The sequence below is a fragment of the Vulpes vulpes genome, chromosome 14 (assembly GCF_048418805.1).
Source record: "Vulpes vulpes isolate BD-2025 chromosome 14, VulVul3, whole genome shotgun sequence".
Lineage (NCBI taxonomy): Eukaryota > Metazoa > Chordata > Mammalia > Carnivora > Canidae > Vulpes > Vulpes vulpes.
The window spans coordinates 14,636,124-14,780,302 of record NC_132793.1 but is presented as its reverse complement, the minus strand read 5'-3'; the positions used below and the strand labels follow the sequence as shown (position 1 = coordinate 14,780,302).

General features: G+C 40.6%; 5 protein-coding genes and 1 pseudogene across 5 annotated transcripts; 3 read left to right on the top strand and 3 right to left on the bottom strand.

Moving 5' to 3' along the window:
* Nucleotides 1-6,882: 6,882 nt before the first annotated feature.
* LOC112931944 (NHP2-like protein 1 pseudogene) lies at nt 6,883-7,322 on the bottom strand (annotated as a pseudogene).
* A 1,655-nt stretch (nt 7,323-8,977) lies between these two features.
* On the top strand, nt 8,978-10,735 carry WFDC9 (WAP four-disulfide core domain 9). Its single transcript, XM_026014715.2, has 3 exons — nt 8,978-9,068; nt 10,038-10,185; nt 10,705-10,735. The coding sequence occupies exons 1-3, from the start codon at nt 8,978-8,980 to the stop codon at nt 10,733-10,735; spliced, it is 270 nt and encodes an 89-aa protein (XP_025870500.1).
* Nucleotides 10,736-52,384: 41,649 nt separating this feature from the next.
* On the bottom strand, nt 52,385-60,914 carry WFDC11 (WAP four-disulfide core domain 11). The gene is made up of 5 exons (XM_026014716.1): nt 60,907-60,914; nt 59,980-60,138; nt 59,549-59,557; nt 58,877-59,009; nt 52,385-52,468 (listed from the first exon to the last, which is right to left on the bottom strand). The coding sequence occupies exons 1-5, from the start codon at nt 60,912-60,914 to the stop codon at nt 52,385-52,387; spliced, it is 393 nt and encodes a 130-aa protein (XP_025870501.1).
* Nucleotides 60,915-75,368: 14,454 nt separating this feature from the next.
* Nucleotides 75,369-76,756, bottom strand: WFDC10B (WAP four-disulfide core domain 10B). The gene is made up of 2 exons (XM_026014596.2): nt 76,600-76,756; nt 75,369-75,658 (listed from the first exon to the last, which is right to left on the bottom strand). Exons 1-2 carry the CDS (start codon nt 76,688-76,690, stop codon nt 75,528-75,530), a joined length of 222 nt encoding a protein of 73 aa, XP_025870381.1. The 5' UTR covers nt 76,691-76,756; the 3' UTR covers nt 75,369-75,527.
* A 6,234-nt stretch (nt 76,757-82,990) lies between these two features.
* WFDC13 (WAP four-disulfide core domain 13) lies at nt 82,991-86,758 on the top strand. The gene is made up of 3 exons (XM_026014717.2): nt 82,991-83,075; nt 86,184-86,334; nt 86,728-86,758. Exons 1-3 carry the CDS (start codon nt 82,991-82,993, stop codon nt 86,756-86,758), a joined length of 267 nt encoding a protein of 88 aa, XP_025870502.2.
* Nucleotides 86,759-108,197: 21,439 nt separating this feature from the next.
* SPINT4 (serine peptidase inhibitor, Kunitz type 4) lies at nt 108,198-109,185 on the top strand. Its single transcript, XM_026014719.1, has 2 exons — nt 108,198-108,312; nt 109,004-109,185. Exons 1-2 carry the CDS (start codon nt 108,198-108,200, stop codon nt 109,183-109,185), a joined length of 297 nt encoding a protein of 98 aa, XP_025870504.1.
* Nucleotides 109,186-144,179: the final 34,994 nt, after the last annotated feature.

Here is a 144,179-nt window from a genome sequence, read left to right as displayed (position 1 = left end):
ATTTCTCTAGAGCTCAGGAATGGGGACTATGAGAGCAGACACCAACAACACAACCTTATAGTTTTAGAAGAACACAAGGCACATTACAGATAAAAATTACATGAGCATGTATTATATATGTGTGTACTATATGTGTATATGTATACATATAATCATATAAGTAATAATTTGTGTGAATGTATACATAAATTCATATCCATATATGTATATATGAATATATATGCCTGTCTGTTTATATGTATGTGTGTATATATGTGAGTATATATATTATGTGACTATATATGTAAGTGTATATATATGTGTGTATATGTATGAGTGTTCATGCATGTATATGTGTATGTATGTATATATGTACATGTGTATAAAATATGCAGAGAGAAAATAGATTTTGAAGAGGTGTGGGAAGAAGGAGTACATTTTGTAAAATGTTACAATGAAGCTCACGAGTGACATTTGAGTAATAGGAGTGTTAGTATGTTAAAAATCTATAATGGAGTTAAGGGAGTTACCAGACAGAGAGAAAAGTGAGCTTGCCAAGCAAAGATTGCAGTGTAGATTTTGTCTTTATCAAATGAACTTAAAGGAACAATTTATACTTAAAGTTTGAATGAGAGAACCTGCCATTGTTCCACATTGGGTTGTTGCTGTTTACATTCCTTTGTTGAGCCTAGTTTAGCAAGTATATGTTGAACACCTATGTCTTTGTAAGCTTTTTTAGCAGGTGTATGTTGAACACTTCTGTTCATGGTCAAGACAGGATCAGAGGCCATGGATACTGACAAGTGATTTGTCTGTTTTCCTCTTTTTCCATAACTATATCTACTGCCTCGTCTTGAGTTATAAACAAAACCTGGAAAACCTACAAAAATAAGTGTTTTGTGGTTATCTAGGAATAATACAGAAAATATTGCTATTATTTTTGGTGAAGAAAATCAATTTTGTATAGTTTATTTCAACCTAAATAAAATGTGAATTTTGTTTAAAAAAATAAAATAAAATATGCAGAGAGCAAAAGCAAGAGTAAAGCCCTGCTGTTTTCCTAAAATCTACACAGCTTTTTTGAAGATCTATTTGCATAGTCCAAAACCAAGTGTGGCAAGAATCCCCAGACGAACCTCCTTGGCACTCTCAGTGACTGTGCTCCTCAAACAGACCACTAGGGACCCCCAACATCTGGACCAGACACAGGGCAGAGCTGTGATTGCCCCTCACAGAACATTATTACCTGGCCATAGAAAAAGAGGTCTTGGGATTCCATAACGCAATCATTTTAGGTGTGGCAGCCTTTGTAGTCCCCACCCATCAAAGTTCCCTTCTGTTTGCTCCCACGCCTTTGCTCCCACGCCTTCTGTTTGCTCCCACGCCTTTGTACCCAGGTCCCCAAATTCTGCCTTTTGTCTCTATACAGTCTACCCTCCATAGCCAAGTCCTCAGAATCCTGAAATACATTTCCTACTGTTCAGTGCATTTGATGAATCCTAGAAAAAATTGCTTATACATGGATATCTCCAGGCAGTGTATGAAATATTCCTGGACATAGAGTTTGGAAGAATGACGTCTGCTCCCTGGCAGCCCTGGCCCTTGGCCTCTGGACTCTTTTTTTTTTTTTCTAATAAGCTCCAAATCATGTGTATGAGTGCCCAGTGCAAAACTCCTCTCTGATATTTGGTGAGCAAAGGCCCCCAGCCCTCAACCCACAAACTTGTGTCAAGACCTTGGTGCTAGATTCGATCACTTTACTTCCCTCATTTGCTGGGTGGCCATCTGCCTTTCCTAAGTTCTTCCTGTTCAGTCTTTTTTTATCCACATAAAACCCCCAAGGCATTTGGTGGGAGATACTGCTATGTTTTATTTTTAATTTTTTTAAAGATTTATTTATTTATTCATGAGAGACACAGACTGAGAAAGAGAGGCAGAGACATAGGCAGGGTCCTCCCAGGGAACCTGATGTGGGACTCAATCCCAGATCCTGGGATCACGACCTGAGCCCAAGGCAGGCACCCAACCGCTGAGACACCCAGCCATGCCAGTGCTATGCTTCAATTAGCAAAAGAGAATCAATACAGAGAAAGGTGGGATCTTATTAGCACAAAGCAAGTCCAAAGCAAATAGATACGCAAACTGCACTTCAGTCTACCTATGGGGAGACTCAGATGCATCAGATAGACTCAAGACTTGGGTCTGTTTGGGTGGCCAGAACTGTTAGTAAGGTACACAGTGTTCTTCTAGTGTAGCAGGATAGGATGTACTGTCATATTAAAGAAAATCCGATCCTTTGGAATGGGAGAGTATCAAAGGAAAAACTCTGTGATATGGCCAAAATGTAGCTCCAGGGCAGAACTTACAGATCTGCCATAATGCAAACCACCATTAAGTTCTAGGCCTTTGAACCTTGTTTTTATGCTCTTCTGTCCTGGTTCCAGGTCACAACCTCCTCTCCCCCTCCCCAAGTAAGAAGAGGCCACATAAAAGAGCTATCAGCCAGTTCCTCACACACTCAACTCAAACACCTTCAGAGGTAAGTAAAGATAAGGGTCAGGAGGCACCAGCTTTTATTGATGCCTTGCTTGGATGAATTCTCTGCATAGGTGGCATCAGCACTATTCCTGTGAGATGGAGATTACTGTCTCTGGTGTTTGAATAAGAAACTTGAGACAGAGGGGACATACCTGTCTGAGGTCCCACAGGTAAAAGGGCATACATGAAACAAGATATCTGTATTCTTGACTCTAAATCCAGTACTTTCTCCTCTTTAACATTATCTGGTAAGCTCAGGATCCTGAATTCTGAGGGGAACAGTTGGCCTGTGTCTTTGCAAAACCTAGGGGTTTTGTCATTATCCTACCCTCGATCTCAAAATGACCAAAGAATTCACCCAGAATTCTGTATGTGAGTAGGACCCACCCTGGACATGATTATATATATATCTTCTGGCTTGTTAGTGCACCTGAGGTGTGTAAAGAAGAGGATTGAGCATCCCCAGGATCCTGAGCACCCTTTAAGGGCAAGTACAGAACTCAGAGAACTGGACTAAGAGTAAGGCCTTTTCAATGAACAGATCTCAAAGTTCTGGAAAACTTAGATCTAGAATGAATGTTTTATATTTTTTAAATATTTTTTCCTTTGCTTTTATTTAAGTTTGACTTGCCAACCTATAGTATGACACCCAGTGCTCATTCCATCAAGTGCCCTCCTCGGTGTTAGATACAAATACATAGCTTCATGGAACCCATGGCTTTGGGTTTACTGTGTTTCTGTCAGTGTGCACTAGTTTTCCTCCTTCTTTGAGCAAAGGCAGTGTCCAGGAATGCAGCCCACCCCAGGGCCTACTAACCTTCACCCAGCTACCTCCTACCTCATATCCCCACCTGAAAGTGGCTGACAGAGCATCTGCATTGCTCATCTGCCTTGCTATGCACTGCTGCCTACACTCTGAGCCAGGCTGAGGAAATGGATATCCTACCACTCTGAACTGACTTTTTTTTTGCTAACTATGTGAGTGATTTATAGGATTTCTGACAATCTACCATGCTCCAAGATAGTTGGCCTTTGGCCTGGAACTTTTCCAATTAGGTTGTATCCCTTGGTAAGTATTGCCCAGTGGTAAATGAAGTCTTAATACCTTCAGCTGGCAGTTCTCCTTCATGGCAGGGACACAGGTTCTGAATATAGAAGGTTGGAGAACAGATGTAAGCAGCTAAGAGTGGAAGCCCTCCAGACTCAGATCTTTTACATTTTAAAGGCTATCCTCCTCCTTTGCTTTCTCTCAATAATCTCCTTCTCTTGTTCTTCTCCTCAAGTCTTCTTTTTTTTTTTAGATTTGGGGGGCCTGCTTTATTTCTCAGCCTCAGGAGCTGTGTGCTCTGTATCTGGGGCACAGATGAGTGGTGGTCAGATTCCACTACAATAATCCTGTGTCTTCCTTCTCCCACCAGGACTGCTTCTGGGCAGAACCCGGAACAGCCAGACTTTCTCCTTCAGGTTTCAGGAAGATGTAGTTTTCAGAGTCCATGATGCAGAGCTGTAGCTCCAAGCAGCTGCCAGTCCCCCCTTCTGTGCCCCCAATCCACCAACAGAGTACATGGGAATTGGGTGGGTAGGGGAGTGGCAGCCAGCAGACTGGGCCTCAGCCAGGATGTTGCCACCACTCGCTGGCCACTAGACGTGGATTGGGTTTGCAGTACAACCCACACTCAATGCTCCCCGCTCCAGGAGGGCCAGAGGTCAGGATAGGAAGGGAGCTGGAAAGGGGGGTGAGGTGGGATGTCAAAGGGAGGCCCCAGTGGAGCTCTGAGCCACAGGCTAAGCCCAGAACCAAGAAATCTATGTGACACGTATCACATTTGATCACTGTTCCAAAGATAATGCCCACTAAATGTAATGTTAATCAAATAAATACACTCAATAAATATTCAAGATTGGCGTCCTCCCCCAAGGAGGTAATGTAGCAGAGCAGGGGTGGGCGAGTGCCTGAGGTCTCAGCCTCAACTCTCCTGGGAGGAGCAAGGGCATAGGAGGGGGTTCTGGCTTCCCTGTAGTCTGATGCCTGCACATTCTGTCTTCCAGGTGTCGTCACTCTGGGCAGACAAGTCTGGTGCTGGCCCTCAGGGGCCAGGATGGGCCCACTGGGCCCTGGTGGTGCCCAAACCACTCCCACTCCCAGGAGGGTCTCTCTCCTCCTCCCTAACTCCAGGTGACCTAGCTGCTGCTATTGGGAGGTGGGGGGTCTGAAATCCACCCCACTGCAGTCAAAGGAAATCCAGGTCTGGGGTAGTGCTCAGACTGAGCCTCCACCTGAGCTGTGGGAGCTTATCCACAGAGGAGGGGCCAAGACGGGGGAGGAAGGTGAATAGGTTATGCTAAGGAGGTACAGCTTTCTGAGGAAGCCCAGTTAAGTGACTTTATGACTACAAAGAATCCTAAACATATCGGTTTCAATCCTGATACAAGTTAGTGTGTTGCTTTTTATGTGTGAATGTTTTTCCATTACTTCAACTTTTTCCTAAGTTTCATATCTATGTGTGTCTGAAAATTAAAGAATCCCAGGAAAGGCCTTTGTGACGCCCTGATCGGGCCTCTCCACCTCACAGGGGAGGAGGCCCACGGAGGCAGAGATGCTTCCCGGAGTGCACAGCAGGACAGTGGTAGAGCTGACTCCCCACCCAGGGCCCCCTCCCTGGTCCAGCCCGCCCCAGGCTTGGAGCATCCCGGGTTGAACACCCCTTCTCCAGAGGACATGCGGCCTTTCTGGGGCTGCCTCAATTGTAAAAGCCCAGCCCCACTCTTGTCAGCTCCTGGCTGGGATCTACTTGGGAGGGGCAGGGGGCAGTCTGAGGGCTGGATATCTTCTGCTGCAGCCTGCTTAGCTTGGGGCTTCCCAAGGCCCAGACGGGATGGAGAAGGCAGTAGCTCCTCCTCAGGTCTTCTAAATCTAATCTGCTCACAGTCAATGTGTCAAATGTTCATATGCCTAAAACTTGCATTTTTCCAGCTTCTAAATTTCACTTTTTCTGAAAGAAGAATACATTTTCAAAACTGCCTTTGAAAAATTTTATGCTTTTTAAATGATCTCTAGTCAACACTTGCTTTTGAGCAGAGGAATTTTCCTTGATTCATCTCGAGCACTGTTTTCACTAGAAGTCTCAGGGATGTTGGAAATGTTATATGTGTGAGCTGTTCAACATAATAGCCATTAGCTACATGTGGCTATTGAATGTGTGAAATGAATGGAAGTCAGATTTTAAATTTAATTAAAATTGTCACTTGTGGGCAGCGGCTATCGTTACTGGACAGTGCAGGGGAGGCTTTTCCGCTTAGTGGAAAACTTCTGAACAAATACAAAGACTTCTAGGGAGAAGGACAGTCACTGCCTTGTGGCCATGTAATTCATAACATTGGAATTTTATTCTTCTCTTGGGCTCTTTTATTTTATTTCGGAATATGAATATATTTCTTTATTAGGATGTTCACAAGAATGACACACTAGCACTGTCCTTCTGATGTGATAAAGAATACATACATCTGACCCTGACCCACATTCTGGCAGGAAACAGGCATAAGGGCTCTCAGAGCTGGTACCAAGTATCCATTGAAGGCAACTCCATTCACCAGAAAGGATGTTTCCTTGATTCCAATGTATCTGCTATAGCTTCCAGTCAGGTCTCCATGATTTGCTCAGACTTCATTCCAGTGTCAGTGGACCCTCTTTTTTTTTTTTTTTCTAGCCACTTCTCAACTCCTTACATCAGCTGCCCCATGTCTAACTCACCCAGGTAGCCTCTGGAATTCTGTGGCACATCTCTTTGGTATGCTGCTGCCCTGCCGCCCTCAGGGGCATGGTTGGGATTTGGGGGAAAGGGGAACAACATCACATTACCAAGCAAACAGCAGGAGCATTTTGGCAAATGACACTTGAACACACACCTAACACCTTCAAAGAATACATGCTTTCTCCCCTAATGATTCATAATCCCCTAGAGACCAAACACATATGGCATGATTTTGTACTCCAGGCACAAAGGATACAAAGTGAATGGTGTTTACATCCATCATGTCCTACATGCAACAGGCAGTGAGCTCAAACCAGATCTCTGACGAGGCTCTTCCTGCCTCTGAATGGTGTCACCACTCTGTTTCTGCCTGTTCTTGGCATTAGTTCATTTTTCAAAAGGGAGGATAGGATGGTAGAGAGAGAGTAGAATGGGAGATGGAGGTGGGGTGGGGGATTAATATACAGATAACAACCTGTAAAACAAAAATAATACAAAAATGCAAAACCCGGATTTAGTACTAGAATATAACAAGAGAAGGTAGCTGGAGAAACTACATGCGAACACAGATGATATGATACACAACCCCAGGGGGAGAACTCACTGAGGAGTAGGACAGAGGCCAGTGGTTTACACTAAGAGCCTTTCAATGGACTGCTGAATGGACTGGATCTGCTGCTTCAGCTGGGAGCCTTCTTTGATGGTGACAGAACAGGTGATGAGAGACCTGGACACCCGGCAGGCCCGCCCGAGGGCCTGCTTGGAGCACACAAACATGTAGGGCATGTCCTTATCTTCACACAACAGTGGAAGGTGCAGGATGATCTCCAGGGGCTCAGCGTCTGTAGCCATCACGATGAACTCAGAGATGCCTCTGTTGAGGGTTTTGGTGGCTTCGTTGGCTCCTTTCTGAAGCTTCTTGTAGTTACATGACTGCTCCATTCACCAAAGAGGATGAATCCTGAGAGGATGGAGAGGAAGGCCCAGTAGTTTCTTGGTGAGGTGGGCATCTGCAAAGGGGTAGGCCTTCGGATTTACATCAGCCTCAGTCATATCTGCGATTCTGCAGTCCTGCCACCCCTCCTTTTTCTTCCTCTTTGATTTCAGGATGGTGAAGCAGCAGATAAAGGCTAAAGGGGGCAGATGGGAGAGCTCTGGGAATTTTAGCAGTAATTAATGCTCCTGCTTCCAAGGCCTATGTCCGTGCCCGCCCCCCCACCTCAGCTGCCAGTTGTCAGCAGGCTATTTCCTCTTCTGCTTCATTGTTTTCTCTTTAACAATTACCACCATATATGGAGGAATGATAGTGATATTGATAGTTGGATTGTTGGCATGATTTGTGTGATATGATCATATTATTTTGTCTCTCTTGCCTGTATACTTTATTCAGATTGGCCAGTTGTTTCCTTGCCTCTTTAGGAAAACTAGGTGGGACCCCCTAAATTGTGTGACTCTCCAATCACAAAACAGCTCAACTTAATAATTAAATGTGCAGGCCCATGTAATTAGCCACAATTCCAAAACTGTTGAGAACTGTAGACTCTCTCCTCCCTCAGAAGCTCTAGTTATAAGAAAGGATGTGGTATCTCCACCTTGGGCTCTTCATGATTCTGTTCCTTCACATCTATCTGGCTAAAAAAAGTTTCTGTCTCCTAGGTAGTAGAGGCAGGAAGAACCAATAAGTAGGAGTAGGACAGTTCTCACACAGTACACTACTATCAAAAGCTAGATTTGTGCTTCTGGCACTCTTCCAAGGGAGATTTCAAGGGTTCACTGAAGAATGAACTAGATGCCAAAATGGCATCTAGCCATTTACAATTCAGATGGACCCCAACTGCATTCTCTTCTTTGGTACTGAAGGCCACTTTAGCCAGATTTCTTGCCCTTCCAAGTCTTCAGTTATGTTTCAGGCCTACAGGATCACTACAAACTTCTGGAGATGCACAGTAAGCTCTATGAGTAGTATCCACAAAGTCTTTTCTGTCCACTTGGAATCAGAAGACAGCTTCCTCACTTATTGAACAGATCTCCTTACCAATAAAATCTTCAAAACCTCTGCAACTTCTTCAACTTTGGGTCATCTATTTAGATGAAAGTTTTAAGAGTCCACTAACTAATATCTGGCCATCAACTTTCTCAAGTCTTACTGAGTAACCCATCTCCCATAACTCACTCTGGAATCACTCTGGCACTCTGGCTTAGGGTCAGGACCAACACTTTCATTGTATTATAATATTACATATGTTCTTACGTAAAAACATCAGGATCCTTGATGTGTTCAGCTATTCCAAGTTTATAGAAATTTTAAGGCCTAACATACACAGGGTATCCCTAGGTAGTGGAATCTAATGCTTATCTGTTTCCTTTTTGTATTTTGTTGTTGTCATTTGACAAATTATACAAGCTGAAGATTTATTGCTTTTTAATCAGAAAAGAAAGAAATGGATTTTTAAAAGAAGTAATTTTGCAAAGGAAATGGCTTGTAACGTAAGTTGAGGAAGTAGTCTACAGAAGTCAATGGCTAGCTTGATACATTGTTAGGTGCCAGAGGGTGAAAAGGAAAAATAGGAGAATAATAACCCAATATTCACAAGAAATTTCTATCTCCTTCTGATCCTAGTCCCCTGAATTCCTGTTCTACCTCAGGTGGCATTAGGAGAAGACCTGTCTTCTGCCAGAACTTAACCCAAACACACAGAGTGACAACCATGAAGCCCCAGGTTCTCCTACACATCATGCTCACATATGGGTTTGTGATGCTTCTGCCTGTGCTGGGAGGCGTCGAGGACAAGACTTTTTGTAGGTGGTATGACATGGGGGGAGGGGTCTCTGCCCAGCCCTGGGATGACGGGTGTAACTGATTGTGGGACTACCTTTTCTGGACCACAACCCTCCTTAAAGCAGGGATATCCAAAAGATTTAGGATGTATGTTTCCAGTTTGGTGCCCCTCTAAATCCCCCTCTGAGATCTGAAAGAATAATGGGCATAAGGAAAGGGAACCTAGCTTTGCCTATAAGTACATCCCATAAGCTATAATAAATGATTATTCCCAGTATTAGACTACCTTAGACAGTGGAAACACCAACACAGAGCTGCCCTCTGAGTCCATATTTTCAAGTTTCTTGCCTTTGATGAATACCAAAGGGCAATATTATTTACTTGGGAGGGAATAATCTTTAAGAATATGAAAAAATGGAAAAGACAAGAAAGGGATTCTTAGGAGTCAAAGTTTGGGGCCAGATGATAAAGAGGGGAAAATGAAGGAAGGGTTGTGGGCTAGTAAAAGATATGGAACATAGAGAGAGGTTGAGTGCCTAGTTGGTATGAGCACAGAAGCAAAGAGACAAGGGGAAAGATAGTATCTATTCTCCCTCAGCTCAGTTTTCCATTCTGTAAACTAGGTATGGAAAGTGGAGCTAGAGAATATTGCAGGCCCTGAAATCCCAAGTACTAAAGAAATAGACTGGTGAGGTAGTACCATTGTTGTGAAGTTGTCCTGGGTCGTATCTTTAGGGAGCTAGGGGAGGGTCCAAAGGCCTACAGTGCTATGGGGACATGTGGAAAGAGGGAAGACATGTGATGCAACAAGGGTCTCCTGTGAAAAGACTCAGCTAGAATTCAAGGAAAGGATTTTCTTAAAATGAAGAGAAATATTTTGTTTGTGACTTTGAGCTCAGGATTCAGAGCTTGAGGATTATTAAGCTTGGGAAAGGTGTGTGTTTTCTCTAAGTTGTGGGTGATGGATCTGCCAACATCTACCATCTCAGTTCCAGTTGGAAGAAGAGCCACTGAGCAGTGCTGGGTACAGCCTCTGTTAAAGTATTGTAAGAAGAGGTGCACTAAATTACAGGAGTGTTTATCTCCCAATCATACATGTTGCTGGACCTTCTGTGGAAATATCTGCTTGGACAATGAGTGAGTTGGTTGGAGTGGGAAGGTTGGGCTTGGACATGCTTCCTCAGTACTGGTCACCCTCATTCAGAAGCTGTAACATGGAACAGAGTCACCAAAATCCTGGTCAAAGAAATAGGCAGCATAAGGCAATGCACTCTAATCTCTATACTGAGACTGCCATTCAGGGCAAAAAACCCAAGGCACCAATGTAGGGGGGCGCTCACTTTTCTTCCTTTGCTCTCATTCAGTTCCCCCAAAGGGTCATCCGTCGGTTTGTTCATCCCTCCTTTGTCCAAGGTCCAGACTATTGCCTCCTTGGTCTGGTCTTTCCATTGGCCCCTTGAGGCAGGCAGGCCCAAAGAGTCCTGGGCTCCACCTATCTCCCCAGTTGGCAAATCTCTTTGGAGAAATTGCTTAAAATGGGTAACTCCTCATCTTACAGAAAGAATTTCTGTTCCCATTAACAGGGACCAGGGTGCTATTAAGTTTGGCTGTCCCCAGGGCTCCCTGCATTTTAACCACTTGACTTTTCTCTTCCAGAGAACCCTTTAAAAGCATGCTAAATCCCTAGGTTCTAGCAGGCCCACCACAAGTGTGGACTAGAGGATGACAGTTTAACCTAAGAAGAGTGCTACCTGGCTCCCTACTGGGTTATTCACTTGCCCTGGCTGAGGATCCTTCCATTCTCCCCTTGATCTCTCTGTCCTGAGAAGGTCCAAGTGTCTGCCAAATAAACTGATAACCAACCTGAGGGCCCTGCTTTGTCTTATGCTGCATTCCTGTGGTTACCTTCTGTTTTATGATGACCAACTGTTGTTCCCATCTAATCACCATGGGTATAGGCACCCAACTCTGCCTTCCCAGTTAGACCTATATATTAATCAATAACCTCATAGCTGTAACAAAAATGCAGAGATTTATAAATATCCCAGTAAATGAAGTAAAAGCTTATTCTCAATTCACTGAGTGTGTGCAGTGAATGACCCCATGCCATGTATGATTCAAAATCCTGCATCCTTCTATCTATAACTCAATCATCATTCAGGGTGGCATCTGCAACCAGACAGCAGATTGGAGAACATGGTAGTATGGAGGCTCTTATAGAAGCTTTTTAAGGGACAAGCATAGAAAGGGAACTCTATTTTTATCTACATTCTATTTGCCATAAGGTCATCACACAGTCCTCTTATTTGCAAAGGAGACTGGCAGACATAATCTATCTGTATTCCCAAGACAATACAAAGCAGGGTTTGGTGAACTCACAGCAGTCTCCGATTTATCTAATAATAGAGAGCCAAACTCCTCAAGGAAGACCCAATACCCTGCCCTCCACATCACTGTCCAATGGAGCAAGCATCCCTGGGCTGTCATTAGAGTATGCATTACTGCCCCCAAGGTGGGCACTCTGAGCTTCTAGAATGATCCTTCCTTCTGCTGTGTCTGCATCCTCTTACTCCATACTCTAGCCTATTTTGTCTGCCTGGCAGTTTATACTTGGCTATAGTACTCATATATTGAGTTGTCTGGTAATGCAAGGCAGGCTTTCCAGCCCATGCTGTCCCCCTAGTATGTATTTGAATTTCTACCATAAGTATCTTGAAGGTCATTTTAATGACGTAACTTCCCGTGGATGAGGGGATTATAAAGTCCCTACAATGTGTTCATCTCTGTGCCTCTTTCTGGTCTAGAGAATGAGATATTCTCATTTAGATGGGAGGAGTCAGCACCTTACACTTATCAACTACAGAGCGCATGGTAAGGTTCCAGGATGGGATACAGAATAGACTGAGGCCAGGCAAGGGACTAAGGCCTACCAGAACCCTAGTTAGTGTCTTAGAGCTCAGACTCGGGGTCTCAGGGAACCATCCTGCAGGAGTGGGGCTTTGTCTTGATCTTCAGGGATAAGGAGCACTTGGAGTGCTATCGAGTGAAAGTAGCTATTCCTTCTCAACAAAAGTAGTAGAGAGGAATAAAGGGTTAGAGACCCCTAGGGGAAGGACAGGGAAGGAATGTGTTGTTCCCTTGGGTATCCTAGATATTATGGGGAAGGGAAAGCAGTTTCTCGCTATCCTTCTGGGTTCATGGCTAAGATCCCCTGCTACAAGAGACAGATAAGCAGGAGAAAAGGAAACACAAGTCTACTCACAGGGATACAGACAAGGAAAACTGAGTCACTTTCCCAGATCATCCAAGCCATCTCCTTAAATATCATCTGCAGCTAAAGACAAAAGATGTGGAAAGGAAGGGGCAGGTCAGTTATGAGAGGTCACGAGGAAGGCACAGTGAACAATGGTATGGTTGTCATACAGATTTCTCCTACAGGCTCCACTGATAAAAAGAGTTTATAGAGGATGAAAGTCATCCTCCTCTTTCACTTACAGAGAGAGAGAGAGAAACCCTTACAAATGGAGATATCCTCATCCATGTAAATGTCTCTTATGAAGGGGAGAAAATTTTGCTAAGCCAAGTTATGCCTCTTTGGCACATTGATTATTTGAAGCTGGTGATTTTTAAGAAACAGCAGACACAGGTGAAGCTCTGAAAAGTGAATAGAGGTTACTTTTTTTATAAGAACAAAGATTTTTGTCTAATGCAATCATGGGTCATTTAGAGGTGGAAGGGAGAGAAGATGTGTTGCCCCAGGTGAGCAGTTGCTTAACTTTGGAGTTTTGACACTCTTCTTTAAAAGGCATCTTCTCCTTATTTCCGTCCCTTTGAACATCTGAAGGCATTTTATTTGGTTCATCTGGGGCATTCCAAAAAGGATGTCACTTTAAGGAGGACAGTTCCTTGACAATCAGAATGGTACACATTTTGTCACCTCTTCTATTTCTCTTTCTACCTGGGACAGAAATGGGAACACACTGGCATTAAGAGGGTAGAGTCAAAGAATGCACCCCTAGCTGAAGCCGCTCATGCTAAGCATTCTGTAAGTAGTTGTTTTTCCTTTGTGGGGGCTCAGAAGGGCCTCAGCCTCTGTACGAGTGTTTCTAGGCTCCAGGGCCATATCCAGCAGCACTGGAGACTTCCCTTCACCATCCTCATGGTGGAACTTCAACTCTCCTGGATTACAGAGCCTGTTCCTGGGTCCTACCCCTCCCTCTTCTTAAAGACCTTATTCTGGTAGCATACACCCCAGAGGGGCTTCCTGAGACAGTACACGAGAAATAAGTAAAATAGAGACATCTTATGCCTCCATTCTACATTAATACACATTTTGGCTGGTATTTCAGGTTGAATAAGTTCTGACTACATGATGACCTCAACAACAACAACAACAACAACGAGAATAGTGGCTTAAAGAAGACAGGTCAATTTTTGTTCACCTGGAAATTTCAGGTGTTAGGTATCCAAAATGAGTTTAGGGACTTCACAAGACCATGGACCATCCAGGCTCTTTCACCTTTTTCTCCATTCTCCTGACATGAAGTTTCCATTTCCAAGATCATCACCTCATGACTCACGAGGCCTAAGCGAGATATTAAATATCCCCATCAGCCAAGAATAAAATTCAGACAGAATTGGTGGGAATGTGAACTGGTGCAGCCACTCTGGAAAACTGTGTGGAGGTTCCTCAAAGAGTTAAAAATAGACCTGCCCTACAACCCAGAAATTGCACTGCTGGGGACTTATCCCAAAGATACAGATGCAATGAAATGCCGGGACACCTGCACCCCAATGTTTCTAGCAGCAATGTCCACAATAGCCAAACTGTGGAAGGAGCCTCGGTGTCCATCGAAAGATGAATGGACAAAGAAGATGTGGTTTATGTATACAATGGAATATTACTCAGCCCTTAGAAATGACAAATACCCACCATTTGCTTCGACGTGGATGGAACTGGAGGGTATTATGCTGAGTGAAATAAGTCAATCGAAGAAGGACAAACATTATATGTTCTCATTCATTTGGGGAATATAAAAAATAGTGAAAGGGAATAAAGGAGAAAGGAGAAAAAATGAGTGGGAAATATCAGAAAGGGAGACAGAACATGAAAGACTCCTAACTGTGGGAAACGAACTAGGGGTGGTGGAAGGGGAGGTGGGCGAGGGGTGGGGGTGACTAGGTGAGGGGCACTGAGGGGGGCACTTGACGGGATGAGCACTGTTTTTCTGTATGTTGGCAAATTGAACACCAATAAAAAATAAATTTATTATTAATAAAAAATATTTTTAAAATTTAAATTCCATTTAATTAACATATAGTGTATTATTAGTTTCAAAAGTAAATTTTGGTGAGTCATTGATTTCATATAACACCTGGTGCTCATTAAATCAAGTGCCCTCCTTAATGCCCATCACCAGTTACTCTATCCTCCCAACACACCTCCCTCCAGTAACATTCAGTTTGTTTCCCAGAGTTAGGAGTCTCTCATGGTTTGTCTCCCCCTCTAATTTTTCCCACACAGTTCCCCTCCTTTCTTTTATTTTCCTTTCACTATTTCTTATATTCCACTTATGAGTGAAACTGTATGATGGTTGTCCATCTCCGATTGACTTATTTCACTCAGCAGGATACCCTCCAGTTCCATCATTCTTTTTTTCTAGTTAACTATAGTGTAATATTGATTTCAGGAATAGAATTTAGTGATTCATCACTTACATATAATACCCAGTGCTCATTACAATGAGTGCCCCCTTCAATACCCATCACCCTTTTTAGCTCATCCGCCACCCTCCTAACTCCATCAACCCTCAGTTTGTCCTCTATCCTTAAGAGTCTCAACACCACCTCACATCAGTAAGAATGGCTAAAATTAACAACTCAGGAAACAACAGATGTTGGCGAGGTTGTGGAGAAAGGGAACCCTCTTATACTCTTGATAGGAGTGCAAGCTGGTGCAGCCACTGTGGAAAACAGTATGGAAGCTCCTCAAAAAGTTAAAATAGAGCTATTCTACCACTCAGAAATTGCACTACTAGGTATTTATCCAAAAGTTACAGCAGTAATTCTGTGGGATACATGCACCCCAATACTTATAGCAGTAATGTCCACAATAGTCAAACTATGGAAAGAGCTCAGATGTCCATTGACAAAAGAGTGGAATGGATAAAGATATATATAAACAAAACAGATGAACATCGAAGGAAGGGAAGGAAAAATTTAAAAAGACAAAAAGAGAGGGAGACAAACCAAAAGAGCCTCTTAATTTTAGGAAACAAACCGAGGGTTACTGGAGGGTTGTTGGAGAGCGGGTGGCTGAGGAGATGGGGTAACTGGATGATGGGCACTGAGGAGGGCACTTGATGGAATGAGTACTGGGTGTTATACTATATGTTTGCAAATTGAATTCAAATTAAAAAATGTAATAAAAAAAGAACATGTATAAACCACCCTCTGTCCACAAAAGCAACCACAGCTAAGTGAATTAAAGGCAGTTTGAGTTCATCACCTACACTCCTTCCACTTCACTGGGGTTTCAAACAGACCTAAATTTAATTTCTAATTCTTACACAAATTATCTCTATGGAATTGAGCAAATTATTAATTTTTTTAGATTTTATTTATTTATTCATAGAGACACAGAGGGAGAGAGAGAGGCAGAGACACAGGCAGAGGGAAAAACAGGCTCCATGCAGGGAGCCCAATCCCGTGTCTCCAGGACCAGGCCCTGGGCCAAAGTCGGCCCTAAACCTCTGAGCCACCCAGGCTGCCCTTGAGCAAATTATTTGATCTGAACTTGACTGTTCTCACCTCTGATAAAACAATAATACAAATTTCATGGAGATGTCGGATGATTACCTGAGATAATGAAGATCAAGATGTACCACAGCATCTGGCATTTATGTGTTTCATAGGTGACAACAGTTGCTGATTACAATTACTAAATCTCCCATACGTAACAGGGATTGAGTATGCAGTCAAGGCCTGAGTATCAGCATCAATAAAACACAAATTAGCCAAAATAAGAAAGAGGAATACGAGGAGGGGGAGAGGGAGGGGGAGGAAGAGGAAGAAGACGGAAAAAGAAAGAAAGAAAAGAAAAAAGAAAAGAGAAGAAAAGAAGGGGGTGGGGCAAGATGGTGGAGGAGTAGGGTCCCCAAGTCACTTGTCCCCACCAACTTACCTAGATAACTTTCAAATCATCCTGAAAACCTATGAATTCGACCTGAGATTTAAAGAGAGAACAGCTGGAACACTAAAGAGAGAAGAGTTTGTGCTTCTAACAAGGTAGGAAGACAGAAAAAAAAAATAAAAACAAAAAAGAATCAAGTGGGGGAGGGCCCCGTGAAGAGCCGGGCTAGGGCCAGGCAGCGAAAGCCTCCAGACAGGAAAGCCCAGTCCCAGAGAAGCAAGAACTTTAAAAATCCGCACCAGATTCTTCCCAGAAGGAAAGGCATTTAGCAGGGAACTTGGGCAGAATCACAGGAGGGGCAGTGGAGCCTCCACGTTCCCGCGGTCACTAACATAGGCAGTGTGCCCAGGGGAGAGCGCACTACACACCTCATACTGAGCTTGGTAAAGGCCTGGAGTGCGCCCAGTAGGGCCTCGGGAGAAGCTCAGGCAGCAGCTCTGGATGGAGGGGGCTGTGCCCTGCTGCCTTCGCGGGCCACAGCCCTGGGAACGGAATTCCCGCAGCACAGGCCTGGAATCCCAGGGCCCTGGGGGACATAGCCCAGGATCCTGTGTTCCCCCTGGAAAGACAGAGGCAGGGAGGGCACAGGACAGCGAGGATACTCCTGTCACCCGGTGCCCCCAAGCTGTGCAGATCAGCACCCCCTGCCCCCAGGAGCATCCAGGGCACTGCGGACTGGGGGACTGCGGTAGTTACTGTGGGCGCTGACTCCAGGGCTGGAGAGCTGGCCCCGGCCAGTGTTCTCCCTCCTGGTGTCATCCTGTGCATGGAACGGAGCAGGGCCGCCAGGGAACAAGGGCCTCACAGGATAAGCAGCTCCCACTGAGCCCTGCACCTGGCAGGGGATGGGGCAGCGTCCCCAGGTGCACACACCTGAGAATCAGAACAGCAGGCCCCTCCCCCAAAAGACCAGCTGGAAGGACAGGGGAAGAGCAAGTTCTTGACCAGAAGCACTGGAAAGCTCCAGGGGAAGTTAAGGGATTTACAATATATAGAACTAGAGGATACACCTCCTTGTTTTTTTTTTCTTTTTTTCTTCTTTTTTCCAGTACAACTTGTTTTTAGCCAGTCTGCAGTAAGCAAAATGACTAGAAAGAAGAACTCACCACAAAAGAAAGAATCAGAAACAGTATTCTCTCCCACAGAGTTACAGAATTTAGATTACAATTCGGTATCAGAAAACCAATTCAGAAGCACAATTATAAAGCTACTGGTTGCTCTAGAAAAAAGCATAGGATTCAAGAGACTTCATGACAGCAGAATTTAGATCTAATCAGGCTGAAATTAAAAAATCAATTAAATGAGATGCAATCCAAACTGGAGGTCCTAAAGACAAGAGGGTTAATGAGGTAGAAGAAAGAGTGAGTGACATAGAAGACAAGTTGATGGCAAGGAAGGAAGCTGAGGAAAAAAGAGAAAAACATGAGGAAAGGCTAAGGGAAATCAATGACAGCCTCAGAAGGAAAATTCTACATTTAATTGGGGTTCCAGAGGGCGCCAAGAGGGACAGAGGACCAGAAAGCATATATGAACAAATCATAGCTCAGAACTTCCCTAATTTGGGGAGTGGAACAGGCATTGATATCCAGGATATAGAGAGATTCACCCCCTAAAATCAATAAAACCGCTCAACACCTCGACATTTAATAGTGAAACTTGCAAATTCCAAAGAGAAAGAGAAAATTCTTAATTTTTTTTAATTCTTATTTATTTATGATAGTCATCCAGAGAGAGAGAGAGAGAAGCAGAGACATAGGCAGAGGGAGAAGCAGGCTCCATGCACCGGGAGCCCGATGTGGGATTCGATCCCGGGTCTCCAGGATCGCACCCTGGGCCAAAGGCAGGCGCCAAACCGCTGCGCCACCCAGGGATCCCGAGAAAGAGAAAATTCTTAAAGCAGCAAGAGACAAGAGATCCCTAACTTATATGGGGAGAAATGTTAGATTAACAGCAGACCTCTCCACAGAGAACTGGCAGGCCAGAAAGGGCTGGTAGGATATATTCATGGTCCTAAATGAGAAGAACATGCAACCAAGAATACTTTATCCAGCAAGGTTCTCATCCAGAATAGAAGGAGAGATAAAAAGCTTCCAAGATAGGCAGAAACTGAAAGAATATGTGACCACCAAACTGGCTTTGCAAGAAATATTAAGGAGGACTCTGTAAAAGAAAGAGGACACCCAAAGAAATAATCCACAAAAACAGGGACTGAATAGGTATCATGATGACACTAAATTCATATCTTTCAAGAGTAACTCTGAACATGAATGGGCTTAATGATCCCATCAAAAGACACAGGATTTCAGACTGGATAAAAAAGCAGGACCCATCTATTTGCTGTCTACAAGAGACTCATTTTAGACAGAAGGACACCTACAGCCTGAAAATGAAAGGTTGGAGAACCATTTACCATTCAAATGGTTCTCAAAAGAAAGCAGGGGTAGCAATCCTCATATCAGATAAATTAAAGTTTATCCCAAAGACTGTAGTGAGAGATGAAGAGGGACACTATATCATACTTGAAGGATCTATCCAACAAGAGGACCTAACAATCATGAATATTTATGCCCCGAATGTGGGAGCTGCCAAGTGTATCAATCAATTAATAACCAAAGTTAAGACCTGCTTAGATAATACACTTATACTGGGAGACTTCAACATGACGCTTTCTACAAATGACAGATATTCTAAGCACATCTCCAGAGATCAAGAGCTTTCACTGATACACTGGGCCTGATGGATTCCACAGATATTTACAGAACTTTATGTCCAAATGCAACTGAATACATATTCTTCTCAAGTGCACATGGAACTTTCTCCAGAATAGACCACATACTGGAACACAAATCAGGTCTTAACTTATACCTAAAGATTGGTATCGTCCCCTGAGTATTTTCAGACCATGATGCTTTGAAACTAGAACTCAGTCACAAGAAGAAATTTGGAAGAAACTCAAACACATGGAGGTTAAGGACCATCCTGCTAAAAGATGAAAGGGTCAACCAGGAAATTAGAGAAGAATTAAAAGATTCATGGAAACTAATGAGAATGAAGATACAACTGTTCAAAATTTTGGGACACAGCAAAAGCAGTCCTGAGAGGGAAATGCATTGCAATACAAGCATCCCTCCAAAAACTGGAAAAAACTCAAATACACAAGTTAATATTGCACCTAGACGAACTGAAGAAAGAACAGCAAATAAAATCTACACCCAGCAGAAGAAGAGAGTTAATAGAGATTTGAGCAGAACTCCATGAAATAGAGAACAGAAAAACTGAGGAACAAATCAACAAAACGAAGAGTTGGTTCTCTGAAAGAATTAATAAGATAGATAAACCATTAGCCAGCCTTATTAAAAACAAAAGAGAAAAGACTCTAATTAATAAAATCAAGAATGAAAAAGGAGAGATCACAACAAATACCACGGAAATACAAACAATTTTATTTATTTTTATTTTTCGTTTTTTGTTTTTTTTAACAATTTTATTTATTTATTTATTTTTATAAATTTATTTTTTATTTTTTATTTTTTATTTTTTAATAATAAATTAATTTTTTATTGGTGTTCAATTTGCCAACATACAGAATAACACCAAGTGCTCATCCCGTCAAGTGCCCCCCTAAGTGTCCGCCACCCAGTCACCCCCACCCTCCGCCCTCCTCCCCTAACTCTGGGAAATGAACCACCCCTAGTTCATTTCCCAGAGTTAGGAGTCTTCAATGTTTTGTCTCCCTTTCTGATATTTCTACCCATTTCTTCTCCCTTCCCCTCTCTATTCCCTTTCACTATTATTTATATTCCCCAAATGAATGAGACCATATAATGTTTGTCCTTCTCCAATTGACTTATTTCACTCAGCATAATACCCTCCAGTTCCATCCACGTCGAAGCAAATGGTGGGTATTTGTTGTTTCTAATTGCTGAGTAATATTCCATTGTATACATAAACCACATCTTCTTTCTCCATTCATCTTTCAATGGACACCGAGGCTCCTTCCACAGTTTGGCTATTGTGGACATTGCTGCTAGAAACATTGGGGTGCAGGTGTCCCGGCGTTTCATTGCATCTGTATCTTTGGGGTAAATCCCCAACAGTGCAATTGCTGGGTCGTAGGGCAGGTCTATTTTTAACTCTTTGAGGAACCTCCACACAGTTTTCCAGAGTGGCTGCACCATTTCACATTCCCACCAACAGTGTAAGAGGGTTCCCTTTTCTCCGCATCCTCTCCAACATTTGTGGTTTCCTGCCTTGTTAATTTTCCCCATTCTCACTGGTGTGAGGTGGTATCTCATTGTGGTTTTGATTTGTATTTCCCTGATAGCAATTTTAAAAATAAAACAAAAAAGTCTTTTATGGTTTTCCTTCCAGTACATTCTTCTCTTTATTTCCCTTCCACACATCCACCTGTTTTGTTTAGTAAATTCCACATGAGTGAAATCATGTGGTATTTGTCTGTCTCTGATTTATTTCACTTAGTATAATACATTCTAGCTCCATCCATGTTGCTGCAAATGGCAAGATTTCTTTCTTTTTGATGGCTGAGTAATGTTACACATCTATATAGCATATCTTAATCCATTCATCAGTCAATGGACATTTGGGCTCTATCCATAGTTTGGATGTTGTTCATAATACTGCTATACACATTTGGGGGTCCATGTACCCCTTTGAATATGTATTTTTCTATCCTTTGGGTAAATATCTTAGTGCAATTGCAGAATTGTAGGTAGTTCTTAATTTTTACTTTCCAAGGAACCTCCATACTATAGAGAATGACTATACCAGTTTGCGTTCCCACGAACAATGTAAGAGGTTTTCTCTTTCTCCACATCCTTGTCAACGTCCTTTGTTTCCCATGTTGTTAATTTTAGCCATTCTGACAAGTGTGAGGTGGTATCTCACTATCATTTTGATTTATATTTCCCTGATGCCAAGTGATGTTGAGTATCTTTTCACGTGTCCATTAGCCATCTGTATGTCTTCTTTGGAAAATTGCTTGTCCATGTCTTCTGCCCATTTCTTAACTGGATTACTTGGTTTTTGGTTGTTGAGTTTGATAAGTTCTTTATAAATTTTGGATACTAACCCTTTATCAGAGATGTCATTTGGAAATATCTTCTCCCATTACTTAGACTGCCTTTTAATTTTCTTGACTCTTTCCTTCTCTGTGCAGAATCTTTTTATCTTGATGAAGTCCCAATAGTTCATTTTTGTTTTTGTTTTCCTTGCTTCTGGATACATGTCAGGTAAGAAGTTGCTGTGGCCAAGGTCAAAGAGGCTGCTGCCTGTGCTCTCCTCTAAGATTTTGATGATTTCCTGTCTCACATTTAGGTCTTTCATTCATTTTGAATTTATTTTTGTATATGCTGTAAAAAAGTGGTCCAGTTTCATTCTTCTGCATGTGGCTGTCCAATTTTCCCAACATCATTTATTGAAGAGGCTATCTTTTTTCCATTAGATATCCTTTCCTTCTTTGTCAAAAATTAGTTGACCATATAATTGTAGGTCCATTTCTACATTTTCTATTATGTTCTCTTGATCTATGTGTCTGGTTTTGTGCCAGTACCATACTGCCTTAATGACTATAGTTTTGTAATAGAGCTTAAAGTCTAGAATCGTGATGCCTCCAGCTTTGCTTGTCTTTTTCAGGATTGCTTCAGCTATTCAGGGTCTTTTCTGGTTCCATACAAATTTTAGGATTGTTCATTCTAGCTCTGTGAAAAATGCTGGTGGTATTTTGATAGGGATTTTATTATTTTTTTAATAATAAACTTATTTTTTATTGGTGTTCAATTTGCCAACATACAGAATAACACCCAGTGCTCATCCTGCCAAGTGTCCCCCTAAGTGCCCACCACCCAGTCACCCCCACCCCGCACCCTCCTCCCCTTCCACCACCCCTAGTTCATTTCCCAGAGTTAGGAGTCTCTCATGTTCTGTCTCCCTTTCTGATTGTATTAAATGTGTAGCTTGCTTTGGGTAGTATAGACATTTTGACAATATTTTTTCTTCCAATCCATAAGCATGGAACTTTTCCCATTTTTTTGTGTCCTCTTCAATTTCTTTCCTAACTGTTCTATATATATCTTCAGGGTACAGATCTTTAACCTCTTTGGTTAGGTTTATTCTCAGGTATCTTATGGGTTTGGTACATTTATAAATGGGTCAATTCCTTGATCTCTTTTTTTTCTGCTTCATTATTGTTGTATAGAAATGCAACAGATTTGTTTTTTGTTTTTTTTTTAATTTATCAAACTTTTTTTTATTGGAGTTCAATTTGCCAACATATAGCATAACACCCACAGATTTGTATATGTTGATTTTCTATCCTGCAATTTTGCTGAATTATTGTATCAATCCTAACAATTTTTTTGGTGGAGTCTTTTGGGTTTTCTACATAAAGTATCATGTCACCTGTTAAGAGGTGACACTTCTTTCACTTCTTTCTTGCTAATTTGAATGCCTTTTATTTCTTTTTTGTTTTCTGATTGCTGAGGCTAAGACTTCCAGTACTATGTTAAATAGTAATGGTGAGGGATGCCTGGGTGGCTCAGTGATTGAGTGTCTGCCTTCAGCTTAGGGCGTGATCCCGGAGTCCCAGCATCAAGGCCCACATAAGGCTCCCCACTGGGAGCCTGCTCTCCCTCTGTCTGTGTCTCTGGTCTCTCATAAGTAAAATAAAATAAAATAAAATAAATAAAAAGTAATGGTGAAAGTGGACATCCCTGTCTTGTTCCTGACCAAAGAAGAAAACTCTCAATTTTTTCCCACTGAGGATAATATTAGCTGTGGGTCTTTCATAAATAGCCTTTATGATGTTGAGGCATGTTCCATCTGTAACTCCTTGTTGAGAATTTTTATCAAGAATGGATGCTGTGTTTTGTCAAAAGCTTATTCTGCATCTGTTGAGAGGATCATATGGTTCTTATCCTTTCTTTATTATTGTGGTGTATTATGTAGATTGATTTATGAATATTGAACCACCCTTTTAGCCCATGAATAAATCCCACTTGATCATGGTGAATAATTCTTTTAATATACTGTTGGATTTGATTTGCTAGTATCTTCTTGAGAATTTTTGCATACATGTTCATCAGAGATATTAGCCTGCAACTTTCCTTTTTTGTGGGGTTTTGTCTGATTTTGGAATCAAGGTGATGCTGGCCTCATATAATTAGTTTGGAAGTTTTCCTTCCATTTCTATTTTTTTTAACAGTTTGAGAAGAATCGGTATCAATTCTTCTTTAAATGTTTGGTAGAATTCCCCTGGGAAGCCATCTGGCTCTGGACTTTTGCTTGTTGGGAGATTTTTGACTATGTATTCAATTTTCCTTGCTGGTTATTGGTCTGTCCAGATTTTCTATTTCTTCCTGTTTCACTTTTGATAGTTCATATGTTTCTAGGAATTTGTCCATTTCTTCTAGATTGTCCAGTTTGTTGGTATATAATTTTTCATAATACTCTCTTATTGTTTAATCTCTTATTGATTAATCTCATAATAATCTCTTATTTATTAATTGTTTTTAATCCTGTGGTGTTGGTTGTGATCTCTCTTCTTTCATTTGTGATTTTATTTATTTGGATCCTTTCTCTTTTCTTTTTGATAAGTCTGACTAGGAGCTTGTCGATTTTATTAATTCTTTCAAAGAACCACCTCTTAGTTTTGCTGATATGTTCTACTGTTTTTTTGTTTCTAGATCTTTATTTCTGCTCCAAAATTTATTATTTCCATTCTTCTGCTGCCTTTAGGCTTTATTTGCTGTTCCTTTTCTCACTCTTTTAGGTGTAAGGTTAGGTTGTATATTTGAGACTTTTCTTCTTTCTTCAAGTGGGCCTGTATTGATATATACTTCCCTCTTAGGACCACCATTGCTGCATCCCAGAGGTTTTGGACCGTCGTGTTTTCATTTTAATTTGCTTCCATGTATTTAATTTTCTGGTTAACCCATTCATTCTTTAGTAGGGTGTTCTTTAACCTCCATGTATTTCTGGTCTTTCCAATTTTTTTCTTGTGGTCGACTTCAAGTTTCATAGCATAGTGGTCTGAAAATATGCATGGCATGAGCTCAGTCTGTATTTTTGAGAGCTAATTTTTGACCATATGGAATCTATTCTGGAAAATGTCCCATGTGCACTTGAAAAGAATGTGTATTCTGCTACTTTAGGATGAAATGTTATGAATATGTCTGTTAAATCCATTTTGTCCAGTGTGTCATTCAAGCCATTGTTTCCTTGTTGCTTTTCTGCTTACATAATCTGTCCATTGCTTTAAGTGAGGTGTTAAAGTACCCCACTATTATTGTATTATTATCAATGAGTTTCTTTATGTTTGTTATTAATTGATTTGTATACTTGGGTGCTCCCAAGTTGGTGGAATAAATGTTTATGATTGTTAGATCTTCTTTTGGATAGATCCCTTAATTATTACATAGTGTCTTCATTCATCTTTTATTATGGTCTTTGGCTTACAATCTAGTTTGTCTGATGTAAATATGGCTACTCCACCTTTCTTTTTCTACATCTGTTAGCATGATAGATGGTTTTTCTTACCCTCACTTTCAACCTGGAGGTATCTTTAGGTCTAAAATGAATCTCTTATAAGTAGTATATAAAAGGTCTGGGTTTTTTTTTTTAATCTATTCGGATGCGCTGTGTCTTTTGACTGGAGCATTTAGTCCATTTACATTCAGAGTAATTGTTGAAAGATAAGAGTTTAGTGTTAATGTATTACCTAAAAAGTCAGCATTTATGAAGATTTTCTTTGTTCCTTTCTAGTCTTTGTTATACTTTTTGTCTTTTTTCTCCACTTCAGGGGTCCCCTTTAATATTTCTTGCAGGGTAGTTTAGTGATCACAAACTCCTTTATTTTATGTTTGGAAAGCTTTTTATTTCCTCTTCTATTCTGAATGATAGCCTTGCTGGATAAGGTATTCTTGGCTGCTTATTTTTCCCCTTCAGCCCATGGATTATATCATGCCACTGTCTCCTGGCCTGCTGTGTTTCTGTGGACATATCTGTTGTGAACCTCATCTCTCTTTCCTTGTAGGTTAGGGATTCCTTTCCCCTGTTATCTTCAGGATTCTTCTTCTGTATAGTCGTTTGTATTCTTTCCTATCTTGTATATTATGCAAATTTTACTACAGTATGTCTTGGTATTGGCTGGCTTTTGTTTAATTTGATGGGTGTTTTCTGTCCTTTATGGATTTAGATGTCTGTTTCTTTTTCCATATTAGGAAAGTTTTCAGCTATAATTTTCTAAAATAAATTTTCTACCCCTTTCCCCCTCTCTTCTTCTTCTGTGACTCCTATGATAAAAATGTTATTATGCTTTATGGAGTTCCTGAGTTCCTTAAGTCTACATTTGTGATCTAATTCTTTTCTTTCTCTCTTCTCTTCAGCTTCATTATTTCCCATAATTTAATCTTCTGTCTCACTTATTTATCCCTCTGCTTTGTCCATTCTTGATGTCATTGCATCCAGTCAGTTTTTCATCTCAATTACAGCAATTTTATTTTGGCCGGACTCATTTTTAGTTCTTTTATATCTGCAGAAAGGGATTCTCCAGTGTCCTTTATGCTTTTCTCAAACCCAGCAGCATCCTTGACACTTGTTTTAAATTCTGGTTCAGGCATATTGCTTATATCTGTTTTTATTAGATCCCTGGACATAATGTCTTCCTGTTCTTTCTTTTGGGATGAATTCCTCCATGTCATTTTATCTAGGTCACTCTGTTTTATGTGTTAAGAGAGCTTGTTTATTTCCTATGCCTGAGAGTAATGGCTATATTAAGAAGATATCCTACACTGCCCTGGCATGGCATCTCAAGAAGTGTTTCAGAGTGTGCACTCTGCTGTTACGTTTTGGGTGTTCCTTCCCTCAGGTTTCTCTGCAGAGTTTCTCTTTGCTTGCAGTGGAGGTGTTTGGATCTTGTCCACACTCTGGCAAATTTTAACTAGGTATGTTTTGGTCTGCATGTTAAGAGGCTAGATCCTATTTTCCCTAGAACTGAAGCTTTGAAGCACTCTTGACCAGTAGACATGGTGTGTCTAAGGGGTTTGTGCTGGTCTTCTGGGGAGGGAGCTGCTATGCTGGTTCTCAGGCTAATTTGCCCTAGTAAAAATGCACCTGCAGGGTGCAGGGTGCTGTGTCTTGACATAAGTGACTCCAGTCTCTCTTGAAGGAGCTGTGTTATTCACTGAAATCTGTCAATGTTGACGGGCAGGGAAAATGTGTCACTGAGCTTGCTTATCCATAGAGTGGGGACTTCTTACACACCGCTTTTCTGTGAGCAGTGCTCACAGAAGAGCTGCACTCGTCATGGAGCCTAATTAGGACACTCTCTGCCTCTCCCTCAGCCACTCTCCCAAAGTTTCTACTCTATCTCTCAAAAAAAAATAAACTTGGAAAAGGCACATGTCATTATAAGTTAGGGAAATAATTTGGAGGCATTAGGTGATGGAAGGATTCAAAGGAACAAGGAAAGTGAGCAGGGAAAGTTATCTGAAGCCACAAAGGAAGTGGCCTCAAACAACGTAAGTCCTTACCTCCCAACTGACCCTCACTTCCAGGAAGACCTCCTATAGAGGAGAGACTGCAGCTCCTGTGAACCCATATTTCACTCTTTTGTTAGATGAGGAAGTGGTCTCCTCAAAGGAGAGAAAAAGAGGCAGCAGGAGCACTACACTCCTCCAGAAGAAGGTGGCACTGTGGAGAGAAGGCTCCTGTGTGAGATGAGAAGAGGCATGGGGATTCAACACAAGCCAGACAGACACACAGACCATGAGCTAAAATTGTGGAGATAGTCCACCAATTCTCTCAGTTCACAGATGAGAAAACCAAGATGCACAGTGGGGAAGGGGTTTGTCTGAGGTCACGTGGAGAGTAGGGCAGGACCTTCAGGCCCAGTACCCTCCCAGTGGCCCCACACTCTGCCATGGTCCTGAACCATGTCCCACCAGGACACTTGCCCATTGTCTTGCTCCTCCATGAAGGATCACCGGGATTTGTCTGGAACAGTTGCAGGGCTGGTTTTTGCCCACGTTATTCCCAGGGCAACCCCAGACATGAGTGAATACCTTTTCCTTGCTCCACTGATGACAAGAGACTGGTGGTATGAGATCAAGAGGCCCTGAGCATGTCCCCCCAGGGTCTTAGTGCCCCAGGAGCAAAAAATCCCAGGTGACCTTGGGTGAAGAAAAGGATACCACATCCTCTTTCTGGTGTTACCAAGTCTAGTTTCTGATACTCCCAGAGCACTCCATACACAGATGACCCTCCCCACTCACTCAACCCCATTTCCACATGTCTCTTCTTTGTCCTTATGTACCTTTTAGATTTGTGATGTGAAGAGCTGATAATGCTTTACCATGTTCCTCTCACAGACTAAATGCATCTTGAAAACAGCAAGAGAGAGAGACAGAGGCAGAAAGGAAGGGAGACAGAAAGAGAGAGCAGCAGAGAACGTTGTTATGCCCAGGAAGGCACCTATGTTATTGGTGGAACTTCAGACATGGTAAAGGCATAAAGTCTTTTCCAGATCTCCTGAAACCATATTACGTGGCTGCCTAAGACTAAAGACTTATAGCAATGTCTTCATTTTTGTCCCCAGAATTCTAATCCTGCATCCTCCCCACATTTTACAACAGTGCATGGGCTGTTCAGTAATGACAATTATGGCCCCAAACTCAGTGATGCTAATTTTTGGTCCTGGCTGGTAACTTACCACTGTAGCTGTCTCTTGAGCCTTAGTTTCTTCATCTGGAAAATGGAAATGATATGACCTATCTGGCAACTTTGGCATCACTGTGAGGATTAGATTAGATTGGGTGAAGAGTATTCATGAAATGGCATGGCATGGTCAAAAATAGTGCTTGGAGTTGAATCTGAGTTCACGTGGTGGATCCCCCACTTGACAGCTCTGCCTATTGGCTCAGCACTGAACCTCACTGAGCCTTAGTCTGTCTGTCTTTCCTTCTTTTGTTATTTTTTTAGTTTTTTCGTGCTTTCTGTTATGATTTTAGTTTTAAGTAATCTCAGCAATTCAGCAGCATGGCAGGATACAAAACCAATGCCCAGAAATTGGTGGCATTTCTATACACTAACAATGAGACTAAAGAAAGAGCAATTAACGAATCAATCCCATTTACAATTGCACCCAAAAGCATAAGATATCTAGGAATAAACCTAACCAAAGAGGTAAAGTATCTATACCCTAAAAACTACAGAACACTTCTGAAAGAAATGGAGGAAGATACAAAGAGATGGAAAAGTATTCCATGCTCATGGATTGGAAGAATTAATATTGTGACAATATCAAATCTCCCCAGGGCGATTTACACATTTAATGCAATCCCTATCAAAATACCATGGACTTTCTTCAGAGAGTTGGAACAAAATATCTTAAGATTTGTGTGGAATCAGAAAAGACCCTGAATAGTCAGGGGAATATTGAAAAAGAAAAACCAGAGCCAGGGGCATTACAATGCTGGATTTCAGGTGGTACTACAAAACTGTGGTCATCAAGACAGTGTGGTACTGGCACAAAAACAGACACATAGATCAATGGAACATAATAGAGAACCCAGAAATGAGCCCTCAACTCTATGCTCAACTAATATTCGACAAAGGAGGAAAGACTATCCACTGGAAAAAGGACAGTCTCCTCAATAAATGGTGCTGGGAAAATTGGACAGCTATGTGCAGAAGAATGAAACTAGACCATTCTCTTGCACCATACTCAAAGATAACTAAAATGGATGAAAGATCTAAATGTGAGACAAGATTCCATCAAAATCCTAGAGGAGAACACAAGCAACACCCTTTTTGGACTTGGCCACAGCAACTTCTTGCAAGATACATCTATGAAGGCAAGAGAAACAAAAGCAAAAATGAACTATTGGGACTTCATGAAGATAATAAGCTTCTGCACAGCAAAAGAAACACTCAACAAAACTAAAAGACAACCTACAGAATGGGAGAAGATATTTGCAAATGACGTATCAGATAAAGGGCTAGTATCCAAGATCTATAAAGAACTTATTAAGCTCAACAGCAAAGAAGCAAACAATCCAATCATGAAATGGGCAAAAAACATGAACAGAAATCTCACAGAGGAAGACATAGACGTGGTCAACAAGCACATGAGAAAATGCTCTACATCCCTGGCCATCAGGGAAATACAAATCAAAACCACAATGAGGGGATCCCTGGGTGGCTCAGTGGTTTAGCGCCTGCCTTTGGCCCAGGGTGTGATCCTGGAGTCCCAGGATCAAGTCCCATGTCGGGCTCCCGGCATGGAGCCTGCTTCTCCCTCCTCCTGTGTCTCTGCCTCTCTCTCTCTCTCTCTCTCTCTCTCTCTCTCTCTCTCTGTGTGTGTGTGTATCATAAATAAATAAATCTTTAAAAAAAAACCACAATTAGATACCACCTCACACCAGTGAGAATGGGGAAAATTAACAAGGCAGGAAACCACAAATGTTGGAGAGGATGCGGAGAAAAGGGAACCCTCTTACACTGTTGGTGGGAATGTGAAATGGTGCAGCCACTCTGGAAAACTGTGTGGAGGTTCCTCAAAGAGTTAAAAATAGACCTGCCCTACGACCCAGAAATTGCACTGTTGGAGATTTACCCCAAAGATACAGATGCAATGAAATGCCGGGACACCTGCACCCCAATGTTTCTAGCAGCAATGTCCACAATAGCCAAACTGTGGAAGGAGCCTCGGTGTCCATTGAAAGATGAATGGAGAAAGAAGATGTGGTTTATGTATACAATGGAATATTACTCAGCAATTAGAAACAACAAATACCCACCATTTGCTTCGACGTGGATGGAACTGGAGGGTATTATGCTGAGTGAAATAAGTCAATTGGAGAAGGACATACATTATATGGTCTCATTCATTTGGGGAATATAAATAATAGTGAAAGGGAATAGAGAGGGGAAGGGAGAAGAAATGGGTAGAAATATCAGAAAGGGAGACAGAACATTGAAGACTCCTAACTCTGGGAAATGAACTAGGGGTGGTTCATTTCCCAGAGTTAGGGGAGGAGGGCAGAGGGTGGGGGTGACTGGGTGGCGGACACTTAGGGGGGCACTTGACGGGATGAGCACTTGGTGTTATTCTGTATGTTGGCAAATTGAACACCAATAAAAAATTAATTTATTATTAAAAAAATTTTTAATAAAAAAAAGAAACGACAAATACCCACCATTTGCTTCGACGTGGGTGGAACTGGAGGGTATTATGCTGAGTGAAATAAGTCAATCGGAGAAGGATAAACATTATATGGTCTCATTCATTTGGGGAATATAAGAATTAGTGAAAGGAAATAAAGGGGAAAGGAGAGAAAATGAGTGGGAAATATCAGTGAGGGTGACAAAACATGAGAAACTCCTAAGTCTGGGAAATGAACAAGGGGTAGTGGAAGGGGAGGTGGGCGGGGAATTGGGTTGACTGGGTGATGGGCACTGAGGAGGGCACTTGACGGGATGAGTAATGGGTGTTATACTATATGTTGGCAAATCAAACTCCAATGAAAAAATATACCAAAAGAAAATAATCTCTATACCCATCTTGGTGATTATACTCACAAGCCTGAGATCAAGAGTTACATATTCTTCCAACTGAGCCAGCCAGTTGCCCTGCACCTCAGTTTTCCTTTTACCCCTATTTACTCTTGTAAAGAACGTGTATTCCCCAGTAATTCTGAACCTTTTTGATACACAGCAGTTACTTGTTATTTGTGTTGTTCAAATATTCTAGATCCTTCCTGGGTTTGTTGTATTTTGTTTTGTTTTGTCCTGCCTGTCTATTGGTAACTGAGAAGTGTCTCCAAAGTGTCTGCTTGTCAATTATGCTTCTGGCAATGGCAGGCAAGTTGACTTGGGACAAATCCTTCCAAGAATGCAAAATGAGATCTCCTGGGGGCTCCAGCCCCAGATTTGCTACTGGTCACCTCCTAATTCTGCTTCCAGAGTAGGTTAACTCTGAGCTTTGAAGTGAGACACCCAAAAGCAAACTCTCCGTGTATTCCTTAATGTACCCACCAGATAATGTGTCCTATCTGCCGGTGGCTCCAGAGTCTTTCTCAACTGCTTCTTTTTGTTAATTGCTTAGCAGGAAATAGTTCATTGGTTTTGTCCTAAGGCAATCACCCCCTGCTAGTTCAGGAGAACACTATGGACCTGTCCTCCTTCGCCCATCTCAGCTATCACTCTTCCCTCACAGTGCCCATCCCCAACCTTATTTGCCACCAGATCCCCTATTTTAAGCACATCTCTTGCCCCTGACATACATGCATTTCAGGAAACTCAAGTATAGGAACATGTAGACAATGAGGTCTACATATGTATTTGTCATCAATCTGCTGAGTGGACTTGAGTAGGTTCAGTCACCTGTCTGTGCCTATTGGTTTTCCTTTGTTACTTTTAGCAAGTGTGTGCTGCAGTATTCATGGGTATAACAACAGAGATCAAAAATGAGACTTGGCAAGTTACTAGGGTAGGGTGATAGAGCCCATAGTCCACTATTGCCCACAACTTCATCTGTGGTGTCAGGGACAGGAGAAAGGTTTGATATCAACCTGTTATATCCTTCAAGTTCCCTTTCTTCTCCCCCCAGCCTATATTTAATCCTATCATGGAGGAAAACTTCCATTTCAGTTACCCCAATTCCTCCCTACCTCTCAAGGTATGACCAAACATCTCTTCATCCAGTAAATCTGATACCACGACACACATAATGATCTCTCTGTACTTATATCTTAAGGCACTAACTATATATCCCATTTATCCCTTTTTGCCAAGACCCATCCTGGTTTCTGCTTGTTTGGGTCACAAGACTTGGCCTATATGCCAACAGAGAGTTAGTCACACCTCCATGCATGGGAAGCGGCCCTTGCCACGAGCCTGAGAACAATGTAGGTTCTCTATAACCTTCTAAAGTTTGCCTCTTCTTTCTAGAAGTATTTACACTTGAAGATATTTCTATAGATTTCAAGTGTTTGAGTAAATAATGCTGACATAAAGGCATTGAGCACTGGGTGTTATATGCAATTGATGTATCATAAAACTGTACCTCTGAAACTAATAATGCACTGTATATCAATTAATTGATTTTAAAGGAAAGAAAGAGGAAGATGAAAAGAAAAGAAAAGAAAAGAAAAAGAGAAAAGAAAGACCTTTTCAAGACCTCATTAGAAGTTATGGTAATAAAAAACTTCTTTCTTGAAAAAAACAAATATCAAAAACAAAACAAAAAAAAGTGACTTGTCTGAGAGGAGGGCTTGGAGAGGCCAATGGCATTTCCTTTCAATTCTAGACCATGGGCACTGTCACCTGTAAGAAAAATTGTACTTCCCTGGATTAAAAGGTGGCCACTTGTGGGAACCTACTAGAATCACAGTCCTGAAAAGGAAAGAAAGGCTGCACCAAGAAATACTGGGGAACCAGAGGGATGGTGTTTCCTATAGCCAAAAGAACATCCCACACATAGCAGTTTGCCTCAGAGATGATAGTCAATGAACAATAGAGTCCAGGAGTCTTGGCTAAGGAGTTCAATCTTCTGAATGGTGAAAAGGCAGAGAAATCCACTGGGAGGCAGGAGTTGGGGGCTTAAGTAAAAGGTGGAGGGAGCTAATGGTAGTAGGACTATAGAAGAAGAGACAGATGTTCTGGGTTACTGCCACTGTTTATTTGTCAATGAACTGAAGCTGACAATATAATTGTTCAGAGAAGAGGGTTGACAAGTAGGGGAGACATGTCCTCCTCCTTCCCCCAACCCGCCGAGACAAGACAATGGTCCCACTGATTATCAGGTAGTGTTATGATGATGATGATGATGATGCTTCTGGAACATCTCAGTGAAATTCAAGGGAACAACAGTAGACACCACCGTGGTGGTGGTGGGGTGGTTGCTATCACTGAGGGTCTCTGAAAGAGAGAAGGGGTAGGTATTCAGTGACCACAAAGTAAGCTGAAACACATTTCTTTGAGAGAAACAGATCCTCCCAAACCCCAGGAGCAGGGATATTTTCTGTGGTTTAGGAGATGCCACACAAGGCTTCCCTCAGACTATATGTATTAAATCCAGTGATCAAAGAGACATAAATATCTGACTCCTGAGTTTCATATAAATCAGCAGGCTTGAAAATGAACAATAAAAATGGGGGCTTGGACTGGGAAGAAGGGGTGGGGATCCCCATGCTGGAATGGGTACTGAGACTAGGGAGGCATAGTATCCTTCTGACTGTTCCCTCACATTTAGGGGTTCCATGGTCTTTCAGAATCAAATTGCAAGAGAGGGGTGATTCTTAGATCTTACCAGGTTCTGGCATTTTCATGCAGATTTTTCCACAGACAGACAAGCAGCATTCACTGCCAATACCACAATCTGAATAAAAGTTGCACTGTTTCTTGCAATCATAGTAGTTAGGCATATTCGGGCAATGTAATAGTTGTGGTGTACGTATAACTGAGAAGAAACACATGAGCAGTGACTCCAATAAGAGTTTTTTCTCACTATTATCAGCCCCTCTGAGGCCCCAGCACCCATTGCTTTCTCTTCTTCTCCCTGCCTGGGGTCTTGGTGGCTTGTCCATTCCCAGAGTCAAAATCCAGCTTCTACCTCCCAACAAACCAGCAACCATGAGGCCACCTCTATGAAATTCAATATCATATGACCAGAGTCCTGAAACCCAGTTTACAGAACAAAGAGGACCAAGAGATTCTCTGGTCTCCTGCTCTCATTTTACCAAGGGAGAGAAACAGAGTCCCAAAGGAAAGGAAGAACTGTCTCATTCTTTTCCCTGTCTGGCTGAGACAACCCTCCAAACCTAGCTGTTCCTCAGAAACCTTTGCCAGACAGTAGGACCTACTACTCTCCTCTCAAATCTGTTGATTTCAATTGTTTTACCACAGGCATTCCAAACTTCTCTTGGTCAATCACCCATTTTAGTTCTCTTCCCCACACCCAATGTTCTAAAATACTCAATTTGGTAAACAAAGGACATATTTCAAGAAATAATTACTCCCCCTTGCCCAATTTGGTGCTCATCCTTGGAAATCCCAAGTGGAGGACGCGAACTCCTGATGGTTCAAGCTAGGCACCCTCTCTGCAGGCTTTGAATCCTGTGCAGCTTTCCACGGCTACAAGTCCTCTTCAACAGAAACACCATGTAGGCACCACAGTCCCCACAACATACAGAAAAACATCATTACTTGTCACATCAGGAGTCCCTCAAACTTGAGAACTGCACATTCAGCTTTCCTCAGGTATCCTGGCTTAAAAATGGAACCAACATTTTCATTATGCCAGTGCCTGGCTCCTTGTTTTCTAGCCCCTCTTCAGATTGAAGCACCACCAAAATACCTACTGTAAATTAGAGATGAAGTTACAATCTCAACTCTTTCTTTCATTTTTCCTGTCACTGGCATGATGACCAGGCAGTAGAGTGTCACCACCTGGAGAAACAACCACTTCATGATGTTAACTCTGGATGTCTGAGTGTGAGCCTGGCAGCAGACCCAGTATTTTACCAGGTCTTGCAGGGGTTAGCGAAAGGCTTTGGGGTGTGGAGTTTGAAGAACATGTGACTGGTCTCTCACTGCCCCACCTGGTTTTGCTTCATCTCCTCCAGGCACCATTCCTTGGCTGGGCACTGCCATCTCCTAAGGTACTTTTCTTGTCTTATGCTTTCTACTCCTCTCATTACAGAAATGAATTCTTCATAATTTTATCATTATTTAATTTAGAGATTTGAAAAACACAGAAAAGCACAAAGAAAACTAATCAGATATAATCAGTTATCCACTACCTAGATACATAATGATGTCATTTGTCTTTCATGAAGGATAGCTTTAGAGTTGAACCCCCAAATCATACATATTTATTATAGAAGTGTTTTGGTATATTTGGAAAGCCATTTAAGAATATCATTTTTTATATTCTTAAATTTTTTATTTTAATTCCAGTATAGTTAACATATGGTATTATATTAGCTTCTGGTGTACATTTTAGTATTTCAACACTTCTACACGTTATTCCATGATTATGATAATTGTACTTTTTAATCCTATCACCTATTTCACTCATCTCCCTCATCCACCTCCCCTTTAATAACCATCTGTTTGTTCTCTGTAGTTAAGAATCAGTTTCCTTGGATGGAACTGGAAGGTATTCTGCAAAGTGAAATGAGTCAATCGGAGAAGGACAAAGATTATATGGTCCCATTCATTTGGGGAATATAAAAAATAGTGAAAGGGAATAAAGGGGAAATGAGAAAAAATAAGTGGGAAATATCAGAAAGGGAGACAGAACATGAAAGACTCCTAACTCTGGGAAACGAACTAGGGGAGGTGGAAGGGGAGGTGGGCGGGGGGGGTGGAGGTGACTGGGTGATGGGCACTGAGGTGGGCACTTGACGGGATGAGCACTGGGTGTTATTCTATATGTTGACAAATTGAACACCAATAAAAAATAGATTTATTTTAAAAAAAAGAATATCAGTAAATGGGGGTACCTGAGTGGCTCAGTTGGTTAAGCATCTGCCTTTGGCTCAGGATCTTATCTAAGGTCCTGATATCAGAGTCCTGTTATGGATCCATTTGTTGGGCTCTCTGCTCAGCAATGAGTCTGCCTCTCCCTCTCTCTCTGCTCCCCGCCCCCTTCTCAGGCTTTCTCTTTCTCAAATAAATATAGGCTTTTTCTAAAAAGAATGTCAATAAATATAAGTTAACTAAAATTTAAAAATCATCAGAGACTTTTAAAAATTGATTATAAAATTTGAAGTGGACAACTTTTTCTGTGCCTGCATTTCCCCAACATTTTCTGGGTTCCACAAGAATTAGCTCTTTTTTTTTTTTTTAAGAATTAGCTCTTAAATGATACCAGCACATTACATTTTGAAAGAATACTGAATTTAGTTTTTATAGATACACTAATTCTATTTCATTCAATTTCATTAAGGTATTTTTGGGATAACATCAGCAAGATGACTGAATAAGACTCCTGTGCTTGAGCCCACACACACACATGCAACATTTGGAATCTACTCACAGACAAAGGTACCTTTGTGGAAGCTGTGAATCCAGCACCATATGCCAAGGGACCAAGGAGGAGTCTCAGCTATGGATTGGGTCATAGGCATGGAGATCTCAGGCTTGGCACAGGACCCTGAAGTGGCCTGAGAACTGGCTCTATCTCCCCTCCACCACAGACTAGGAGCCACTGGAGAACACACATTTAGATAATAACCCACAGGTGACAGAGCTTTGTGGCTGTCCAGGCTTGTAACAGAGTTCCACCACACTGATGGAGAAAAATAAAATCCAAGTGTGGATGCAATGGAGAGGTTAAATATAACAGTTTGACTCCACCCACTTCACACCTACCCAGACTTTTAAAAAATATTTTCTAAAGGACTATGAATGCAAAAATGTTTATCTATGCACTCAGGGAAAATGATATATAGTCACTGCATCAAACTTAAGCTCATTTCATGCTCACATCATTTACACATATTGTGCATTATCAGTTTCTTCCCCAGATTACTAACTGAAATATTTTCTATAATAGTAGAATCTTATGAATGAGGTTGACATGAGGCAACAATAACTCTGCCTTTCCTCGTGACCTCCCATAACTGGCCTGCCCCTTCCTTTCCACATCTTTTGTCTTTAGCTAAGGACAATATTTAAAGAGATGCCTAGTGCCATTTCGGGGAGTTACTCAGTTTTCTTTGTCTGTCTCATATTACCGTAGAGACATATTAGTTAACTTCTATTTCTTTAACTCCTCCTAATCTATCTTTTATTGCAGGGGTCTCAGCTAGGAATCCAGAAGGAGAGGGGGAAACTGCTTTCCCTTCCTCATAATATCCTGGATTCCCAAGGGGACAACCCTTTCCTTCCCTGTCCTTCCTTTAGAGGGTCTCTAACCTTTTATTCTTCACTACTACTTTTGTTGGGAAGGAATAACCACTTCACTCAATAGAACTCCAAGTGCTCCTTACCCCTGAAGATCAAGACAAAGCCCCACTCCTGAAGGATGGTTCCCAGAGCCCCTGAGTCCTTGTGCCTTTTTCTTACTCTGAGCTCTAAGGCACTAACCAGTGTTCTGGCAGGCCTTAGTCCCTTGCTTGGCCTCAGTCTATCCTATATCCCATTATGGAACCTCTCCATGGGCTCTGTAGTTTATAAGTGTGAGGTGCTGACTCATCCCATCTAAATGAGAATATCTCACTCTCTAGACCACGCAGAGGCACAGATATGAACACACTGTAGGGACTTTATATCCCCTCATCCAAGGGAAGTTATATCATTAAAATGACCTTCAAGATACTAATGGTAGATGTTTAAATATATACTAGGGGAACAGTATGGACTGGAAAGCCTGCCTTACATTACTAGAAATCTCAGGAGATGAGTACTATTACCAGATAAAACTGCCAGGCATACAGGGACACCTGGGTGGCTCAATGGTTGAGCATCTGCCTTCAGTTCAGGGCATGATCCCAGAGTTCTAGGAGGCTGCTTCTCCCTCTGCCAGTATCTCTGACTCTCTCTGTGTGACTCTCATGAATTAATAAATAAAATCTTTAAAAAAAAAATAAAAAGAACTGCCAGGTAGACAAACAGGCAGGAGTAATAAGATACAGGGATGACAAAAGAAGAATCATTCTGGAAGCTCATGTCCACTCTAAGGGCAGGAACCCTTTCTCTATGATAGAGAATGCCAACTTCTCACTAGAGGGGTATTTGTTCCATTGAACAGTGACGTGGAGGGCAGAGTCTTGGGCCTTCCTGAGGAGTTTGGCTCTCCATTATTAGACAGATCAGAGACTGCCATGAGTTCACCAAATCCAGCTTTCTGTGGTCCTTGGGCTTACACCTACTCTATATTTGCCCATCTCCATTGCAAATAAAAGGACCATGTGACTGCACTATACAAATAGAATGTGGATAGAAACAGAGCTGCACTTATGGACCTGGCCCTCAAAAAACTTCCGTAGGAGCCTCAATGCTGCCATTTTCTCCAATCTACTGTCTGATTGCAGAGGACCCCTGGAAAATGATGGAGTTATAGGGAGAAGGATGCAGGGTCCCTGAATCATGCATGGAATGGAGGTCATTCACCGAACATGCTCAGTAAATGTATTGTGAAAGAGAATAAACTTTTACTGTTTTTACTGAGATATTTATAAGTCTCTGCATTTTTGTTACAGCTGAGGTTATTGATTAATATATAGGTCTAACTGGGAAGGCAGAGTTGGGTGCCTATATCCATGGTGATCAGATGGGAACAACAGTTGGTCATCATAAAACAGAAGGTAACCACAGGAATGCAGCATAAGACAAAGCAGGGCCCTCAGGCTGGTTATCAGTTTATTTGGCAGACACTTGGACCTTCTCAGGACAGAGAGATCAAGGGGAGAATGGAAGGATCCTCAGCCAGGGCAAGTGAATAACCCAGTAGGGAGCCAGGTAGCACTCTTCTTAGGTTAAACTGTCATCCTCTAGTCCACACTCGTGGTGGGCCTGCTAGAACCTAGGGGTTTAGCATGCTTTTAAAGGGTTCTCTGGAAGAGAAAAGTCAAGTGGTTAAAATGCAGGGAGCCCTGGGGACAGCCAAACTTATGACCAGCACCCTGGTCATAGGTACTATCTTTACCCTTGTCTTTTTGCTTCCGTGCTCATACCACCTAAGCACTCAACCTCTCTCTATGTTCCATATCTTTCACTAGCTCACAACCCTCCCTTCATTACCCCCTCTTTATCATCTGACCCCAAACTTTGACTCCTAAGAATCTCTTTCTTGTCTTTTCCTTTCTTGTTTTTTCATATTCTAAAAGATTCTTCCATTCCAAGAAAATAATATTGCCCTTTGGTATTCATCAAAGGCAAGAAACCTGAAAATATGGACTCAGGGCAGCTCTGTGTTGGTGTTTCCCCTGTCTAAGGTAGTCTAATACTGGAAATTATCATTTCTGATAGTTTATGGGATGTATTTATAGACAAAGCTAGGTTCCCTTTCCATATACTCATTATCACTTTCAGATCTCAGAGGGGGATTTAGAGGGGCACCAAACTGGAAACATACATCCTAAATCTTTTGGATATCCCTGCTTTAAGGAGGGTTGTGGTCCAGAAAAGGTGGTCCCACAATCAGTTACACCCGTCATCCCAGGCCTGGGCAGAGACACTTCCTCCCATGTCATACCACCTACAAAATGTCTTGTCCTTGACAAGTACAGGCAGAAGCATCACAACCTCATAGAAGAGCATGCTGAATAGGAGAACCTGGGGCTTCATGATTGTTACTCTGTATGTTTGGGTTAAGTTCTGGCAGAAGATAGCTCTTGTCCCAATGCTACCTGAAGTAGAACAGGAATTAAGGAGTTAGGGTCAGAAAAAGAAAGTCTTGTGAATATTGGTTTGTATACCTTGGCAAATACTGCCCAATGGTAAATGAAGTCTCGATACCTTCACTTAGCAGTTCTCCTTCACGGTTGGGACACAGGTTTTGAATGGAGAAGTTTGGAGAACTCCCACTCTCAGACGTTTACATCTGTTCTCCAACCTTTTCCATTCAGAACCCATGTCCCTGCCACCTAGCCTCAGCATGGCTTGATGAAGGAAAACTTCATCAACATAATACTTGCCAATGGACACTACCTAATTGGAGAAGCTCCAGGCCAAAGGCCAACTATCTTTGAGCATGGTAGGTTGCAGAAATCCTATAAATCACTCACATAGTTAGCCAAAAAAAAGTCAGTTCAGGGTGGTGGGATATCCAGTTCCTCAGCCTGGCTCAGAGTATAGTTGTGATCCTCTGAAGTCAGCAGTGCATAGCAAGGCAAATGAGCAATGCAGACTATCTGTCATCCACTTTCAGGCAGAGATATGAGGTAGGAGGCAGCTGAGTGAAGGTGAGTATGCCCTGGGGTGGGCTGCATTCCTAGACACTGCCTTTCCTCAAAGAAGGAGGAAAACTAGTGGACACTGACAGAAACACAGTAAACCCAAAGCCATGGGTTTCATGAAGCTATGTATTTGTACCTAACACTGAGGAGGGCACTTGATGGGATGAGCACTGGGTGTCATATAGGTTGGCAAATCAAACTTAAATAAAAACAAATGAAAAAAAAAAAAATATATATATATATATATCATTCTAGATCTAAGTTTTCCAGAACTTTGAGATCTGTTCATTGAAAAGGCCTTACTCTTAGTCTAGTTCTCTGAGTTCTATACTTGCCCTTAAAGGGTGCTCAGGATCCTGAGGATGCTCAATCCTCTTCTTTGCACACCTGGTATGCTAACTGAGCCAGAAGAGATATATAATCATGTCCAGGGTGGGTCCTACTCACATACAGAATTCTGGGTGAATTCTTTGGTCATTTTGAGATCGAGGGTAGGATAATGACAAAAAAAACCTAGGTTTTTTTGCAAAACCCCTAGGTTTTGCAAAGACACAGACCAACTGTTCCCCTCAGAATTCAGGATCCTGAGCTTACCAGATAATGTTAAAGAGGAGAAAGTACTGGATTTAGAGTCAAGAATACAGATATCTTGTTTCATGTATGCCCTTTTACCTGTGGGACCTCAGACAGGTATGTCCCCTCTGTCTCAAGTTTCTTATTCAAACACCAGAGACAGTAATCTCCATCTCACAGGAATAGTGCTGATGCCACCTATGCAGAGAATTCATCCAAGCAAGGCATCAATAAAAGCTGGTGCCTCCTGACCCTTATCTTTACTTACCTCTGAAGGTGTTTGAGTTGAGTGTGTGAGGAACTGGCTGATAGCTCTTTTATGTGGCCTCTTCTTACTTGGGGAGGGGGAGAGGCGGTTGTGGCCTGGAAACAGAGACAATGGACCAGAAAAACAAAGTTCAAAAGCCTAGAACTTAATGGTGATTTGTGTTGTGGCAGATTTGTAAGTTCTGACCAGGAGCTACATGCTAGCCATGTCACAGACTTTTTCCTTGGATACTCTCCCATTCCAAAGGATTGGATTTTCTTTAATATGAGCAATACACCCTGCTTAGCTAGGAGGAACACTGTATACCTTAATTGCAGTTCTGGCCACCCAAACAGACCCAAGTCTTGAGTCTATCTGATGCATCTGAGTTTACCGATAGACTGAAGTGCAGTTTATGTATCTGTTTGTCTTGAACTTGCTTTATGGTAATAAGGTCCCACCCTTCTCTGTATTGATTCTCTTTTGCTAATTAAAGCATAACACCGGGAAGCCTGGGCGGCTCAGCGGTTCAGCATCTGTCCTCAGCTCAGGGCATGATCCTGGAGTCCCTGGATCCAATTCCACATCGGGATCCCTGCATGGAGCCTGCTTCTCCCTCTGCCTATGTCTCTGCCTCTCTCTCTCTGTGTGTCTCTCATGAATAAATAAATAAAAACTTTTTTAAATAAGAATAAAAAGAATAGAATACAATAAAGCATACCACCATCTCCCATCAAATGCATGGTTTTATATGGACAAAAAGAGACTGAACAGGAGGGACTTTAGGAATGGCAAATGGAGGATGCCTGGGTGGCACAGCAATGGAAAGTCTACCTTTGGCCCAGGGTGTGATCTTGGGATCCAGAATCGAGTCCCATGTAGGGCTCATGCAGGGAACCTTGCTTCTCCCTTGGCCTAAGTCTGTCTCTCATTTCTCTCTCTCTCTCTCTCTCTCTCTCTCTCTCATAAATAAATAAAACCTTAAAAAAAGGAGTCCAGGTGCCAAGGGCCAGGGCTCTCAAGGAGCAGACTTCCTTCTTTCAAACTCTATGTCCAAGAATATCTCATACACTGCCTGGAGACATCCATGTATAAGTGATTTTTCCTAGGATTCATCAGATGCATTGAACAGTAGGAAATGTATGTCAGGGCCCTGGGGACTTGGCTGCGGAGGGTAGATTGTATAGAGACAAAAGGTAGAATTTGGGGACCTGGGTACAAAGGCGTGGGAGCAAACAGAAGGGAACTTTGATGGGTGGGGACTACAAAGGCTGCCACACCTAAAATGATTGCGTTATGGAATCCCAAGACCTCTTTTTCTATGGCCAGGTAATAATGTTCTGTGTGGGGCAATCACAGCTCTGCCCTGCGTCTGGTCCAGATGTTGGCGGGTCCCTAGTGGTCCGTTTGAGGAGCATAGTCACTGAGAGCACCAAGGAGGTTCTTCTGGGGACTCTTGCCACACTTGGTTCTGGACTATGCAGATGGGTCTGCAAAAAAGCTGTGTAGATTTTAGGAAAGCAGCAGGCTCCTGATCTCTCCCTATGTAAATATTTTATACACACAATACACATGTATATGCACACATATATGTATATATGTACATATGAACACACAATATATACACACAACAAACAATACATATATACACATACATATATATGCATATACGTATAAACAGACAAGCATGTATATACATATACATGTGTATGTATATGGATTTATGTATACATCTACATTAGTGTATATATACATAATTATTATTGGTACCTTTTGACCCCCGTCACCCATTTTGTTCACACTCTACCTGCCACCTCTGGTAACCACTAGATTGTTCTTTGCAGATATAGTTTGGGCTGTCTTGGTTTTCTGGCTACATATATGTGAGATCATACAGTATTTGCATTTGTAAAGGATCCAATCTCCAAAGAAAAAATGGCCGATGATGGAAATTTAAGCATCCCTTAGGAATTCTTTTTGGACAGGGAGGTCTTTACAGTTGACCTCAGGTTAAAGGGTAAGATTGTGTGTCTATCCCACCTAGAAAATGTTGAAAGAGGAGACACTCTGCGGAGCTCTCCCCACAGTCACTAGGGTGAACAAGGAAAGAAGAGGATGCAGGGGAGAAGGAAAGGCTGAGGGGTTCTCTCCAAGGGAGTAGGTTGGTGGAGCTTGTCAACGGGAAGAAATAATTTAAGTTGGGGATCCCTGGGTGGTGCAGCGGTTTAGCACCTGCCTTTGGCCCAGGGCGTGATACTGGAGACCCGGGATCGAGTCCCACGTCGGGCTCCCAGTGCATGGAGCCTGCTTCTCCCTCTGCCTCTGTCTCTGCCTCTGTGTGTGTGTGTGTGTGTGTGTGTGTGTGTGTGTGTGACTATCATAAATAAATAAAAAATAAATAAATAAAATTTAAAAAAAAAAAAGAAATAATTTAAGTTGAAAGAAGGGTAGATGATTGACCCTCCACCTCACAGAATGTGGAAAGGTCCCTTCTCAGAATTCACCTCCTCACTCCAAAATACCAGAACAAATTACCCACATTTTCTGTTCTTTCAGAGAGTAGAGGTAGTTCATTTGAAATGGCTATTTTGAGTTCCTATATCTACTTCTGGTTCTGCTACCAATCCATGTGGAATTGGCAGATCTGCTTGGATAAGCCTGCAAATCTCACCGACTCCTGGACCAAACAGTTTCTCTCTTTTTTTTTTTTTAATTAATTTTTATTGGTGTTCAATTTACCAACATACAGAAAAACACCCAGTGCTCATCCCGTCAAGTGTCCACCTCAGAGCCCGTCACCCATTCCCCTCCAGCACCCGCCCTCCTCCCCTTCCACCACCCCTAGTTCGTTTCCCCGAGTTAGGAGTCTTTATGTTCTGTCTCCCTTCCTGATATTTCCCAACATTTCTTTTCCCTTCCTTTATATTCCCTTTCACTATTATTCATATTCCCCAAATGAATGAGAACATACACTGTTTGTCCTTCTCTGATTGACTTATTTCACTCAGCATAATACCCTCCAGTTCCATCCACGTTGAAGTGGCAAAAGACATGAAGAGAAATCTCACAGAGGAAGACATGGACATGGCCAACATGCACATGAGAAAATGCTCTGCATCACTTGCCATCAGGGAAATACAAATCAAAACCACAATGAGATACCACCTCACACCAGTGAGAATGGGGAAAATTAACAAGGCAGGAAACCACAAATGTTGGAGAGGATGCGGAGAAAAGGGAACCCTCTTACACTGTTGGTGGGAATGTGAACTGGTGCAGCCACTCTGGAAAACTGTGTGGAGGTTCCTCAAAGAGTTAAAAATAGACCTGCCCTACGACCCAGCAATTGCACTGTTGGGGATTTACCCCAAAGATTCAGATGCAATGAAACGTCGGGACACCTGCACCCCGATGTTTCTATCAGCAATGGCCACAATAGCCAAACTGTGGAAGGAGCCTAGGTGTCCATTGAAAGATGAATGGATAAAGAAGATGTGGTTTATGTATACAATGGAATTTTACTCAGCAATTAGAAACGACAAATACCCACCATTTGCTCAAACAGTTTCTCTTCTAAGAGTTCAATTCCAGGGCTGGATCTTAGTACCCAGTGTAAACGATGAGGTAAGAGAGTCCTTCTGGTCCCTAGGACTTGCTATATGTTGTTGGGAAGCAAGATTGGAGACATGACAAAGGTACTGCATTGAGCACCTACTGTGTGCCAGGTACTATGAGGGTGTATATAACATGTCATCATATTTCATCCTCACCATGGAAGTGTCAAGAATTAATGAATGGGAGTGAGGCGGTGCAAGATGGCAGAAGAGTAGGGTCCCCAAGTCATCTGTCCCCACCAACTTACCTAGATAACTTTCAAATCATCCTGAAAACCTACGAATTTGGTCTTAGATTTAAAGAGAGAACAGCTGGAATGCGAGAGTGAGAAGAGTTTGCATTTCTATCAAGTAAAACTTGGTTTTGGCCACTCTGCACTGAGCAAAATGACTAGAAGGAAAAACTCACCACAAAAGAAAGAATCAGAAACAGTATTCTCTCCCACAGAGTTACAAAATTTAGATTACAATTCAATGTCAGAAAGCAAATTCAGAAGCACAATTATAATGCTACTGGTGGCTCTAGAAAAAAGCATAAAGGGTTCAAGAGACTTCATGACTGCAGAATTTAGATCTAATCAGGCTGAAATTAAAAATCAATTAAATGAAATGCAATCCAAACTGCAGGTCCTAACGACGGGGGTTAACAAGGTAAAAAAACGAGTGAGTGACATAGAAGACAAGTTAATGGAAAGGAAGGAAACTGATGATAAAAGAGAAACAATTAAAGGCTCATGAGGATAGGTTAAGGGAAATAAATGACAGCCTCAAAAGGAAAAATCTACGTTTAATTGGGGTTCCCGAGGGCGCCAAAAGAGACAAAGGTCCAGAAAGTGTATTTGAACAAATCATAGCTGAGAACTTCCCTAACTTGGGAAGGGAAACAGGCATTCAGATCCAGGAGATAGAGAGATTCCCCCCTAAAATCAATAACAACCGTTCAACACTTCCACATTTAATAGTGAAACTTGCAAATTCCAAAGAAAAAGGGAAGATCCTTAAAGAAGCAAGAGACAAGAAATCTCTAACCTTAATAGGGAGAAGTATTAGGATAACAGCAGACCTCTCCACAGAGACCTGGCAGGCCAGAAAGGGCTGGCAAGATATACTCAGGGTTTTAAATGAGAAGAACAAGGGATCCCTGGGTGGCGCAGCGGTTTGGCGCCTGCCTTTGGCCCAGGGCGCGATCCTGGAGACCCAGGATCGAATCCCACGTCGGGCTCCTGGTGCGTGGAGCCTGCTTCTCCCTCTGCCTGTGTCTCTGCCTCTCTCTCACTGTGTGACTATCATAAATAAATTTTAAAAAATTAAAAAAAAAATAAATGAGAAGAACATGCAGCCAAGAATACTTTATGCAGCAAGGCTCTCATTCAGAATAGGAGAGACAAAAAGCTTCCAAGATAGGCAGAAACTGAAAGACTATGTGACCACCAAACCAACTCTGCAAGAAATATTAAGGGGGACTCTATAAAAGAAAGAGGACGCCCAAGGAAACAATCCACAAAAACGGGGACTGAATAGGGATCATGATGACACTAAATTCATATCTTTCAATAGTAACTCTGAACGTGAATGGGCTTAATGACCCCATCAAAAGGCGCAGGGTTTCAGACTGGATAAAAAAGCAGGACTCATCTATTTGCTGTCTACAAGAGATTCATTTTAGACAGAAGGACACCTACAGCCTGAAAATAAAGGGTCGGAGAACCATGTACCATTCAAATGGTCCTCAAAAGAAAGCAGATATACTTATATATCCTTATATCAGATAAACTAAAGTTTATCCCGAAGACTGTAGTGAGAGATGAGGAGGGACACGATATCATACTTAAAGGATATATCCAACAAGAGGACTAAATAATCATCAATATATATGCCCCGAATGTGGGAGCGGCCAAGTATATCAATCAATTAATAACCAAAGTTAAGACATATTTAGATAATAATACACTTATACTTGGTGACTTCAATCTAGCACTTTCTACAATCAATAGGTCTTCTAAGAACAACATCTTCAAAGAAACAAGAGCTTTAAATGATACCCTGGACCAGATGGATTTCACAGATATTTACAGAACTTTACATCCAAACGCAACTAAATACACATTCTTCTTAAGTGCACATGAACTTTTCCAGAATAGACCACATACTGGCTCACAAATCAGGTCTTAACTGATACCAAAAGATTGGGATCGTCCCCTGTGTATTTTCAGACCATAATGCTTTGAAATTAGAACCAAATCACTACAAGAAGTTTGGAAGGATTTCAAACACGTGGAGGTTAAGGACCATGCTGTTAAAATATGAAGAGGTAGGGAATCCCTGGGTGGCGCAGCGGTTTGGCGCCTGCCTTTCGCCCAGGGCACGATCCTGGGGACCCGGGATCGAATCCCACATCAGGCTCCCGGTGCATGGAGCCTGCTTCTCCCTCTGCCTGTGTCTCTGCCTCTCTCTCTCTGTGACTATCATAAATAAAAATAAAAAAAAAATTAAAAAAAAAATATGAAGAGGTCAACCAGGAAATTAGAGAATTAAAAAGATTCATGGAAACTAATGAGAATGAAGATACAACTGTTCAAAATCTTTGGGATACAGCAAAAGCAGTCCTGAGGAAGAAATACATCCCAATACAAGCATCCATCCAAAAACTGGAAAGAACTCAAATACAAAAGCTAACCTTGCACCTAAAGGAGCTGGAGAAAAAAACAGCAAATAGATCCTACACCCAACAGAAGAAGAGAGTTAATAAAGATTCGAGCAGAACTCAATGAAATAGAGACCAGAAGAACTGTGGAACAAATCAACAAAACCAGGAGTTGGTTCTTTGAAAGAATTAACAAGAAAGATAAACCATTAGCCAGCCTTATTAAAAAGAAGAGAGAAAAGACTCAAATTAATAAAATCATGAATGAGAAAGGAGATATCACTACCGACACCAAGGAAACACAAACAATTTTAAAAACATATTATGAGCAGCTATATACCAATAAATTAGGCAATCTAGAAGAAATGGACGCATTTCTGGAAAACCACAAACTACCAAAACTGGAACAGGAAGAAATAGAAAACCTGAACAGGCCGATATCCAGGGAGGAAATTGAAGCAGTCATCAAAAACTTCCCAAGACACAAAAGTCCAGGGCCAGATGGCTTCCCAGGGGAATTCTATCAAAAGTTTAAAGGAGAAACCATATCTATTCTACTAAAGCTATTTGGAAAGATAGAAAGAGATGGAGTACTTCCAAACTCTTTCTATGAGGCCAGCATCACCTTAATTCCAAACCAGACAAAGACCCCACCAAAAAGGAGAATTATAGACCAATATCCCTGATGAACATAGATGCAAAAATTCTCAACAAGATACTAGCCAATACTCATCTGAGATTTTAAAAAAAAAAAAAAAAAGCTCAGACACAGGCAGAGCGAACACAGGGTTTTGAAACCAACTGCAGAGACATGAGGGCTTGATGGCTCTTCTGTGAAGGCTCACTGCAGACTGGAGGGCAGGATGTTCAACTCCAGGGCCAGAGAACCCAGCCCCCCCTACACACACACACACACACACACACACAGATACTAGCCAATAGGATCCAACAATACATTAAGAAGATTATTCACCATGACCAAGTGGGATTTATCCCCGGGATGCAAGGCTGATTCAACACTCGTAAAGCAAACAATGTGATTGATCATTTCACCAAGAGAAAAAAACAAAAACCTTATGATCCTCTCAATAGATTCAGAGAAAGCATTTGACAAAATACAGCATCCATTCCTGATCAAAACTCTTCAGAGTGTAGGGATAGAGGGAACATTCCTCAGCACTTTAAAAGCCATCTACAGGGGATCCCTGGGTGGCGCAGCAGTTTAGCGCCTGCCTTTGGCCCCGGGCATGACCCTGGAGACCCCGGGATTGAATCCCACTTAGGGCTCCCGGTGCATGGAGCCTGTTTCTCCCTCTGCCTGTGTCTCTATCTCTCTCTCTCTCTGTGTGTGTGTGATTATCATAAAAAAATAAAAAATTTTTAAAAAGTAAAAAATAAAAAAAAAAACAAAAGCCATCTACAAAAGCCCACAGCAAATATCATTCTCAATGGGGAAACACTGGGAGCCTTTCCCCTAAGATGAGAACACGACAGGGATGTTCACTCTCACCACTGCTATTAAACATAGTACTAGAAGTCCCAGCCTCAGAAATCAGACAACAAAAAGAAATAAAAGGCACTCAAATTGGCAAAGAAGAGGTCAAACTCTCCCTTTTTGCCGATGACATGATACTCTATATAGAAAACCCAAAAGCCTCCACCCCAAGATTGCTAGAACTCATACAGCAATTTGGCAGCGTGGCAGGATACAAAATCAATACCCAGAAGTCAGTGGCATTACTATACACTAACAATGAGACTGAAGAAAGAGAAATTAAGGAGTCAATCCCATTTACAATTGCACCCAAAAGCATAGGATACCTAGGAATAAATCTAACCAAAGAGGTAAAGAATCTATACCCTAAAAACAACAGAACACTTCTGAAAGAAATTGAGGAAGACACAAAGAGATGGAAAAATGTTCCATGATCATGGATTGGCAGAATTAATATTGTGAAAATGTCAATGTTACCCAGGGCAATTTATACATTTAATGCAATCCCTATCAAAATACCATGGACTTTCTTCAGAGAGTTGGAACAAATTATTTTAAGATTTGTGTGGAATCAGAAAAGACCCCGAATAGCCAAGACCCCTTGCCATAGCTGGGGGCATCACAATGCCAGATTTCAGGTTGTACTACAAAGCTGTGGTCATCAAGACAGTGTGGTACTGGCACAAAAACAGACACATAGATCAATGGAACAGAATAGAGAATCCAGAAGTGGACCCTCAACTTTATGGTCAACTAATATTCGACAAAGGAGGAAAGACTATCCATTGGAAGAAAGACAGTCTCTTCAATAAATGGTGCTGGGAAAATTGGACATCCACATGCAGAAGAATGAAACTAGACCACTCTCTTTCACCATACACAAAGATAAACTCAAAATGGATGAGAGATCTAAATGTGAGACAAGATTCCATCAAAATTCTAGAGGAGAACACAGGCAACACTCTTTTTGCACTTTGCCACAGTAACTTCTTGCAAGATACATCCACGAAGGCAAGGGAAACAAAAGCAAAAATGAACGATTGGGACTTCATCAAGATAAGAAGCTTTTGCATATCAAAATATACAGTCAACAAAACTCAAAGACAACCTACAGAATGGGAGAAGATATTTGCAAATGATGTATCAGATAAAGGGCTAGTTTCCAACATCTATAAAGAACTTATTAAACTCAACACCAAAGAAACAAACAATCCAATCATGAAATGGGCAAAAGACATGAACAGAAATCTCACAGAGGAAGACATAGACATGGCCAACATGCACATGAGAAAATGCTCTGCATCACTTGCCATTAGGGAAATACAAATCAAAACCACAATGAGATACCACCTTACACCAATGAGAATGGGGAAAATTAACAAGGCAGGAAACCACAAATGTCGGAGACCATGTGGAGAAAAGGGAACCCTCTTGCACTGTTGGTGGGAATGTGAACCGGTGCAGCCGCTCTGGAAAACCGTGTGGAGGTTCCTCAAAGAGTTAAAAATATATCTGCCCTACGACCCAGCAATTGCACTGTTGGGGATTTACCCCAAAGATACAGATGCAATGAAACACCAGGACACCCGCACCCCGATGTTTCTAGCAGCAATGTCCACAATAGCCAAACTGTGGAAGGAGCCTCGGTGTCCATCAAAAGATGAATGGATAAAGAAGATGTGGTTTATGTATACAATGGGATATTACTCAGCCATTAGAAACGACAAATACCCACCATTTGCTTTGACGTGGATGGAACTGGAGGGTATTATGCTGAGTGAAGTAAGTCAATTGGAGAAGGACAAACATTGTATGTTCTCATTCATTTGGGGAATATAAATAATAGTGAAAGGGAATATAAGGGAAGGGAGAAGAAATGTGTGGGAAATATCAGAAAGGGAGACAGAACATAAAGACTCCTAACTCTGGGAAACGAACTAGGGGTGGTGGAAGGGGAGGAGGATGGGGGGTGGGCGTGAATGGGTGACGGGCACTGAGGGGGGCACTTGTCGGGATGAGCACTGGGTGTTATTCTGTATGTTGGCAAATTGAACACCAACAAAAAAATAAATTTATTATTAAAAAAATAAGTCAATCGGAAAAGGACAAAGATTGTATGGTCTCATTCATTTGGGGAATATAAAAAGTAGTGAAATGGAATAAAGGGAAAGGAGTGAAAATATCAGTGAGAGTGACAAAACATGAGTGACACGTAACTCTGGGAAATGAACAAGGGGTAGTGGAAGGGGAGGTGGGCGGGGGGTTGGGGTGACTGGGTGATGGGCATTAAGGGTGGCACTTGGTGGGATGAGCACTGGGTGTTATGCTATATGTTGGCAAATTGAACTCCAATAAAAAAAATTAAAAAAAAAACAAATATTTGAGGTTAGATAATAAACTGTTGTAACAAACAAACAAACAAAGAATTTATGAATGGACTAAGTCTACAGAGGTCATAGGACTGTCCCAGTGTATGATGCTGGCAAATACTGGGGTCAGTTTCAACTCCCCATCTGACCTAGCACAAAACGTATGAACATTCCTCTGCTACTCAAATTTTTATAGGCAATAGAGGGCTGATTCCTGCCCATTATCTCCAGACTTACACCATGGTGCCTTATAAGTTTTGAGGAAATTGACACTCATCCTCTGTTGAGTTAAACATGATTTATACATGTTTAATTACAAAACTAATTTCTCCCTCCATACATGTGTGTGTGTGTATATAGGTATACCAGCATACAGTATGTATTTATTTATTTATACTTACAATGCCTACTTGACTCTTAAGCCCATTATTCTACCTTTTTTATATTAGTCTAAAAAATGAAATATTTATTTTATTTTATTTATTTTAAATATTTTATTTTTCCCTGATATTCTAAAAAATAAAACAGGCTGTGGGGTGCCTGGGTCGTTCAATCGGTTAAACATCTGACTCTTAGTTTCTGCGCAAGTCATGATCTTAGGTTCATGAGATTGAGCCTTGGGTCAGTCTCCCTGCTCAGCTTGAGGTTTGCTTGATATTCTCTCTCTCCTTTTCCCTCTGCCCCTTCCTCTGCTCGCTCGCTCTCAAATAAATAAATATATCTTTTTTAAAAAAGATTTTGGTTGTATACGTTCAACATAATATATTATCTAGGTAATCAGTAATTAGTACAATGCAAATGCTTAACAATAGGTATTTATTTTAAATAAGATATATACAATTATGGAACACCACATTTTGAAATATTTACCGGATTAAATGAGAGTGGGACAAGATGGGTAACAAAGGGTGGATGACTCCGAAAGAGAAAACAATCGATTAATTATATTAAATTTGCAAAATATGGTAATGCAAAGAGACATGCCTTAATTCTCTGCATTTAGATTATCATACTTTTTTAAAATGTTACTTTTCTTTTTTTCCTGGAAATTATCATATCATTAAAAATGTAGGAAAAAATTATTTGCAAAGGAGGGGGTTAGTTATGTGAGGGGAGGAGTGATCTGCAGAAGCCCAAGTCTGACAAAGAACAGGCAGACAAGGTAAGGGCAGACAAGGGGAAGAAACAAGGCTCCTTGTTTGCCCAGTAAAAGCAAGGAGCCAAGGGTAACAACCCAACTCTCCAGAGAATTCTCTGCCAGACTGAGAGCCCTCCATTCTAGCCAATCATGTCAACCAAGATCTGCTGCTCATCCTGCTCTTCTGTATGCTGCTGCTGCAAGTCCAGGGAGGGTACCATGAACTGAAGAGGAAGCCAAGTAGGTGATGCCCTAGGGGACAAAAAGGGGAAGGAGGCCAGGAGGGGCTATGTCCCTTTTGAGGAGGACCTGGGAATTGGAACCTATCAGCACATTCTGCTCAGACTACAGCACTTGGTCCTCTCAAACCATGGCCCTCTGGCCCCTTTACCCAGCTCTGGGAATATGATGTGGATGGAAGGGGAACCTATATCTTTTGATTCTCCACTCCAAATACCCAGACACAAATGGTACATACAGAAGTGAGGGGTATATAATGGCCTGAGAATCACAAGGGGAAACCAAACAACTGTTCTTGGATTTCTGCACATAGGTGACACATTACATCCAGAAATGTTGGTGGGAGTAGGTACAGAATGAAAGGACCCCGGGAAAGCAAGTTTTGGGGTGTACAGAGTTAAGTCCAAGTTATCATTGGAGGTACCAGGATGGTGACAGTGGAAGGGAAATAGGGCAAGTGATATTTTCTGGGGAGGGGCAAGGGCCCTGGAGTCAGTGACAATGACAGGAGAGAGAGGGCAAAGTGGCAAGTCATCTTCCTCTCTGGACCCTGCAAATTCTGGAGAGTAGGGAGGGTCTGCAGGATGTCTCAGACTCTGCTGAGTTCTCAGAGTGTAGATTCTATGGGTCAACTTCCTCAAGGCCATGACTAACATGGGAGACAGGGTCCTGGCTGCAGAGTATGGAGACGGACCAGCAAGGCCAGGTATTGAGATCTCTTGGGGGAAAGAAAGAGATTATAGAATTTAAGAGACTACCAATCACCAGGATTAGGTGAAGGGCAGAAAGTGTGGACTTTTCCCTGAAAAGTCCAAGATGACATGAGTGGGACCTGGGTTCTGAGGTCTTTGTGGGGGGCTTTGAGAGGAATGCTCTCTAGGGATCTGGTTGCACTGATTCTACCATGGTCCGCTTCAGAAACAGAGCTATTCAAAGAAATCAAGGTCTATGAAAAGCACACCAACATATACATATTCAGATGTCCATGTGAATATCACCAAGATTGTTAAGCAAATAACATATACTGTCCAACTTTCTGTGGGAATATTTGCATGAGCCTCCAGTGAGTGAGTGGGGCTGGGCTGGGCATCCTGCTCCCCTAAACCTCTATTCACACCAAAGCATGAGGACCTCAGATCCCAGGTAAGAGAACGTCAACAGGAAAACACCCTCCCTGCTGTGTGAACTGCTTGTTCCTGTCAAATAAAAAAACGTCCACACACCTGACTATTCTACTCCCAGTGCTTGTGATCCTTGAGGACTCGGTGCAGACCCCAGAGTGGCCCCCTTTGCTGGATCCAGGTCTCTGATCTCTCTTCCCTTGTCATACTTCTCTCTTCTCTCTCCTGTTGCCCCCCCCCCCCGCCCCCGGCCAGGCCCCTGAGGCCCAACTTCACTGTTGATCTGCTCACTGAACCGGTACTCTCAGGGGAGAAACTGCTCATGTGTGGTATCTCCCAAACTAACAAGAACACTCCTTAACCTGGATCAGAAGGGCCAAGTTGAACATGAGGGAGGTGGGGCTAGACATTGGTCACAGAGTAGGAGGCCCACAACGAGGCCTCTTTTTAATTGATCCACACCATCCCATTCTTCCTATTCTCTTTGTGAGGTTCAGATGACTGTCCCTTTAAAACAATGAGGAAAACTAATCCAAGGGACGTTAAGTGACATGCTCAAGGCCAAGAGACTGAGAGATCATGATATGGCTAGAGGAGAATGCTTGCCTGGACTCCCTGTTTGCTCACTGCTCCTCCATTATGGTGAGAACACAGCCATGGAAGTGAATGCCTTCACTAACATCTCCTACCCCATCCTCTAGCAGCATGGCCACTCTTGGGATGGGGCCTGGAACTGGATGCCAGCACCTGAGACTCCAGTGCCTTCCATCAACTGAATGGTCCACACTTTTCCCCAGTATCCCTCCATATGGTCTCATTCTCTCTCTTTTTTAATCCAGGGAGAAGCCACATGGTAGGGAACAGGGGGTTTATGGTGATGCTACCAAGGATTAATTGCCTATTGAGGGTAGCTATGGGTGTTGCCCATGGTCTCATGGTGAATCAGTGGACCCTAATCATTGGACAGACTCCTGACCACTCAATGCCAGCAGAGAGGCTCTGAGGTGGTCGTGGGACTAAATCCAGAGACTGGGTCACATAGGCCCAGTGGGAACATGGAGTCAAGTGCAAAGAACTCAGGAAGGCAAGCAGGCCTTGCTGGAGGCAGGTGTGCAGTGGTACACTCCAGTCCAGTGCTTCCTGCTGGGCAGCAGGGAAGGATTGTCCAGAGGAGGAAACCTACCTCTTTCAGGCCAGAGCCTCTGGCCCACCTCAGAAGCATCCCAGGGCTCCTAGTATTAGAGAAGCTTCTCCACCTCTCCTAGGAGCTGCACTTGACCAGGAGGCCTTAGGAAAGAGAGATCAAGATCAACTAGGGGTGGTAGAAGGGGAGTAGGGTGGGGGGTGAGAGTGAATGGGTGACAGGCACTGGGGGTTATTCTGTATGTTGGTAAATTGAACACCAATAAAAAATAAATTAAAAAATAAAATAAAAAATAAAATAAAAAAGATCAACCAGCAGCACAGACATCATCAGATGTAGATGGGCGGTAAGAGCATGCACTGCAGGAGCTCTTACTTGGTGCTTCCTCACATAGCCTGACTCTGCAAGCATCTTCCCAGTGCTTGGCCATGCCCCAAACACCCTGGGAGAGACTATTAAGAAAGGCAAAGTTCCTGCCAGGGCCCATATAGGAAATGAGCTCCCACATCCATATCCAGTGCTCCCTATCATGTGAGTACACCATGCTGCCAGCTGACCTATTTCTTGCCCCAGCGTGAGCACCTTGGACTATGAATTCTACTGGAAACAGCTGGTCTTCTCCATCAGGACAGCTGGTGTCCCAGCCTGTGTTCTACAGAGCTCTCTCGACACTCCACCCCGCCCAGTGACAAAGAGGCTACAGCTAGAATGCTTTGGCTGGGAGGAATGTTTCCCTGGTCAGCACTCCATGTTCTGTCCTATGGAACAGCTGTGTGCCCCTGTGGTAGGGCGAGTGGGGGAGTGAGACCCCTGCAAGGACTGAATCTCACAGAGGCAGAGGAGGGAGCAAATGTACATTCTGCCATGACCTGGTGTCCTAAAAACCGAGTCCTGGCCTGCAGAGAATCATTGATCAGGCTGCTGTGTGTGACAAACACACAGCCTCACAGTTGCCATGGCTTCTACATTGATTATTCTTTTCTCATCCTCCAGTCATGCTCCTTCTCTATGTTAGTACAGATGAGAGATTCTAGAAGTATCCTCCTGCCTCATACACCCACGATGTTGGTCAGTTTCTACCTGATTTCCATCCTTTGGCTCCTCCCACTGCTCAGAGGTGGGTCCATACTGATGCCTTCACCCCAAAGTGCATCCCATCTCTGCTTCTGGTGATAGTATGTGTGATAGCAAAGCCAGGGTGCCTAATTAAGGAGCTACAGGAAGTTATCTGGGATGCAAGGGTTGGGTTTAGGTGTTAAGTGCAATATCTGTCACCATGAATTGCCCATCAGCCCAAATATAATTAGTATGGGCATGACATGCAGGATTCAAGGAAAGCTCTAAGCCTAAAATCCTACCATTATAATTACATTCTCTAGGAGTGTATAGCCATCAGTGAGTGTAGTGTAGTGTCTGTCCAGTGTCTTAGCTTGGGAAGGCTCACTGCTGAGTGGGCGCAAGATGGTAGAAGAGCCTAAGTGAGAGGACACCACGCATCTGATATCTGAGGCTATTCTGGGTCACTGTTGCTGAGGATATGGTGGTCCCTTTTTATGCAGATTCAGGTTTCTTTTATGGATGAAATGTTTTCTTGGATTATAGGTTTTTTTTCTTTTAACTTTGTTTTTAATATTTTCAAGGCCTGTGGGTGTCCACTTGTGCTGTTTGTCTTCTTTTTTCAAGATTTTTAAAATAAATTTATTTTTTATTGGTGTTCAATTTGCCAACATATAGAATAACACTCAGTGCTCATCCCATCAAGTGCCCCCCTCAGTGCCCGTCACCCAGTCACCCCCACCCCCCACCCACCTCCCTTTCTACCACCCCTAGTTCGTTTCCCAGAGTTAGGAGTCTCTCATGTTCTGTCTCCCTTTCTGATATTTCCCACTCATTTTTTCTCCTTTCCCCTTTATTCCCTTTCACTATTTTTTATATTCCCCAAATGAATGAGACCATAAAATGTTTGTCCTTCTCTGATTGACTTACTTCACTCAGCAAGATACCCTCCAGTTCCATCCACGTCAAAGCAAATGGTGGGTATTTGTCGTTTCTAATGGCTGAGTAATATTCCATTGTATACATAGACCACATCTTCTGTATCCATTCATCTTTCGATGGACACCGAGGCTCCTTCCACAGTTTGGCTATTGTGGACATTGCTGCTAGAAACATCGGGGTGCAGGTGTCCCAGCGTTTCATTGCATCTGTATCTTTGGGGTAAATCCCCAGCAGTGCAATTGCTGGGTCGTAGGGCAGGTCTATTTTTAACTCTTTGAGGAACCTCCACACGGTTTTCCAGAGTGGCTGCACCAGTTCACATCCCCACCAACAGTGCAAGAGGGTTCCCCTTTCTCCGCATCCTCTCCAACATTTGTTGTTTGTTTGTGATATTTTTCCATTAACTTTATAACATCTTGTTTTAATAGACCAACAGAGACAGTTCTATGCTCAAATTGTTCTAGGCTTTGGTCACTGGGAGCTTGTTAAGGTTGGTTCCTGTTTTGCATTCTTTGACTTTAAGAGCATTTCCTTACTTTCTGACCCTGTAAAATACTCCAGTTTCATTTTGTATTTTCTAAGCCTATTTCTAGAATCAGCCATTTCACCAAGAAGCCTTTGCCCATTTATTGGAGAATGGTAATAAAAAACAAGATCTAGGCTCCTGGTGTATTTATTGCTACCATGGTATCACTGCTTCCAGGCATAGCCAGGAAATATATACATGTGCAACTAATCCATGTCTACACAGTCATCTATTTTACTTCTGTATCAGTCTCTCTGTATATATATATTGAGCTGAATGTGGGTTCATATCGATGTCTCTGACTCAAATCCTGGGGCTCATTCTAGCCTTCCATTTTGCTTATTTGTAACTTCTTTTCTCTTACAGTTAGAAACATGGCTCATATCATCCCCGCTTATTTGCTTATTTGTTCAATCTTATATCCATGTAAAGTCATTTTAGAATTGATTACCCGTGGGCATCTGGGTGGCTCAGCTGGTTAAGTGTTCAACTCTTTTTTTTTTTTTTTAACGTGTTCAACTCTTAATTTTGGTCCAGGTCATGATCTCAGAATAGTGAGATCAAGCCCCATGTCCATCTCCAACCTGGGTATAAGGTCTGCTTGGGATTCTCCCTCTCCCTCTCCCTCTACCCGTTCAACCTGCTCATGCATGCTTTCTCTCTCTCTCTCTCTCAAAAAAAAAAAAAAGTGTTGTTTACCCATACCCTGTGAGAAACAAATTTACCAGAGACCTGCTCACTAAAAAAAAAAAAAAAATTAAAGGGCTACTTGCCAGTTACCCACATTAAAATGAAGTACGAGAAATAAATAAACTTCTATTCTGTGAAACCCTGGAGATTAGCTTATCAGTTCTAAGGTAAGCAACTGAGGAAGCAAGAGATAAAAGCTATGTAGCCTGTAGGATGGGGACAATATTGGGGGGTGTAATAGGGCAATCAAAGATAGTGGAATGGAGTTGAAAAAGCCGAAAGCCACTATTGATAAATGAGTTTATTTGTCTAGGATTTGCTCTTGCCCAGCCCTTAGTGTGAACAGACTGGTATCCTGCTGGGAGCTTAGGGTTTTAGACTTCATGCAAAGATTTCCTGCAAGACACAAAGGTTATATACTCAAAAGCTAAGGGAACTCTGAGGAACAAGCATTCATTCCCAAGCCTAATATTATCTATCTCCACCAGACCCTGGGACATGAGCACCTTATGAAATGATAAGAATTGTCCACTTCTGGTGTGGGGAGATGAGTCTGGTTTATGAAACAGAGGAAGGTAGAGATTTGTGGCCTGGTGGGCCAAAAAAGTTCATGGAAAGGTCTGACTATGGAGGCCTTGGGTAGAAATTTGTAAAAAAGAAAAAAAAATAGGAAAGAGAAAACGATTGCATAATATAATGAGGACAACATAGGCATTGATTATATAATGAAAGCAACAATGTGCCCTAAGCTGGTGTCTTGGCTTATTCACCAGTGAGCTGATGTCCAGGCTTAGGGTACATTGTCTTCCACTATTTTTGTTCCTAAGATGTGGGATGCCTCAATCTTCTCTTTATGAATAACAGCATCTGAGAATCAGTGAAGACCCATGCCCAAGCACACTTCCCAACTCACCTCATTTTTCCAGCAGATGTTTCCACAATAGCTCCAGCAGCATGTGTAATTTTTGTTTGAACATCTAAGGGCTCTAGAACACTTCCTGGTACATTCAATGACATTGGGTTCTCCCCAGCACTCCGCAATGAGCCTTTCATCGCCTGTAATTGACATGAGATGGAAAGAGACTGACAGAGGCCACATAGCCAAGGTGGGAAGAGAAGTCCTTCATCAGCTTAACAGCCCCTCCTAGAATCCAAGCCCCACCAAGCCATACCCAGGTATTCATCTGCCTTATGAGAATATCCCCCTGCTGAGGTTCTTCATTACATCTTCATAGATCTCTGCCTTTTCTGCTCCCATAGGCCTCTGGGCCCTCATCAAACATCCTGGAGACAGAACTCAGAATACCCCCACATTCTTGTGTCCTATAAAATCTACATTTCTGTAACAGGAGACCTCAAGGCCCAAGGCAGCCTCTAGCCTCTTTATACCTATTCGCTAATATGGGAAGCCAGACCCGGGAGAATAAGGAAAAGATTCTCTCCTTTTCTCTTCTCTTTTTTGCTGATCCTGCTTTAAGAACAGCTTCCTACCAAATTCTTCTCTCTCTCACCCAATTTTCTTAGCACCCTCCACTGATTCCAATTTCTCATCATATGGCCCCCAACTCTGACCCACTAGGGACACATCTCATGTCTCTTTTCTATCTTTTCACATTCTAAAAGACCATACCCACTGAAACTTAGGGTATATATTAAGAAATCCCCCTCTAGTATTCAGTAAAGTACTCACAGCTAAGACACAGAGCTTCTGGAAGTATGGAAAGATATGGTATCCTGACACGGAAAAATATTATATCCTTGTAACTTATGGAATGTATATAAAAGGTGACAGGTACCTATTACCATTTTCAAGATTGGAAGCAGCAGCAAAGGACCTCAATTTGGTCATTTATTAGATCTCTATGCACAAAAAAGTCTCTGAATCTCCAATAGGTGACCCAGGGAAGGTGGGGCCTGAGTCCTGAGTCAGGTGTGCCAGCCATAATACCCCTTCACTTGTCCAGGAACAAGCACAGTATCCCCATCTCCCAGTATCCCCACCCCAAGTCTAATCACCTACTGCTATGTTTTTCCTTCAGCACTCCCAGCACAGACAGTAGCACCATACAGAAGAATATCATGAGTTGAGGTGTCCAGATCTTCATGATGCTGACCGTATGTGTCTGAATATATACTGTCAGGATGTTGTTTTCCCTTTCCAGTTGCTGCTGGAAACTGAGAGATATAAACAGAGTTGTAAGGCAAAAAGAAATGTTTATAGAATTTCTTTACTCTTTGTCTACCTATTCCTCCTTGCCTCCATCCACTCAACAACAGGCACACACCTAAGCTGAGCATTGGCTTTGCTAAAATGTTTCTCCACATTACACACTTCATGCCTCCCTTTTGTAGAAAAAAAATTATTTTAAAAAGATATTGCCTTCCCTTAATTAAAAGATAATTCAAATCCAGCTGATAAAATTCTTAAAATAAAAAAGTACAGAAAAGACAATGAAATATTTACTTCTAGTAAATCCACTATATTGGTGTATGTTATTCTGTCTTCTATATGTGCACATAAAACTGCAATCATATCAAGCTTGATGTCTATATCTTGATTTTTTATTTAAAAATGTGTAACAAGATATTAGAGGTGACTGAGTGGCTCAGTCAGTTAAATGTCTCACTCTTGATTTAGGGTCAGGTTATGATCTCGGGGTCATGAAATTGAGCCTGTGTTAGGGTCCATGCTGAGCTTGAAGCCTACTTTTAAGATTCTTTCTCTCCATCTCCCTCTGCCACTCTCCTACCCCCCAATTTGTGTGCTCTCTCTCTATATAAAAAATGATAATAAATTTTTTAATTAAAATGTGTAACAGTATTAAAATCAAAGTTTTGGCCAAGACTCTTGGATAGCCCCTAAAATGAGTTTGTGAGACAGATCAACTTAGAGTTTAAAGAAAATCTGCTCAAAAATCACCTTGCAAAAAATATGTCAAATACCTGGCCATTTTCCACGTTTAAAACAAGTCAGGATTTTAAGAGTTACCAACTATTTTTTGGCCATCTTTCACTCTTGTTTTTAAAGGATGTTGTGCTCTTTTAATTCCAAGTCACTAGAAAGGCTTTAAGATTACCTCACATAGAGCTTTATATGTGCCCCCAAGGTTTTGTGGAGACATAGTGGCACATGTATGAATCACAACAGAGAAACAAAGAGTAAAAGACTGGCTGAAGTGACCTATAACTTGCACTATGGCATTTGATAGGGCAATGTACACAAGAAAGCCACTATGGGTTTGCACTAGATTCATGTCAGGCAGGGTGCCTAGGAAGGACATGGAACCTCAGCAGAAGGAGTAGAAAGTGAGTGGCCAGATTCCTAGGGTCTGGAAAAGGTGTCTAGAAAGGAGGTAGATTCATCCATATCAAGACAACCACAGGGGAGAAATTTCCATCAGTTGGGGTTGAGGGAAGACTTAACTCATGAAACCACCCATTACAGAATCAACTTTAAGTAATACCAAGCCCAGAAAGTACAAAGCACAAAGGTACAGTACTCCCTGCTGTTCTGACCTCCTCATTCCTTCTCCCTCCTCTACTTCCAAAATGGCACTTAGCCAGCTGTAAGAGAGGAAACAGGCCACTTTCTTCCCCAATCGTGGGTTTCTAGGTATGGGGGAAGCCACGATTTTTATTCAATTTTAGTATTTCGACTGTTGCATGGGCTTAGACTTTTTTCATATATTCTAAATTTAGGCAGTGTCTAGAAAAGTCAAGTTCTATACCCAAGCTCTATATAGAGGAAGGAAAAGAAGTAGCTTTAATGAGTAAGTTTAAATGAGACAAAGGACAAGCTTTTCAACACATTATCAATAATACTCCCTGTGAAAATTTTCCCAATATACTAGTTACACATATCACTCATATTTTCCCATTGATCATAAGACATCTGAGGGCGGGGGGTGGGGGTGACTGGGTAGTGGGCACTTAGGGTGGCACTTGATGGGATGAGCACTGGGTGTTATTCTGTATGTAGGCAAATTGAACACCAGTAAAAAATAAATTTATTATTTAAAAAATAAATAAATAAATAAATAAATAAATAAATAAATAAATAAATAAAACATCTGAAAATTTGTAATTTCTCTTTGTTAGGAAAAAAAACTCAGTAGGAACCATCTTGCAACTAAAATTCAGTTAAATCCAGTATTAGCTTTAGAGTACAAATGTATAGCTCGAGAAGTTCTGAGTAAAGGGTACTGCCTCTTTCAAACCGTACATACTTGTTGCCAGTTTTCTTCTTCATTAAGATTGTTAGTGTTACCCAGGGCAATTTACACGTTTAATACAATCCCTATCAAAATACCATGGACTTTCTTCAGAGAGTTGGAACAAATTATTTTAAGATTTGTGTGGAATCAGAAAAGACCCCGAATAGCCAGGGGAATTTTAAAAAAGAAAACCATAGGGATCCCTGGGTGGCGCAGCGGTTTGGCGCCTTCCTTTGGCCCAGGGCGCGATCCTGGAGACCCGGGATCGAATCCCACGTCGGGCTCCCGGTGCATGAAGCCTGCTTCTCCCTCTGCCTGTGTCTCTGCCTCTCTCTCTCTCTCTCTGTGTGACTATCATAAATAAATAAAAATTAAAAAAAAAAAAGAAAAGAAAACCATAGCTGGGGGCATCACAATGCCAGATTTCAGGTTGTACTACAAAGCTGTGGTCATCAAGACAGTGTGGTACTGGCACAAAAACAGACACATAGATCAATGGAACAGAATAGAGAACCCAGAGGTGGACTCTCAACTTTATGGTCAACTAATATTCGACAAAGGAGGAAAGACTATCCATTGGAAGAAAGACAGTCTCTTCAATAAATGGTGCTGGGAAAATTGGACATCCACATGCAGAAGAATGAAACTAGACCATTCTCTTGCACCATACTCAAAGATAAACTCAAAATGGATGAGAGATCTAAATGTGAGACAAGATTCCATCAAAATTCTAGAGGAGAACACAGGCAACACTCTTTTTGCACTTTGCCACAGTAACTTCTTGCAAGATACATCCACAAAGGCAAAAGAAACAAAAGCAAAAATGAACTATTGGGACTTCATCAAGATAAGAAGCTTTTTCACAGCAAAGGATACAGTCAACAAAACTAAAAGACAACCTACAGAATGGGAGAAGATATTTGCAAATGACGTATCAGATAAAGGGCTAGTTTCCAAGATCTATAAAGAACTTATTAAACTCAACACCAAAGAAACAAACAATCCATCATGAAATGGGCAAAAGACATGAACAGAAATCTCACAGAGGAAGACATAGACATGGCCAACATGCACATGAGAAAATGCTCTGCATCACTTGCCATCAGGGAAATACAAATCAAAACCACAATGAGATACCACCTCACACCAGTGAGAATGGGGAAAATTAACAAGGCAGGAAACCACAAATGTTGGAGAGGATGCGGAGAAAAGGGAACCCTGGTACACTGTTGGTGGGAATGTGAACTGGTGCAGCCACTCCGGAAAACCGTGTGGAGGTTCCTCAAAGAGTTAAAAATAGATCTGCCCTATGACCCAGCAATTGCACTGTCGGGATTTACCCCAAAGATTCAGATGCAATGAAACGCCGGGACACCCGCACCCCGATGTTTCTAGCAGTAATGTCCACAATAGCCAAACTGTGGAAGGAGGCTCGGTGTCCATCGAAAGATGAATGGATAAAGAAGATGTGGTTTATGTATACAATGGAATATTACTCAGCAATTAGAAACGACAAATACCCACCATTTGCTTCAACGTGGATGGAACTGGAGGGTATTATGCTGAGTGAAATAAGTCAATCGGAGAAGGACAAACAGTGTATGTTCTCATTCATTTGGGGAATATAAACAATAGTGAAAGGGAATATAAGGGAAGGGAGAAGAAATGTGTGGGAAATATTAGAAAGGGAGACAGAACATAAAGACTCCTAACTCTGGGAAACGAACTAGGGGTGGTGGAAGGGGAGGAGGGCGGGGGGAGGGGGTGACTGGGTGACGGGCACTGAGGGGGGCACTTGTCGGGATGAGCACTGGGTGTTATTCTGTATGTTGGTAAATTGAACACCAATAAAAAATAAATTTATTTTTAAAAAAAAACAATAAAAAAAAAAGAAAAGAAAAGACTCCTAACTCTGGGAAATGAACTACAGGTGGTGGAAGGGGAGGAGGGCGGGGGATGGCAGTGAATGGGTGACGGGCACTGAGGGGGCCACTTGACGGGATAAGCACTGGGTGTTATTCTGTATGTTGGCAAATTGAACACCAATAAAAAATAAATTTATTATTTAAAAAAAGAGACAAAAACCCCTGAAAAAAACTAGAAAAAAAATAAATATGATTCATTCTTAAAAAAAAAAAAAAAAGATTGGTTTATTCTACCAATATTATGCACATCTTGTCTTGCCATATAAAGGAAATTCTCTCCCACTTGTTACCACACTGAAGACCGTCAATACCATATAGGACAGAGAATGAAACATGGGCATTGGAGTCAGACAGACCTGGGCCTGAAACCCAGCACCAATGCATTGAGCTTAATTTAAATTTTGGAATTGGCCTACCTACCACCTAACTTCTCAAAGCCTCAGTTTCCTCACCTGTAACATGAGGATGTTGTTGGAATCCACATTGCAAATGTTGAATCTATAAAGCACGGAGCATAGTCTGGCACATGGAATGTGCAAAATAAATGGCCTTTATTGTTACTATTAGGCTCAGATTCTTTTCTCTAGAGGAGTGATTGTTAATCTCATTAACTTTATTGTAATCTTTTTGTTTAAAAAAAAACACTATTTAACCATTTGAAATTAATTCTGGTGAGTGGGGGTCCATATTTCACTCATCTGTCTTAAATTTATTCATCCCACAAATATTTATATTTAGTGACTACTACAAGCCACTCTTCTAAGCACTGAGGATACAGTAACGGACAAAATTACAAAAACCTCTGCCCTTATAAAACTTATATTCTAGGACAGGGGATAGAAGATAAACAAGACACTTAAAAGGATAAATACATAATAATAGATGGACATCAATGTGAAGGAGGAAAGATAAAGATAAAGATAAAGATAGATAAAGATAAAGATAGATAAAGATAAAGATAAAGATGATAAAGATAAAGAGGATCTAGGACCTGGAATGCAGAATATGCAAAATAAGTGCTGGCTGTTATTTTAGGGAGATCACTGGTGATAAGATTCAGGGTTCTGAAGGAAGAGATTAAATACTGTTCCCCCAAAATTCTCAGTCTTCTCCCCACTTCTCTCTGACTCCCAGCCTGATGCTTCACACTCCTGAGGCCAAACAGAAGGACAGATAAAAGAAACAAAGACAAGGGAGAAGTCTGGATACTATGAATTATACAGTCACAGGGGAGTAATTGTCTCTTTCCCAGCAAATGACCAATTTCCCTTCAAAGTCTTTATTTTTGCTTCCACTTTTTCAACAAAGCAGAAGATAACTTTCATACACATTGGTTGAAAAATCTTCAAATGCTCAAAAATAGACATAATATATAGAGACGTTTCCAAAGGGGCAAAATTCTTTAAAAGGTCTTATTCTCTTCTTTGGCACAAGTGAAAAGTTATAAAATAGGAAGATAAAATTTGAGGCATATGGAGCATTAGATGAGTTGCCTTTAAATTTTTAAGAACTATTATTTGGAAATAATTTCAAAGTTATAACAGTAAAAATAGTATAAAAAGCATCCATATACCATTTGCTCAGAATCATCTATTTTAGGTATTCATCCATAATTACCTCCTCTGTCTCTTCCTTCTTCCCTCTTACATATAAGTGTATATACATATATATATGTATATATATTTATTTATTTTAATTATATTTTATTTATATATATAATATATTTATGTATTTTTTATATTTTATATTTAGAAATAATATTTCTGTATTACAATACTCTACAATTATAATTACAATTGTACAATACAATTACAATACAATACTCAAAAATTCTCTTACATGATCATAGTACAATCAATCAACTTCATTAAATTTAACATTGAATAAATATACTTTTATTCATTTACTAAGCTACCATAAGTATTCCATTTTATAAATTCACCCAACAGTGTCCTTTGTCTCTTATGACATTGAAATTTTTGAAGAATACAGTCAAACTTTTTTTTAGTTGAACATTCTTCATTTTGGGGTTTGTCTGAAATTTCTTCATGGTTAGACTCAGCTTATACAGGGTCAGTGGGGATGCTATCTAGGCAATACATAGTGTCCTTCTCAGGATACCACACATGAAGGGACACAGTGTTCATCTACATCATCTTTCTCTCTTTCTTGGTTTCTCCATTTTTTAAAAGATTTTATTTATTTATTTGAGAAATGGAGAGCATGAACAGGGAAGGGGGCAAAGGGAGAGAGAGAGGGAGGGGCAAACTCCCCCCTGAGCAGGTAGCCTGTCATGGGCTAGATCCCAGGATCCTGAGATCATGACCTGAGCCAAAGGCACTTGCTTAACCACTTAACTGACTGAGCCGCCCGGGAGTCCTTTGGTTTCTCCATTTGAACAACGAAGACAAGAATCTCTTCCAAACAGGGGTAGAGTTAGCATGATCTGGAGGCATGATTTGGACAAGGAACTCATCCAACCAAGCCACAAACAAGTGTTTGCATGCTCCCACTTCTAGCCATAGGACTCTGACCTCCACCTACCTCTGAAGATGTTCAAGTTAGAAGCGCTGGTAATTATTTAGCTGATGGCTCTTCTTCCTGGTTTCTGGGAACCACAGAGTCTCTGCATGGGGCAAATGATGGGCAGAACAGATTTCAAAGAATCAGAATGTAATCATAGTTCTGGCTATGACAGATCTGTGAGTTCTTTCCCAAGTCATAAATTGGGTACGTTCAGAACGTTATCACTGACTTCTTATTCAAGGAGTACTTCCTCTTTTCTCTTTGCAGCAGGTAATATAGACAGAAACAGAACACTGTGGACTGCTGGAGCCTCCCCTCCACCAACACACACATTTCTGGAAATCTGGGTGATTATGGAGGTGGGAAAGGATTTACGTATCTGTTTCTCTCTAGCATCTGTGTGAAGACTTTTATAAAGGCCCATCTGTCTTTGATATTAACTTCTCCCTTGCTAGCATCAACTTACACTACCTTATCATCAATACCTTGTGTCTTCTGTACTGATAAGAAGAGAGAGGTCTACCAAGAGAGCTTGCAAAAGGCAACATAACATAGAGATTTAAAACACAGACTTAACCTGGATCCAAATCCTAGCTCCCATTTACTTTGAGGAAGTCACTAGCCCTCTCTGTGCCTCAATTTCCTCATTTGTTAAATGGGTATAATAACAGCACTTTCCTCATGAGGTTGTTGTGAGGGCTCCATTAGTGATTATCTGTAAAGCACTTAGAGCTAATGTCTGGCATAGAGGTCGTGCTATGTTTGTTAAATAAATGAATGAAACACCCAGTGAAGTGTCAAGAATCATTCAGTTTAAGACCAAGTTCTGGGATGCCTGGTGGCCTAGCAGTTTAGTGCCTGACTTCGGCCCAGGGCGTGATCCTGGAGACCCAGGATCAAATCCCACACCGGGCTCCTTGCATGGAGCCTGCTTCTCTCTCTGCCTGTGTCTCTGCCTCTCTCTCTCAGTATCTCTCATGAATAAATAAATAAAATCTTAAAAAAAAAGACCAAATTCACTATGTGTCAGATGTTTAACATGTATTTTTTAAAGAACAAATTTTGTTTTTTTTAACTTATTTTTATTATTTTAAAGATTTTATTTATATTTATTCATGAGAGACAGAGAGAGAGAGAAAGAGGCAGAGACACAGGCAGAAGGAGAAGCAGGCTCCCTGCAAGGAGGCTGATGTGGGACTTGATCCCAAATCCTGGGATCAGGCCCTGAGTTGAAGGCAGACACTCAACCACTGAGCCACCCAGGCATCCCTAAGTACAGGATTTAAAAGGAAGTGAGTCTAGAACCATATGCCACATGGTCAAGACCCCAGATTCTCTTGGGACTGCAAGCCATGATATTCCTTGGACCCATTTCGTATCACCAAGATTACTCTCTCCAGGTATACTTACAATATTAGCAGAGGATCAGAGTGGGGAAAGGAATGCCAGGGGCCAAGATGACTATGGATAGCACTGGGTAAGTCCTGGCTTAGAGTATTCTCAGAGTTGCTTGGCTATAATGCAAAGAATGGAGAGCAAGAAAGAAGCAAAGCCTTATGGGTTGCCCGAACGTCCCCCCCACCCCGCCCCCGGTAGGTTTGTTTCCTTGTCTTTCCCCACTTTACAACATACCCTTGGCCTTCACTTCTTCATGAGGCCTCTCATTACTTCATCCCATTTACTTCTTTCTGTAAAAAAAAAAAAGTTTCTTTCCAGAATACCATTTGTTGCTTATGTAATACTAAAAAGGCAGCTCATGCTTAAAGTACATACCTTGTAAAAATTTTAAGTGACAGAAAAATTTAAAAACTACTGCTAATTTTGTCAGCCTGTGCCAACATATTTGTGTATATCCATCTACTATCTATATATAGATACAGAAGTAATTGATCAAAAAAGCTATAAGGCACATAGAAAATAAATGGAAAGATGACATAAATAAGTCCCTCCTTATCAGTAATTATTTTAAATATAAATGTTAGACTATCCAATCAAAAGTCAGGTTGATGGAATAAATAAAAACACATGATCCAATCATATGTTATCTACAAAAGACTCACTTTAAATGGTGCAGCCACTCTGGAAAACTGTGTGGAGGTTCCTCAAAGAGTTAAAAATAGACCTGCCCTACGACCCAGCAATTGCACTGCTGGGGACTCACCCCAGAGATACAGATGCAATGAAACGCCGGCACACCTGCACCCCGATGTTTCTAGCAGCAATGTCCACAATAGCCAAACTGTGTAATGAGCCTCAGTGTCCATCGAAAGATGAATGGATAAAGAAGATGTGGTTTATGTATACAATGGAATATTACTCAGCCATTAGAAATGACAAATACCCACCATTTGCTTCGACGTGGATGGAACTGGAGGGTATTATGCTGAGTGAAATAAGTCAATCGGAGAAGGACAAACATTATATGTTTTCATTCATTTGGGGAATATAAATAATAGTGAAAAGGAATATAAGGGAAGGGAGAAGAAATGTGTGGGAAATATCAGAAAGGGAGACAGAACATAAAGACTCCTAACTCTGGGAAACGAACTAGGTAGGGGTGGTGGAAGGGGAGGAGGGCGGGGGGTGGGGGTGACTGGGTGAAGGGCACTGAGGGGGGCACTTGACGGGATGAGCACTGGGTGTTATTCTGTATCTTGGCAAATTGAACGCCAATAAAAAATAAATTTATTATTAAAAAATAAAATAAAATAAAATTTTGAGAAACTTCAAAAAAAAAAAAAAAGACTCACTTTAGATCCAAAGACACAAATAGATTGAAAGTAAAAGTATGGAAAAAGATATTTTATATAAATAGTAGCCAGAAGAGAGCAAGACTGCCTATGCTAATATCAGACAAAATAGACCTTAAATAAAGACGATAAGAGACAAAGACCATTGCATATTAATAAAAGTTCCAATACAGGAAGAATTGTATAATTACAAGTATAATCACTCATGTAGCTAATGACAATCATCAAAACATATGAAGCCTCAACGTGGATGGAACTGGAAGGTATTATGCTGAGTGAAGTAAGTCAATCGGAGAAGGACAAACAGTCTATGTTCTCATTCATTTGGGGAATATAAATAATAGTGAAGAGAATATAAGGGAAGGGAGAAGAAATGTGTGGGAAATATCAGAAAGGGAGACAGAACAAAAAGACTCCTAACTCTGGGAAACGAACTAGGGGTGGTGGAAGGGGAGGAGGGCGGGGGGTGGGGGTGAATGGATGACAGGCACTGAGGGGGGCACTTGACGGGATGAGCACTGGGTGTTATTCTGTATGTTGGTAAATTGAACACCAATAAAAAATAAATTTATTATAAAAAAATGAATAAAGCAGGCCATAGCAAGTGCAAAAAAAAAAAAATGAAACCTTGCCATTTGCAACAACCATGGAACTAGAGGGTATTATGCTCAGTGAAATAAATCAGTCAGAGAAAGACAAATACCATATGATTTCACTTCTGTGTGGGGATTTAAGAAGCAAAACAGATGAACAGAGGAGAAGGGAAGGAAAAATAAAATAAGATAAAAACAGAGAGGGAGGCAAACCATAAGAGACTCTTAACTATAGGAAACAAACTGAGGGTTGCTGGAGGGGAGGGAGGTGGGGGGGATGAGATAACTGGGTGGTGGGCATTAAGGAGGACACGAGATAAGGAGCACTGGGTGTTATATGCAACTGAAGAATCACTCAATTCTACCCCTGAAACTAATAATACACTATATGCTAACTAAATTGAATTTAAATTTTAAAATAATTTTTTAAAGAGATAGTACATTCTGCCCTCATATCTGGATTCAGAGCAGGACCTGGGAGAAGATGGAAAGAAATATCACAAAGACTCTGATCTCTTTCCCCATCTAACCATCCCCTTCCATCTCCTGTAGGGAAATAAAAGCTTAGGAGAAAACCTCCAACCCTTCTTCTGTGTAGCCTTCGCTGGGTCTGGTAGATCACTTTCTCCATATGAAATTCCATATCCAGTACCCTGAAACCTGTCCCATCTACCAGGCTCTCTTCATCAGATCCATTCATGATCTGGCCACTTCCAAACCCCATTAATTCTATCTCCTGTTGCCAGAATCATTATCCGCAAGTACCATTTCTGTTTTTCAGGCCCTTGGTCCAAGACATGCAGTGTCTGTGGTTAAAATTTTAACCTAATATCCAGGTCTCCCACATCTGCCCCATATTATTACTCTTTCCTACACTGGGCTTTTGTCTCAACTTCACTAGTCTTTTTATGAGTAGCATGGATTTTGAGAGAGGAAAGCGACCTAAAAGATCCTCTAATCCAATTCTGACCTATTGTACATACTGGAATTGAAGGTCTGAAATGTGAGGTGACTTAACAAATGCCCCATTGTATCTCAGAGTTTCCTTTTTGTCTTATACCTCTTATACACCAACATATATATATATAATATATATATATAATATACACATATATACATATATATAACAGAATATTACTCAGCCATCAAAAAAAGAAATCTTGCCATTTGCAATGATCTGGATGGAACTAGAGGGTATTATGCTAGATGAAATAAGCCAGTCAGAGAAAGACAAATGGCACATGATTTCACTCATATGTGTGATTTAAGAAAGAGAAGGGAAGGAAAAATAAAATAAGATGAAAATTGAGAGGGAGGTAAACCATAAGACACTGAACTCTAGGAAACAAACGGGGTTGCTGGAGGGGAGATGAGTGAGGAGAAGGGATAATTGGATGATGGGCATTAAGGAGGGCACTTGAAAAAAAAAGGAGAGCACTTGATGTAATGAGCACTGGGTGTTATATGCAACTGATGAATCACTAAATTCTACCTCTGAAACTGATACAAACAAACCCATACAGATCAACGAGGAAAGCAAATAAATCAATCCATAACCCATAGCCGCAGTCTATTGAGGAAATAGAGAATGCTGCACGTTTCAAGCAATCTATGAGCAAAGAAATAAAACATGCAAATCCAGCAGATTTGGACTAGTACTACTGGGAGCCTATAGATGCAGTGTGAAAGTTCGTGAAAAAATTTCACTGAAATGAAGTTGGAAAGCCACAAGAGGGAGCTCTCACACCACACTCTTCGTCCTCAATTGTGGCGCCAACAGGAAATGTTCCTCCCAAGTGGGTAGTACCTTAGCTGTTTAGTACTTTGCGGTCACAGCAAGAGAAAGGTTTTCCTCTTCCCCTGCCAATAACGTAGTCAATAAGAGATTATCACAATGAAAAGCCATTCTACTTGGAAATCCCAGTTACCTCTATAAAAAAGATTCCTCTCCTTTGATCTCTGGACTGGCCTATGGTTCTGTCAAAGCTTGTTTGCCCTAAATTGCAATTCTCTGCTATTTCCAAATTAACCCATTTTTATTAGTAGAATAAAAACCGTCAGTTGACGGTTTTATATTTAAGGTTAACAGTATAATACATTATATTAACATAATATAATAACAATATAAAATTGATAGTTTTGTATTTAAGGTTATATTTAAGGTTAACAGTATATTTACACGCAGAGACTTCAGACACTGCATGGAAATGAGGAGATGGGAGCAGAGGGCTTAGCATAGAACACAGATAAAATCAACCTCACAAAAATGAAAGTCTGAATATGAATGGAGGAATACTGAGAATAAGGCTGACACTTGGTAGATTGGATCTCTGGTTCCTGAGAAACCATAAAGAAGGGATTTCAAAGTATGAGGGACACAAACAGGCAGACATGGGAAGACACCACTTCTTGGGGAATGCGTGGTGGTGTGGAGAGGGAAGCTGCTCTTGGAGACTTAGTGGCAATGGGTGGGCAAGAATGAAGCAAGAGGAGACATCAGTGGGTCCTTAGGGCCCAAACACCTGATTACATAGGTTACTCATTTCCAGAAGAAAGAGTCTGAATGAGCCCATTCTCACTTAAACCATTTCCATTTGACAATGGACTGCCTCTGTGCACATCCCGTTTTAAGACTTCGTAGGTCAGATAATTCCCAATTTATGACGGAAAATTCAGACGTTCAGTCTTTTACCAGTGTCCACTAGCAAGTAAAGAGCTGCTTCTCAAATGGAAAGCATCTGTCAAAAGAAGAGGACAAGGCTTGAACTCAATACTCCAAGTGTGTGTTCTCTGATTCTCCTCCTTGGACATGCAAAAGTTCTATCTATCATCTTAATCTACCATGGACACATGTAGTAAAATGTATATGTTAGGTGCTAAGACCCAGCTGGCAGGCAACTTTCAACACATCCTGATCATGCTGCAAAATATTTTCTTAATTTGGATCTCACACAAAACTAGCAGCTTTATATTCCCTAAGGAAATAAATGAGAGGAGAATGCCCAAAGTGTCTTTTGGTATCTCCAAAATCCAAAGACACCCACCACACATTGTATCTTTCTTCAAGGTGAGCAGTACAAGGTGCAGAAACTTGTCGCCTGTCTCAAGGGACTATCCCCATATGCACCAACCCACACGATCTCTGGAAATTTACTAATATTAAAAGTCCTGGATATCATCAGGTGTATCTCCTATACTCTGGCATGCACATGGTAAAGCACCTAGGATACCTCCTACTTCCCCAGGATCAGTTAGCACAATGTAAATGACATGAGAGACCAGCATGATTTCCTCTGGGATGTCAAGTGATCAAAGTCTCTTCAATCTCTATTATGTCACAGAGCTGAGGAGATGACTTAGTCCTGATTAAGAGAGTGAGGTACGTGGCTGAGTCTCTACATGTGAGAAAGCTACTTCTGATTATCAAGACAAAGGGTTAGGAAGAGAGAATTTGCTAGGAGCATGGCTAGAGTAGGAGAAGACAATAATTAATACAGAAGCCATGACAACCCTGAGGCCATGTGTTTGTCACACACAGCAGCCTGATCAATGATTTTCTGCAAGCCAGGACTTGGTTTTTTGGACACCCAGGTCATGGCAGAATGTACATTTGCTCCCTCCTCTGCTTCCGTGAGATTCAGTCCTTGCAGGGGTCTCACTCCCCCACTCGCCCTACCACAGGGGCACACAGCTGTTCCATAGGACAGAACATGAAGTGCTGACCAGGGAAACATTCCTCCCAGCCAAAGCATTCTAGCTGTAGTCTCTTTGTCACTGGGCGGGGTGGAGTGTCGAGAGAGCTCTGTAGAACACAGGCAGGGACACCAGCTGTCCTGATGGAGAAGACCAGCTGCATCAAGTAGAATTCATGGTCCAAGGTGCTCATGCTGGTGGCAAGAAATAGGTCAGCTGGCAGCATGGTGTACTCACGTGATAGCACTGGATGTGGATGTGGGAGCTCATTCCCCAATGGGCCCTGGCAAAAACTTTGGCTCTCTTAATAGTCTCTCCCAGGGTGTTTGGGGCATGGCCAAGCACTGGGAAGATGCTTGCAGAGTCAGGCTATGTGAGGAAGCACCAAGTAAGAGCTCCTGCAGAGCATGCTCTTACCGCCCATCTACATCTGATGATGTCTGTGCTGCTGGTTGATCTTGATCTCTCTTTCCTAAGCCCTCCTGGTCAAGTGCAGCTCCTAGGAGAGGTGCACTTAATTTGGATCTCACATAAAACTAGCAGCTTTATATTCCCCCAAGGAAATAAATGAGAGGAGAATGCCCAAAAGGAGAGGTGGAGAAGCTCCTCTAATACAGGAGCCCTGGGATGCTTCTGAGGTGGGCCAGAGGCTCTGGCCTGAAAGAGGTAGGTTTCCACCTCTAGACAATCCTTCACTGCTGCCCAGCAGGAAACACTAGACTGGAGTGTACCACTGCACACCTGCCTCCAGCAAAGCCTGCTGGCCTCTGAGTTCTTTGCACTTGACTCCATGTCCCCACTGGGCACATGTGACCCAGTCCCTGGATTTAGTCCCATGACCATCTCAGGGCCTCTCTGCTGGCACAGAGTGGTCAGGAGTCTGTCCCCCAATGATTTAGATCCACTGATTCACCATGAGAGCATAGCTCCCCTCAGTAGGCAATTAATCCTTGGTAGCATCACCATGAACCCCCTGTTCTCTATTATATGGCTTTTCCCTGGATTAAAAAAGAGAGAGAATGAGACCATATGGAGGGATATTGGGGAAAAGTGCATCCCGTTCCAGGTCCCATCTCAAGAGTGGCCATTCTGATGGAGGATGGAGCGGGAGATATTAGTGAAGGCATTCACTTCCATGCCCATGTTTTCACCATAGTGGAGGAGCAGTGAGCAAACAGGGAGTCCACGCAAGCATTCCGCACCCCCCCCCCCACCAGCCATATCCTGATCTCTCAGTCTCTTGGCCTTGAGCATATTACTTAACTGCCCTTGGATTAGTTTTCCTCATGGTTTTAAAGGGACAGTAATCTGAACCTCACAAGGAGAATGGGAAGAACGGGATGGGGTGGATCAATTAAGAAGAGGCCTCATTGTGAACCTCCTACTCTGTGACCAATGTCTAGCCCCACCTCCCTCACGTTTAACTTGGCCCTTCTGATCCCAGGCTAAGGAGTGTTCTTCTTAGCTTTGGGAAATATCACACATGAGCAGTTTCTCCCCTGAGAATACCGGTTCAGCGAGCAGATCAACAGTGAGGTTGGACCTCAGGGGCCTGGCAGGGGTGTTGGGGCCAACAGAAGATAGGATAGAAAAGTATGACAAGGGGAGAGAAATCAGAGACCTGGACCCATCAAATGCGGCCACTCTGGGGTCTGCCCTAAGTCCTCAAGGATCACATTTTACTGGGAGTAAAATAGGCAGGTGTGTGGACATTTGTTCTGGTTTATTTGACAGAAACAAGTTCAGACAGCAGCGAAGGTGCATTCTTGTTGACATCCTCCTGCCTAGGATCTGAGGTTCTTGTTCCTTGGTGTGAAGACAGCAGAGGAGCAGGATGCACAGCCCAGCCCCCTTGCCCACTCACTAGCGACCCATGCAAACATTCCCACAGAAGGTTGGACAGCATATAGCGTTCGCTTCTGGACACTTTAGAAAATATGAACAATGATTGCTGCAAAGGTCCACGCTGGGCTTCTTCTCACAGGCCTTTTGACCTAAAAGGAACAGGAGTAGGAGCAAGATCAGTGGAACCAGATCTCTTGAGAGCGCTCCTTTCAAGCTTAAAGCCTCTCCAAAGAACCCAGGACCTAGGTCCCACTCACCTCATCTTGGACTTTTCAGGGAACTCACTTTCTGCCCTTCACCCAATCCTGGCAATTGGTAGTATCTTAAATTCTATAATCTCTTTCTGTCCCCCAACAGATAAATCTCAGTGCCTAGCCTTCCTGGGCCCTCTCCATACTCTGCAGCCAGGACTCTGTCTCTCCTGTTAGTCATGGCCTTGGTGAATTCTCCCCCTAGAATCTACACTCTGAGAAACCAGCAGAGTCTGAGACATCCTGCAGATGCTCTCCACTCTCCAGAATTTTCAGGGTCCAGAGAAGAAGACTTGCCATTTTGCCCCCTCTCTCCTGTCACTGTCCCTGACTCCAGGGCCCTTGCCCCTTCACAGAAAATACCACTTGCACTCTCTTTCTTTCCCTTCCACTGTCACCATCCTGGGCCCTCCAATGATAACTTGGACTTGACTTTGAACACCCCAAAACTTGCTTTCTCAGGGTCCTTTTATTCTACACCTACTCCCACCAACATTTCTGGATGTAATGTGTCACCTATGTGCAGAAATCAAAGAATAGTTTTTTGGTTTCCCCTCATGATTCTCAGGCCATGATGTACCTTTCACTACTGAATGTACCATTTGTGTCTGGGTATTTGGAATGGAGAATCAAAAGATAGAGGTTCCCCCTCCATCCACATCATATTCCCAGAGCTGGGTAAAGGGGCTAGAGGGCCATGGTTTGGAGGACCCAGAGTCTTCATAGTGCTGTGGTCTGAGCAGGATGTGCTGATAGGTTTCAATTCCCAGGTCCTCCTCAAAAGGGACATAGCCCCTCCTGGTCCTCTTCCCCAGTCTGTCCCCTAGGGTATCACCTACTTGGCTTCCTCTTCAGTTCATGGTACCCTCCCTGGACTTGCAGCAGCAGCATACAGAGGAGCAGGATAAGCAGCAGAGCCTGGGTTGGCATGACTCTGGTCAGAGTGGAATGCTCTCAGTCTGGCACAGACTTCTCTGGAGAACTGGGAGATCTTCCTTGGCTCCTCCCTCCCTCCACTGGCCAAACAAGGAGTCTTGTTTCCTCCCCTTTGCCTGCCCTTACTGTGTCCTGTTCCCTGTGGGACTTTGGCTTCTCTAGGTCACTCCTGCTCTCACATGACTAACCCCTTCCTTTGCAAACAGAATTTATTCCTGAAAGATGTATTTCTACATTCTAGTTACAAGATAATTTACAGAAAAGAAGAAAGCATTATTTTTGTAGGAAGATATAAAAACAACCTCAGTATATCAATGGATGAATAGATTAAGATGTAGTATAGATATAGAGATAGATCAATAGATCAATAGATAGATTATTCAACCCTAAGAAGGAAGGAAATCTTGCCATTTTTGACAACTTGAATAAAACTTGAGGCACTGTGATAGGTAAAATGTCAGACATAAAAAGACAAATATTGTATAATATCGCCTCCATGGAATCTAAAAATTCTGAACTGCTAGAAACAGAGCAGGATGATGGTTACCATGGGTTGCAGATTGGGGAATGGGGAAATGTTGGCAAAAGGTATAAACTTTCAGTTATAAGATGAATAGATTCTGGGGATCTAACATACACCATAGTACTTATAGGTAACAGTACTACTTGAAAGTTGCTAAGAGACTAAATCTTTTGTGTTCTCACCACAGATAAGAAATGATAATTATGTGATGTGATAGAAGTGTTAGATCACTTTACAACACATAAGTATATCAAACCAATACATTGTACACCTTAAATTTATACAGTGTTATGTCAATTATATCTTAATAAGGCTAGAAAACAATATATTACATATGTTTTATATATATATAATTATATATATTAACACATATTTTCCAGATTTATTAATATATATTAATTATAATTAATTAATATAATAAAATATGTTATCTAGAGAGAGACTAGAGGAAGACATGAGAAAAATAGGGGCACATAGTAAGTATCTTAGATCTCAGACAGAAGAGGTGATCTGTCAATCAAGAGGAGGTGGTCATTGACCATAAATATTGTGGGCTCCTGGAAGCAAAGTTGATTTTCCCCTAAGAAGAGCAAAAGGGGAACCTATTTTTGGACTGGACTCCCAATAGGCATTGAAACTGGGAAGAAGGGATCCCTGGGTGGCGCAGCGGTTTGGCGCCTGTCTTTGGCCCAGGGCGCGATCCTGGAGACCGGGGACCGAATCCCACGTCGGGCTCCCGGTGCATGGAGCCTGCTTCTCCCTCTGCCTGTGTCTCTGCCTCTCTCTCTCTGTGTGACTATCATAAATAAATAAAATTTAAAAAAAAAAGAAACTGGGAAGAAGATAGCAATGAAAAGTTGAACCCTATTCTGATATTCTAAACTAATACAATCTCTTTCAGTACAGAGGTATAGTTAATTTTTAAAATCTATGATACTTGTATTTTTTAATTTTTTTATTAGAGTTCAATTTGCCAACATACAGCATAACACCCAGTGCTTATCCCGTCACGTGCCCCCCTCAGTGCCCATCACCCAGTAACCCCAACCCCCCACCCACCTCCCCTTCCACTACCCCTTGTTCATTTCCCACAGTTAGGTGTCTCTCATATTTTGTCACCCTCCCTGATATTTTCACTCATTTTCTCTCCTTTCCCTTTATTCCCTTTCACTAATTTTTTTTTATTTTTTTTTTAAATTTTTTTATTTATTTATGATGGTCACAGAGAGAGAGAGAGAGGCAGAGACACAGGCAGAGGGAGGAGCAGGCTCCATGCACCGGGAGCCCGACGTGGGATTCGATCCCGAGTCTCCAGGATCGCGCCCTGGGCCAAAGGCAGGCGCCAAACCGCTGCGCCACCCAGGGATCCCTCCTTTCACTAATTTTTATATTCCCCAAATGAATGAGACCATATAATATTTGTCCTTCTCCAATTGACTTATTTCACTCAGCATAATACCCTCCAGGTCCCTCCACATCGAAGCAAATGGTGGGTATTTGTCATTTCTAATGGCTGAGGAATATTCCATTGTATACATATACCACATCTTCTTTATCCATTCATCTTTCGATGGACACTGAGGCTCCTTCCACAGTTTGGCTATTGTGGACATTGCTGCTAATAAAATCGGGGTGCAGGTGTCCCAGCATTTCACAGCATCTGTATCTTTTTTATTTTTTTAATGAATTTTTTAAAGACTGTATTTATTTATTCAGGAGCGACACAGAGAGAGGTGCGAAGACAGGCAGAGGGAGAAGCAGGCTCCCTCCAGGAGCCCCAGGACCATGACCTGAGCCAAAGGCAGGCGCTCAACCACTGAGCCACTCAGGCATCCCTGATACTCATATTTATAGTTGCAGTGATATGTAATAAAATTCATCAATAAAATGAAGGGAGGGGATCACACAATCATCTCAACTGAAACAGAAAAAGCATTTTACAAAATGCACCACATTCACAAAAGTGGTAATACAAGGAACTTCCTCAACATAATTAAAGATGTCTATGAAAAATACACAATTATCATATTCAATAGTGAAAAACTAAAATCTTTCCTCTCCATATCAGGAATAAGACAAAAATGCAGCTCTCATTTGCTAGTCAATATTGTACTGGAAGTTTTAGCCAAAGCAATTAAGCAAGAAAAAAAAGCCATCTAAATTGGAAAGGAAGAAGTAAAACTACTTGCAAATGACATGATCCCATATAGAGAAATTCCCAAAGAATCCACACAAAAAAATTAGTAGAATAAATAAATTCAGCAAGTGTGTTCTATAACCCGCAATTAGCAATACAAAAACAAAATTTAAAAAAACAATTCACTTTACAATAAAATATAAAAGGATAAAATACCTAAGAATAAATTTAACCATGAAGGTGAAAATTTTGTGCACCAAAAAATACAAAACATTGCTGAAAGAAATTAAGGAAGACCTAAATAAATTAAAAGACATCTCATATCTGTGGATTGAAGGATCTATGACATTAAAATGGCAATACAATGTAATCCCAAATAAAATTCCAATGGCTTTTCTTGCAGACATGAAAAGCCAATCCTCAAATTCATATGGAATTTCAATGGGCATGCCATATATACAAAACAATAAAGTACTACAAATTGGAAGACTTACTACAAAGTCATATTTCTCAATTTCAAAACTTACTACAAAGCTACAGTAATCAGAAGAGTGTAGTACTGGCATAAGGATAGACATATAGATGGATAAATAGAATTGAGAGTCCGTAAATAAACCCACACATCTAGGGTCAATGATTTTTAACAAGGGTATAAAGACCAAGAATAGTCTCATCAACAAATGGTACTGGGACCCTTGATATTCACACAGAAAAGAATAAAATTGGATCCCCACCTCACATCATATACAAAAATTAATACAAAGTTGATCAATGATTTAATTATAAGAGTTATAAAATTCTAAGATGAAAGCATAGAGATAAATCATCATGACCTTAGATTAGGCAATGAATCATTAGAAATGGCATCAAAAGCATAGCAACAACATTAATAAAATAGATAAATTGGACATTATCAAAATTAAGAACATTTGTGCATCAAAGACTCTATCAAAAAAGTGAAAAAACACCCCATAAAGTGGGAGAAAATAGTTGAAAATTATGTTTGATAAAAAGTCCAAAACCCAGAATATAAAAAGAAGTCTTACAATTCAAAAAAGATAAATAGCCCATGTGTAAAATTGCAAAGGACTTGAATAGACATTTCCCCAAAGATACAGAAATGGTCAGCAAGAACATGAAAAGATGCTCAGAAGGGAAATGCAAATCAAAAACCACACTTAGATACCACTTCACACTCACATGAATGGCTATAATCCAAAAGAACGAAAATAGAAGAGTTGGCAAAGATGTAGAGAAATTGGAAATCTTATGCGTTAGTGATAAAAATATTAAATAGTACAAAGAACTATGGATGCAGTCTGAAATTTCCTCCAAAGTTAAACATATGACCCATCAATTCCACTGACAGACTTACACCCAAAAGAATTGAAAATAGGTACTAAAAAAATACTTGTACACAAACATTCACACTGCACTATTCACAATCACCAAAGGGTGGAAACAACCCAAATGTCTATTAACAGATGAATGCAAATTGTAGTATATACATGCAATGGAATATTATTCAGAGATAAAAATCAATAAAGTACTAGGGCATACTACAACACGAATTAATGTCAGCAACTGCAGAGATAACATTTCTCACTTAGTTTGGCAAAAATTTAAAAACATGACCATACATGCCATTGTGGGAAACACCCATGCTCACATGGTTGGTGGCAGTACCAAATAGTATAAACTTTATTGAGTAGAATTTAGTGATATTCCAAGAAAACTATGTATAAATTTACCCTTTTAAACAACAATTACACTTGTAGAAATTTACCTTGGTGTTACACCTCCAACAATACAGAAAATATGCACATGGCTGTTCATTGAAGCATACCTGTAATAGCAAAATCTTGGAAAATACAAAAATGCCCCTATAGGGGATCCCTGGGTGGCGCAGCGGTTTGGCGCCTGCCTTTGGCCCAGGGCGCGATCCTGGAGACCCAGGATCGAATCCCACGTCGGGCTCCCGGTGCATGGAGCCTGCTTCTCCCTCTGCCTGTGTCCCTGCCTCTCTCTCTCTCTCTCTCACTCTCTCTCTCTCTCTGTGACTATCATAAATAAATAAAAAAATTTAAAAAAAAAGAAATTGTTTAAAAAAATGCCCCTATAAAGGAGATTGGCTGAATGTCTAAGTTTGTGTGCACATGGTAGTATACAACACAATTGTAAAAAGGGGGAAATTGCTATGAACTGCCTCAAGGTAATTTTCAGGATATATTGTTAAATGAAAACAAGTTACAAATGAGTGTATTGGTGCAATAAGAAAAAAAGGAAATTAAGGATTCAAGTAACTGATTACCTTTATCTTACACAAAAGTTTCCACGAAACTGCTATTCAGCACTTTCTATGAAGTCAGTGCAAATTTACTACAAAACCAAGCAAGGACAGTGTGAGAAAGGAAGGTTACAGTCCCAGCTCTTATGAACATAGGTGTAAAATTCCTTAAAAATAGCAAACTGAACCAAATGATATGAAAATGATAATATCCAATAATCACTTTAGATATGGGAGAAATGCAAGAATGATTTAAGGTTAGAAAATCTGAAGTGGGAGTGCCTGGCTGGGGCCAGTCAGTTGAGTGACAGACTCTTGGCTTTGGTTTGGGTCATGATCTCAGGGTTGTGGGACCAAGCTCCACGTAGGGCTCTGAGCTCAGCATGGAGTCTGCTTGGGATTCTCTCTCCCTCTACCTCTACCCCTCCCATTTGTGTGCTTGTGTCTCTCTCTCTCTCTCTCTCTCTCTCTCTCTCTCTCTCTCCCTCTCTCTCTCTCTCCCGTAAATAAATAAATCTTTTTTAAAAAGAAAATATGAAATGTAATTCGACATATTAACAGGAAAAAAGCAATAAATATAATTTCACATAAATTAAGGAAATTTTTCTTGTCAGGAATGAAAGAGAATTTTCTAAACCTATGATAAAAGATGTCTATGAGAAACCTAAAACAGACACTATCCTAAAAGGGGAAATTTAAGAAGCTTTCATTTTAAATCAGGTATCAGACAAGAATATGCACATCCTTACTTCTATACAAGTCCTGGCCTGCACAAAGAGGCATTTGAAATGGCATAAAGTTTGAAGAGAAAAAATACAATTGCCATAATTTGCAGATGATGACTGACTACCCAGAACACTATAAGGACCACATCAAAAAATTAAAATCAACAGAGAATTTAGCAAGGTAGCTAGTAACAGACAGTACATAAAAGTCATTTTTCTACATTAGCAACAGAAAGAAATACTAAAAAAAATTATCCACTGCTTACAATTTTATTTTTAAAGTCCAAGCCCATAGGAATAAATATAATGAAGACATGCCAGAACTCTACATGGGAAAGATTATTAAAATTGTGTAAAAGGACATTAACAAGACCCAAACAGATGAAAGACATAACAAGGCCAAGATTAGAGGATGAAAGGAGGGTAGATTTGAAAATACTACCTGGCCCGGAGGAGGATGTGGTTGGGAAGTAACTTGGATGTCTGTCATTGGAATACACAAAAAAAGGCTGGTCACAGCATGCCTCTGCTTTGCCCCCCTTCTTTCTCTCGTCCTCTGAGCTGTGTCTGGTCAAATCCAGCAGTCCTCAGCCAAGACCTACCCACTCATCCTGCCAGCAGCATGAAGTCTGCACTGCTTCTCCAACTCCTATTGATTCACTTAACACCACAGCAGGTGCCTGGGAGCCCCAAGCAACATTTTATGAGTAGGTTCTGGGTCTGGGCTCTGGGGAGGGATGCAGCATTTGTAGAGATGAGAGGATCTGAGGGCTGAGGATACACATTATGGAAAAAATACAGTATCATGTTCAAGGGTCCTAGTTTTACAGTAAGTAAGATCCAGGTTTGAATCTCTGCTGTGTGCTTACTGAGTGGTCTTGGACAAAGTGTCCGGGCCTCAGATTTTATCTTTGCAATGGATATAATGACACTGGGACAGTTGGGAGAAGAAACAGAAATAATGCATGCATACATAGAGCACTCTTAATGGACCATGATAAATGCTCAATAAGAATTAACTACTGTAAATGTTATCAGCCTCATCACCCAGTGTAGTCTTGCTGCCCTAGTTTCTTCATGGATGCTTGCACCAACTTTTCAAGCATTAAAACCGAAGCGCCTGGGTGGCTCAGTAGGTTAAGAGTCTGACTCTTGGTTTCAGCTCAGGTCGTGATCTCATGGGTTGTGAGATTGAGCCCTGCGTTAGGCCCTGTGGTCATCAGAGAGTTTATTTGAGATTTTCTCTCTGTCCCTCCTCCCCTCTCTAAAATAAATAAATAAATCTTAACAATAAAACAGAGAAGAAAATTAAGTTGGTAGAACTCAAGCCAGAACCTACAAAATCTCTGCCTTGGAAAATATTTGGGAAGGAAGGAATGAAAGTCTTACATTTTATTCCACATTTTAAACATTCAGAGGTACCTACACAATTACCAGTGACTATCACCAATGGCAAAGTATAGAGTCCATCTCAGCAGCCACCATTGCCCAGCTTAACCTAACAAGAGTGCTGACCACAGTTATGTTGACCTTGACCAATACCAAATGGGAAATGAACTATTATCCACCATACCTCCACTCTTCTATGAGGAAAGCATCCTCAGAATACTGAGGGCTCAGAGAGGGGTATGTGTACTATCTCAAGTGTCTAAGGAGGCAAGTTTCTGTTTTAAGCGTTTCAGAGAGGGCCCACACATTTGTAAGGCTGAGGGAGGCTAAGCTAGATGGGAGAGAATGGGGGAAGGGTAAATTTGGAGAATCAAGGACTAAAATTTGAAGAGAAACACAAAAAGGTCCCTGAAAGACTGGTAAGTCTTTGTAAGTAAGACTGGAATCACATACCCAGAAGAGGAGGTAAACCTGAAAAGGCCCACCTATCTGAGATCCCTGGCTCAGACTCCTTCCCCACACTGTCCTATTGATTTCCAAACTCCCCAAAGTGGGGACCAGTTCCAACTTTTTTGCACTGAGCTAGTGAGCCATGGGATGACCAGGAGACCCAAGGTGAGTGCTGTATACTGGTCTCTGCCAAATTGTCAACAATTTGAGCCTTGGCTTTTTTTCTCTAGTGCCATTTGCTGTTCCAATTATAGCCCCAACTTCATTTTTTTCTTCTTTTTATAAATTTATTTTTTATTGGGGTTCAATTTGCCAACATATAGAATAACACCCAGTGCTCATCCTGTCAAGTGCCCACCTCAGTGCCCGTCACCCAGTCATCCCCACCATTTTTTCTCCTTTCCCCTTTATTTCCTTTCACTATTTTTTATATTCCCCAAATGAATGATACCATATAATGTTTGTCCTTCTCCAATTGACTTATTTCACTCAGCATAATACCCTCCAGTTCCATCCACATTGAAGCAAATGGTAGGTATTTGTCATTTCTAATGGCTGAGTAATATTCCATTGTATACATAAATCACATCTTCTTTATCCATTCATCTTTCGATGGACACCGAGGCTCCTTCCACAGTTTTAGCCCCAACTTCATTAATCATTTGTTTCTTCCAGGTCAATATGATACCCTATGGACTCCCTTCTAATTGCAAATACTTGCAAAGCAATAAGTCAACCGGGGCTTATAGAATACTCCACCTGGGATCCCTGGGTGGCGCAGCGGTTTGGCGCCTGCCTTTGGCCCAGGGCGCGATCCTGGAGACCCGGGATCGAATCCCACATCGGGCTCCCGGTGCATGGAGCCTGCTTCTCCCTCTGCCTGTGTCTCTGCCTCTCTCTCTCTCTCTGTGACTATCATAAATAAATAAAAATTAAAAAAAAAAAAAAAAAAAAGAATACTCCACCTATAGCATTTGCCCCAGAGAAAGGTCAAGTCACAAGGTACAAAAATTGTGGCCTGTCTGGGCTTCAACAACAGGGATAATTGTACTTATCCTTAATGCCTTGGAGTTCAGGAACAGAGATAAGAATGTGAGTTGGAGCCCTACAGAAGGATCTCCTGGTGGAGGTATTCTTGACTTTGACCCAAGTACTGAGGGATGGGGGAAATGGGATATTAGCATGAAGATGTTTATTCTTCTCTAATAGTAGAAAATAGGACATCCTAATGCTCTGGCTTCCTTAGAAGAAGAAACCTGGGAAGAAAGAGAAGCCAATCTTTATACCTTATCCAAAATACTCACCCTCGGACAGGATAAGCACTGTTATACTATATGTTGGCAAATCAAACTCCAATAAAAAATATACAAAAAATAATAATAATAAAATTAAATTTAAAAAAATAAAAACAAAACACTCACCCTCAATCCCACGGAATAAGTTACCCCTAGAACTCACTTGTGATTTGGGTTCTAGCATTCTGATTCCAGTATCTTCAGTGTATTGTTTGGTCTTTATCATTTCCCAAAATATTCCTTCCCATTCATTCTTTCTCTACACAAATAACATTTGTTAGGTTAACTTTAGGACAGACTATGTTGTTAGTGAGAGGTTGTACAACCCACTTGGGGCTACACAGTGAGTCAGTGCAAATGCATCTACACACCCCTCTCTTGCTTACCACACACTGTTCATTTCCTCAAATATGAAGTATCTGATCTGCAAGGATGTTGAATTGTCAATGAGGGCAGGGTTCTGCTGACCTCTGTCTCCAATCAGATACCCAAGCCTCAGTTTTCCCTGCCAAGAACTCAGAGAAAGGCAGCAGCTAAGGACAACATCTGATTCCACCTCCCTATAACTACAGGAGGAAGATCAGGGAGGCTAGTTTTCTGATAGTTCCTAGGGCTTTTGGAGTTCTGGATGTTACTCCAGTCCATTGTTTAGGCACTTCTCTTTTCTGTTCTGTAATCCAGAGTATATCTTGGAACCCCCACCCTGCAGATCAGATCCTGGAAACTGCACTCAATTCTGTACAATGCAAGAAGATTGCAAAAACGGACTTCAGTGCTGTTCTGCCTTCTGTGGGATAGTCTGTTCATTAAACAAGAATATAAATTATGACAGGTAAGGGGCTTCTCTTGCCCAGTTCTAACCCAGTTGCTTTGGGAACTCAACAGAAGAGTCTCTTACCAGCCCCTATACTGGATCTATTTTTCTAACATTCTCCTTCTCTTTACCAAGAATAATTTTCTTAAATGCCTTGAGTAAAAGAGGCTTTCTCCATTCCCAAACTACATAATGTTTCTCATCACCACATTTGTAAATCTCGAAATATGCCTCTCTAAACACAACCACAAACCACTCCATCAACAGACCCTCCCTGTCCCAGAATCCACCTTTATCCTGAGGCCTGGGACATTATATCTGGGCTACAAGTCTCACCAAAATCCCAAAGCCAATCTGTTTTCTTTGTTTTTGCTTTCCCTCTTTCACCAAATACCATCCTTTGGCCCCCAGTTTCCTGGGCTCTGGAGATTCTTCAGCCTGAGCAAAACTTTGGTTAGCTGCTGAGGCATTAGCACTGGCCCCAAATCTGCTGAATGGAAGTGCTCCTAGAGCAGAGAAAGGGCATTAGAGAGTTATGAGACAACTGATTTCTAATTATATCTTTCAACTATGACTTTCTACTACCATGAGCAATACAATTCTCCGTGTTTGCCTTTCTTTCTAATGCATAAGATGAGTACTCTTTATTCTAGCCTTGTGAGGTTGGGACAAAGACTCACAAGGCAAGAGACTCAATCAGTGACCCTCTAAATTGTCTTGTTCTTTGCTGTATTCCCTCCCCTGAGCACAATAACCAACCTATGAGACAAGACACAGAGTGATGAAGTAGGGGCTCAGAGCCAGATACCCAAACCCAAATCCTAGTTCTACCACTTCTTAGCTGAGTAACCTCAGACAAGTTAATCAACCCATCTCTCTCTCTGAGTGTCAGCTTCCTTATCTTTAAGACTTGAACAACAATAGTGACATGAAAATAAATAACACATGCAAACTCTAAAGACATTACTTGACACCTATTAATTATTCAGTAAGTTTTACAACTAGGCAACCATATCTCTCTTAAGAGAGTAGTCTTCAGAGTGAAACTTCATACCTTTCAAGGCTCTACCATGCAACACAGAAGCATAAGTATGACTCTTTGTTGTCACTTGTCTCTTTGAGGTTCTGCTTTCCCCATGGCAAGAAAGCTTAGCTTCATGGTCTAGTTTTAATGAGGGAAGTAATGGAAAATTAAGTATTATATTTCTAAGAGAAAAATTGCACTAGAGAATATTTGAGAATATTTTTTTTCTACAGAACCAGTCACAAGAACATAAGAAAGGTCATGGTACAACCTAACTTTACACCTAAAAGAATTGGAAAAAAAGAACATCAAATAAAACCTAAATCCAGCAGGAGAAGAGAAATAATAACAACTAAAGCAGAAATCAACGGTATAGAAATAAAAAATCACCAGAAATAGATCAACAAAACTAGAAGCTCTTCTTTGAAAGAATTGACAAGATTGATAAACCCTTAGGCAGACATCAAAAAGAAAAGGGAAAGGACTCAAATAAATAAAATTGTGATTGAAAGAGGACAGATCACAACCAACATCACAGAAATACAATTTTAAGAGGATATTATAAGCAATTATATGCCAACAAATTAGGCAATTTGGAAGAAATGGATAAATTCCTAGAAACATGTAAACTACCAAAACTGAAACAAGAAGGAATAGAAAACTTTAACATACCCATAACCAGCAAAGAAACTGAACCAGTAATCAAAAGCCTCCCAAAAACAAGAGTCCAGGGCCAGATGGCTTCCCCAGGGGACTTCTACCAAACATTTCAAGAAGAATTAATACCTATTCATCTGAAACCATTCCAAAACATATAAATGGAAGGAAATTTTCCAAGCTCTTTCTATGAGCCAGCATTACCTTGACTCCAAAACCAAAGACCCCACCAAAAAGGAGAATATCCCTCATGAACACAGATGCAAAAATTCTCACCAAGATACTAGCTAATAGGATCCAATAGTACAATAAAAGGATTATTCAACACAACCAGGTGAGATTTATTCCTAGGCTGCAGGAGTGGTTCAACATCTGTAAAGCCAATCAATGTGACACACCACATTAATAAAAGAAAGGACAAGAACCATATGATTCTCTTGATAGATGCAGAAAAAGCATTGGACAAAATCAGCATTCTTTCTTGATAAAAACTCTCCACAATGTAGGGATAGAGGGAACATGCCTCAATATCAGAAAAGTCACACACAAAAACTCACAGTGAATATCATCCTCAATAGGGAAAAACTGAGAGCTCTCCGCCTCTTCCCACTCTCACCACCGTTGTTCAACATAGTACTGGAAGTCCTGGCCTCAGGAATCAGACAACAAAAAGAAGTAAAAGGTATCCAAGTTGGCAAAGAAGAAGTAAAACTCTTGCTCTTTGCAGACAAACGGGATACTCTATGTAGAAAACCCAAAAGACTCCACCCAAAAATTACTAGAACTGATACGGAATTCAGCAAAATAAAATCAATGAACAGAAGCATGTTGCATTTCTATATGCTAACAATGAGGCAGAAGAAAGAGAAATCAAGGAATCGATCCCTTTTACAACTACACCAAAAACCAAAAGATACCTAGGAATAAACATAACCAAAGAAGTAAAAGATCTGCACTCTGAAAACTATTAGAACACTTAGGAAAGAAATTGAGGAAAACACAAAGAAATGGAAAAACATTCCATGCTCATGGATTGGAAGAGCAAATATTGTTAAAATTTCTATGCTACCCAAAGTGATCTACACATTCAATGCAATCCCTATCCAAATACCACCAGCATTTTTCACAGAGCAGGAAAAACAATCTAAAATTTAATGGAACCAGAAAAGGCCCCAAATAGACAAAGAAATGGAAAAAGAAAACCAAAGCTAGAGGCATCACCATTCTGGAATTCAAGGTCTATTACAAAACTGTAATCATCAAGACAGTATGGTACTGGCACAAAAACAACACATAGAGCAATGGAACAGAATAGAGAACACAGAAATGGACCCTCAAAATTCTATGGTCAACTAATCTTCCACAAAGCAGGAAAGAATATCCAATGGAAAAAAGACAGTCTCTTCAACAAATGATGTTGGGATTGGTCAGCCACAAGCAGAAGAACGAAACTGGATCACTTTCTTACACTACACACAAAAATAGACTCACAACGGATGAAAGACCTAAATGTGAGACAAAAATCTATCAAAATCCTAGAGGAGAGCACAGGCAACATCCTTATTGAACTTGGCCACAGCAACTTCTTGCAAGACACATCTATAAAGACAAGGGAAACAAAAGGGATAATGAACTATTGGGACTTCATCAGGATAAAAAGCTTTTGCACAACAAAGGAGACAGTCTACAAAACTAAAAGGCAACCTATGGAATGGGTGAAACTATTTGCAAATGTTTTATCAGATAAAAGGCTAGTATCCAAAATCTATAAAGAACTTACAAACTCAACACCCAAAACCCAAAAAATCCAGTCAATAAATGGGCAGAAGATATGAACAGACATTTCTCAAAGAAAGATGTACAAATGGCCAACAGACACATGAAAAAATACTCAATATGACTCGGCATCAGGGAAATACAAATCAAATCCACAATGAGATACCACTTCACATCAGTCAGAATGTCTAAAATGAACAACTCAGGAAATAAGATGTTGGTGAGGATGCAGAGAAGGGGGAACCCTCTTACACTATTGGTGGGAATGCAAACTGGTGCAGCCACTCTGGAAAACAGTATGGAGGCTATTCAAAAAGTTAAAATAGAACTTCCTTAGGACCCAGCAATTGCACTAGTAGGTATTGAACCAAAGAATACAGACACAGGGGGATCCCTGGGTGGCTCAGAGGTTTAGCGCCTGCCTTTGGCCCAGGGCGTGATCCTGGAGTCCTGGGATGGAGTCTCACGTCGGGCTCCTGGCATGGAGCCTGCTTCTCTCTCCTCCTGTGTCTCTGCCTCTCTGTCTCTATGTCTATCATAAATAAATAAATAAATCTTTAAAAAAAAAGAATACAAACAGTGATTCAAAGGGGCATATGCATCCCAATGTTTATGGCAGCAATATCCATGATAGCCAAACTATGGAAAGCCCAAATTTATTGACAGATGAGTGGATAAAGAAGATGTGGTATATACATGTACAATGGAATATTACTCAGACCTCGAAAAAAATGAAATCTTGCCATTTGCAACAACCTGGATGGAACTAGAGGGTTTTTTTTTTTTTTTAAGATTTATTTATTTATTTATTTATGACAGACATACAGGAGGAGGGAGAAGCAGGCTCCATGCCGGGAGCCCGACGTGGGACTCGATCCCGGGACTCCAGGATCGCGCCCTGGGCCAAAGGCAGGCTGAGCCACCCAGGGATCCCCATGAACTAGAGGGTATTATGCTAAGTGAAATAAGTCAGTCAGAGAAAGCTAAATATCATATGATTTCACTCATATGTGGAATTTTTAAAAGATTTTATTTATTTATTCATGAGAGGCACACAGAGGGGGGCGGCAGAGACACAGGCAGAGGGAGAAGCAGGCTCTTCACAGGAAGTGGGATTCAATCCCCAGATTGGGATAATACCCTGAGCCAAAGGCAGATGCTCAACCTCTTAGCCACCCAGGAATCCCTAATACGTGGAATTTAAGAAACCAAACAGATTAACATAGGGGAAGGGAAGGAAAAAGTAAGATAAAAACAGAGGGAGGCAAACCATATGAGACTTTAGAAACAAAACGGAGGGTTGCCGGAGGGGAGGGGAGGCAGAATGGGGTAATTTGGATGATGGGCATTAAGGAGGGCACATGCTGTAGCGAGCACTGAGTTTTATATGCAACTGATGAGTCACTGAATTCTACCCCTGAAAGTAATAACACAGTATATGCTAACTAAATTGAATTTAAATAAAGAAGATGTGGTCTATGTATACAATGGAATATTCCTCAGCCATTAGAAACGACAAATACCCACCGTTTGCTTCTACGTGAATGGAACTGGAGGGTATTATGCTGAGTGAAATAAGTCAATCGGAGAAAGACAAACAATATATGGTCTCATTCATTTGGGGAATATAAAAAATAGTGATAGGGAATAAAGGGGAAAGGAGAAAAAATAAGTGGGAAATATCAGAAAGGGAGACAGAACATGAAAGACTCCTAACTCTGGGAAACGAACTAGGGATGGTGGAAGGGGAGGTGGGCGGGGGGTGGGGGTGACTGGGTGACTGGCACCAAGGTGGGCACTTGACGGGATAAGCACTGGGTGTTATTCTATATGTTGGCAAATTGAACACCAATAAAAAATAAATTTATATTAAAAAAACATAAGTGCAAGAGAAAACATTTGCTTCAAATACATATTACACTAAATGTCATATTATTTTAAATAAATAAAAACACTGCTGAAACCAAAATAAATAAATAAATTTTAAAAATTTAAAAAAGAATGAAACATCTCAGCTGGCAACTAAGGCTTATCTCCTAGAACATTTTGTAAGTATTGGGGTTTGGCCTGGCATTCCCAGTGTGGCCTCTTCCAGTTTTCCTCCTCTAGCCTCTCTGATATCCCCACATCAGAATAGCCTTTAGTCATCCCAGTTGCACCCTCCTCCATTATCCCACCTCACCCCCACCAGGCTATGCTCTCACTCCCTGGGGCAAGATGTTGTTCAGGGTGAGTTCTGGCACACAGAGCAACATAAGGAGGCAGAGTCATGGCCCAGGGGGGAACACAGGGCACTCACATCTGAGCCTTTGCCAAGGAACAGGCTCTGCCAGCCTTTGGGTTAATGATAGCCCAGGGGAAAAGTCAAGCTGAACCCTTCATACTCTGTGTGGCCTTGGTCAGCTCACTCCACACCTTTGAGACTAACAGCTTCCTCATGTGAGAGATGAAGAGGACATCCATACATCGGGTTTTGTGAAGATAACATGAGGTTGTATGGAACGGAAGAACCTGATCATTGTAAAGTCTCTGTAAAGGTTAGGAGCTGCCAGTAATTAACTCCTTCTGGGTTCCAGATTTTTCTTCTTAAAAGAAAGGAAAATCAGGGCACCTGGATGGCTCAGCAATTGAGGGTTTGCCTTTGGCTCAGGTCATGATCCCAGAGTTCTGGGATGGAGTCCCACAACGGGCTCCCCACAGAGGGCCTGCTTCTCCCTCTGCCTACGTCTCTGCCATTCTCTGTGTCTCTCATGAATAAATAAATAAAATATTTTTTAAAAAAAGAAAGGAGGATAATTTTTATTATTTTACCAATGTTACAAGAAAGCAAGAGAGCAAAATAGAGTCCTCTATAACTCCATCATAAAAACAAAGCTACAATTCATAACTTGGTGGATCTTATTTCAGACTGGGAAAAAAGGAGGACCTTAAGATCTTCTAACAGTCCTTCTGAAGTCATCAGAGTTTCCAAGGGACATTTCAGCTTAGACAGTCCTTTTATTAACTCTCTATAAAGGAGTTCAATAAATGATGACAAGTGAAGGCCAGTGGAGGAGCTTATGTGCATGAACACCACCTTGTACAGACCCTGGTGAGTCAGCCATGCTAACTTCCTCTGCACCTTGTACATGATTAACTCCTCAGGCCACACACTGACCATCCATCAGTGAATCAGCATTATCACATAATCTATGGCCCACCAAGTGGGAAGATACTGAGCATATAGTAAGAACCCAGGCATTCTATCCAGGTGAAAGGTAACAGAAGGTGGCTGGTGCAACTATATAGGGTATTTTTATTGTAGCTTCAGGGTTGCATGGCTATGGGTATATGAGCATTAGCAAGCCTCATCTCAAAGTATTGCCCAGAGAGACAAGACTTCATCTTGGACAAGCCGAAAAACACTGCCATAGACCCGAGTGTATCTTCTACAGAAACAAGCATCTCCATCTTGCTATCTTCTGGTAGGCTCAGCTAAGACCATGTCCTTTGATGTATCACATTAACTGTAATATCTGTTAGATCCACACATCAGAATGTTTGCTCTCCCCAGTCCTGTAGCCTGTCCTCTGCAGAACAGTTTCCCTTGACTAACCATCACTGCTCTGAAAGCCCTGGTATTGGCTGGGAAGCTCAAGTAAGGGAGGAGATGGCAGTGGCAGTGAGGACCTGAGAAAAATGTTCAACTTACTCCCAGAAAGTGCAGTGTTGAGCTTCCTGCGGTGACAGAATGGAAGACAGAACAGCTCAGGCAGATCTTGCCAGCATTTTCCATAAAACCTGGGCTTTGGTGGGCGTTGCCAAGGGATTCCAACATTTTAAATGTGAGCTAACATTTTAGCAATGACATGTTTCATCTGACTTGGTCCTCATAGCAACCATCATTCCCAGTTTACAAACAAGGAAACCGAAGATGAGAGAGTTAAAGTCACATGCACAGCATTAGCCAATGGGCCAGTGGTAGAGCTGAAATATAAACCCAAGGATTGGGATGCCTTCTTCCCAAGGGATTGCCACCCTGAGCAGCCAGTTTTACTGCTGCTGAATGGATATTCACATTTTCATGTTTCCACTGAATTTTACTATTGACACTCTTCCCCCTGCTTCCAACTCAGGCCTTATAACTCCTTATTCCCCTTAACACTTAGAAAGCTGCCAAAGAGGTTCCTCAAAGAGTTAAAAATAGACCTGCCCTACGACCCAGCAATTGCACTGTTGGGGATTTACCCCAAAGATTCAGATGCAATGAAACGTCGGAACACCTGCACCCCGATGTTTCTATCAGCAATGGCCACAATAGCCAAACTGTGGAAGGAGCCTCGGTGTCCATCGAAAGATGAATGGATAAAGAAGATGTGGTCTATGTATACAATGGAATATTACTCAGCAATTAGAAACGACAAATACCCACCATTTGCTTCAACGTGGATGGAACTGGAGGGTATTATGCTGAGTGAAATAAGTCAATCGGAGAGGGACAAACAGTGTATGTTCTCATTCATTTGGGGAATATGAATAATGGTGAAAGGGAATATAAAGGAAGGGAGAAGAAATGTTGGGAAATATCAGGAAGGGAGACAGAACATAAAGACTCCTAACTCGGGGAAACGAACTAGGGGTGGTGGAAGGGGAGGAGGGCGGGTGTTGGAGGGGAATGGGTGACGGGCACTGAGGTGGACACTTGACGAGATGAGCACTGGGTGTTTTTCTGTATGTTGGTAAATTGAACACCAATAAAAATTAATTAAAAATAAATAAATAAAAAATAAAAATTAAAAAAAAAAGAAAGCTGCGAAAGAAAGAAAGAAAGAAAGAAAGAAAGAAAGAAAGAAAGAAAGAAAGAAAGCTGCCTCATTCAGGTTGGTCTCCCTCCAAGACCCCATGCCCTCTGTCCCTCTATGCTCAAACTCTAGTTTTTCTCTCTGCCAGAATATTTCTCCCACTTTCCTGATGAGCTCCCATTCATGCTTCAAGCCTCATGTTAAATTAAAAATCTCCATGGAACCTTCACCAATTCATCCCAGATGGAATGGGGCACTCTCTGTCCTTTAAAAGTACTGTACCTTTTTTTAAAGATTTATATATTTATTCATGAGAGACACCGAGAGAGGAGCAAAGATACAGGCAGAGGGAGAAGCAGGCTCTTTGCAGGAGCCTGATGCGGTACTTGATCCCAGATCCCGGAATCACAACCTGAGCTGAAGGTAGCCATCCAACCATTGAGCCACCCAAGTGTCCCTCAAAGTACTATATCTTCTCACATTGTCCTATCATCATTTAACTTAGTATTTTTCTATCTAGAGAATGAATCTCATAAAAGTAGGAGCTGTGTCAGATTTCTTTGCCACAGAACCCTAGAACCTAACACCATGCCCTGTACATAGTGAGGATACAATTCTGACTTTTTCAAATGGGATGAGAAAGAAGCCGGCAAGGAGTAGACTAATCCTAACACTTGATGCCTTGTTCTCACAAAATTTTCACTGCATAGTCCAGAACCCCTCAGATATCAGCTGACTACTCTACTGGTAGTGGGCTGGACTCAGCCTTCTTTTATAAATTACTTTTCTTAAAGACAGATTTTTATTTGCTTTTGGAAACTTAGAATAGGTTGAAAAATAAACCCCCTCCAAAAAAAAGCTTGTAAAGCTGTTTATAAAGGATGGTAGGACAGAATAAAGGTCCTGCTCGGGGACTCAGACTAGCTTTATTCTTGCTGGCCTGGTGAAGCTGGACATCTCCAATTCCTTAGGGCCTCAAACTCTTCATCTGTAAATGTCATTGAATAACACCTACCCTCAGGTGCGTCATGAGACCAAATAAGATGATGCAGGTAAATCATGTACCACAGTGCCTGGTAGAGAGAGTCTAAAGAGAATGTTACTATCATTGTTCGTGTGTTCTCAATTCTTCTTTAAAAAAAAAAGATTTTATTTATTTATTCATGAGAGACAGAGAGAGAGAGAGAGAGAGAGAGAGAGGCAGAGACACAGGCAGAGGGAGAAGCAATCTCCATGCAGGTAGCCCGATGTGGGACTCCATCCCGGGTCTCCAAGATCACACCCCAGGCTAAAGGCAGCACCACACCGCTGAGCCATGGGGGCTGCCCTCAATCCTTTCTTTAACAAAAATTCTTGTTTTAGAAAGAATCAAAGTATATCTTCCACCTTAAACTCTATGTTTTAAAAAAAACTTCTCAGGACGCCTGGGTGGCTCAGCAGTTGAGAGTCTGCCTTCAGCTCAGGGTGTGACCCTGGGGTCCTGGAATAGAGTCCCTCATTGGGCTCCCTGCGAGGACCCTACTTCTCTGTCTATTTATGGCTCTGCTTCTCTGTGTGTCTCTTGTGAATAAATAAATAAATATTTTTTAAATTAATTAAATAAAAATAAAAAATTTCTCTAGGTTCTATATAAATTAGCTCCCAAGACTTCTTCTATGCCAATTTGAATGCCTTTTATTTCTTTTTGTTGACGGATTGCTGAGGCTAGGACTTCTAGTACTATGTTGAATAGCAGTGGTGAGAGTGGACATCCCTGTCATTTTCCTGATCTTAGCGGAAAGGCTCCCAGTGTTTCCCCATTGAGAGTGATGTTTGCTGTGGGCTTTTCATAGATGGCTTTTAAGATGCTGAGGAATGTTCCCTCTATCCCTACACTCTGAAGAATTTTGATCAGGAATGGATGCTGATACTGCACATAGAAAACACAAAAGCCTCCACCCCAAGATTGCTAGAACTCATACAGCAATTCGGCAGCGTGGCAGGATACAAAATCAATGCCCAGAAGTCAGTGACGTTTCTATACACTAACAATGAGACTGAAGAAAGAGAAATTAAGGAGTCAATCCCATTTACAATTGCATCCAAAAGCATAAGATACCTAGGAATAAACCTAACCAAAGAGGTAAAGAATCTATACCCAAAAAACTACAGAACACTTCTGAAAGAAATTGAGGAAGACACAAAGATATGGAAAAATATTCCATGCTCATGGATTGGCAGAATTAATATTGTGAAAATGTCAATGTTACCCAGGGAAATTTACACGTTTAATGCAATCCCTATCAAAATACTATGGACTTTCTTCAGAGAGTTGGAACAAATTATTTTAAGATTTGTGTGGAATCAGAAAAGACCCGAATAGCCAGGGGAATTTTAAAAAAGAAAACCATAGCTGGGGGCATCACAATGCCAGATTTCAGGTTGTACTACAAAGCTGTGGTCATCAAGACAGTGTGGTACTGGCACAAAAACAGACACATAGATCAATGGAACAGAATAGAGAACCCAGAAGTGGATCCTGAAATGTATGTTCATCTAATATTCGATAAAGGAGGAAAGACTATCCATTGGAAGAAAGACAGTCTCTTCAATAAATGGTGCTGGGAAAATTGGACATCCACATGCAGAAGAATGAAACTGGACCACTCTCTTTCACCATACACAAAGATAAACTCAAAATGGATGAGAGATTTAAATGTGAGACAAGAGTCCATCAAAATCATAGAAGAGAACACAGGCAACACCCTTTTTGAACTCGGCCACAGTAACTTCTTGCAAGATACATCCACAAAGGCAAAAGAAACAAAAGCAAAAATGAACTATTGGGACTTCATCAAGATAAGAAGCTTTTGCACAGCAAAGGATACAGTCAACAAAACTAAAAGACAACCTACAGAATGGGAGAAGATATTTGCAAATGACATATCAGATAAAGGGCTAGTTTCCAAAATCTATAAAGAACTTATTAAACTCAACACCAAAGAAACAAACAATCCAATCATGAAATGGGCAAAAGACATGAAGAGAAATCTCACAGAGGAAGACATGGACATGGCCAACATGCACATGAGAAAATGCTCTGCATCACTTGCCATCAGGGAAATACAAATCAAAACCACAATGAGATACCACCTCACACCAGTGAGAATGGGGAAAATTAACAAGGCAGGAAACAACAAATGTTGGAGAGGATGCGGAAAAAAGGGAACCCTCTTACACTGTTGGTGGGAATGTGAACTGGTGCAGCCACTCTGGAAAACTGTGTGGAGGTTCCTCAAAGAGTTAAAAATAGATCTGCCCTACGACCCAGCAATTGCACTGTTGGGGATTTACCCCAAAGATTCAGATGCAATGAAACGTCGGGACACCTGCACCCTGATGTTTCTATCAGCAATGGCCACAATAGCCAAACTGTGGAAGGAGCCTCGGTGTCCATCGAAAGATGAATGGATAAAGAAGATGTGGTTTATGTATACAATGGAATATTCCTCAGCCATTAGAAACGACAAATACCCACCATTTGCTTCAACGTGGATGGAACTGGAGGGTATTATGCTGAGTGAAATAAGTCAATCGGAGAAGGACAAACAGTGTATGTTCTCATTCATTTGGGGAATATGAATAATAGTGAAAGGGAATATAAAGGAAGGGAAAAGAAATGTTGGGAAATATCAGGAAGGGAGACAGAACATAAAGACTCCTAACTCGGGGAAACGAACTAGGGGTGGTGGAAGGGGAGGAGGGCGGGTGTTGGAGGGGAATGGGTGACGGGCACTGAGGTGGACACTTGACGGGATGAGCACTGGGTGTTTTTCTGTATGTTGGTAAATTGAACACCAATAAAAATTAATTAAAAAAAAAAAAAGAAAAGACCCGAATAGCCAAGACCCCTTGCCATAGCTGGGGGCATCACAATGCCAGATTTCAGGTTGTACTACAAAGCTTGGTCATCAAGACAGTGTGGTACTGGCACAAAAACAGACACATAGATCAATAGAACAGAATAGAGAATCCAGAAGTGGACCCTCAACTTTATGGTCAACTAATATTTGACAAAGGAGGAAAGACTATCCACTGGAAAAAAGACAGTCTCTTCAATAAATGGTGCTGGGAAAATTGGACATCCACATGCAGAAGAATGAAACTAGACCACTCTCTTGCACCATACACAAAGATAAACTCAAAATGGATGAAAGATCTAAATGTGAGACAAGATTCCATCAAAATCCTAGAGGAGAACACAGGCAACACCCTTTTTGGGTTTTTTGGGGGGTTTTTGTTTGTTTGTTTGTTTGTTTGTTTTGTTTTTCTGCAACACCCTTTTTGGACTTGGCCACAGAAACTTCTTGCAAGATACATCTATGAAGGCAAGAGAAACAAAAGCAAAAATGAATTATTGGGACTTCATGAAAATAAGAAGCTTCTGCACAGCAAAAGAAACAGTCGAAGAAACTAAAGACAACCTACAGAATGGGAGAAGATATTTGCAAATGACGTATCAGATAAAGGGCTAGTTTCCAAGATCTATAAAGAACTTATTAAACTCAACACCAAAGAAACAAACAATCCAATCATGAAATGGGCAAAAGACATGAACAGAAATCTCACAGAGGAAGACATAGACATGGCCAACAAGCACATGAGAAAATGCTCCGCATCCCTGGCCATCAGGGAAATACAAATCAAAACCACAATGAGATACCACCTCACACCAATGAGAATGGGGAAAATTAACAAAGCAGAAAACCACAAATGTTGGAGAGGATGTGGAGAAAGGGGAACCCTCTTGCACTGTTGGTAAGAATGTGAACTGGTGCAGCCACTCTGGAAAACTGTGTGGAGGTTCCTCAAAGAGTTAAAAATAGATCTGCCCTACGACCCAGCAATTGCACTGCTGGGGATTTACCCCAAAGATGCAGGTGCAGTGAAACGCCGGGACACCCGCACCCCGATGTTTCTAGCAGCAATGTCCACAATAGCCAAACTGTGGGAGGAGCTTCGGTGTCCATCGAAAGATGAATGGTTAAAGAAGATGTGGTTTATGTATACAATGGGATATTACTCAGCCATTAGAAACGACAAATACCCACCATTTGCTTCGATGTGGATGGAACTGGAGGGTATTATGCTGAGTGAAATAAGTCAATCGGATAAGGACAAACATTATATGGTCTCATTCATTTGAGGAATATAAAAAATAGTGCAAGGGAATAAAAGGGAAAGGAGAGAAAATGAGTGAAAATATCAGTGAGGGTGACAAAATATGAGAGACACCTAACTCTGGGAAACAAACAAGGGGTAGTGGAAAGGGAGGTGGGCAGGGGGTTGGGGTGACTGGTTGGCAGGCACTGTGAGAGGCACATGGTGGGATGAGCATGGGTTTATGCTATATGTTGTCAAATTGAACTCCAATAAAATAAATAAATAAATAAACAAACAAACAATTAAATAAGCTCCCAAAGAAGACAAGCACCATGTCTCTGACCTTTGAAATATCTTCTCACATGGGATAAGGCATAGTTATAGAAAGTACTCCATCCCTGAGAGATATGATTAAACTACATGATGATGGAGCAGGTGTTTTAACAATGATCTCAATTCCTCTACTAAGTCTCTAGCAACTGTAGAAGATGTTGCTTCACACACACACACACACACACACAAATCCCATGTAAATGTACTAACTTGGAAATTTGTGGTCACCTAGTCTCACAATACGACTCCGCCAACCACATCCCATCCAAATGAACATTTCCCAAGATAAATCTGTCACAATTCCATGTCCCACTCCTCTCTTCTGTTTCCCCGTTCTAATCTGACCTATCCCTGGTGACCCCTGACCCAGAGCTGGAATCATTGTTCAGAAAACTCTGCAGGCCCCTTCACCCAATGTGGTTCAAGTTGACCTCGTAGCCAGGCTTCTCATACTAAGAGTGGTCCATTCAACTGCAGCTATAACTGTTTGAATAACCTGAGCTTGACCTATCTGTCCATTACAAGGACACTGAGCACAGAAGGCTATTTAAATGTAAATTTATATTAATTACAACTCAGTAAATAAATTATTCCATCAGTTCCTCAGTCTCACTAAACACATTTCAAGTGATCACTAACCTCATTTGGCTTGTGGCTACTGTTGGTAAAAAAAAAAAAAAAATGCAAACAGTAACATTTCACCATGGCAGAAAGTGCTATTGGAAAGCATTGCTTTGACCTATATAGAGTTGATATCTAAATAATAATGGCAAAATAAAGATCATAGTGTCAGATAATTTTACAAGGGTTTACGTTACAGATTTTTTTTACATTTATTAAATGTATTAGCATTTAGTTCCAATTATCTGTGAAGAAATAAAATTCCAAGATATGTACTAATTGTTGACACATGTATTTGAACTTTTTGCTCTTGGTATAGTATATCAGTGTAATATGAAAAGAACCTGAAGTGGGAACAGGCAATGAAGGCACTGGCAAAATAGAGATCTCCTATCTCATAGCTTCCCATAATGTGGACTTTCCAACTGTAGGAACTGGAGATGACACAGGAATGGGCCGGGTCCATTTTTTTGGAGGATTAGATGAGTGATGGACTGGAGAACCCACAGTTATCAAACCAAGTGAAAATTGTTTTTTTTTTTTAAGATTTATTTATTTATTCATGAGAGACACAGAGAGAGAGAGAGAGAGAGACATAGAGGGAGAAGCAGGCTCTTCACAGGGAGCCCGATGTGGTACTCAATCCCAGATCCCAGGATCACAACCTGGTCCGAAGGCAGCCACCCAGGCGTACCATGTGAAAATTGTTAATAAAAGGTAGACTGATTAAATAATGATGTGGACAAAGATATTCATCAATATTACTTATGAATGTAAAATATTTGAATCAGCTTTAATATTCAACAATAGGAAACTACTTATGTAAATTATGGCAGATCCATGGTGTGAAACAAATGTATTTATGATAAGCTATGGACTGGATCTTTGTTTCTTGTCTCATATATTTCGGCTGAGACTTCATAACTAAAAAAATTAGTGCCATTCATTCTAAAGAGAAGTATGAAATACCTGAAGAGGAAAGCACTCAGAAGTGGCTAGAGTGGCCGAATGACCATCACTCACCTCCAGCCATCCAAGAGAAGGTTAGAGCTTTAATACAGAGGGGGTTTGGGATGCCTGGGGGGCTCAGTAGTTGAGCGTCTGCCTTCGGCCCAGGGCATGATCCTGGGGTCCCAGGTTCAAGTCCCACATCGGGCTCCCTGCACGGAGCCTGCTTCTCCCTCTGCCTGTGTCTCTGCCTCTCTCTCTGAGTCTCTCGTGAATAAATAAATAAAATCCTTTAAAAAAAAATACAGAAATGGTTCATGAGTATGTTTTTTAGAAGGGGTGTTATAGAACTAAGGAATGCTGTGCTCCCTGCCACGCTGCCCAGAGAGGAGCTTTATATGAACCAACCATTGATGGGTGAGTTGAATCTTCTGCCAGAAGGGATGACTGACATTCTAGCCCCATGCTGAGTGCAGCTGAACTGCAGAAACAGGAGACCCTCTACCATGCTACTGTCCAAGCAGGGCATGAAAGAGTGCCTAGACGAGATTGAGGTGTGTCCTCTGAGACTGAAAGGCATAGACTATTGTCTAGATGATGAGAAGCAATGGGAGGTGCTTCCCATCCAGAGTCTGAAAAGACTTGGAAGCCTGAGTCTTCATGTGAGCCAAGGATATAACAGAGAAGTAGCCAGGCTTGAGACATCTAGGAAAAACTTCAGCAAGAAGACTGCCAGCATTGGACATCTTGAGGGTGTTGCCAGGGCATTTATAGAAGAAATTAGCAAAGAACATTTCACCTTACCAGGGAATGCTGCAGTCTGGAAATGAAAATGCCTCTTGGACTGAGAATGATGGGTTATGGAAATGCCTTGAGGAAGGATAGACTAAAAGTCTTTCAAAGACTCATCAACCCAAGATTCCCAGTTCCCCTTCTGTCTTATCACAAATCTTTCTTCTAAGGCTCCAAAAGTGTCCCCAACAATGGCAATTGTGATCTACCATTTTGGTTTGGCATTTTTTAGGGGGTTTGGGGGCTTGGGGCATTTGTTTTTTTATTCTTTGGTTTTGGTTGGGGGGGTAAATATTTATTTATTTATTTATTTTAATAAATTTATTTTTTATTGGTGTTCAATTTGTCAACATACAGAATAACACCCAGTGCTCATCCCGTCAAGTGCCCACAGGGGAAATTAACAAAGCAGGAAACCACAAATCTTGGAGAGGATGTGGAGAAAGGGGAACCCTCTTGCACTGTTGGTGGGAATGTAAACTGGTGCAGCCACTCTGGAAAACTGTGTGGAGGTTCCTCAAAGAGTTAAAAATAGACCTGCCCTACAGCCCAGCAATTGCACTGCTGGGGATTTATCCCAAAAATGCAGGTGCAGTGAAACGCTGGGACACCTGCACCCCGATGTTTCTAGCAGCAATGTCCACAATAGCCAAACTATGGAAGGAGCCTCGGTGTCCATCGAAAGATGAATGGATAAAGAAGATGTGGTTTATGTATACAATGGAATATTACTCAGCCATTAGAAACGACAAATACGGGCAGCCCCGGTGGCACAGCGGTTTAGCGCCGCCTGCAGCCGGGGGTGTGATCCTGGAGACCTGGGATCGGGTCCCACGTCGGGCTCCCTGCGTGGAGCCTGCTTCTCCCTCTGCCTGTGTCTCTGCCTCTCTCTCTCTGTGTATCTATGAATTAATAAATAAAGTCTTTAAAAAAAAAAAAGAAACGACAAATACCCACCATTTTCTTTGACGTGGATGGAACTGGAGGAGTTATGCTGAGTGAAATAAGTCAATCGGAGAAGGACAAACATTATATGGTTTCATTCATTTGGGGAATATAAAAAATAGTGTAAGGGAATAAAGGGGAAAGGAGAAAAAATGAGTGGGAAATATCAGAGAGGGAGACAGAACATGAGAGACTCCTAACTCTGGGAAACGAACAAGGGGTGGTGGAAAGGGAGGTGGGAGGTGGGAGGGGGGTGGTGACTGGGTGACGGGCCCTGAGGGGGGCACTTGATGGGATGAGCACTAGGTGTTACGCTATATGTTGGCAAATTGAACTCCAATAAAAAATAAAAATAACTTGTGGTGGGGACAAGGGGTGAGATGGTGGTGTAAACAGTAAATCGAGGATATGAGAATGAGCTCCTACATTCAGAAGTCCCAAGAGTTACAAGGACAACAACACAACAACTCAAGCGGACTTAATAGGAAGTGCTATGAAGAGAGACTTGGAATTTTAATCATGATTCTTCCCAAATTTTGCAAACAATTGGCACTAGATGCCCCTGTTCATTTGAAAATCAAAGAAAATCCTTATTTTTAGACTATCACTCATGTAAACCCCCCACCAAATCTTACCTTTTGGCTTCTCATCTGTGGCTCTTATAAATTATTAGCAGAACCTCTGAATTCCTTTACTTTATGAGATTCCTGCTTTGAGAATGCACAGGTGACCTTACGTGCCTTTTGGTCAGAAAGCTACAGTTATAACAACTGCATTCTCCCTTGTGAGCTTCTGATAATTTGGGTATGAAGCTTAAGTATGATCTGAGTAGTTCAGAAAAATGTCCAATTTTCCTTAAGTTCAACACTCTGGCCTAAGAAAGAAAAGAGTGAGGGTGTTTTTACAAACAAACATTGTTTGTTATTTTGCTGGAGGAGTAATTGGAACCCAAAAGGTCCCTCCTCCAAAAGACTCAAGAAGAAAAAAACATACACAACAAAACAAATAAGATTGCAACAACTGAGACTTATTAAATGCTAACTTTGGGTTGGACACTGTACACATGTTATCACCAACTTCATGACTCCTTAGCTCTCAGATTTGTCAAACAAGAGGAGATATGTATACCAGGATCTAGGAAGGAAATCAAAACCACGATAACCCAAACCCAGAGACTGGCCTCCAGCCTCCTTGACTGAAAGGGATTTCATAGTTCCACCTAATATCAAATTTGTGTCCCCATTTCTGTCCATGGAACCAACAAACAAGCATCAAGCTTTTCGTGGCCGGGTTCAACCATGTCTAGACCCACATCTCCAGCATGGTAGTGCGAAGCAGCTGAAATACTTCTCTCTACACAGTTGCCCAGTCTTTTAATCACATATTTTTATTACTGGCCACCCCAGACTTATTTCCTTTTTTACCCTCAAATTCATGGTTGGAAACAGACACAATGTATGAGATGATGTATAAGGAGCAGTGGCCAGGGAAGTGATTGGGATTCCATGAAGTTTTGATACCATTAAATTCATGTTGTTCCCCACTTCCTGACTCAGGTAGATTTGTCTATACTATTGGCATGTCCATTCCCACTATCAGTTGGAGTCAGTTTATCAAGCTTTGATCAAACACAAAGTACCTAGTTATTCCCCTGGATCATATTCCAGAAAACTGTCCACTCGGTAGAGTCAGAGATGGGTCCTACGTTCCATCAGTATTTTATCAGTTTTTAGGAGCTTTTTCCAAAATTGAGAACAAAATTGTGGGTTTTGACTACAGGAAAGAATACCTCCTAGGGCATTAGGAAACCCTAGAGTCTAGCTAGCCTCACAATATTCTAACTCTTTTTAAGGGTAAAGGCTAGGGCAGGAATATAACCCCTCCTGGGGTCTCAGTACTGCTCTTACCACCAAGTCTAATATTCTGGAGCAGTGAGTAAAGCACCCAGAAGGGTTCAGATGAACCTCCTAGTTGATGCTATCAGGACAAGATGGGAGAACTTTTATCTGAGCTGAGATTATTCTTTTAAGTTGGGACTTAAATTTTTTGTGGCTCCTCTTACATTTAGTTCCTATCTTCCCCACTTAACAACATTTCAGCCCTTGGGACAGGACAGGATGTTCCCAGTAGCTAATGAACCAAGGGAGACCTTGTGTCCCAAGAGCCCCATCCCATTCTTTCCACCTTCAAAGCAGCATGGTGTCCTGGAAAAAAAAAATTACTTTAATATGAAGACCTGGGTTCAAATCAGTTTATGGTTTTTATTTATTTATATTCAACCTTGTTTTGAAGAATGTAAGGCAGCTTACCAGGATTCATAATATGTAGTATTTTTTTAAAAAACAAATCTAGGGGCACCTGGGTGGCTCAATTGATTGTTGGACCCTTTTTTTTTAAAGCTAATCTTATGCTTACTCTAAAGGTTGTAACTGTGTTGTCCTTATTGTATAGTTATTACAAAAACTTATAGCCAATTTTATGATACCTCATAGCAAGTGTCTGTGACCTTATAGCATGTATTTGCTATGCTAATCTCCTACGTAGTTCTACCATACTTTATTATTTTCATATCTTCTTTCCTCTATCTTCCTGTATAGGCTATTTTTTTTATTTTAAAATATTTTTGTTTATTTATTTGAGAGAGGGAGGAGAGCATGTGTGCAAGTGGGGGGAGGGGAGAGGGAGGTAGAGAGAGAGAGAAGCAGAATCTGCATTGAGCATGGAGCCTGGCATAGGGCTTGATCTCAGAGCCCTGAGATCATGACCTGAGCCAAAATCAAGAGTCTAACACTTGGGACACCTGGGTGGCTCAGTGGTTTAGCTCCTGCCTTGGGTCCAGAGCGTGACCCTGAGGTCCTGGGATCAAGTCTCACATCAGGTTCCCTGCATGGAGCCTGCTTCTCCCTCTGCCTGTTCTCTACCTCTGTGTGTGTGTGTGTGTGTCATGAATAAATAAAATATTTTTTGAAAAATTAATTTTAAATGGATAAGGACTTAAACATAAGACCTGACAATGTAAAACTTGTAGAAAAGCATGAGGAAAAAGTTCCTTGATATTAGTCTTTGGTAATGATTTTTTTGATATGACACTAAAAGCATAATCAACAAAAGCAAAAATAAACAAGTAGGACTACATCAAGTTAAGAAGCTTCTGCAAGCAAAGGAAACAATCACAAAATGAAAAGGCAATCTATGGATTGAGAGAATATATTTGCAAACCACATATCTGTTAGGGAGTTACTGTCCAAAATATATAAGAAACTCATACAACTCATTAGGTGGGGGGGAAAGCCAAGTACTCTGATTTTTAAATAAGCAAAGGACCTGAATTGACATTTTTCCAAGAGACTAATAAGTAGCCAACAAATACATAAAAAGGTATTCAACATCAGGGGATCCCTGAGGGGCTCAGTGGTTTGGTGCCTGCCTTTGGCCTGGGGCGTGATGCTGGAAACCCGGGATCGAGTCCCACATTGGGCTCCTGCATGGAGCCTGCTTCTCCCTCTGCCTGTATCTCTGCCCCTCTCTCTCTCTCTCTCTCTCTCTCTGTGTGTGTGTCTATCATGAATAAATAAATAAAAATCTTTAAAAAAATGTATTCAATATCACTACTCATGAAGGAAATGCTTATGCTAGACATAAGATTAATATATAACATAAATTACAGTTTTGTACATCAGAAACAAATAGAAATATAATGTTTAAAGATACCATTTACAATAATACCAAAAATATAAATAAGATTACAAGACCTGTTTGGGAAATATTGTAAGCCTTGCTAGGAAGTTATTAAGAAAATCAATATAAATGAGGAACTACTGTATTTATGCAAGATAATATTGTAAGGATGTCATTCTCCTCAAATTGACCTGTAAATCCAAAGCAATTAAAATCAATATCCAAGCTGGGTCTTTTGAAGAACTTGACAAACTGACCCTCAAATTTATGTGAATATGCAGAATCCTAAGATAATACAAAATTCAAGTAATCAAGAGTGGCTTTGAAGCAGGAATATACAGTAGAGTAAAATAAAGAGCCCAAAAATAATCCCACATGTATAAAAGAAGTTATCATATAACTAGATAAAAGTTGAATTCATCAACAACTGGGTCTGAAGCCACTGAAAAATTAAATTGTATCACACCTTATTACTATTTCACACCTTACCAAAAATAATCAATTTCAGGTAGTCTAAGAGTTTAAATATGAAAGTCAAAATTCGAAAGCCTTACAAGTAAACAAAACCAAGGTGTCCCATATTCCTAGGTAATATAGTATAGTGAGTTCAAATTTGATTGCACATGTAACTTAGCCTCAGCCTCAGTTTTTTCATCTGTGATGATAATAATTGCTCCTAACTCATGAACTGCATATGCTTTTTGTGAGAAAAAATTTTGTTTTTGAAATTTAATGATTTTATGCAGATGGATAGATAATAGTGCCTCACATGAAGGAAGTACCATAGGGGTTAGTTACTATCATTACTACTATTGGTTTTATTACATTCTTCCTGTTTCACAGGGATCAGTCACTTCCTTGTTGTGGAATATTGAAGAGAGAAAAGGAATCAATCTTTTTTTAATTCATTAATCATTCTATCTTCCATGATTAAGCTTATGCTACAATCTCTGATCCTTTTGTTTTATGGTTTCTAGATGAACATGGGACTCACTATCAGGGGTCTAATTGGCCTGGGATCTTCAGCTTCATGGCTGGGCACCCAAGCATTCACTGTTCAACTCAATGCCTAGTAATGCCCAGTCCTGGCCCCTGGGGTAAGTGGGCTTAGCCCTCTCAAGTATCAAGCCCAAAATATAACATCAGTTGATACCAAGCCTCTCCTACCTTCTGCTTACTACATCATGAAGCCTCCTGAGTTGGGATTTCTTCTAGGGTTCTTCATCTTCCTCTTGCTGACTACCCCATTAATGGGTGGTGTTGCTAAACTTGCTGAAATGATATGTGGAGACCTCAAAGGTATGAACTTAAAGTAGAAAATAAATGCAAAAACCAATTATGAATGGGGGAGAGAGTGTCAAAAAAAATGTGATATCCAACTGGTCCAGAAAGGTCCCCCTTTTGTGTTAAAAACACTTAGTCCCTTGACTCCAGGCATTACTTACTCTGGGTATCTTGTAGATGTCTGATGAGAAAAAACAATGAGGCAAATGAATCCAGATGAGGCTGTCTTTTAGGTGGTCCAAAGGATCAAACATATTTTGAATTAGGGGTTTCATGACAAATTTTGAAGATCCAAGACCATTTAAGAATACATATTGAGAGGAGAGTAAAGGAGGGCTGGAAATGGAGCAAACTGAGGCATTTTCAATATCTGGGCTATGGGCGCAGAGAGAACACTTGAACCCATGGTCCCTGTTAGAGAAGTTCAAAATGTAGATGTGAAAGATAATGAAGTTTTCTTCCACAGGTAATGTGTATAGGCTTGGTGCTTCTGGAGCATGGGGAGGTGGCACAGTCTACGCTGTGAGTCAGACACCCCAAATTCTGGCCCTGCCACTTAGCAAATGTGTGCCCTTGGTCAAGTCACTCAATCACCTTCCACCTAATTCCAAACTAATGTGAGGAATTTTTAAGGGCCCTGGAAGTCAAAAATCTCCTGCTAAGTCCTAACTCATTCCGCCTAATTCAATGGGAACCTCTCGTGCAGATCCTTGCAAAATGGATATGAAAACTGGTAGCTGCTTTGAAATTCACTTTAGATATTTCTACAACCGAACCTCCAAAAGATGTGAAAGTTTTGTATTCTCTGGATGTGATGGCAACCTTAACAACTACAAGCTTAAAATAGAATGTGACATAGCCTGTGTCAAAGAATACAAAATAAAGTAAGAAATCCCACCCTGCCCTTGGCCCATGGGGGAGAGGAAAAGGAGAGGTTCTTAGATCCTAGGATCCCTGGCTTGGGATGGGAAGTGGGAGGATTGTCCTCATTAAAAAACTTAATAGGTTAGATCTCAGGATCATTTGTCATTTTTCCTTAGGAAATCCAAAGTCCAGAGAAAAATTAGTAGTCACCATTTATCAGATAATTACCATGTGCCAGGCACTGCACTAAGCAATTTACATATATTGATATAATTTAAAATTAAAATCACCCTAAGGGAGATTTGTATCATTGTTTTAGAGTGGCAAATGAAGAAACAAAGTCCATTAGAGGTAACTAACTGGACCAAGTTCATATTAAATGGTTTCTAACCAGATGTGATGGTCACCCAAGGCTTGACTATTTTACAAGCACAAGTTCACCCAAAACCAATCCTTGTAATCTCAGACCTATGAACTCTCCATAGCAACATGCTGTTTTATACAACTAAGTTCTCAGCCCACACTTGACCATTTCCCAGTCATTGGAACTAGAAGAAGGCCCATGGAGGCTTTGGTATGGCTGATTCCCAAGAAAGTGAGATGGAAAGTGATCTTGTGAGTAACTCAAAAATAAATTTTGTTTTATTTATTTAATATGCCTTGTGAATTTTTGCAATGCCTGGCACATTAGTAGTAGTAGTAGACAATTACTAAGTTTTAAAGAATGAAAGAATAAGATATCAATAAATGGAACAGGAGAGACATTGAAAGATATGATATCCTCTGGACTTGTTTTGGGATAAAAATGACTTAAATTAATCCAGGGAGACTTTCCAAAACCTTTAACATAAATATGTTTTGTTGTTGTTGTTGTTTGTTTGTCTGTTTTTGCTTTAACAGAGACAATGTGCCGAGAGGTTAGAGTTGATACACCATTCTGAAACATAGTTGTAAGAAAATTCAAATCAATTTTAAGACCTTTGTAATATTTCCATAATCCTGGAAACCTCCATATGTTTGCTATTTTCCTAACTTGAGGTTTGCCTTTCCTGAGAAATAATTGTATGACCATTAAAATGAAAGCAACTTTGTGTCAGCCTTCCCTACTCTCTGAATGTCTCTTCCTCTGCCTTATTTAGAGTTGAATGTCAACTGGTCCCATCCTTTAGTTGCCCTCTATCCCATCAACCATTTCTCATATATGTGTATGGTGTTTTAGGTGTGACAAACCCAATCTGTATAGGTTTGTATCACCTCCCTTCTCACGTTGAACTAGTTAGTAGAACCAGAGCACCAAACTAGTGCTCTTTTGTTTTTCCTTAGAACCAAATTGTGAAAAAAAAAAAAAAAGAACCAAATTGTGCGGTGAACCTAACACATGAAATTTATGTCCACCAAGTCAGGAGTCCCAGTTAGTTTAACTAGCCTCCTGACCTGATCCCTAATAATAAGTAGTTATTTAGACATTGTTTAGTACCCCAGTCAATGAAATTTGACTTGGCTGTTCTCAGTCCTTCTGGAAAAACAACCCTCAATTTCAATCCAATGACTGTGTTTTAGCCACCAAGAGAATAATCACCCAAACGCTGGTTGCCAAGTTTCATGAATGCTACAAGGTTCAACATGGCCATCTTCCCAGCTGTAGGACACACAGCCTGACCATTTCATCTCTGAATTTATCCAAGCATCCCTTTTCTGCATACCTTCCCTGCCCATCTTATTGACTAAGTCCAATCCCTTACGTGTGAATGCATCCTGGACTATTGGTAGCTAGGGCAACATCAGAGGCATTATAAATGAGATCCTGTAACTAGGCATGCAAACCTGTCTTTTCTCAATCTTAAGAATAGGAAAACTAGTCCCCTAAATTGAGACCATTTTCTGCAAGATATCTGACTACTTCAAGATCAGACCATTATCCAAACAGGATTTATTCTGAACAGGTAAAGCATGTTCCAACTTTAGTGAAGACCTGGGAATTATAAACTATTCTTCAGCTAAATCAGCTGCTGGAGACATGCTATGAACCTGAAATAATAGGAACTGGGCTAACATGACTGGTTCACATAAATGGAAGTTCTGAGATTTTCCTGTTGTGAGTCATGAAGCTGGATGTCCCAGAAATAAACAATCTTTCAGGGACAAAATAACATATTCCCATAGCCCATTTGCTTCCTTTTCCAGCCAAATCCTGGAAAAGTGAGACAACTAAAAATAAGGTGAATGGGGGGTTGCCTGGGTTGGTTGGCATCCAGCTCTTGATTTCGACCCAGGTCATGATCTCAGAGTTGTGAGATCAAGCTCCACCTTGGGCTCTGTGTGGAGTGTGGAGTCTGCTTAAGATTCTCTCTCTTCGGAAAAAGGCTAGGGGATGACAAAGACAGATTTCCAGAATTACCACATTATTAGGTTCAAATGTCCAGTTTTCATTAAAAATAAATCACAGGGATCCCTGGGTGGCGCAGCGGTTTGGCGCCTGCCTTTGGCCCAGGGCGTGATCCTGGAGACCCGGGATCGAATCCCACATCGGGCTCCCGGTGCATGGAGCCTGCTTCTCCGTCTGCCTGTGTCTCTGCCTCTCTCTTTCTCTCTGTGTGACTATCATAAATAAAAATAAATAAATAAATAAATAAATAAATAAATAAATAAATCACAAAGCTATATGTTGGCAAATTGAACTCCAATAAAAAAATATACAAAAATAATTTTTTAAAAAAATCACAAAGCATAAAAAGAAACACAAAAATATGGCCCATTCAAATAAAAATAAACAAATCAACAGTCCGCAAAAAAGATCCAATGGCAGATCTTCTAGACAAAGATTTTAAAACACCTATCCTTTCATAAAAAGGAAGAAAATGGGGCAGCCCCAGTGGTGCAGTGGTTTAGTGCTGCCTGCAGCCCAGGGTGTGATTCTGGAGACCTGGGATCGAGTCCCACGTCAGGCTCCTGCATGGTACCTGCTTCTCCCTCTGCCTGTATGTGTGTCTCTCTCTCTGTCTCTATGAATAAATAAATAAAATATTTTTTAAAAAGGAAGAAAATGAAAAAATATAACAATAAGTAAATAAATAAGACAACTATCTTTAAGATGTTTGAAGTACTAACATGGAGAAAATCAAGAAAACAATGTATGAACAAAATGGAAATATTAATAAGGAAATTTTTTTGGTCTTTAAAAAAACTGAAAAAAATTTGAAGATAAAAAGTACAATAACTGAAATGAAAATTTTAGTAGAAGTGTTCAAAGGCAGATTGAAGTAGACAGAAGACAAAAAGCAATAAACATGAAGATAGAACCATGGAAATTACAAATCTAAAGAACAGGGATGCCTGGGTGGCTCAGTGAGTCCAGGGATTGAGCACCACATTGGGCTCCCTGCGGGGAGCCTGATTCTCCCTCTGCCTATGTTCTGTCTCTCTCTCTGTGTGTCTCTCATGAATAAATAAAAACAAAATATTTTTAAATAAATAAATAAATAAATCTTTAAAAAAACAGAAAGAAAAGGGTATCTGGGTGGTTCATTTGGTTAAGTGCCTGGCTGACTCCTGGTTTCTGCTCAGGTCATGATCTCACTATTGTGAGATCAAGCTCCATCAGACTCTGTGCTAAGCACAGAGACTGCCTCAGATTCTCTCTCCCTCCCCCCTTTGCTTCTCTCCTGACTCATGCTCTCTCTCTCTCTGTCTAAAATAAATAAATAAATAAATAAATAAATAAATAAATAAATAAATAAATAAATCTTTTTAAAAAATGAAGAACAGAAGGAAAAAATATTGAATAAAAGTGAACAGAGCCTAAGTGATGTTTGTACACCTTTGAGTAAACTAACATATGCATTGTGGGAGCCCCAGAGAAAGAGAGAGAAAAGACCAGAGATAGAATTTGAAGAAATAATGATTGAAAACCTCCCAAATTTGATGAAAGACATGAATATAAATATCAAAGAAGTTCAACAAATTGGAAGTAAGATGAACTCAAAGAAATGCACACTGAGACACATTATCATCAAACTTTCAAAAGCTAAAGAGAATCTTGAAAGCAGTAAGAGAAAAGTGACACATCACATACAAGGGATCTTAATTAAGATAACAGCAGATTTCTCATCAGAAACTTCACAAGTCAATAGGCAGCAGGATAATACAGGAAAAATGCTAGAAGAAAAAAAACCTGTCAACCAAAAATCCTATATCCAGCAAATTGTCCTTCAAAAGAAGAGAAGGTAAGGGAACAACCAAGATGGCAACATAGGATGCTCCTGAACTCCCCTCCTTCCACGAATACACTGAATATACAGCTACACATGCAACAGTTACTTCTGAAAGAAATCCAGAAACTAAGGTGAGCAACTCCTACACACTGAGAAAATGAGAACATACTCATATTGAAACAGGTAGAAAAGCCTGAGATACTCTCATCATAAATCCCACCCCTAGCACAGCACCATACAATCAGGAAGGAATTCTCAATTCTCAGTCTTTTCTTGAAGAGCAAAGTATTTTGAACCCAAATTAGTGCCCCAACTTTTAAGACTCCCCCAGGGTTCAATGCACAGGAATCAAGCAAAACTGCCTTCTTCTAGCCTTTCCCCCAAATGGGTCCATCTGCATACTTTGAAAGTTGCTGCCTTAAAATCAGGCTCCTAATTTAGTACATGTCAAGAGGCTAGCTGTGATCCTTCCCAGAGACTAGGGAAACCAGTAGACACAGGAGCACTGCATCACTGCCCATGGGCAGTCCATGCCAGCAGAGTGAAGACAGGAATCTGATGGAAGACTGAACACAAGAGGGGAGATTTTTTGCTCTTCTGTGAGGGCTTCCTGAACAGCAATTGGAGCAAACTCCCCTCTCCAGGGAAGAGAGCACACTGCTGGTTTTCACCCCTCCCATCAGTACAGATGGACTTCAATGCAGAGTGCATACAGTGGAGGCTTGAGCCACTGATACCAAGCCCCATAATCCCCCACCATGCTCTACATGTATCTTTTTTAATAGGACAAATGTGATTGAGAACCAAAGCAGCAGCAGGCCCCTCCCCAAGAAGACTAGTACAAACCCTCTCTCCATACACACACACACACACATACATACACACACACACACACACCAGTGTCTACTGACCACTGAGTGCTGCAAAGCTTCAGCTCTAGTGAAAATGGGACCACAACACTATCTGGGGCTGAGTCAGACACCCTGTGCCTCAATTTCCTCAAAGATACATGGGGATAGTAACTGTACCCATTCCATAAAGTTGTGCTAAGGATTAAATGAGTCTATAAACAGTTAATGCTGAAAATGAGGAATCTATAGGACCCTCCATCTATATGGAAAAGAAGGCATATGCATATATACCTGAAGCTACAATAAGGCTGTCCAGTAGAAAGGATAGAGAAGTCTGGGAAGTTGGAGGAGTCTTTGAGTGCCCTCATGTAGAACATGTGAGCAGTCACTCATGTTGCTCATTCAGGGGCAGCCCTGGATAATCTTTAAACCTTTCCAGGACATTCCACTGGAATTTGTTCCCTAACCACCTTATTACCTAAAGGAGCTCCTTTTACTCTCTCTGACTCGTTTTTATCAAATACCAATCAGACTCTAATCATGTAATTTAAACTTTTAGGGCAGCCCCGGTGGCTCAGCAGTTTAGCACCGCCTTCAGTCCAGGATATGATCCTGGAGACCTGGGATCAAGTCCCACGTTGGGCTCCCTGCGTGGAGCCTACTTCTTCCTCTGCCTGTGTCTCTGCCTCTGTGTGTGTGTGTGTGTGTGTGTGTGTGTGTATGTATGTGTGTGTGTGTGTGTGTCATGAATAAATAAATAAAATCTTTAAAAAAAGAAAAGAAAAGAAAAGAAAATGGGACCACATGTAGGCTTTACTAAGAAGACAGAGACCTAAACAAAATGCCAAGACTGAGAAATTCATCACAAAAGAGTCAGAAGAGGTCACTGCCAGGAGATCATCAAAATAGATATAAGTAATATGCCTGAACTAGAATTTAAAACAACAATCATAAAAAAATAAAAAATAAAAAAAAATAAAACAACAATCAGGGGCAGCCCTGGTGGCTCAGTGGTTTAGTGCCGCCTTCAGCCCAGGGTGTGATCCTAGAGACCCAGGATCCAGTCCCACATCCAGCTTCCTGCATGGAGTCTGCTTCTCCCTCTGCCTGTGTCTCCTGCCTCTCTCTCTCTCTCTCTCTCTCTGTCTCTCATGAATAAATACATAAAATCTTTAAAAAATAAAAATAAAAAATAAATAAAACAACAATCATAAGGATACTACCTGGGCTTGAGAAAAGCATAGAAGAAACCAGAGAAACCCTTACCATAGAAATAAAAGAACTAAAAACTAGTCAGGCCAAAATTTTAAAATGCTATAACCAAGATACAAGACTGACTGGATGTAATGACCACAAAGATGGAAGAATAAGAAGAAGAAATAACTGATATAGAAGATAAACCTATAGAAAATAATGCAGCTAAAAAGAAGAGGAAAGAAAGGTATTGGACTACAAGCGTAGACTGAGGGAACTCAGCAACTCCATAAAGCATAACATTCCTATCATAGGAGTCCTAGAAGAAGAGACAAAAATGAGGCAGAAGGTTTATTTGAGAAAATTATGCTGAAAACGTCACTAATCTGGGGAAAGAAACAGACATCCAAATCCAGAAAGCACAGAACTCCCATCAAAATCAACAAAAGCCAATCAACACCAAGACATATTGTAGTAAAATTTGCAAAATACAGAAATAAGGAAAGAATCCTGAAGACAGCAAGGGAAAAGAAATCCCTAACCTGTAAGGGAAGACAAATCAAGTTCGAAGCAGATCTATCCACAGAAATATGGCAGGACAGAAAAGAGTAGCATGACATATTCAATGTTCTGAATGGAAAAAATATGCAGCCAAGAATACTTTATCTAGCAAGGCTGTTGTTCAAAATAGAAGTAGAGATAAACAGCTTCCCAGACGAACAAAAACTAAAGGAGTTTGTGACCACTAACCAGCCCTGCAAGAAATATTAAAGGGGACTCTTTGAATGGGAAAAACAACCCAAAAGCAACAAAAACTAGAAAGAAACAGAGAAAATCTTCAGAAACAAACAAAAAAAAACTATGCTTTTTTTTATTTTTTGTTTCCTTTCATTTTATTTTTTTATTATATACACCATAAAATATACATATATGTATACATATTTTTTCTACTTTTGGGATCTAGTTTCTTTTAACAAGCAGATCAAAACACACGTAGGATCTAGGATTTTTTTTGTTTTGTTGTTGCTGCTGCTGTTTTTTCCTTTTTCTTTCTTCCTTTCTTTTCTGAACAAAATGATGAGACAGAGAAATTCACCCCAAAAGAAAAAAGAGTAGGTAGTACTCACTGCCAGAAATTTAATCAATAGGGATATGTTAGATCTCAATAAGACAGACAAACCCCTGGCCAAACTTATTAAAAAGAAAAGAGAAAAGACTCAAATTAATAAAATCATGAATAAAAGAGGAGAGATCACAACCAATACCAAGGAAATACAAATGATTTGAACTGAAATTTAAAAGAATGATTATAAAGATACTAGCTGGGCTTCAAAAAAAACCATAGAAGATACTAGAGAATCCATTACTGTAGAGATGAAAGAACTAAAATCTAGTCAGGCCAAAATTAAAAATATTATTACAAGATGCAGTCCCAACTGATATCATAAAAATGAGGGTGAATGAAGGAGAAGAGCAAATCAGTGCTATAGAAGATAAAATTATGGAAAATAAGGAAGCTGAAGAGGGAAAGAAAACTATTAGAACTTGAAGGCAGACTTAGGGAATTCGGCAATTCCGTAAAGTGAAATACTATCCATATTATAAGAGTCCCAGAAGATGAATAAGCAGGGAGATAAGGGGCAGAAAGTTTACTGAACAAGCTGAGAATGTCCCTAATCTGGAGAAGGAAACAGGCATTCAAGTCCAAGAAACACAGAGAACTCCCCTCAAAAGCAATAAAAAAAAAAAAAAATAGGTGAGCGCATAATTCATACTATAGTGAAACTTGCAAATTACAAAGATGAAGAGAAAATCCTAAAACCCACCCGGGACAAGAGGACCTTAACCTAAAAGAGTAGACACTTTGGCTGGCAGCAGACCTGTCCATGGAGACCTGGCAGGCCAGAAAGGACTGGCATGATATAGCCAATGTGCTAATTGGTAAAAATATGCAGCCAAGAATACTTTATCCAGAAAGGCTGTATTTCAGAATAGAAGGTCAGATAAAGAGTTTCAAAAGACAAAAACTAAAGGAATTTGTGAACACTAAACCAGCCCTCGCAAGAAATATTAAAGGGGACCCCTTGAGCAGAAAGAGAGAACAAAAGTATCAAAGACTAAAAAGGAACAGAGAAAATCTCCAGAAACAAGGACTTTACAGGTAATACAATGGCACTACAATCATATCTTTCAATAATCACTCTGAATGTAAATGGACTAATTGCCCCAATCGGAAGACATAGGTATCAGAATGAATGAAAAAAACAAGACCAATCTATATGCTGCTTATGGATGCAAAAAGATTGATATTATATCATGCATATATTCAGACCAGAATGATATGAAACTTGAAGTCAACCACAAGAAAAAATTTGGAAATATCACAACACATAGGAGTTAAAGAACATCCTACTAAGGTGATTAGAGCAGAACTCAATGAAATAGAGACCAGAAAAACTGTAGAACAGATCAACAGGGGATCCCTGGGTGGCGCAGCGGTTTGGCGCCTGCCTTCGGCCCAGGGCGCGATCCTGGAGACCCGGGATCGAGTCCCACGTCGGGCTCCCGGTGCATGGAGCCTGCTTCTCCCTCTGCCTGTGTCTCTGCCTCTCTCTCTCTCTCTCTCTCTCTCTCTCTCTCGACTATCATAAATAAAATTAAAAAATAAAAATAAAAAAAAAATAAAACTGCTTTGTAAAAAAAAAAAAAAAAAAAAAAAAGAACAGATCAACAAACCCCGGAGCTGGTTCTCTGGAAGAATAAGATAGACAAACCCCTGGCCAAAATTATTAAAAAGAAAAGAGAAAAGACTCAAATTAATAAAATCATGAATAAAAGAGGAGAGATCACAACCAATACCAAGGAAATACAAATGATTTTTAAAACATATTGTGAGCAAATATATGCCAAAAATCAGGCAATCTGGAAGAAATGGATGCATTCCGGGAAATCTATAAATTACCAAAACTGAAGCAGGAAGAAATAGAAAACCTGAACAGGCCAATAACCAGTGAGGAAATTGAAGCAGTCATCAAAAACCTCCCAAGAAACAAAAGTCCAGGGCCAGATGTCTTCACAGGGGAATTCTACCAAACATTTAAAGAAGAAATAATATCTATCCTACTAAAGCTGTTTCAAAGGATAGAAATAGAAAGAATACTTCCAAACTCATTCTATGAGGCTAGCACTTTGATCTCAAAACCAGGCAAAGACCCCATCAAAAAGGAGAGTTACAGACTTATCCCTGATAAACATGGATGCAAAAATTCTCACCAAAATACTAGCCAATAGGATCCAACAGTACATTAAGAGAATTTTTCACCATGACCAAGTGGGATTTATCTCTGGGATGCAGGGGTGGTTCAATATTCATAAAACAATCAGTGTGACAGATCACATTAACAAAAGAAAAGACAAAAACCATATGATTCTCTGAATAGATGCAGAAAAAATATTTGACAAAATACAGCATTCATTCTTGATTAAAACTCTTCAAAATGTAGGGATAGAAGGAAGATAACTCAATATCATAAAAAGCCATCTATGAAAAGCCCACAGCAAATATTATTCTCAATTGGAAAAAACTGAGAGCTTTCCCCCTAAGGTCAGGAACATGAAAGGGATGCCCACTCTCACCACTGTTGTTCAACATAGTACTAGAAGTCCTACCTCCAGCCATCAGACAACAAAAAGAAATAAAAGGCATTCAAATTGGCAAAGAAGAAGTCAAACTCTCCCTCTTTGCAGAGGACATGATATTGTATATAGAAAATCCAAAAGAGGGGCACCTTTTGGCTGAGGGTGGCTCAGTGGTTGAGCATCTGCTTTCCGCTGTTTGTAATCCTAGTGTCCTAGAGTTCCACATCAGGCTCCCTACCTGGAGCTATGTGGCAGGTTACAAAATCAATGCCCAGAAGTCAGTAGCATTTCTATACACTAACAATGAGACTGAAGAAAGAGAAATTAAGGAGTCAATCCCATTTACAATTGCACCCAAAAGCATAAGAAGCTTTTGTACAACAAAACTAAAAGACAACCTACAGAATGGGAGAAGATATTTGCAAATGACGTATCAGATAAAGGGCTAGTATCCCAGAGCTATAAAGAACTTATTAAACTCAACAGCAAAAAAAACAAACAATCCAATCATGAAATGGGCAAAAGACATGAACAGAAATCTCACAGAGGAAGACATACACATGGCCAACAAGCACATGAGGAAATGCTCGGTCTGCATCACTTGCCATCAGGGAAATACAAATCAAAACCACAACGAGATACCACCTCACACCAGTGAGAATGGGGAAAATTAACAAAGCAGGAAACCACAAATGTTGGAGAGGATGTGGAGAAAGGGGAACCCTCTTACACTGTTGGTGGGAATGTGAACTGGTGCAGCCACTCTGGAAAACTGTGTGGAGGTTCCTCAAAGAGTTAAAAATAGACCTGCCCTACGACCCAGTAATTGCACTGCTGGGGATTTACCCCAAAGATACAGATGCAATGAAACGCCAGGACACCTGCACCCCGATGTTTCTAGCAGCAATATCCACAATAGCCAAACTGTGGAAGGAGCCTTGGTGTCCATCGAAAGATGAATGGATACAGAAGATGTGGTCTATGTATACAATGGAATATTCCTCAGCCATTAGAAACGACAAATACCCACCATTTGCTTCAACGTGGATGGAACTGGAGGGTATTATGCTGAGTGAAATAAGTCAATCGGAGGACAAACATTATATGGTCTCATTCATTTGGGGAATATAAAAAATAGTGAAAGGGAATACAGGGGAAAGGAGAAAAAATGAGTGGAAATATCAGAAAGGGAGACAGAACATGAAAGACTCCTAACTCTGGGAAATGAACTAGGGATGGTGGAAGGGGAAGTGGGCAGGGGGTGGGGGTGACTGAGTGATGGGCACTGAGGCGGGCACTTGACAGGATGAGCACTGGGTGTTATTCTATATGTTGGCAATTTGAACACCAATAAAAAATAAATTTATAATAAAAAAAGAAAAGATATAAAAAATAAAAATAAGAGAAAAAAACAAAAACTCTCTGTGTCTCTCATGCATAAATTAATAAAATCTTTAAAAGGGGGTGGGCACCTGGGTGGCTCAGTGATTGAGCATCTGCCTTTGGCTCAGGTCATGATCCCGGGGTCCTGGGATTAAGTCCCACATTGGGCTCCCTATGGGAAGCCTACCTCTCCCTCTGCCTACATCTCTGCCTCTCTTTCTGTGCCTCTCATGAATAAATAAATAAAATCTTTTTTAAAAATGAACAGTTACCTGGAACATAAATAGTTTCATATTATGGGTCCGCTTATTGAGCAAGTTATTCTTCAGCAATAATCATGTACCATAATGAAATTCCATTCATATTTCCCTTCTCTAAAACTTGTTCTAATTTTCTAATCTTACTTATTCCACTACTCTTGCAACGTAGGCACACCATTACAACTGTCCATAAATCCATCATTTGGATTGTCCAGTTAAAGTGGACAAGGATGGATATTTCTTTTTTTTTTTTTTTAAATCAGGAGTGGATATTGAATTTTGTCAAATGCTTTTTCTACATCTGCTGAAATGATCATGTGGTTACTCTTCTTTAGCCTGCTTACAATGATGAATTATGTTGATTTTTTTTTAATTTTTTATTTATTTATTTATGATAGTCACAGAGAGAGGGGGGGGGGCAGAGACACAGGCAGAGGGAGAAGCAGGCTCCATGCACCGGGAGCCCGATGTGGGATTCGATCCCAGGTCTCCAGGATCGCGCCCTGGGCCAAAGGCAGGCGCCAAACCGCTGCGCCACCCAGGGATCCCAAGGATGGATATTTCTTCAAGTCTGCCCACTGAGAAATTTTCCATTCCTGTCTTTCAGGGCACGGGATAAGCAGTTCATTTCTAATTGTCCTAAAACACTTATCGTGGAAGGATTATGCAAAATAATTTTTTCACCATAAGTCATCTGGTCTTTGGGAATTCCTGAAGAAGCCATAAGTATGGATTTCAAATTCTGTGACAACACAACACAACAAGAAGAGTATATTTCATGAGCTGAGGGTGTAATTTGCTTGCTCATAAAATGTTCTTATGCCTTTGGGGTCATGTCATATTCACCTCACAAAGTCAATTCTTTCCTTATTTTGATGGGCTTCTAATGGGTTCACTAGGTACTCCAGGCTTTTTTCTCAAGTATTTTCCTTTCATAGGATTTTACCAGACAAATCAAGAAGTTAATGACCCTCACACACTGAAATGGAACATTTTATCCTCTCCTGTGGACCTGCAGTTCAGAACATTCACTCCCATGTTTGCACATGACCATACAGAAACTTCAGGAACCCAATATTTAAATAATAATGTTATCAGATAGCCCTTCTTCTGAACACACAGGGGAAGAATTCAAGGCATTCAACACTCTGGAATATATTTATTTCTCCATCACAGCCTAGGGCCTCTCCCACTCAGCCCTGCCACTCACTACTCAGCCTTGTCCTTTATAGAGATAAGGAGTCAATGACCTGAAGAAGTGAAGATGCTGACCCTCTTGAAAACATGAAACTACCAACTCAGATTCTATTTACTATATAACCTCTGGCCCTGACCTTTCTCCACACTGTGGAGAATGTACTCCAACCAACACCAGACACTTAGTCTCTACTCACTGACCAGGTTTCAAGTCCTTAATACAATTTCATTATAAAAGCCTTAAAAGGGGAATCATGTCTCATTTGGGTCCCTCTAACAATGCATAACCTAGCACAGTAGAGAAATTAGGTAATTGTATATCAATTACATTATCAGTGCAGCACAAGATCATGATTAACACCATAGAACACAAATATGCAAAAACAATTAGAGGTCATCAGAAATGTTTAAATATGAGCTTAATATTTTTCAAAAAGAATATCTCACCTGTATCTATATTGGGGTTACTTAGATTTATTGCCACATAAAATGTATATTATTAATCATATGGAGATGTAAAGTCATAACATGTAACAGAATTGAAACAGTTATACACACAAGCTGGACTTTTTTTTTAAGTAAGCTCTATGGCTAATGCGGGGCTTGTACTCATGACCTCAATAGTAACAATTACAATCCCTACCAACTTAGCCAGTCAGGTGTCCCTAAGCTGGACTTTTTAAATACCTTCTCATTCATAATAGTCAAATACAAAATAAATATTTACTTCCTTAGCAAAAAGAAAATATCCTAGCACCAATAAGCGAATAACATTAAGATTTGTTCAATGTGAGCCAAAATCCAGATGAAAAATCCTGAATTTCCTGACTGTTACTCAAATATTCACAACTCTCAATCCTCCCATTCATGAGTTGTTCTTGCCCACACTCACAGGAAGGAAAAGATACAACACTGAGAGTCCAATACATGGAAGGACAGTTCTGCAAAGAAAAATTGGGATTCCATTACCAGAGGCATATAATGGGAGGATGTAATGCTCCCAAACAAACAGACAAAACCAAAAATACTCACTACATTCCACCTCTTGACTTTTCAACTCACATGTACTGCTTTCTATTCTGGTCATCACTGGCCTCACATTGGTCTTTGTGCATTGACCTCATTGCTTGCTGCCTTCTCTCTGGTAGAGTTTGGCACTCATATATATAATGGTATATAAAGAGTATATAATGAGCTGCAGTTTATTCCAAGTGGTCATTTTGGGCTATTAAAGTAACCAGTGCTGATGACCACAAACCTTACTATTGTCTCTTTCTAAAGTAAGCAAAAGCACCCGCCCACATCCCAAAGGGAGACAAATCTCCATTTGCTCTTTCAACCATTTCCAGATCTAAGGGATTCAGGTCTCATTCTTACAGTACTGCGTGGATCTTCACAAAAAGCTCTGCAACATCTGGACTAAATAGTAAATTTTATTACTCAAATAGCCTAAAAGAATAAACATTCACACCTTAACTTAAGCATTAGGTTTTTTCTTTTAGTTTTGTAACACAACAAACAAGGGAATAGAAGTTTTATTTGTGCCAATCAAGTAAGGTCATAGTGGGTCTTTATGCCATCCCTCCTCCGTTATATACCATATGCCTCTGCCTTCCACCAGCACCTCAGATAATCAGGATTCTTTACACCGCCATGAACCAAACCTTCATTCCCAAAGAATAAGAGGTAACCCTGGATGGAAACAACCTAAGTGTCCATCAATGGGTGAATATATAAAGAAGTCATATATATGTGTGTATGTATATATCATATATGTGTGTATATACACCTATACACACGCAATGGAATATTATTCACCATCAAAAAAAGAGGAAATCTTGTCATCTGTGACATGGATGAATCTAGAGGACATTATGCTAAGAAAATAAGCAAGACATGGAAAGACAAATACTAAATGATTTGCTTATATGTGTAATCTAAAAAAGTCAAACTCCTAGATATAGAGTAGAATGGTAGCTAAGGTGGGAGAAATGGGGAGATATTGGTCTAAAGGTAAAAGTTTTCAGTGATACAATAAATTCTAGGGATTTAATTTACAACATGGTAATTACAGTTAACAATAGTGTATTGTGTACTTGAAAATGCTAAGAGAAAAGATCTTAAGTTTTCACACCTCAAGGGAAAAAATGGTAATGATGTGAGGTGAGGGATATGTGTAATTCTCAAGGTATATGTATATCACAATATCACATTGTACACCTTACACATATATAATTTTTACTTATCAATTATACTTCAATAAAGCTGATGGAAAAAAAGAGATAGATCTCAATAGTCACTTTATGTTTCTATATTTCAAGCTTTCTATTTTCTACTACATTTTACTCCTTAATACAATAATGTAATTAGGTGCTGGTCCAGGAACACCATTCATATCCTTCATGTGCCCTATCGTAACACATTAACCATATTTTTCCCTGATAGGGTCAATTGAATAAAATTGAGAGAACAGAAATAAATCCTTACTTTTTTGATTATTTTCAACAGTCAAGATAATTCAGTCAGAAATGCAATAGTCTTCTCAACAAGTGGTGCTAGAATGATTTACATATGCAAAAGAGCAAGATTGGACCTCTATTGTAGACAAAAACTAACTCAAAATGGATCAAAGACCTAAATGTAAAAGCTCAAACTATAAAACTCTTAGAAGAAAACAGAGCAAATCTCTGTAGCCTTGGGTAAGGCAATGGCTTCCTAAAATGACACCAAAAACACAGTAGCAAAAGAAAAAAGAGATGCAAAGGACTTCATCAAATTTAAAAACTGTTGTGCTTCAAAGGGGACTATTAAGGAAGTTAAGATAACCCACAGAATGGGAGAAAATATTTACAAATTGTCTATTTGGTACAAGATTATCATCCAAAATATATAAAGAATTCTTACAACTCAAAAATAAGAAGACAACAATTAAAATAATTTTTAAATTGGCAAAAGATTTGAATAGACATTTCTCCAAAGATATATAAACAGACAATAAGCACATGAAAAGACATCCAGCACCATCAGTCATTACGGAAATGCAAATCAAAATCACAATGAGATACTTTTCACATCCACTAGGATGGCTACAATTAAAATGTTAAATACCACTGAAAGGGGCACTTGATGGGATGAGCACTGTTGGTGGGAATGCAAGCTAGTACAGCCACTCTGGAAAATAGTGTGGAGGTTCCTCAAGAAGTTAAAAATAGAGCTACCCTATGAACCAGCAATTGCACTACTGGGTATTTAGCCAAAGATACAGATGTAGTGAAACAATGGGACAACTGCACCCCAATGTTTATAGCAGCAATCTCCACAATAGCCAAACTGTGGAAGGAGCCTCGGTGTCCATCAAAAGATGAATGGATAAAGAAGATGTGGTATACATAACACTATGTATACAATGGAATATTCCTCAGCCACTAGAAACAACAAATACCCACCATTTGCTTCGACATGGATGGAACTGGAGGGTATGAGTGAAATAAGTCAATCAGAAAAGGACAAACACAGGGTCTCATTCATTTGGGGAATATAGAAAATAATGAAAGGGAATAAAGGGAAAGGAGAGAAAATGAGTGAAAATATCAGTGAGGGTGACAAAACATGAGAGACACCTAACTCTGGGAAATGAACAAGAGGTAGTGGAAGGGGAGGTGGGCAGGGGGCTGGGGTGACTGGGTGATGGGCAGTGAGGCGGGCACTTGGTGGGATGAGCACTGGGTGTTTGCTAAATGTTGGCAAATTGAACTCCAATAAAAAAATTAAAAAACAAAAACAAAAACAAAACAAAATCGCAATGAGATATTTTTCACATCCACTAGGATGGCTACAATTAAAATGTTAAATACCTCTGAGGGGGGCACTTGATGGGATGAGCACTGGGTGATATGCTATATGTTGGCAAATTGAACTCCAATAAAAAATAATAATTAAAAATAAATAAAAATAAAAATAAAATGTTAAATACATTAATTCAAAAGGATACAAGCACACCCATATGTTTATTGCAGCACTTTTTATTATAGCCAAATTATGGAAGTAAACCAACTGCCCATCAATAGATGAGTGGATAAAGAAGATGTGGCCTATATACACAATGAAATATTAGTCATGAAAAAGAATAAAATCTTGCCATTTGCAACAACATGGGTGAAGCTAGAGTGTATTATGCTAAGCAAAATAAATCAGTCAGAGAAAGACAAATACTGTATTATTTCACTCATATGTGGAATTTAAGAAGCAAAACAAAGGGTGGGGAGAGAAACTAAAAAGAGACTCCTAACCATAGAGAACAGAGGGTTACCAGAGGAGAGATGGATGGAGGGATAGGTAAAACAGGGGTTGGGGATTAATAGTAAGTACACTTATCATGATGAGCACTGAGTAATATATGGAATTGTTGAATTACTATAATATACATCTGAAACTACATCTGTAGTTCCACTCTATGGAACTACACTGGATTAAAATAATAATTAAAAATATTTTTTATAACTTAGACAATAGAAAGTGTTGGCAAGAATATAGAGAAATTGGGGCAGCTGGGTGGCATAGTTGGCTAAGTGTCAGAATCTTGGTTTCAGCTCAGGTTGTAATCTCAGGGTCATGAGATCAAGCCCCACAACAGTCTACTTTAGATTCTCTCTTCCTCTTCCTCTGCCTTTCCACTCATGTGCTCGCTTGCTCACTCTCTCTCTCTCTCTCTCTCATAAATAAATAAATAAAGCTTTTAAAAAAATAATGTAGAGAAATTGGAGCCTTCATGAATTGCTGTGGAATTGAAAAATGGAGAGGCTGTTTGGGAAAGCATCTTGACATTTCCTCAAAAGGTTAAACACCCTGCAATTTCACTCCCAGGAGTTTACTCAAGAGAAATGAAAACATATGTCTACTTGTACATGAATTGTTCATATAAGTATCACTCATAATAGCCAAAAAATAGAAAAAAAGAATCTTCAATACTATGACATTTCTGTCAAAAGTAACCATAATTTTGCAAAGCCCTTCCTTTAGCTTCCTAGAAAAGGAATTAGAGACTCTAACGGAGTTTGTTGCATGCCTGCCCTTGCCCCACTGAAAGTTTTGCTGGACTCAGCTTTGGCGGTGCAATAGGAGCATGATTTAGAGGTTGCTAGGACAGCTGCTCTCCCAAATGAGGATGGTGACCTGTGAGAAAATGAAGCTGGAACCCGACATCAGAAGTCTGGTATTATAGGAAAACCGTGATGTCAGTGGCACAACCTGTCTACTTCTATAACGTATAGCTGAGAGAACATGTGCTTCCTCTTTAGGATGCTGAAGATGAACGGGCTTTGGAGTAAATGTTGCAGCTAAACAAAGCACCTTCATCTTTTGGATCTACATACTTAGCTGTTTTAGAATGCAGCTGTTTCCTTCTTGAATTTCCAGTATAAGACTACTGCATCCCAATATTTCTAGCCGCAATGTCCACAATAGCCAAACTGTGGAAGGAGCCTCAGTGTTCATCGAAAGATGAATGGATAAAGAAGATGTGGTCTATGTATACAATGGAATATTACTCAGCCATTAGAAATGACAAATACCCACCATTTGCTTCGAAGTGGATGGAACTGGAGGGTATTATGCTGAGTGAAATAAGTCAATCGGAGAAGGACAAACATTATATGGTCTCATTCATTGGGGAATATAAATAATAGTGAAAGGGAATAGAGGGGAAGGGAGAAGAAATGGGTAGGAAATATCAGAGACAAACATTATATGGTCTCATTTATTGGGGAATATAAATAATAGTGAAAGGGAATAGAGGGGAAGGGAGAAGAAATGGGTAGGAAATATCAGAAAGGGAAACAGAACATGGAAGACTCCTAACTCTGGGAAACTAGGGGTGGTGGAAGGGGAAGAGGCCGGGACATGGGGGTGACTGGGTGGTGGGCACTGAGGGGGGTACTTGACAAGATGAGCACTGGGTGTTATTCTGTATGTTGGCAAATTGAACACCAATAAAAAATAAATTTATTATCAAAAAAAAAAAAAAAAGACCACTGCAATCATGGGACGCCTGAGTGTCTCGGCGGTTGAGCATCTGCCTTTGGCTCAGGACGTGATACCTGGCTCAGTATCGAGTCCCACATCTGGCTTCCTGCATGGAGCTTGCTTCTCTCTCTGCCTATGTCTCTGCCTCTGTGTGTGTGTGTGTGTGTGTGTGTGTGTGTCTCATAAATAAATTAATTAATTAAATATTTCTTTAAAAGACCACTGCAATCACAGCACGATATTCAAGGGTGAAATCTTGTTTTCTGTCACTCCCACGCTTTTTCTTTCTTTTTTTTAAAGATTTTATTTATATATTCATGAGAGACAGAGAGAGGCCGAGACATAGGCAGAGAGAGAAGCAGGTTCCCCACAGGAAGCCTGATGTGAGACTCCATCCCAGGACCCAGGGATCACCCCCTGTACCAAAGGTAGATCTAAATCACTGAGCCACACAGGCATCTCACTCCCATGCATTTTCATTTAGAAGCAGAATAAAGTTGTATTTAAAATGTCAGAAAAAAAGAAGAAAGAAAGAAAGAAAGAAAGAAAGAAAGAAAGAAAGAAAGAGAAAGAAAAAAGAAAAGAAAAGAAAAAAAGAAAAGAAAAGAAAAGATAGAGAGGGAAGGAGAGAGGGAAGGAGAGAGGGAGGGTGAGCAGGAGGAAGGATGGAAGGAAGGAAGAAGGGAGGGAGGGAGGGAGGGAGGGAGGGAGGGAGGAAGGAAGGAAAGGAGGAAAGAAGGGAGGGAGGAAGGAAGAAAATACTATGATACTAAGTTAGGATCCAGATACAAAAGACCCCAGATTGTAGGATTCTGTTTATGTAGAATATACAGAAAAAAGCAAATTTATATAGACAGAAAGATTAGTGATTGCCAGGTGCCGGAGCAATGGCATAAAGGGTTTCTTTTTGGGGTGATGAAAATGTTCTGGAAGTAGATAAGGGTGACAGTTGCACAATTTTTTAATATATTAAAAACCACTTTAAATTTGTGAATTTTATTAGAGTATGTAAATTATATCTCAATTTAAAAAAATAGTGCAGTGCTGGTACAGAAATGGAAACATTCATGGATACATCAATAGAAAATCCAGAAATAGATCCAAGTATAATTGAGAATATGATGAAGTAAACATTTCAAATCAAGGGAAATTTGACATATTCTTCAATAAATGCTAGGACAATTTGCTATTCATCTGATATGATAGTCAAGTTAGATAACCCACATCACATACAAAAATAAATTTCTAGTATGTTAAGGTTATAATGTAAAAAATTTTAAATGATAAAGTACTAGAAGAAAATATTTTGTAAACATTTAACTTTGAGCTGATGGAGGATTTTCTAAGACTCAGAAACCCCTAAATTTGTGCATGACAGATTTAATTATATAAGTATTAGAAGTACTCAGTTGAAGAAACTACAAGATAAGAGGGAATATAATATCCTGGGAGAAAATACTTACAGCAGATGTAACTATAAAGACTCATACTGGGATCCCTGGGTGGCGCAGCGGTTTGGCGCCTGCCTTTGGCCCAGGGCGCGATCCTGGAGACCCGGGATCGAATCCCACATCAGGCTCCCGGTGCATGGAGCCTGCTTCTCCCTCCGCCTGTGTCTCTGCCTCTCTCTCTCTCTCTGTGACTACCATAAATAAATAAAAATTAAAAAAAAAAAGACTCATACTTTATAAAATATTCTTGTAAATCGGTAAGAAAAAAACAATATCCCAAGACAAAAATTACCAAAGTGTAAGAGGAAATTCAAAATGTCAATAATTAATCTCATCCCCACTAGCAGCCAGAGAAACCTAAATTAAAACGACAGTGGCCTACCATTTTTCATTCATTAGATTTACCAAAAAAATAAGTGTTATCAAGGCTGTGGTGAATTGGGTATTATCCATGAAACTTGTAAATGTATATGCTTTTGATCCAGAAGGCCACCTCTAAAAGTGTATGCCACAGAAATAATTATACATAAAGACCCATGTACAAGAATATTTATTAGAGTATTATTTGTAATTAAATATCAAAAAACAACCCAATTTGCCATCAATACAAAAAATAAAATAAGTTATCATACAGTGATATAATCCATGTAGCTATTTAAGAGGCTCAGCAATGTAACATTAAGAGATAAACCCAAGTCCCAGATCTACCTGCATAGCATGATTTCAATTATGTCTTTGTTTTTTTTTAAACTAAAATAGAAGTTCTCTTAATGAAACCCACTTAATGAATTAATTAGCACTTCATTTCCTATATGAAATATACTGACTGATTTGTTCTCACTTTAAGAGACATTCATGTTAGTAGATGGGTAAACCATAATTTGTCCTCAAAAAGATGTTTCTAACTTTTAAAGGAGCAAAGAATACTACTGATACTTACAGATAGGTTTCTAAGCATCTGGGGAAAAATTGGAGATCTGGGTGCAAGGACTGAGGAGAGAAGTAACCCTTCCCTTTCTCTAATTCAGTAAAGAAAATGATGTGGATATAGATGTAGATGGTCTTCAACTTCAGGATGGTTCAACTTAATGACATTTCAACTTTAAAATAGCATGACAGAGGGATGCCTGGGTGGCTCAGCGGTTGAGCATCTGCCTTTGGCCCAGGGCGTGATCCTGGAGTCCTGGGATCAAGTCCCACATCAGGCTTCCTACATGGAGCCTGCTTCTCCCTCTGCCTCTCTCTTTCTCTGTGTCTTTCATGAATAAATAAATGAAATCTTTTTTTAAAAATGGTATGATAGCAATACACATTCAGTAGAAACCATACTTTGAATTTTGATCTTTTCCCAGCAGCACTAACCATCTACATTCCACAGCTCTCTTATGTTGGGCAGGGGCTATGAGCACAATTCCCAGTTGGCCACCATAATCTGAGGATCAACAGCCTACACACTTGCAACCATTGTCCACCCATGCAACCATTCTGCTTTACACTTCCAGTACAGTATTCAATAAACTACATGGGATATTAAACACTTTATTATAAAAAAGACCTTGGGTTAGAGGACTTTGCCCAACTGTAGGCTGCTCTAAGTGCTCTGAGCATATTTAAGGTAGATTAGGCTAAGCTAGGATGTTTGGTAGGTTAGGTGTATTAAATGCATTTTTGATTTATGATATTTTTTATTTACAATGGGTTTATTGGAATATAGTAAGTCCAGGAAGATCTGTATCTTTTCATTTTCTGTAATTTTTAAATATTTTTACTGTAACAGTTTAAAAGACACAAAAAAAGGCACCTGTGTGGCTCAGTTGGTTAAGCATCTGCCTATGGCTCAGGTCATGATCTCAGGGTCCTGGGATCCAGTCCTGCATCAGGCTTTCTACTCAGCAAGAAGTCTGCTTCTCCCTCTCCCTCTGGGCTCTTGCTCTCACTCTCTCTCTCTCACTTTCTCTCTCCCTCTCTCTCTCTCTATTAAATAAATAAATAAATGATATATTTTAAGTAAATAACAGACTCAAAATTGTTGACTGGTGTTTGGTAGAACTTATAGTATAATCATCTCACCTATAAAGTCAGTATTTACTTCTATTTCATACATGCTTTTTAATGAGTTTAAGCATTCTGCTGTATATTGAGTCAATTTGAGTAATTTCATTTTATGAAGATTTTTATGCTTTTAACCATAAAAATGTACAAACTATTCCCCAGTAAGCTTTTCCTCTTCTCCATGTTTGAGTTCTATCATTTTCACATTCCTATTATTGAAAATGTTTTTTTCTTTCTTGGCCGTTCTTATCAAAATGTTGTTTTTTTTTAATATTTTATTTATTTATTCATGAGAGACACACAGAGAGAGGCAGAAACACAGCCAGAGGGAGAAGCAGGCTCCATGCAGGAAGCCCGACATGGGACTCGATTCCAGGTCTCCAGGATCAGGCCCTGGGCTGAAGGCGGCGCTAAACCGCTGAGCCACCCGGGCTGCCCAAAATTTTGTCTATTTTAATGATACTTTTAAAGTACAAACTTTTCATTTTATTTGACAATCTTAGTGGTTTTTTTCTAACTCATTAATTTCAACTACTATCTTCATCAATATCTTGTCTACTTTCTTTATATTTATTTTGCTTTTTTTTGTTCCATCTTATTGGGTTCAAGCTCACATTAACATTCAAGTTTTTACATTTATATACTAAAGTACTGATAATAATTTATTTACAACTGTTCATTATAGAAATGCTAATGTCCTGAACCAGGAGTAGTCGAGATCCCTAGATATGATCTATCTATCTAGCCTCATAGAGGCTGAGGCTCACCAGTAGAGCTGTGACAAACCATGACTTTGTATGCTACATGGTTGGGTACCCAAGCACTTAATGTTCTGCTCACCAGGCTGATTCTGGACACACCAGAATCCTGCCCAGGCTTGGACCCTGGGGGGATGAAAGAGATGGATTCAACTTCTCCCAAGAGAAGAAACTCCACCCCCAAGATATAATGTCAGCCCAGTCCAGGACTCTCCTATCTGCTGTCTGCAACACCATGAAGCCTAAATGGATCCTCTTTTCTTTGTGTATACTCATCGTGTCCATGCCTCTCCAGACGCTTTCAGGCATGCTGTTTCCTGAAAATCTCAGAAAACAATTATGTGAAAGTGGACATCTTGGAAGTAAGACAAAATAGGAAGGGCAGTCCTGGGGAACAGTGTGAAGGCAGTGGTGGCCTAGGCCGCCTGGGTGACAAGCAGGAATGAAGTTCTGCTTTTATATCAAACCATATGGCTCAAGAGAATCTGATTCCAGAAGTTTCATTCAATTCTGCCTATGGATTGTAGAAGGAGGAAGACATAAAATAAAATCAACTTAAGTTTTTTCTAAGGGATTTCGGTGGAAGAGGAGCGGGATCATGAAAATTGGATTAATGTCAAAAGTGTCTAGGAAATCCTTTTATTGGGGTGTGTATATGTATGTGGGTGTATTAAATGAGCTTTAATTCTACTTAACACATACAGGACTACTCTGCATTCTGTGGATACAAAGAAGCAGAGGCCATCACTCACAGGCTTAGGGCACTCACTTCTACTTACCATGATGAATACATGTGAAATACTCAGAGTAAATGTAGCAAATTCCCAGTTGTGGGTAAGGGCTGTAGTTAGACTTGAAGAAGATGACATTAATTCCTTCTTTGTCTCCAACATGGCCATCATTGTTCCTGCTTTGACCACCCACCTCCATGGTCTCAGCTAAGCCAGGTGAGTCTGCATGGTAGGCAAAAAGGGGGATAAGATGGGAGAGGACATAGACACAGGTGGAGGAAAGGAAGATCTTCTGCCAAATTAAGCATTTTAAACCTATCCTTCAGAAGTAGATGTAGACAGCCAAAGATCTTTTTAGCTTGTGTGTTTGCAGGGAGTCTGTAAAAATCAAAGTAAGGGTTCTGACCCGTGGCCTTGGGGAAGCAGATGATGACATGTTCAGTTCCAGTGCCTTGGGGAAAGTCTATGGAGAGTCAGAAAATGAGACCTACTTAATATAAAGTTCTGTGACACAGGGCAGAAGCCTCAGGTCTTTCTTGCTTTCAGCTCTTTATGCCACCTTATTGTCCCTCTCCAATTACTTCTCAGAATCTCTGACCCAGGCCAGAATCTAAATCATTGCCCTATATCGCATATACAGTGAAATTTATGCTGAAGGAACTCGCTCAATAAAAAGGTATCAGGTAGATTCACATGGACTGATGACCATCAGTCATCTGAGTCCATGAAGAAAAGAATGTCCATTTGGCAATAGAAAAGAAAACCTGACTCCAGGATTCTCATGCCCAGAAATCTGCAACTACCCTCCGCTATTTGGTACCTGTAAGTCAGTTTACACCAGATTCTACTACAACACCTTGACATTTGTGTGTGAGCCCTTCGTCTTCTCTGGCTGTGGAGGCAACAGAAACAACTTTAAACAAAAATATATCTGTGAAAAATACTGTATTCCTGAAAAGTAAGTCTCTCAACACTTCATCCACCCCAAATGACACCAAATACTAGAAACCTTGGTTTTTCAGGAAAAAGAAAATAAGAGGCCAGGGGAGATTAAGCAATGGGACAAGAGATTATACCTGGGTTGGAAACAATCAGTTTCAATGTCTTGGGTCATTTAGTCCAACAAAGCTCTTTTTTAATTGTGAAAATTGAAGCCCAAAGTGAAAACTGGCTAATGACTTCCCAAGCTCATTCAGAAGGAGGACATGGATCCAGACCCCCTAGCTCTCTACTCAGCATCTCACTACTACCACGATGGCCTCATGTCTTTAAGATCCTATCCAACCCTTATTTTTGCACAGTTAAAAGAGAAGTAGTGAGATTTGGCTGAATAGTTCAGTATCTATAGTGAATGGCCACACAATGGCCTCAGGCTCAAGAGCAGAGACTTCAATGTATTAATCCTCAGAGTATAGCACTATATTTGCTCATTAACATTTTATGGATGGATTATGGGTCAGGATGTATTATAGGCATTAAAAACATCTCTGAAGTTCTGCTAATGTGCAAAAAAACCCTGGATTCTACCAAAGACCATAACAATCACTACATTTATTTATTAACAGTGACAGAGGTGGTGGAAAACAGGAGGCTTAACATGACAGAAGAAAGAAACAAGCAAAATGGAATATTCTTCATGCAAAAGTATCCCAAAATAATTCTGAGTAAATAAATTGAAATATTACTGGAAGATTTTCAAATTTAGAATTCTTGCTAATTTCTTTGCCCAGATTTGCCTTTCATATTGATTAGATGTATAAAATTTTAATTGGAAAATTTTTGTATGTCAGACCCTGTCTAAAATCCTTCATCTCTCTCAACCTAGATTCTTCCAATGCAAACTACAGATGACCTACAGTGGCACAATTAATGAGTTAGTCTGTATAAGGACAATCATTATTGATATCTCCTTGGTATGGCCTGCCAAAACTGAGTTTGCTTCTGTATTTTGTCACTGGTCCCAGTAGATTTCCATATAAATGGCACTAAAATAATCATCATTAAATTATTTCATCCTCCCCAAATTAATGAGCATTCAACCCTCAACAATGCTCACATTCTAGGGAAATGGCTCCACAGATGCCAGCAATATAGAAATTGTGACTTTACACCTGGAAGCTGCAAATCTTAAATGAACCTGAACTTCTATAATCAGACTATGGAAGATCATTCCCCTTTGCCCTGACTACCCTATTTATATTCTTATCAAGGACCCACCCTCACAAAGGAGTAGAGTGGTATGTGCAGCCTAGGCTAGTATTTTAAGGACCACAAACAGTAATGGCCAATGTAGCCCAGAGTAAATCCATACATGGGCATTCTAGGTCAATACCAACAATGGTAACCCCTGCCTCTGGACTTTGGGCATAGACTGGGAGCTACCTTGGGAATTGGCAGAAAGCATAAGTTAGAGATGTCACTCTAGCCCTTCACCCAGAAATTGTTCCTGTGTAAAAAGGGACAATTGAAAAGGTAGTTTCTGGGTACTGAGCCAAAGTCTAGTATCCCAGATCATTCTGACTCCACAGAAACTTTTTTCTAGGCCTGGTATCCTGAGTATAGCTTATCTGGTATCCATTCATGGATTCTGGAGATTTTCCTCCCTCTAATCATTGTGAAACACAGTATCACATAAACAAGACTTGAGTGAAATTTCCTTGGAAACTCTTTCAGAACTATAGTCTATTCCAAAGAATTACTATAAGCAAAATACTCTCTGAAGATAATTATTACCAAAAAAAAGTCCATTTTAGCTCAGATTTTCAGATTTCTTCTGGGTGCTCAAGTGATTATCCAAGTTTCCTTCTCATTCAGTCTCAAATTTGCCTCTAAGAAGTTTTGTGTGCGCTGTCCATGGTACTGAAGGAATATTCACAAGTGCCCACAAAGATCAGTAAGATGGCACAAGGCCATACAACATTTGCAGACCTTTCTACAGAACTACATACCCAAGGAGTAACACAGGACATCAATCTACAAGAAATCCAAATGAGCTTCACATTAAATTCAAGTGAGATATTTTGAAGGGATGATCACTGGTAAAAGAGGGACACAGATGACAACATAAAACAAGGTCTTGAGGTATACACCAAGGACAGAATGAAAAGATTACAGTCCCGAGTCTGGTCTATTCCCAAAATCATATCAGATCACTAGAGAAACTCAAAGGGAAAATTCCATTATATATGACAGAGAATTAAAAGTAGTTCAAAAATGATTTGGTTTCTGGTTCCAGGAGCCACCAAAGAAAAGGAATTTGTGCAATAGATCTTGAAATTTGGCACAAGCTTGCCTGCCATTCAAGAGATACTCAGTTCTTGTGAAATCATAACTTTTAGAAGTCTGCTACAGTGGGGTACATCCCTGGATTAAAGTTGCTCAGGTAGTAAGGTGGTGTGGAATCCCAGGTAGGACAGTGTTGTCTCAGAATCCTCAGTGTCACAGGAAGAACAGGTGGTGCCTAAGTGTGGTAGAGTTCCCAGGCATAGGAGCAGGGAAGCCCACTGAGAACAGTGAGCCTAGATGCCAGCTTTCTGGTCTGTGTTGCCATAAACTGTGAACCACTAGATAGTCATAGGATTGCTTTCCTGGAGGTCCAGCAAAATGCAGAAGCATGTCAAGACCCTCTCCCCCCACCACCTAGCACCACTGAAGGAGGCAGTCTCTAAAATTTGGAGTTTTGAAACTCAATCACAACTGAGATAGAAACACTCAGTCACAGGCTGGGCAAAAATGGAGTTCTGACAGAAACCCGGGAGACAAGAGTAACTGATGTTTTACTGTTAGGGCTTACTGAAGAGTGCAAAGGGAGGGAGAATCTTCAGCTCTGGGGCTAGAGAGTGGGCACAGCCATATTCATCCCACCCATAAGTGCTGAAAGCCTTTAGGGAGCAAAACAGCACCATGTAGTGAAGTCCAGAAGTGCTTATGCTGAGCTCTGCCCCCCTGCACACTGTACTTACTCCTCCACTAGGGCAAGTCCACCTGAGAACCAGTGCAACAGACCCCTGCTCCAGAAGACTGGCACAAACAACTGGCTGGCACCAAGTTTACTGATCATAAAGGGCTAAAGCTTCAGTTCTTAGGGAAAACAGTATACAGAATTCTTCCTATTTTTATTCTTTACTCTTTTAGTATTGTTTTTTCAGTTATTTTCTTATTTTCTCAATTCTTTTTTTATTACTTTTTAATTTTTATTTTTATATATACTTATATTTTAAATTTTTGTTTCATTTTATTTTTTATTATAAACACCATAAAATTTCTTTCTTTCTTTCTAATTTTAGGATTTCATTTCTTTTAACAAGGAAACCAAAACACACCCAGGATCCAGGTTTTTTTGTTTTGTTGTTGGTGCTGCTATTTTTTCATTTTTCTTTCTTCCTTTCTTTTCTGGACAAAAAGATGAGACAGAGAAATTCAACCCAAAAGAAAGAACAGTAGGTAGTACTCACTGCCAGAAATTGAATCAATAGGGATATAAGTTAGATGTCTGAACTGGAATTTAAAACAATGATTATAAAGATACTAGCTGGGCTTCAAAAAACTATAGAAGATACTAGAGAATCCATTACTGTAGAGATGAAATAACTAAAATTTAATCAGGCCAAAATTTAAAATGCTATTACTAGATGCAGTCCCAACTGGTACCATAAAAATGAGGGTGAATGAAGCAGAAGAGAAAATCAGTGCTATAGAAGATAAAATTATGGAAAATAAGGAACCTGAAGAGGGAAAGAAAACTATTATACCATGAGGGCAGACTTAGGGAACTCAGCAATTCCATAAAGTGAAATACTATCCATATTATAAGAGTCCCAGAAGATGAATAAGCAGGGAGATAAGGGGCAGAAAGTTTACTGAACAAGCTGAGAATGTCCCTAATCTGGAGAAGGAAACAGGCATTCAAGTCCAAGAAACACAGAGAACTCCCCTCAAAAGCAATTAAAAAAAAAAAATAGGTGAGCACCTCAACATATTATAGTGAAACTTGCAAATTACAAAGATGAGGAGAAAATCCTAAAACCCACTCAGGACAAGAGGTCCTTAAGCTAAAAGAGTAGACACTTTGGCTGGCAGCAGACCTGTCCATGGAGACCTGGCAGGCCAGAAAGGACTGGCATGATATAGCCAATGTGCTAATTGGTAAAAATATGCAGCCAAGAATACTTTATCCAGAAAGGCTGTATTTCAGAATAGAAGGTCAGATAAAGAGTTTCAAAAGACAAAAACTAAAGGAATTTGTGAAAACTAAACCAGCCCTCACAAGAAATATTAAAGGGGACCCCTTGAGCAGAAAGAGAGACCAAAAGTAACAAAGACTAAAAAGGAACAGAGAAAATCTCCAGAAACAAGGACTTTACAGGTAATACAATGGCACTACAATCCTATCTTTCAATAATCACTCTGAATGTAAATGGACTAATTGCCCCAATAGAAAGACATAAGGTATCAGAATGGATGAAAAAACAAGACCAATCTATATGCTGCTTACAAGAGACTCATTTTATTTTTTTTTTTTTGAGACTCATTTTAGACATAAAGACACCTCTAGGTTGAAAATGAGGGGATGGAGCGCCATCTATCATGCTAATGGATGTCAAAAGAAAGCCAGAGTACCCATATTTATATCAGACAAGCTAGATTTTAAGCCAAACACTGTAACAAGAGATGAAAAGGGGCATTATATCATATTTAAGGAGTCTATCTAAAAGAAGATCTAACAATTATAAATATTTATGCCCCCAACTTGGGAGCACAAAAATATATAAATCAATTAATAACAAACATAAAGAAACTCAGTGATAATGATACAATAATAGTAGGGAACGGGATCCCTGGGTGGCGCAGCGGTTTGGCGCCTGCCTTTGGCCCAGGGCGCGATCCTGGAGACCGGGATCGAATCCCACGTCGGGCTCCCGGTGCATGGAGCCTGCTTCTCTCTCTGCCTATGTCTCTGCCTCTCTCTCTCTCTCTCTCTGTGTATGACTACATAAATAAATAATAAAAAATTTTTAAAAAATCTGTAAATAATAGTAGGGAACTTTAACACCTCACTTACAGCAGTGGACGGATAAGCTAGCATAAAATCAACAAGGAAACAATGGCTTTGAATGACACACTGGACCACATGGATTTAACAGGTATATTCACAGTATCTCCTCCTAAAACAGCAGAATGCACACTTTTCCAATGCACATGGAACATTCTCTAGAATAGATCACACACTAGCTCACTAATCAAGTCTCGACAGGTACAAAAAGATTGATATCATACCATGCGTATATTCAGACCAGAATACTATGAAACTTGAAGTCAACCATAAGAAAAAAATTGAAAAGACCACAATGTAGAGGTTAAGAACATCCTACTAAAGAGTGAATGGGGAGGGCAGCCTGGGTGGCTCAGCGGCTTAGCACCGCCTTCAGCCTAGGGTGTGAACCTGGAGACCTGGGATTGAGTCCCACTACAGGCTCCCTGCATGGAAGCCTGCTTCTCCCTCTGTATGTGTCTCTGCCTCTTTCTGTGTGTCTCTCATAAATAAATAAATAAAATATTTAAAAAAAATAAAGAATGAATGGGGGGCACCTGGGTGGCTAATCCATTAAGTGTCTGCCTTTGGCTCAGATCATGATCCTGCGGTCTTGGGATCAAGCCCTGCATCAAGATCCCTGCTTGGCAGAGCCGGCTTCTCCCTCTCCCTCCACCTTCCACTCCCCATGCTTGTACTCTGTCCTTTGTTTTCTCTCTCTCTCTGTGTCAAATTAATAAGTAAACCTTGAAAAAAGAAAAAAAAAGAATGAATGGGTCAACCAGGAAATTAAAGAAAAAATTTTAAATATATGGGAGCAAATGAAAATAAAAACACAAGAGTTCAAAACTTTTGGAATGGAAAAGCACTGGGAGCCTTTCCCTTAAGATCAGGAACAAGACAGGGATGTCCACTCTCACCACTGCTATTCAACATAGTACTGGAAGTCCTAGCCTCAGCAATCAGACAACAAAAAGAAATAAAAAGGCATTCAAAGGGCAAAGAAGAAATCAAACTCTCCCTCTTCGCAGATAACATGATACTCTACATAGAAAACCCAAAAGCCTCTACCCCAAGATTGCTAGAGCTCATACAGCAATTTGGCAGTGTGGCAGGATACAAAATCAATGCCCAGAAGTCAGTGACATTTCTTTTTTTTTTTTTCTTTCTTTTTTTTCTTTTCTTTTTTTTTTTTTTTTTTGTCAGTGACATTTCTTACACTAACAATGAGACTGAAGAAAGAGAAATTAAGGAGTCAATCCCATTTACAATTGCACCCAAAAGCATAAGATACCTAGGAATAAACCTAACCAAAGAGGTAAAGGATCTATACCCTAAAAACTACAGAACACTTCTGAAAGAAATGGAGGAAGACACGAAGAGATGGAAAAATGTTCCATGCTCATGGATTGGCAGAATTAATATTGTGAAAATGTCAATGTTACCCAGGGCAATTTACACGTTTAATGCAATCCCTATCAAAATACCATGGACTTTCTTCAGAGAGTTGGAACAAATTATTTTAAGATTTGTGTGGAATCAGAAAAGACCCCGAATAGCCAGGGGAATTTTAAAAAAGAAAACCATATCTGGGGGCATCACAATGCCAGATTTCAGGTTGTACCACAAAGCTGTAGTCATCAAGACAGTGTGGTACTGGCACAAAAACAGACACATGGATCAATAGAACAGAATAGAGAATCCAGAAGTGGACCCTCAACTTTATGGTCAACTAATATTCGACAAAAAAGGAAAGACTATCCACTGTAAAAAAGACAGTCTCTTCAATAAATGGTGCTGGGAAAATTGGACATCCACAAGCAGAAGAATGAAACTAGACCACTCTCTTGCACCATATACAAAGATAAACTCAAAATGGATGAAAGATCTAAATGTGAGACAAGATTCCATCAAAATCCTAGAGGAGAACACAGGCAACACCCTTTTTGAACTAAGCTACAGTAACTTCTTGCAAGATACATCCACGAAGGCAAGAGAAACAAAAGCAAAAATGAACCATTGGTTCTTCATCAAGATAAGAAGACACATGCACCCCGATGTTTCTAGCAGCAATGTCCACAATAGCCAAACTGGAAGGAGCCTCGGTGTCCATCAAAAGATGGATAAAGAATGGATAAAGAAGATGTGGTTTATGTATACAATGGAATATTACTCAGCCATTAGAAACGACAAATACCCACCATCTGCTTCGACGTGGACAGAACTGGAGGGTATTATGTTGAGTGAAATAAGTCAATTGGAGAAGGACAAACATTTTATGTTCTCATTCATTTGGGGAATATAGATAATAGTGAAAGGGAATAGAAGGGAAGGGAGAAGTAATGGGTGGAAACATCAGAAAGGGAGACAGAACATAAAGACTCCTAACTCTGGGAAATGAACTAGGGGTGGCAGAAGGGGAGGAGGGCGGGGGGTGGGGGTGAATGGGTGATGGGCACTGAGGGGGGCACTTGACGGGATGAGCACTGGGTGTTATTCTGTATGTTGGCAAATTGAACACCAATAAAAAATAAATTTATTATTAAAAAAAGAAGCTTTTGCACAGCAAAAGATACCATCAACAAAACTCAAAGACAACCTACAGAATGGGAGAAGATATTTGCAAATGACACATCCGATAAAGGGCTAGTATCCAAGATCTATAAAGAACTTATTAAACTCAACACCAAAGAAACAAACAATCCAATCATGAAATGGGCAAAAATGAACAGAAATCTCACAGAGGAAGACATGGACATGGCCAACAAGCACATGAGGAAATGCTCCGCATCCCTGGCCATCAGGGAAATACAAATCAAAACCACAATGAGATACCACCTCACACCAGTGAGAATGGGGAAAATTAACAAGGCAGGAAACAACAAATGTTGGAGAGGAAGCGGAGAAAAGGGAAACCTCTTACAATGTTGGTGGGAATGTGAACTGGTGCAGCCACTCTGGAAAACTGTGTGGAGGTTCCTCAAAGAGATAAAAATAGATCTGCCCTGTGACCCAGCAATTGCACTGCTGGGGATTTACCCCAAAGATACAGATGCAATAAAATGCCAGGACACCTGCACCCCGATGTTTATAGCAGCAATGTGCACAATAGCCAAGCTGTGGAAGGAGCCTCGGTGTCCATCGAAAGATGAATTGATAAAGAAGATATGGTTTATGCATACAATGGTATATTCCTCAGCCATTAGAAATGACAAATACCCACCATTTGCTTCTACATGAATGGAACTGGAGGTTATTATGCTGAGTGAAATAAGTCAATCGGAGAAGGACAAACATTATATGCTCTCATGCTCTCATTCACTTGGGGAATATAAAAAATGGTGAAAGGGAATAAAGGGGAAAGGAGAAAAAATGAGTGGGAAATATCAGAAAGGGAGACAGAACATGAAAGACTCCTAACTCTGGGAAACGAACTAGGGGTGGCAGAAGGGGTAGTGGGCGGGGGGGGGGGGGGGGGGTGATTGGGTGACGGGCACTGAGGTAGGCACTTGACGCAGAGCACTGGTTGTTATTCTATATGTTGGCAAGTTGAACACCAATAAAAAAATTTATGAGGGGATCCCTGGGTGGCTCAGCAGTTTAGCACCTGCCTTTGTTCCAGAGAGCAATCCTGGAGTCCTGGGATCGAGTCCCACGTCAGGCTCCTGGCATGGAGCCGGCTTCTGCCTCCTCCTGTGTCTCTGCCTCTCTCTCTCTATGTCTATCATAAATAAGTAAATAAATAAATAAATCTTAAAATAAATAAATAAATAAATTTATGGAAAAAAAAACTTTGGAATGCAGCAAAGAAGGTACCTGGGTGGCTCAGTGGTTGAGCGTGTGCCTTTGGCTCAGGTTGTGGTCCCGGGGTCCTGGGATCAAGTCCCACATCTGGCTCCTGATGGGAGCCTACTTCTCCCTCTGCCCATCTCTCTGCCTCTCTGTCTTCCACTTTCTGTGTGTCTCTCATGAATAAATAAATAAAATGTTAAAAAAAAAAAAAAACGGAATGCACCAAAGGTAGTCCTAAAAGGGAAGTATATAGCTATACAGGCCTCCCTCAAGAAGCAAGAAAACGCTCAAATTAATAATCTAGCTGGAAAAGTACAGAAAATGAAACCTAAATCTAGCAGGAGAAAAAAATAATAAAAATTAGGGCAGAAATCAACAGTATAGAAATCAAAAAACAGTAGAAACAGATCAACAAAACTAGGAGTTGATTCTTTGAAAGAATTGACAAGATTGATAAACCCCTAGCCAGACTTATCAAAAATAAAAGGGAAAGGACCCAAATAAATAAAATTGTGATTGAAAGAGGACAGATCACAACCAACATCACAGAAATACAATTATAAGAGGATATTATAAGCAATTATATGCCAACAAATTAGGCAATTTGGGAGAAATGGATAAATTCCTAGAAACATATAAACTACCAAAACTGAAACAAGAAGAATTAGAAAACTTGAACAGACCCATAACCAGCAAAGAAATTGAACCAGTAATCAAAAGTCTCCCAAAAACAAGATTCCAGGGCCAGAAGGCTTCCCAGGGGACTTCTACCAAACATTTCTTTTTTTTTTTTTTCAAACATTTCAAGAAGAATTAATACCTATTCATTTGAAACCATTCCAAAACATATAAATGGAAGGAAAATTTCCAAGCTCTTTCTATGAGGCCAGCATTACCTTGACCCCAAAACCAGACAAAGACCCCACCAAAAAGGAGAATATCCCTCATGAACACAGATGCAAAAATTCTCACCAAGATACTAGCTAATAGGATCCAATAGTACAATAAAAGGATTATTCAACACAACCCGGTGAGATTTATTCCTAGGCTGCAGGAGTGGTTCAACATCTGTAAAACCAATCAGTGTGATACACCACATTAATAAAAGAAAGGACAAGAACCATATAATGATCTCGATAGATGCAGAAAAGGCTTTGGACAAAATACTGCATTCTTTCTTGATAAAAAAAACCCTTCACAATGTAGGGATAGAAGGAACATACCTCAATATCAGAAAAGTCACACACAAAAACCCACAGTGAATATCATCCTCAATAGGGAAAAACTGAGAACTCTCCCCCTAAGGCCAGAAACACAACAGGGATGTCCACTCTTACTGCTGTTGTTCAACATACTACTGGAAGTCCTGGCCTCAGGAATCAGACAACAAAAAGAAGTAAAAGGTATCCAAGTTGGCAAAGAAGAAGTAAAACTCTTGCTCTTTGCA

What these genes read in the sequence shown, in the direction of transcription:
- SPINT4 (XM_026014719.1), top strand. Translation starts at nt 108,198, where the DNA reads ATGAAGCCTCCTGAGTTGGGATTTCTTCTAGGGTTCTTCATCTTCCTC. An exon ending in GATATGTGGAGACCTCAAAG is followed by an intron (nt 108,313 to 109,003) that starts GTATGAACTTAA and finishes CCTCTCGTGCAG; the next exon opens with ATCCTTGCAAAATGGATATG.
- WFDC9 (XM_026014715.2), top strand. Translation starts at nt 8,978, where the DNA reads ATGAAGCCCCAGGTTCTCCTACACATCATGCTCACATATGGGTTTGTG. An exon ending in CGTCGAGGACAAGACTTTTT is followed by an intron (nt 9,069 to 10,037) that starts GTAGGTGGTATG and finishes CTACCATCTCAG; the next exon opens with TTCCAGTTGGAAGAAGAGCC. An exon ending in AATATCTGCTTGGACAATGA is followed by an intron (nt 10,186 to 10,704) that starts GTGAGTTGGTTG and finishes TTTCTCTTCCAG; the next exon opens with AGAACCCTTTAAAAGCATGC.
- WFDC11 (XM_026014716.1), bottom strand. An exon ending in ACATCTGCTGGAAAAATGAG is followed by an intron (nt 52,469 to 58,876) that starts GTGAGTTGGGAA and finishes CTTCCTCTTCAG; the next exon opens with TTCATGGTACCCTCCCTGGA.
- WFDC10B (XM_026014596.2), bottom strand. Translation starts at nt 76,690, where the DNA reads ATGCCAACCCAGGCTCTGCTGCTTATCCTGCTCCTCTGTATGCTGCTG. An exon ending in TGAACTGAAGAGGAAGCCAA is followed by an intron (nt 75,659 to 76,599) that starts GTAGGTGATACC and finishes TGTTCCTTTTAG; the next exon opens with GTCAAAAGGCCTGTGAGAAG.
- WFDC13 (XM_026014717.2), top strand. Translation starts at nt 82,991, where the DNA reads ATGAAGTCTGCACTGCTTCTCCAACTCCTATTGATTCACTTAACACCA. An exon ending in CCCCAAGCAACATTTTATGA is followed by an intron (nt 83,076 to 86,183) that starts GTAGGTTCTGGG and finishes TCTGTAATCCAG; the next exon opens with AGTATATCTTGGAACCCCCA. An exon ending in AAGAATATAAATTATGACAG is followed by an intron (nt 86,335 to 86,727) that starts GTAAGGGGCTTC and finishes TTTGGCCCCCAG; the next exon opens with TTTCCTGGGCTCTGGAGATT.